The sequence below is a fragment of the Silurus aristotelis genome, assembly GCF_946808225.1.
Source record: "Silurus aristotelis genome assembly, chromosome: 16".
In the NCBI taxonomy this organism is placed as follows: Eukaryota; Metazoa; Chordata; class Actinopteri; order Siluriformes; family Siluridae; genus Silurus; species Silurus aristotelis.
In genome coordinates, this window is record NC_139589.1 from 19376169 (window position 1) to 19518668 (window position 142500).

The 142500-nt window shown below is 36.2% G+C and overlaps 3 protein-coding genes across 3 annotated transcripts; 2 read left to right on the plus strand and 1 right to left on the minus strand.

Annotated features, from left to right (window-relative positions):
- Positions 1 to 64744: 64744 nt before the first annotated feature.
- On the plus strand, positions 64745 to 69720 carry aqp3b (aquaporin 3b; the record flags this gene model as incomplete). The annotated part of the gene is made up of 6 exons (XM_083565407.1): positions 64745 to 64852; positions 66854 to 66980; positions 67773 to 67910; positions 68188 to 68306; positions 68501 to 68718; positions 69534 to 69720. The coding sequence occupies 6 exons, from the start codon at positions 64745 to 64747 to the stop codon at positions 69718 to 69720; spliced, it is 897 nt and encodes a 298-aa protein (XP_083421533.1).
- Positions 69721 to 76542: 6822 nt separating this feature from the next.
- On the minus strand, positions 76543 to 87677 carry nars1 (asparaginyl-tRNA synthetase 1). Its single transcript, XM_083564140.1, has 15 exons — positions 87468 to 87677; positions 86107 to 86189; positions 85867 to 85932; positions 85691 to 85783; positions 85483 to 85572; positions 84991 to 85069; positions 82929 to 82999; positions 82659 to 82745; positions 81212 to 81433; positions 80393 to 80592; positions 80145 to 80280; positions 79662 to 79775; positions 79210 to 79341; positions 78278 to 78409; positions 76543 to 76905 (listed from the first exon to the last, which is right to left on the minus strand). The coding sequence occupies exons 1-15, from the start codon at positions 87508 to 87510 to the stop codon at positions 76774 to 76776; spliced, it is 1680 nt and encodes a 559-aa protein (XP_083420266.1). The 5' UTR covers positions 87511 to 87677; the 3' UTR covers positions 76543 to 76773.
- A 1088-nt stretch (positions 87678 to 88765) lies between these two features.
- On the plus strand, positions 88766 to 95259 carry txnl1 (thioredoxin-like 1). Its single transcript, XM_083564188.1, has 8 exons — positions 88766 to 89272; positions 89711 to 89807; positions 90821 to 90994; positions 91622 to 91744; positions 93560 to 93629; positions 94302 to 94474; positions 94685 to 94789; positions 94956 to 95259. Exons 1-8 carry the CDS (start codon positions 89175 to 89177, stop codon positions 94983 to 94985), a joined length of 870 nt encoding a protein of 289 aa, XP_083420314.1. The 5' UTR covers positions 88766 to 89174; the 3' UTR covers positions 94986 to 95259.
- The last annotated feature ends 47241 nt before the right edge of the window (positions 95260 to 142500 follow it).

Below are 142500 nucleotides of genomic sequence, written 5' to 3' on the forward strand. Positions count from 1 at the left end.
TGGCTTGTTGTGTAAAGGCCAATTTGGCTCTAGCCAACTGTGGCTCCAGCTAACTGTGTAAAGAGGAATGTAGTATGCATGACTCTAATGCTGGGAGTGCTAAGGCACATCAGCTGTATCCTTTTGGACAAGAGAGTTTTCAGTTTGCCACCGATTGCCAACAATCTCTGTATTTTTTGGTGTGGCAAATGATCCAAGAAATGAAAAGCCACAGTTTGGTCCAAATAGTACTGCTACCATACCAACTACCCTAAGGTTTACCAACATTGAAGGCTGTAAGTTCAATGAATAGTAAATACTAAAGATTCAGAAAATACGTGTTTAGCAACAAGATCATGCCAAAGTCACCTGGCCACCAATGCATGCAAGATGAGATTACTGTTATAAGGAATCCAGTTTTCTCACTGGGTTTTTTTTTTTTTTTTTGGTGATTGCTAGCAAAAAAAGTTTTTATAGATTTAGTTATACAAGCACATGATGAAGATTTCACATCAGGCTATTTGGGATGCATTGCAGGCAAAAAATAAGTTTCAGAAAAGTTGTAAGATCATGAGCCCCAGGCAATGATTGCCACATACACCTTTAGCATACTCTTTGCTCATACAGTAAACAAAGAAGTAAATCTTAGAAAAGTCTATTATATCAACCAGGGAGAAGCAATGAACTAGAATAAACTCAAAGTGGTTCAAAATGCCTGAATAAACAAATTGGTATTTAATCTAATCTAGAATATTGAGACTATGTTTGAGTCACAAACACTGATTGTGACTCGTTTATATCTAGGTAGTGATAAAGAAACTGTCCAAACAAGGCTTCTCTCAAGAAGTATTGCATATTATCAAAAGTTATGTTGAAATCTCTAGTTAGATTCAGATTGCTCTCCCTAAATTTCTAATTCCTGGACCTTGGTGACCTGTTATGTCCAGTTTGTCAGAAAATATCAACAAAAACTAACAAATTTGTTATAAGCATCTGAGTTCAGTTGGATGAGTTTACAAAAATGTCAATGTCTATTTGATAACCTAAGTAACATACGTTCATGATATTTTTGTCAAAGATGATTTTCTTAACTCAGAAGACCAAATAGATGAATACTTTGTAGCAAATTATCACGAAGGGGAGTCATGTTTAGCTACCTGTACTGATGGATGATAGATGGAATGTCAGAGTAAAATGAAATCAATTATAAATAATTGTGCTGTAATCTATTGAGCTACAGTATTGATTAGACAAGAAGTGTCAAGTTTAAGTAGTTTTGAGAGAAATTATTTATACACCCTTAAACCCACTCTGGACAAATACTTCCCAGAATGTAGCACAAAACAGAATTAATAAAAAGTGCAAACCTTTAGCATAGTTGAGATTTAAGAACAACGGATTGAACTGCAAGGAGAACAATTTGTGAAGATGCAGTTTATCAGCCAGCCAGTGATCAGTGTTAGATGAAAATACATTGAAATCTAATTGCGACCAAGAATCCATGAGTGATGTTCTGCCATTTGGATCATCAATTGACTATATGAACTTTGATGCTCTCCACTGGTTAATCTGAAGCCAAAGTACAGGTAAAAAAATTTGAGGTGGAGAACTTGAGAGTAGCCATTTAAGATACATCATAATATTGACAGGCTCTTTTTGCAAATTCAGGCACACACTTAGCAAAAAAAAACAGTTTTATTTTTACGGTTTTACTATTATATAAATAGCAATTATTCCATTTAGCATTTTTTGTCTGATGGATAATAATAGACAGAACCCATGGTGTAATAGTTTGACTAGACATCAAGACTAATCTACAGTGGCTAGAACATTGGCTCCACAATCATAGTGATGTACTATATATATATATATATATATATATATATATATATATATATATATATATATATATATATATATGGAGGGAAATTCACATTATCTGCTGCTACTGCTAATCCAAGTTTATATTCAGTTGAAGCTTCATTTATAATTAGTGCTTTAGATTTAGATTTTTCTTGAAGAGATTCAATATTTATCAGCCCTACCATCAGATTAAATGTTCAGGCTGAATTTTAAATCAATTACATTATTACGACAAAATTAATAAGATATTCTGTCACTGTCTCAATATATGAAACCTGGGTGAGATCTTAATATAGCTAGCAGACTGTCAGTTTAGCCTTTTTGTCTGCTGCCAGCACCTGGCTCTAGCTTGTCAAAGATTAACTCAGCCTATCATAAAAAATTGAGCTATTTTACCAGAAATGAGACTGACAATTCCCAAAGTGAATGGTACTTATTTAAAAAGGCAGCCTTGCTCTTTTCAAAATACTCACATGGTTTCTGAACCTTGCTCTTTCTTCTCGTTGGCTGCTGAAGACTTCCTTGCCACCTGCTGATGCCTTGCTTGCCACCAGACCTTGCAAGCATTGCATGTTTAAAACCTGCAAACATTTAAAACTGACTGTGAATTATTATTATGGGTTGTCAGAGACCGGTTATGTCTTCACTTCTTTTTATCATAAGGAAATTGCCCACTGAATACTGCATTCTTAATAGCATCTAAATAAAAATGTACCCCAACGCATGAAATTGTATTTTGCAATATCAGAGCTAATCTCATCTAAAAAACGTAATTTTTAAACAAATTTCCAAAAAACAAAAAAACATTTTCATAACGCTTCATTGATATGCCAATATCTTGCAATTGTACCATGTTCGTCTTTATCTTCAATGTTTTTATCATATTTTTAATATAAAAATAATAATAATAACAATAATAATAATAATAATAATAATAATAATTTTTGTAGCTAAAAATGTTTGCCAAGATACCGACACTGTATTTTGTGCAGCAGCTAAATTTTTTTGCAGCAGCAGCTATTTATGTAAATCTCTGGCTTCATCTACGGTGCCTATTTATACTAGTTTCCATGGATTCAATTTGAACACATACCTGTTTTAATAAGTTAAATAACTTAGCCTTATGATTTCCAAAAGAAACAGAAATGGCGTAACTACCCTAATTACTGTTTAGCTTCGTTATAATCCATAATGAAGTTAATAAACCAACACCTCTTTGTTGTGTTAACAATCAAGATTATTAGTGATGCCAAATGATTGCATGGAAGTGCTTGGCATAAGCTAATTACAGTACTTGTTATTTTTTAGCTATTTAATTTAATGAAGTAATATGAAATAACATTGTATGGCAGGATAGGAACAGATACATACATGCAAAAGAACTGAAACCTTTTTGCTTTTCAACAAACACTTTTGAATTGGCCTTGTAAATTTCAAAATCATAAACATGATTTCACATGGAATAACTGGATTGTTATTAAGCTTCTACGTTTTTTTACAGTCCGTGAGATATGTGAATTTGAGAGTCCGTTAATAGAACAAAATAATGAAACTATTGCATAAATCTTTGTCTAGTTCAAAAGTAAATATGATTCATGTATGATACATCCAGTAAAAAAGTCCTACAATGTAAATTGTATTTCTTTCCTTCTTTCTTTCTTTTTTTTGCATCGATTATGTATGACATTGTCTTCCATTTGCCACGTCACCCTTTTCTGGATCAGTGACTGATGGGAGGAAAACGAGAACCTCCTAATGGCTTTACTCGTCATATTAATGAGAGAAAAATAACGCATGATAAAGACAGATGATCTCTAATTGGATGGGGACTAAATGGCGCATCTCTTTGCTGCACATCTTCATTTGTTTCGTAGTCCAAACACGGCCTTGTTAGTTTGGGTGCATATTATTACGCTGTTATGATTTGACTGATTAAGTCATTATTGCTCATAATTAAGTACAGACCATGCGCTTTAATGAAAATGTTGCAACTACATTGTTTTTTGGGTAGTGTGTTTGTAGTGTGTTTGCGCATGGGTTTGTGTGTGAGTGAGCGAGAGAGAGAAAGAAAGCACAATCATTCTCTTTTTTAATCCTGGTTCAAAAATAATCCATAAAAGGCAGATTAAAAGAATAAATATATGTCAGCATTATGAATTTGAGGCTAAAACAAGTCATTTCATTCAGATTTACACTTTTTTTCAAGTTTTGTGTCAATGCTAATATTCATCATTAAGTCTTTGTAAGTACCTACAGTATACATAACCTTATACATTTCAATATCATTTATTTATTTATTTATTATTTTGTATTTTTTTCAGAACTATTACCTTAATTCCATTCAGAATACTTTAGCAAAAATGGTCAAATTAACTGCTTTACAGTACAGAATATTACACAAAATAAACCCAGTAGAACAGAGTGAGCAGGAGAAAGAGCTGTTTGCTAAAATAATGGGTGTGTTTATATTGGGAAAATGGTGTGTTCAGTGTCAAACGAGAACTAAACTTTAAAGGATGAGTGTGCTTTTATTACAGGGATTTAATAAGAATTGTAAGGAATAGGGAAGAAACAGAAAGGGGGGAAAAAAAAAGAAACAGAAGGATGGAAAACAAACTGTCAGGATTATGCTAAGATCAGCATTATATTAAATTGCCTGTGTAATATAGACTACTAGACTAGATATTAGTTCCTAATACCATCTTCATTTCATTACACACACAAAAAAAAAAAAAAAATGTAACATTGCACACAGTGTTTGTTTACATGAAATATGCAAATATACACTATACTTTTGGTATATACACTATATTGTTTAAGATTTTCTCTTTTATTGCACCATGATTAATGTCAGAGTTGAACAGGCTTCAACAATACAGCTTGTTTAAAAGAATACTGCTAATTGAATAGTTAATAAATAAACAATTAGTGAAATTTCTAACTATTTTTCTTCTTGGCTCAGGAAGTCTTGTACACTATATTACAATCTGTCAGGTTTATACCACGGGACAATGTTTCCCAGAAGCCACTGCTTTGTTCCATGTTGTTCTTTTGTTTAATAAGTAAATACACCTCAGCAAGTGAAATAATTTTGTCTTTCATGGTCATCGTGTTCTTGTTAATGGTTTTCTTGCTTGAGTTTGATTTCCGCATGTACATCCACTTTTGCCTGTGTTACAAGACACATAGAGATTATACTGTTGCTGTTGGAAAATATGATTTTTTTTGTTGTTTTTTTTATATGATTTCATGTTGTGTACAGGTGCTATGATATGTTGTTTTATGTAGCCCCTTGGTCTTGGAGGAACATTGCTTTGTACTGTATTGTATTGTATTGTATTGTATTGTATTGTATTGTATTGTATATGGTTGAAATGACAATAAAGCCACTTGCCAAATATTATGAATAATAATATCAAATCTATAAATGCAATGAACCTATATCTGGCAATCCCTAATCCGCAATCTATTAGACCCTTAGAAGGTCAAATCCCCTCTATAACTCTCTAGCTTTCGGAGGTCATAAAACAACTAACTCTGCATCTGCCGAGCTCACGTTGTCCCATCACGACCAAAGAACTTGTCATTTCCTGTCCCATCCATCATGTCCCACCAGTTCATTCTCAATTAATGCAATTAGAGGACAAAGGCAAACCGTTCACCCGTGACAGGGAGTAATTATGGCAGATAAACCATAGGGGTGCCAGGAAGAGATGTATCATCACTGATTGAGCAGGTCCCCAGTTTCCCATTTCTTGTGACAGGGATCATACATCTTAATGAGACACCAGGACAAAGAGTAAGTGCTAATCATTCAATGACAGAGACACAAGAAGTCTTGAAGCTACTCTCAAGTTCACTGCACATAGTTCACTTGCTTTCCTGTAGCTCTTTATTTGTTCAAAATGTCAATTACATTACAAATATGGACTTTTTGTCATGTTCACTTCATATCTTTTAAGATTTTTCTGTTTGCTAAGGATTTATTACTATTAATATAAATGATATCAATATGTTTGCTACACATTATTTACTTTTGCATTGCTTCATTGATTGTAGACCTGTGTTTCAATGTGTTCAATTGGAATTCATGCAGATGTTTTGTTATTTGTTTGGTTATTATTGAGAGTCATGCGTTGTTTTAGGTATTTTTTTGGGACCAAGTTACTGCCAGATAATTTCAAATCATGAAAAAACAGAACAGAATTAGAAACAGAAAATAAAATTACAGACCCTCTTCCTTGACATTTTATAATTAGCCATTAAGAATCAACAGAAAAAGTATGATCTCACTTATGAAAATTCTGGTGATCAAATTTGAACACAGTATTTGAAATGTTTTTTATGATTATGTATTGTAAAACAAATACAGTTATTATATGTTATAATATTTCTTTTTTAGAATTTTTTTTATTTAGAATACTTTATAAATTTCAGAGTGAAATTGTTTGTTCTTAGGTAATCCCCATGATGTAGGAAGCTGGGATCAGAGCACAGGGTTAGCCATGTTACAGCACCCCTGCAGCACAGAGGGATAAGAGCCTTCTTAAGGGCCCCAAGTGTGGCAGTTGGCGATACAGGCGCTTGAACCCCTGACCAGTAACCTAGAGCCTTACCCACTGAGCTACCACCTCTCTAAAAGCTAGGTGCTAGATGCTAGGAGACCCAAACATGTTCCAGCATGGCAATTCCCCTGTGCACAAAACAAGCTCCATAAAGGTTTTTGAGTGGTCTGCTTTAGAGCTCTGACCTCAACCCTACCACACACAATTGGAATGCTGACTGCACATCAGGCCTCCACCCCCTACATCAGTACCACTCTTGTGGTCGAATGAGCCAATATCTACAGAGGCACATTTTAAAATCTAGTGGAACTTCTTTTTAGATGAGTGGAGGATATAATAACAGCAAATGGGGATTAGATGTGAAATTGGATGTTTAAAAAGCACATTCAAATCCTATGGTCAGGTGTTCACACAACTTTTGTCTATATAGTGTACATGGTAGATGAATATGTCTCTTGCTTCCCCCTTTTTCCCCTGACACTGTCATCTGTTTTTGTCACACACATAATTTCTCTAAATGACAGATAATTAAAAACTTGTGTGGGTGTGTGTGTGTCTTTAGATCCATCTACTGAACTAAACTATTTAAACGTTACCTTACTTCACTTCATGCCAATACACAGACTGTGCCCCATGTTTAAAAAATGAAGCGTATCTAATATTTATATGATTGATTCCTGGAAGGCGTGGAGATCCTGATAGAACACTTTGATAGACTCAGTGTATTGTTAATAGAAACTCTCACTCAGAACACATTGTTCTGAATCCCTTACAGGGAATTACATGAATACAATATGCATAAATAATAGTGAAGCTTTTCTTTTTCCTGCCTGAAAAAAAAAATCTGGAAAAAGATTTATCCATGCTTTGAGTATTATTTCCAACGCCACTTTTATTGTGAATCGAGTCTACAGAATGCCTTTTCATTTATTAGATTTGTTTTTTTCCTGTATTCGTTTCATAGTCTAGATCGCTTCACTGAGCATCATGAGGAGAAAAGGAAAAACGTCTGAGCACTGCTGATTGTGGCCTTGATTTTTTTATTTATTTATTTATTTAGTTAGTTAGTTATCATGTGTTCACCGAGTCTGCAATAATTATGCTCATCATAGCATAAAGATAAAATCGTAATTGCGTTCGGCTTTACGAGCACAGCGATCTAATGAAAAAAAAACGACATCTGTTATCCCTGTTCACCGGACCTCGTTAAAACAGAAGGAATTCCATTGCTGCAGAGGAATAAAAAACGTGTACAAAAGCTTCAACTAATTAAGTAAAAGAGAGAGAGAGAGAGAGAGAGAGAGAGAGAGAGAGAGAGAGAGAGAGAGAGAGAGAGAGAGAGAGAGAGAGAGAGAAATAGAGAGAAATAGAGAGAAATAGAGAGAAGAGAGAATGAGATAGTGTGTGCCTAACTGTGGGATATAATCTTATTATTGAAGTACCTTAACTTGACACAATGTTTAATCCTAATTATTGCCCTAAAGCCAATTTTAATAAATGTTAAATGTTAGCATCGGCATGCTCCTTCCCTCCTTTTTCCTTACACACACACACACACACACACACACACACACACACACACACACACACACACACACGCACGCAAAATAAAGTTTCACAAGGTATTTTTTTTCGACTGAAGCCAAGATTTTGGATTGCATGGGCTACAGTTTAAGGTACATCATAGTCTCACACACACACAGACACACACACACACACACACACACACACACACACACACACACACACACAAACACACACACACACACACACACACACACACACACACACACATATATGAGCATTGACTAATAAAATTTATTTTTCTACCTTAAAGCACTCTGTCAGGATCAAAAGGATTAAGTTGGTCACCAAAAAACCCTGAAAAAACCCATGCTGAAAAATGACCACATTCTCCTGGAAGCAGAGTTGCCACCCATTAGCTGTATTTTTACACAGACACAAGCATAACTCACTACTCCAGAGCAATATAAGCCATACTGTCATTCTCTGGGTCTTCCAAGCAACTCACAAATCTCCTGGGAAAACAGTAGTCATGAAGTTCCCCTCTTACAGTTTGCAGCACAGCTTGACATGCAACAAGTGCTGTTCTTCCCATGGGCTTCTTTGTTTGCATTGACGGGGCATTCTGTTTGATTTTGGATGCATCTCATTAAGCCGCTACAGTAACTTTCTAGATCATGAATTAGTATATTGTGTACACTAATAAAAACCTGGCTTAGTAAAAAATGGGACACTGAGGACTCAAATGACTGCCAACATGACTAACAAAATTCTTATTTCACCCATCAATCTCTGATAAAAATGCAAATATATCTGAAATATTAAAATCTTTAAGATTATAGTATAAGTATTATATATGTTTGTTATCTTAATAACACGCCTTCATCAGGCTACTTCGAGCAGGACCGAACACTAGCTTGTGGATTTTTGTTTGTTTTTATACTCAAACCAACTGTATTTAATTTAAAGCAGCCACCAAGTTAATACATTTCTTGCATAAGTGATCTTTTGACAGCCTTTAAAATGGCTGAGTGAGTCCCCTGATTTCTGAAGTGAGGCGCTGATTGAGAGGTAATCTTTGAGTCTTGTTTTTTTAGTGCCATGTTTAACTTAGTATGTCTAGTCGTTCTGTGTTTTGCCATTGATTAGTTTGACTCGTGCTGTTTTGTCTGCAAATTATTATTACATGTTTGTATTTTTTTATTGTTGTCTGCTTGTTTTCTGGATCTGCACTTCAATAACATTTTGAGAACACAAAATTTCCTAATAAATAATGTAACTTAATGGTCACTATGATCACTTTATAATGCATATCCAGTGATAAACAATTAATCAATACATGCTGCAATAATAAATTATTAGTATAAATGGCTAAAAAAATATGAAGGGCGTATGTTATTAGTGCATCATGTTTTTACTTTTGACTGCCTCCACCATCTCCAAATCAATGACACATCTCCTCAGTCCATTCAGCTTTTAACTTACTGTTTTCCTCCAGTTTTCTTTAATCTTTTATTCATGTTTAGCTCTTCTCACAAAATATAGATTTCTCTCGCAATGATCTAGAAAAAGTTCCACTCAAAATGTGCTTTTAAAGAAGAGCGTTAACTATTTTGATTTAGGACCACTTGGCTAGTTTTTCTGTGCACTATTTCTTTTTCCATATGTAGGTTTAGAGACTTGTTATGGATTCAGTGTCAACAAAATAAAGCTAGCTAAAAATTAATCTGTGAAATGAGCCTGTTAAAATGAGCCCCAGAGAGAAATCTTGGCTGTGTTCCTTCACCTACTACTTGGCCCTCTATGCCCAGCATCCAATGCTGATTAGTCAGAATTTATTTTTCATTCGCTTGAAGAATAAGTTCATCCATCTTTTTTATTGAAGTATGCAAGAAGGAACTGGCAGACATAAGATGTGGCTTCTATATTGTACAGATCATTTGTTGGTTTCTTTTAAAAGAAATCAATTTAAAGTTATCCACATTCATAAATGGATAGCTTCATAAGCTTGAGAAAGTTTTTTAGTAAGTAGCTCACAATTGTCACGGATATCATTTCCAATGAAGATGTATGAACTTGATCTTAATTCTTCAATAGATGTGCTGACACCACATTTATCATGTGACACATGAAAGCAGTAGGTCACTTCTATTGAGTTCTCATCTGTCTAATCCAGCTCCACCCCTTAAAAATTATATATATATATATATATATATATATATATATATATATATATATATATATATATATATATATATATATATATATATATATATATAAGCTCTCTTCAGTTTCGCCATCTTGTACAGCTCTAGGTGTAGGTCGGTTGGGGCTCTGTTTTTTAATGGTTCAAGTTTCTATTTAGATGTTTTAGACTTTAAGCTGTGATAGAAAGAACCAATATCTACATAAAGCCTGTCAGCCAGTATATAAGAAAAAACGATATTGTTTAATCATTTTGTGGGCTACTCTCAGGCTCTCATAGCAGGGTTGGCTTCAAGTTTTTGCAGTTCATCACCAGACGCTCTAATCAAATGACAGAAATCATTACAGGAAGGTCTGGCATTGTGCCTGAGTGCACATGAAAGGTGTCAAGCCAAGTAATGTATACAGATGACTCACTAGCTGCAGATGTGTAACATCTGTGGATACTGAATTTCCAGGAGGAAGGAATAAGCTGAGTTGATGGAAGCTTTTTGAGACAGAGTAGCACAGCATGTACTGCATTTTTGTTCTGTAATGCAATGCAAAATAAAATCCCATGCTTCCTAAAATGCTACACAGTACATTGAGGCTTTTTTAAGAGCATGTTATAAGCGTTTTCAGTAATGAGAAATCAGTCACACAGCACATCGGAGTGGATGGATCAAATGTGGGCAAATAGGTGTGAGAAAAAAAATCAGACCAAAATAGAACTTGCAATATAAAGCATATACAAAGATGGATATAATCAAAACTGGGAAATCCAGGAGCAAAAGAATTAGTAGGCTTAGTATCGTCATTGACAGGCAGCAAAGGATTATAAGTAAATGGGCCCCTGGGTAAGTACAAAATCCGGACAGAATTGAGAAAGACAGTTCCTTTTTGTTGTTAATGACAGCCTGAGTCAAAGAAAGTCATAACACATTTGGAAAACACATAGTGCATGCTATAAACCAGAATTATTCTTATCAGTCCTGTTGAGGTTTTATCATCTTCTAGGCTTCGTCAAATGATCGAAACTGAATTAGTTCATTATGTGCCATCAAGTCAGATGGATATGCAAATGCCAGTGCTAAAATACTCACTGTCAGAGTCACTGGATTGGGATTCTGCACAGAGAAGCATGCTGCACAAACTGCAAAGATGCCTGAGGCTCGGAGTGAGCTTGTCAGTGGCACCCATGAACACGTTTACTTGAAAGTTGTGTCTTCTGTCAAAACCTTCAAACCTCCTCTCTCATCAGCAAATGTCTGGCACATATTTCTCTGACAGCTATCGTGTCTGCATTTCTGGCTAACACCAGGTATGTTCAGAACTGGTCTCTGTCTGTGCAGCCACAAAATCACTCAATGATTCTAGTGCTTTATCCAGATTTATATCTCTTCACTGCAAAATAATGCTAGTTACTTGAACTCTTGGTTAAAAAAAAAAAGAGTATACCAAAACTAGCCATGAATACCCTTTTTTTCATTACCCATCATGCCCCTACATATCACATGACTGTCATATTTCACTAATTTCCCTCATATTGTTATACATGTCTTGGTAGATCCTTTTTAAGTCGTGATTTGTGTCTCTTTGTCGTGGTTTTGTTGGTGTTATGTTTATGATCCACAGCTTTGCTGATAGACTGTTTTTGACTTTTTTTTGTATTTCTCCCACAGTGCTTAACCAGCAAGTAATGGATCAGTAGCCTACTCAGTGATGTCGCTCTCAAAAAAATTTTTTTATTCTATTTACATTTTAAATATCTGCTTCCCTTGCTTGTATATTATTTGTTCCAATTTGGCCCTAGTAGAACATATTTCAATGAGTCAGCACACCCAATTTACACAACCCAAGAGCACAATGTAGGTTACTTGGTATATAATATTTCACTGCACAGGATACTTTAACAGGCAACCTCTCAGTAGCTCTAACAGAACACACTGCACTGCAGAATATACCTCTGTAGTCAAGTGATGAAACAGCTGTATGCTGATCTATTATAGAATAGAGTTAAGCTCTATTCAGACAGATTAGATTGAAATAAAACTTCTCATGAACCACAGCTTTAAGTAACTGTCACATTATTTTTTATTTATTGTTGTGAAAGTAGGTCAGTGTATTTTTCTCTGGGCACTACTGAAAAGATCCTTGAAGTTTCTAATGCATTGCAATACATTTTGTTGTCTCTGATAGTGGCAGTAAATTTGAACCTAACATAATGGCACCATTGATTTGTCTTTTCTTCATGCTTTCTTCTCAAGAGATGTGCAGTTCATAGTGACTGGCAGCAGTAAGGATCCAGTCCCCAGAGTCCTACAAAAAATCTTAAGTAAGAAACTTTCACTTCAAAGTTGCCAAAATAGTTCATTTCTTGTACTTTGAAGTTTTCAAAGTAACTGTATAGGCTATTTGTTCAGTGTATCGGGAAGAACTTCGGACCTTTGACTCCTTGAGCTCCTGGTACATTGCTTGCTATGCCCACTCTGTAATCCATTCCTTTTGACAGGTGATGTTGATCAGAGTTTTTGTGATATAAAATAGGATGTGAAGGATCAGTGGTTAAGGCTCTGGGTTAATGATAGAAGAAAGCCAAAATGACCATGTCAAACTCTTGAGCATGGTCTGAAACTCTCTCAGCTAAGGTTTGGAAAGCAAAGAATTTCAATGTACTGTTAGTGTATATGTGACAATAAAAGCTTCTTCTTCTTCGTCGTCGTCTTCTTCTGTGACACAAATCTCAACTCCTTCTAGGTCTTCAAGCTTCCAAACAACCCAAATTAGCAATTTCATTGAACAATATAATCACTGGCAATATACCTTTATCTACATGCAGATATCATTCAGAAATATCGAATAAATGATGAATAATTATTGAAAGGCAAACGGTTCATCAGGTAGCAAGTAAAAATGATTAGCCAGACTCTCATGACTAATGCACACTGTTTATTTTTTTCTTTTTAACCAGATACCACACCAGCCAATGTATTCCTAAGTAAGCAAGAGAAAATTGCTGACATGGCTTTTGCACACAATATATAGATTGGCCATGCGAGGAGGTGCAAAAATCCAAGATGCAGCGGAAGAAAAATTTTGAAAAAGTGAATGTAATAGTAAAAATACAACAAGGGGTGGAAACTGCAGCAGCAGATATTCAGATCAACCAAGCCATGAATGCATAAATTGTCTCATTATTCATTCATTCTTAGACACTAAAAGTGGTCACACTGGGAGGAGATGTTGGGTAGAAATGGTTGTCAGTAGCAGGGGCAAGTAGGATTTCTTTTAACACTGTGGTGGTATGAGCCCTTGGCTAAATGTGCTTCTAGAAATAAAGTGCCATGAAGAGGATGAGCAAAACTATTCATGGTGATCTTTAGTTTGCTACCCTGTAATAGCTTCCAGTGAGATGGATTTTTGATTAGCTTATTGATGTGCTTAGCATCTCCTGCAGTCATGCTGCTCTCCCAGCAGACTACACCATAGAAAAGAACACAATTGACATTGACAAAAGTGTTCAAGTGTTTCTAGGACTGTATATTTGGCTGGATCTTTTTTAAAAGCATGTTTCTTAACCATTCACAATAGTTTAATATAGACTGCTTGCTTGCAACAGATAGAATTGTTTTATACATTAATTAGATGTTAAATGCATTCATTAGAATAATTTAAATCTGTAGTTTTATTTATTGCTTGAAAGTACCTACAGTTTTGCAATTATAATAATTTATTGTTACACCGATTAGCATATTTGTCCCATGGGCAGTATTTGTTTATTATTTTGCTTATTAAAGCTATTTGTCTCAATCTCAAAGTGAATAATCTTAATGAAATTGGTACTGAATTATACACATACACAGGGAAAATGTTACTGTGATCAGGTTGGATCCCTGAAGTGTGGTAATTGAGTGTTCCCTTTCTAGAATAGCTCATACTTTCTTTTTAATTGCCCTTATGTTTCTCTTTTGCTATAGTCCCTGATACAATGCTTATTGCTAATGCTCCTTTTCTTCATAACCATCTTCTCCACAGCGCTAAATCATACAACCCACCCCAACCTTAACCCCCTCCAATTTACTAAGCCTTCTGAGACACCTTGGCCCTCACATTCAATATCCACTAGCACTTTAATACCTACCTTATTGCAACCTCTATGATTCCGGTGTTGCGTAAATTGAATGTTTTCAGTGAAGTAGCTGCACTCACTGGGAATTTACAGAATAACTTAATCTGTTCCCTTTTCAATTTCACAGAAGTGCCTGACCCTTGCAGCCTTGCCTTTTACCCTGCACTGTTTTTTTCCCTCTATTGAAGTATGAGGTATTAGATAATGAGTCCACCTTATCACCGCTTATGTCAAAGAGACAATATCATAGCATTTCTGTCAGAACCAGCTCTTGCCTGATGTTTGGCATTTGTTTTTCCTTTTTACCAACATTAACAATATTTTTGCTCTACAAGTAGATTTTTCCATTTTCGGATGTTTGCTGTGTAATTTAACTCTTGAACCTGAATCTGTATTTTTCTATGCATTGCATTTATGCACTGACATATGATTGACTGATTAAATAATTGTGTAAAAGCGCAAGTGTTTCCAATTAAGCGGAGTGTATAATATGAAAGGTAATATTTATATTGTCACTTTATCAGGCTTTATAAATTTAAGGGTTAATTGGATGATGATAAAATCTATGACTTTTGAGGCACAATTCAGTTTCAAGTGACTGAATACTATGAAATTTTTAGTTTGATATATAATGTTTTATTATATATTATTCATATTGGTGGGAGGGGGCTGGGGCAAAATTCTGTCTTAAATTGATTTGGAGTTGACTGGATGCTTAATGATGATCTTTGAAGGTGTTCCATAATCACCAGCATGCGATCTACCAGTGGCCAAAGGTGTTTGATTTGTCTTTAATGGTATCCACCAGACACAACATGCCATTAGACCATTAGAGTTTCCATTAAAACCATTCAAGTCCCATTACAAACATTGAAAAAATCTATGATTGGTTCTACTGAGATTAATTAAACAAATAACAGTGGAAATAGAAATGCAGAAATTATGCAATCTTAGGTTACGGAACAACTACTGTCCCAAAAATGCACATTAATACAAACCTAACCACAATTGTCACTTAAAGCTGAATGATTTTCCATTAGAGTGTACAAATTGGCCTTTTTCCTGCCAAAAAGTAGCAAAACAATCTGCTATTCTCAGCTAAATGGCCATAATATAAAACCTAGTGCACTTCCAGTGTATGGTGGGTGTTTTTGCCCCTCTCTGTTTTCTGTTAGGTCTAACAGTGCAGATATGTTTTAGCTAGGAATAACAAGTGTTTTTTTAATCGGTTTTCATTTCTACTCTTCAGCAAGAGAGGGTATATAAGGCTAAATGTAATTATACTATATAAAGGTCTTAAAGATATGATCATATTTGATACACCGGGTACGCAATTATACACATTTTGATTGTGAAAGCATTTACAGGATACATTTGAAACAGAGAAATCCTAGGTTGTGACTTTAACATGTATGACATTTAGCTTAGGTTCATGTTTTTGGTTACTTTTCTATTTATGGTTACGTGCACAGCTGAAATACTCGATAGACAGAATTCCATTAGATAAAAATTAATGGAATGATCACAACCTTATAAAGCCTGCTGTGTTTATGTCCTTGACAAACCATAACTGTTCATGCAGAAGGTCTATTCCTGTTTGATAGCACAGGCTGTATTACTCAACATCAATGCAGTTTCATCAACAGTAAGCATGGACTAAAGCTACATTTTCCAATCTGACAATGCAGTGCACTGAACCATGTCACATGAAAGCTTGAGCACCTGTTTCTCATACACAATTAATTAGCACTTGTATATAGACTCACTTTTTATTTATCCTTACATGATTGTTGCTTGGTTTGCTTGTACTCAGATTATGATTTTCTTCTTTATGTTTGCTCTTATTTATTGTTTTGTTTCTTTATCTTTGTTTCTATATTTTGTAAATTGTATTTAAATTATCTTCACTGGCATTTGCATCTGTACTGGCATTTATTTCAATTATTGTTATTGTTTTGAATAATCTGATGGTTTTAGGACCCACATTTTGCATTTTAGTGCTTGATTCTCTAAAAATGATGTATCCAATTAAAAAATCCTCTGTTATAAATTGCTAGTAAACTTCTCACCACTCCATGGCCTCTAAAATATTTGTATTCATTACATAGACACAGAATTCTCCAAATTCCCCAAAAGATGGCAGTGGCTCTGTATGTAGAGGTGTAGATTATATAAATACACCAATTAAAAACTTTGCTATGTTGAAATTCAACTAAGAATCCAATTAAAGCACCAAGAAGATACTGTAAAACCATTCTGACTTTGTATAAGTTTATGGACCATGGAGTAAATCTAGAAATATTTTCCAAGTGATAGCCTGTTATCATGCCTCAAATATACGGTGAATACTGTACATAAATGTGAAATCGAGCAGCAAGCAAAGCTTAAATGTTAAACGCATATGTACAGCTGAGTATTAAAACGTTTTGGTTTTTTATTATTGTCGTGTCATAACACAAAGTACGCTTATCAGTGTGCGGGATTGTACATAAGGGACAAGCAAGATGATCAAACTATGCAACATTGATGCAATCATTGTTTTCATTACATCACAATTTCCAATTATTAAAGAGGATAATATGAAATGCCACAGTACCCTGATGCATCAGTGTTTAAAGAAATGTATTGTCATTAGAAATTTTAATGTGAATTTAAAACAAAATGAAGGATCATGCAGTTCATCAAGACAATATATAAATACAGTGTTATAGTATCCTGTTTTAAATAAATCATGTGGCATTTGATTTGTGACTTTCTATATCTATATCTATACAGATATACTTAATAGGATGGATAAAGTATAATATGGTACAAATTAAACTTGAAATGTCAGTAAAAGAAAATGTCACTGGTTGTGTATCTGCATCAGTTACAGTTCTTTGAATATTCTTACAAAGGGCAGAAAAAGAGCAAATCATCATAAGATCACCAGTCATGAAAAAACTGAACAACTCATTTACTTTCACAGAATCTGTTTCCATAATATTATCACATCTTCTCTTTATAGCTTTATGGGTTTTCTTGTTACTTTCACACCTCAGACATGTAAAATTGTGCATACATTCTAAGTGTTTCTATTCAGTTTTCTTATGCACAAATGTAAAAATACGTGGAGAAAGAAAGCATACTAGGGAGCACACGGAAGAAAAGAGGCAAGAACAATTATGCAAATCTGTACAAACACACCTACACTGACTTAATGTCAAGAGAAAATGGAAAAAAGAACAGAACAAGAAAATGTATATCCACATGCTCATGGAGTTGCTTAGCGATTTAAAGTTCACAATACAGCTTGAAATGTATCTACACTATGCATGCATCTATTACACTCCAGAACATAAAGCAATATTAACATAGTCTTGTTCAATGTGCTAAAATTACTAAATTAAGAAAATGTTTTTGTTTTCACTGTAGTACAAGCATTTGTTCAGCTGTCATTTAGCCCCAAATACATAGAGACAAAATAATTTTTCATTAAAATATTATTATTATTATTATTATTATTTTTTTTTTTTTTTAATCCTGGTGTAATATGTGATAAGAGTTAATCATGTTCACGCATTGTTGGGGTCAGGGTAGGGCAAAGATACTGTATATCAAAAATTTTACAAGAGAGCATGACATTTCTTCCCAAACCTTCCATCAATTGGCCTTTAATTATCTATTCTATGACCATTACACTGACTCAGCTGATTAAGTAAACAATGTTTGATAGCAACAAGTTTTCTCTGGTCGAGTCATGCAATAAATCTGACATATCCAACCAGTTAGCAGATCAAATATTTACATACATATACCTGTGATCTCCCAGATGAAGGTTAGTTTTAAAGTAACCAACAGTTTAATGTTTAACAGTTTGCGAAAGACTCATAATCCTAATTTAGTTGTTTAGTAGGTGTTTGGTAACGAAGGACCTACTTTGCATCAGCAACACTGACTCAATGACAGACAAATCATTCAAAAGAAGACAAGTGATGGCACCTGCATTCACAGCAACTAGTTTCTAACTAATTAATCATTTGATTGTTAATCATAACTATAATAGTATATTATGTGTTGGGCAGTCATTCATGCAATGGTATGCAAAATCATTGATCCTACTAAACAGCTACTTCAATTAGGGTACAATTTTCGGCAATCGAATATTTATTTATCAATCATTGGACACCGATTTGAAAGATAGCAGCCTGCACATTTCTTACCTTGACCACCTTCTTTCATATGGATCAATTTCTTGTTCTGATCTCAACAAGTCTGGGCAAACTGCTGAGTAGGTACCAATCAAAATGGCTGCATTTTTATGATGTCATCATGTAAACTTCTTACAAAGTATTATACATAAATAAAACTACAAAAATACAAATCACTAAAGTATTTTTCATGATATGAAATATGAAGCCATGTTCATCAACCCTATTAAATGCAAATTACAAAATCCTATTTTATATTTGAAATACTTATTTGAAATACATGTATCATAAATACTGCACATCCCTGGTTGGGGCTTTCTATATTTCATTCAGATGGTACATTCTTTCATAAGGCTCATAAGGTTAGGGGTTCAAGCCCCAGTACCACCAAACTGCCATTCTTGGGCCCTTGAGCACTGCCCTAACTCTCTAAGCTCCAGGGGCTCGGTATCATGGTATCTCTGACCCCATTTTCCTAACATTGCTAGTATATGCACCTTTATACTCAAAGGTGTCTTAACCAAGAAGTCTGATGCAACTGTAGGAGTGACTCCCTTGTATGTGGAGAACAATTTTGTTTGAGAGTGATGCTGAATCACTATTTGTTTTGTCATGAACAAAAAACTCAGCATAACGTCGATATAGATGACCGGACACTTTTATGGCTCCACTTTTCACAGCTCAGAGAAGCATTATTCTCTCTTAGGTAGGATTTTCAGTCTGTTTACACTATACAGACAAATGTCTTGGCACACTTTTCCAGTAACATATGGTTGTTCACAAAGCTGTTACCACAAACTCTGAGGCAATTTAATAGGATGTGTTTGGATGTGCTAGCATGAAATATTCCCCTCAATTGAACTACATTAGAAGACCCAAACCTGTTCCAGCTTAATAATGGCCGTGAATTGAAATGTTTTGAGTGGCCTGTCATAGAACTCAACCCTAGATAGATAGATAGATAGATAGATAGATAGATAGATAGATAGATAGATAGATAGATAGATAGATAGATAGATAGATAGATAGATAGATAGATAGATAGATAGATAGATAGATAGATAGATAGATAGATAGATAGATAGATTTAATAGACAATTATAGAAACATTAGGCAAGCAAATTATCTAACAATCAGCAGACATAACATATGCAATGTTATGTCTATTATTATTATTATACATACCAACCTAATCAAGTAAAAATGGTACACATCGATCAATGTTTTAGTAGAATTGTAAGTGTATTGGTTATTAGTGACCAAAAAAAAAAATCCTGGCCAAATGTTGGTAATGCTGAATTTTTTCATGTGCATAACCATTATCATAACACAAATGATGCCTAAAAATCCCATAAAATGCTAAAACCATGCAGCATTAAATTTTCCAATAATGCAAGTCAGCCGTCACTTGCTATATTTATAGGTGCAATTTTGTAATTGAATGGTTAGTCTTGTTTTGGTTAACTTATGTATAACCTGATATCTTTGATTTCTAGGAAATGACTGAGTTTTGTAATAAACCTATGTGTGTAAGCTATTTAAACTTGTCTGTTTATGTATACCATCATTTAGAAAGACAACAAATCTCTTATAGGTTCACTTTCTTTACAACTTCCCAAACATCCCAACTTCAAAGTCGCTGATATACTACTTCTTAGCGGTTTATAAAGGATCTGTTCTTTTGCTCGCTACAGTGGTTTATCATGCACACACCAAGGAAATGAGAACATAAGGACAATTTTGGTAAGGCTGATTCATTCTTCTTTCATGTTCAGAGAAAAGTTGTTTGATTATGAGAACGAACTGGAGATGAGTTGTATGAGAAACGATTTAGCATCTATTTCGAGTGGAGGGGGAAAAAGCATGCAAATGACATCCACATAATGGGATTGAAGGAGGCTCAGATAATATAAAATCACTCAGACAGATAATTGCAATCAGTGTTGGTAATGTGAAAAAATAGGGCTTTTGTGTGTGTGTGTGTGTGTGTGTGTGTGCGTGTGTGTGTGTGTGTGTGTGTGTGTGTGTGTGTGTGTGTGTGTGTGTGTGTGTGTGTGTGTGTGTGTGTGTTTTCATCAACTGTTATTATATTAAATATATTCTGAATTGGAGCAACAAGTTGATATCATCTAAACATGCAGTTAAAATACACTAATTTGTAGACTAGATAAAAAATTAATAAATTACATGATTGGCTATATATGTATATTATATATAAGCTTCACCTATTTTTGAGTATTTATGTAGTCAGTGCTGTGTAATGCCCAAGATGGGTTTATGTCAAGTGTCCGTGGGGAAAAAGCTACATAAAGAAAACTTGAGCTGAAGCTGCTTACGAGATATTAATACGTGTGAAGATACAATAAATCATCACCAAGATTAGGTTCTCTTTACAACACTAATTGGATTCAATTAGATGCATTACACACAAAGGCGATTGAAAGTAATCACTGCGAGGTTGTTGCACATCTTGCCCTTAATTTTACTATGAACTATCTTTAGTCTCTTCAAAGATTCCACATTCGCTACAATAATTTTCCAACATTTCATAAAAATGGAATCACAAGGAGATCTGGTGCATTTCATCCATAAACGGAGCTTGGCCCATGCTTAATTGAGTAGAACTAAAAACAAACCCACACGGCCACACATGACAGTGCTGACAGGAATTAACTTGGCAGAGAACTGTGGTCTATTAGCTTGCTAAACCATGTGTTGTAATTAGGTTACATTTTCTAAAATGTGGTTTTCACCTTTCCACACTCATGTCCATGCTTTTAGAGATAACCGCCCTGGCTTGCTGATAAAATTACAGCTCTATATTGAAATGTGTATAGAAAGTGCAAAGTCATTCTAACTTGTATGCAAAACAAAACAACATTTATGCAAGAATTCCATTGATATTTTTGGCAAATGATAATAAAGGGTTTTTCCATTTTTTTTTTACCATCACTAGGCCATTACCTTATACCTTATTGGTCATCAATAAGGTAAACTTTCACAAGCTTAATTCCCAAAAAGCATGGCTTTGCAGTAGAAGAGTCCGGATGATGAACTAGCCTGTCTCCCTTTACATACTTATCATCAATTGAGAACATTTGGCACATCATATAAAAAAAATTTGACAAAAAACCCAGACTGATTAACAACTAGATCCTATATCATAAACAAATGGGACAATATTCCCCTCTTAAAACTTGAATAAAGCCAATTACTGGATGTTCTGTATATAGGATGCTTTACAGTGGTAAACATGGATATTGAGTATAAACCAAATGATGATGAATCTAGTATGAATCTAGTTCCTACCAAGGTTTTTTTCCCCATCTAGGATATTTTTTCCTTGTATATAAATTAAAACTTTACATTCATAATTTATTACATATTCATATTTATCATAATCTATATTTCTGTAAAGCTGCCTTTGTGACAGAATTTAATTAAATTACATAGGTGATGCAAACAAATGTTCACTAATGTCCAAGCTTTTAATGGCAGCAATGTTATTCCCAAGTTGGCATTTTGTTTAAGCACATTATCAACAGTGAACGTTTACCAAAATGCAAAAAAAAGACTGGTACAGAATCTGAACTATACAGATACCTTACAAGGCTTGTTTTTGTCCACTTTAAAATCAAGACAACCTAAACCTGTGACTGGAACAAGTGCCACTGAACCTTGTTATAGCCCTGTATGTGTTTATTTCAAAATAAATGCTTGTGATATTTAGAATTTATGAGTTTGAAGGGTGAGATACAGAAGATGTTGGTCATAGCAAACCACCTTTATAAGTGTTATGTAATAAGGTCCTTGGCATTTCTAGATCCAGTATTCTGCTGCATCCAACATTCCTATAAATCTGATGTTTTAAGTGTGAAGTCCTACATGTTTCTAAAATGTATTAGTATTGATTTACCTAAACCAAATACACACTTGTTTTTTTGTTTTTTTTTTCCATCAATAACAATACAAATATTTCTTTCTTTCTAATATTGGTTCTGCATTTTTAAGCTGATATAGCCTAATAAAAATGGGATTTGTCTGTTTGTGTGTGTTTGGGGGGTTTGACAGTTTGGACTGTTTTTGCATAAATGTTTCCTGGGAATTTGTTTTTTTCTTCATCTCCACCACAGGTGATTTCTCATCAAGCCCTCTGGCCTTTTCTCATTTCAAGAGAAAGGTCAGCTCTAAACATCAGTATACTCTAGTGCCTATTTTCTCTCCCACACACACACACACACACACACACACACACACACACACACACACACACACACACACACACACACACACACACACACACCGAAATGCCTCTTCATAAGGGCTTTGTAGAGATAATGTCAACAACTGGACAGACAGACAGTTCACTGCTTCGAATTCAGATTTGCAATAACATGGTTTGATGCATAACATTTAAGCAGAGCTGGCTAAAATCGCCTGCACATAAAGGAAATCAGGAAAAGTTATAATTATAGAGGCAATTATTTACGGACCAAATGATTCAGAGATCAACAAACGCTGCACTGCAAATACATAGTATGTCTCAGTAGGTTAAGGTGTTCGGATTAAAAGGTTGTGAGTTCAACTCAAGTGGTCACCAAGCTTCAGGGCCCTTGAGCAAGGCCCTTACCCTGTATCTGTAAAGCTGCTTTGAGACAATGTCCGTTGTGAAAAGTGCTATAGAAATAAATTTGACTTGATTTAACCCTCAACTGCTCAGTTGTGTAAATAAGATCAATGAAAGCATAAATGTAAATGTACATTTAAGAGATTAAGAGGTAAAAAACCAGTGAAAGCAAAGTATTCCCTGTGGAAATATTTTATTCTAAGGCTATTTAAAAGAAAAGAAGAATTATACTAGTGCTAGTACCATTTCACTTCCTGCTATAAAAAGTAAACATCTTTATGTGATTCACTAGAAGTAAAAGAGAAAACAGACAGAATATTAAAAAAAGTGGTGAAATTCTCAGAATTGGATATTAAGGGTATTAAGGATATTTTGAATGATTAAATGAAAAATTTTTTATGAATTTTTAGTTCGTCTTCTGACACAAATACTTATTTCTGAGGGATTAGAAAATGGTAATTGATGTTAAATAAAATTGTATTCACAAAATAACCACTTTGTTTGATTTAAAAATGTAATACTGATGCAATTACACCCCAATTACTGCTTATTGAGGTATAGTAAGAACATGCAGATCTTGCTCTAGATTAAATCGTAATAAAATGTGTATAAAAATTATTTTTTTATGAAATTTTTAACAGTGCACAAATTAGCTGTCTACAAAAAACAAATATGCAAACATTTTATAATATACTGTATAGGTATTAAAAATGTATTGCTGCAGGCTGATCCAATTTTGTAATGATGACATTAATTTGGATCTTTTAACAAAATTCAGTCGCCACAATTTCTATTCATTGGTTTATGAAGTGTATCCATTAGTACATTGTTTTCCCAATTTATTTAGGAAAAATTATAAAGAATTGCATGCTTTGGGAATGATATAGGCTCTAAATCCAGTGCTGCAATTACTGTTCCTGTGATGGATACGCCTGTGGTGTAAAACTGACCAATTATGATTTAGTTCTACTAAAAATTATTAAAATAAGATTAAATTCAAATCCCCCATCTGTCCTTTTTCAATTCTTTAACAAATCACACTGTTCTTACACCGTAGTAATTTGAGTGCTGGCAAATTTGGTTTTGGTGAGGGGAGTGTGACTGGAAGTGAGTCTCACGAGGAAAACCTTTGAATAAATCTAAAATAGAGGGTTGTAAGGTCACAGCATGCAGACGTTTTGCTAAGCGTTTTATTTAACCCCTAGTGTTTAGTAAGTACTAACATTGAATTTCAAGTACAAGTGGATTTAACCACTCACCATTGCACAACATTACTTCAGGAACAAAATACATAAACCCAGCCAAAAGACCATTAAGGGTCAAAACATTACCTATTATTACTCATCAATTATCATGATGCCATGTGGACCCATGCTTAAGTCTATGGTCAATCACAGAGCCACCAGCACAGTGAGGGTAAACCAGCTGCTTCAATTTCCTGCCAGAAGTTTGGCAGCTTCCAAGCAAAAGTGAAAGGTCTAGAACATGGAATTGAGGCCATTGGATTTATTTTTGTTGGATGAAAGTAATGTCAGATTGTGATGAATCCAAAGGGAGCAGAAGTCCATCACATTCCAATTGGTGCCTTTTGTCGAGATGTGGCTTCTACTGTGAAAGGTAATTACATTAGTCAGGGGGCATGCTTTTTAAAAGCATAATAGCATAGAGAAACAAAGATCATCCAGTGGATTTGGTCATTTTTATAGCTTTAAAATAATAAATTGTGTAATGTGTAATGCAAAAAAGTCGAGCAAATGCCCTATAGGTTTTTAAAGATATCTTTTTTGTTCTGTTTCACAAATTATGCCTATGTGTATATATTTATTTAATTTTAATGACCCATCATGAACAATATATCACTTGCAAAAATGGCACTCCTTCCTGGAATATGTTCCTTTTGCTTTCTTTTCAATGCATTGGATTTAAATACAGTTATCTAAAAATAACCATAATAAGGCAATTCAATACATTACAGTGTCTGCTTACAACTTTGCATATGAAACGAACATTCAAGGCTATACACTATTGCAGCAGCAGTTTAATGATTAATTATTTTGCATAGGAGATATAGTTCTTTATTACTTCCTCAAATCACCTTCCTTAAGAATTTCTCTTGCATTAATGGAGTATCGAATTAAAAAACCCATTGCTTGTGATATCTGTAAAAATTCCACAGTATTTTTAGTTCAAATTAACTACCTAAATAAGCTTATTCATTGATTCAGTGACGACTTTATCTGGCGCAGTGTCCTAAAGAATACTGTTTGCAAGGCAGGAATACACACTATGGCAGTTTTGAAATGGTAGCTAGAGAACCCAAAATGTGGTATAAGCAGGCAAACCAGGGACCCTAGCAATGACACTGCAATGCTATCAGCATACAAATGTTTCACGCAAGCCAATTCTAATATCATGTGACATTCTTCATCTGATTTATATTTACTGATAATTAACACTTGTGAATAGATACATAATCGTTCACTGGACCATTTGACATTCTATGCTTGTTTGAATTCCATGCTTCCATGCTCAGGTCATGGTTTCTTTGTTACTTTAGTGTTTTCTTTCTTTCTTTGCATGTTTGACATTCTACACAGATTTATCTGCATTTGTATCAACCCTCTATTGCCCCAAGTATATGGATTTCTGACCATAATTTCTTTGTACCATTCAAAATCTTGTGTCCATTTGCTGTTATAATAACCTCCACTCTTCTGGAAAGATTTTCCACAAGATGTTACAATGCAGTTGTGGAGATTTGTCCCAATTTATACAAAGGTGTTTAATAGGGTTGAGGTCAGAGCTCACAACAGGCCATTCAAGATTAACCCCTGTATTTAAGCTATAACACTTTGTGCACAGGGACATTGTCATGTTGGAACAGTTTTGGGTCTCTATATTAGGTAAAAGAAAAAGGTAATGCTATTGCACCCAAAGACATCTATTTGATTTAAAAGAGGCAGATGTAGAGGATAGAGTGATATGGAGATGGATAATCTGCTGTGTTAAACCATAATGGGAGCAACTGGTAGAAGAAGAAGAAGAAGAAGAAGAAGAAGAAGAAGAAGCATTCAAATATATCCAATACAGTTTGATAGTGGAAGTTTGGGGAAGAACCGCAAATGGCTGGAAAAGTCCCAATATTTAGGACATTTTCAATGGTACCACAGAAATTTTTTTTTTTTATATAATAATAATAATAATAATAAATAAATGGTTCCATAACTTTGTAAAATATTTATAATGCACAATTTCATCAGACTTAAGCTTTAATTATGTGTTAAATAAAAAAAATTGTGGCCAAATATTTTTTGTCATACTTGCAACCTGACTCTTACTATTTTATTGCATGCTGTTGCCCCACAGTAATTGCCCCTAACAAAACTATTATTAATGAAGTATTTAATAGCTTATTGTATACCATAAGATGTAAAAAAAAAAGTGTTGCCATATAAATTTGATAAATGATATTTTATATGGCATTCAGAAGATAGAGTAGATGTTTCTATGTTTCATTTTAAATAATTGCTCACCAATTATTGTTTTTAAGCTTTCATCTGCATATAGTTACGGTTAAATAATTACATAATTATTTTTACTGAAAAAATAATATAAAAATTAAGTAAGATTTCACCTGACTTTAATTGAGCTAATACAGCATGTATTTAATACTATTATAATGTCCCATAATGCTCTAAAAATGTACTGAATAACAGTATATAATTGCTTTAATCCTAATAAATCATTGCCACCCGTTTGAAATGTATGCTTTAATTTGTAATAACAAGTAATAGTAGACCAGAAGAGAAGAGTGTGAGAGAACAAAGCTAAATTCAATTACAGATACTAAGAAAAGAGTCGACGAGGAAAAAAATAAAACAATGCGCAAAAAGGGGGAATGGGAGATAGATGGAGAGAGATGGAGAGGAGATGTGCAGAGAGCAGATCAAATGATGCAGATTTGAGAGATGGTGAGTCGAGGCGGAGATTAAATAACCATAAATGCCTTTTCCTATCGACTATCGTGTCACATAGCATGAGATAAGAAGTTTTTAATGTAACACGAACCCACTTTCTCGCTCACTCTCTTGCTTGCTCTTTCTCCTTCACACACACACACACACACACACACACACATATATATATATATATATATATATATATATATATATATATATATATATATATATATATATATATATATATATATATATATATATACACACATATACACCCACACACTGTTCCCCACTTTCTCACTTTCTTTCTTTCATACACAGACACAAGGTCAAATATAAATCAAACTGTAATGAAACTTTATTTCAATGAAATCAAATTCTATGCAAGCGGGAAAATATCTGTTTTTACAGTCTTAAAAGTTATAAAAGGAGGAATTAAATGTAAATTATTATTATTTTCTACTTTTTATATATACTATTATGTTCATCCCCTTCCAGTTCAGCACTCATCTTTTTCAATCCCTAAAATCCCCAATCTTTCTTTGTTTACTGCATGCTCTTGTTTTCTTCTAATTCATCCCGTCCTTTCCTCCTCTTTAATTGCCTTAAAGCATAAACACCGTAGTAAGCATCTGCATCCTCATTTAGACCACAGAACGACACCAATCAATGTACCACAAAGAGCTAATTAGTCGTGTTTTACCAGCCACAGTGTGTGTGTGTGTGTGTGTGTCTGTGTGTGTGTGTGTGTGTGTGTGTGTGTGTGTGTGTGTGTGTGTGTGTGTGTGTGTGTGTGTGTGTGTGTGTGTGTGTCTGTATTAGTGTTTATACAGTGAAAAAAAACCAGGGTAGACTATTAAAATTATGCTTGTCTTTTAAATGTAATGTCCTATTACAGGCTATAGGAAACAAAGAGAAAAAAAGCATGATAACTATGGTATTAGTAAACCAGACAAAAAAAGAGAGAAAGAGTCCTAAATTGTAACAACTCAAATAAAATGGCAGAACTGCAATTTCTTGTTCGAAAAGCAGTTGAATGTGTACAGCTTATCCATACAACCAGACAAACTGAACTGCATTATCATAAACTATATACAAAAATACCTGCATATTCCAAGACCTGCATATACCTGCATTACAGAGATATGCCAAAACACACTGGACTTGTCTATAAAAGCATCGCATGTCACACATCTCATTCAATTCCACTTAAATAAAGCTTTTCTATCCACACCAGCCATGCTACAGGTGGTATAATAGTGAAATGTAAAACTTTAGCTCAATTACTTTCAAACTTTGTCTGAAATATACAGGTATGTATATAAAACTTAATCACTGTCGGCTTTAATGGGAGCTTTTTCTCTGTTCCGCTTTTCTCTGTTCAGCCAATCATGTGGCAGCAGCACAATGCATCAAATCAAGCAGATACAAATCTCAAGAGCTTCTTTTAATGTCCAAATAAAACATCAGAATGGATGTTGTTGCCAGATGGACTGGTTTTGAATATTTCACAAACTGCTAATCTCCTGGGAATTTTAAACAACACAATCTCTGGCTTTGACCACAATAGACGGCAAGTCATGTTTTTTACCTGAATGACTTTGCAGTTACAGTTGTCATGCTGCTACAGACAAATTGGGCTTTGTAATGAAGCCTCAAGGGCAAACAGCACCTGTAAGTTCCTCTACCACTTCCTTAAGTTTATAGAACCTTAACATCCATTCCATTTTTATCCATCCAGTCCTTTTAAGATCAGAAAGAGCTTTGTTGCGGAATTTGTTTTAGTGACCGACACTTCTATTTGCACATAAAAAAAACTAAATAAATATAAAAAAGAATAAAAATTATTGCACTTTTTTATAAAGTAAATAAATTACAGAGTATCACTGCACAAAAAAAGTACAGATTTAGATTAGTAAAAGTGTTATTGCACATATGTCTTATTTTATTGCATAGTGGGGAGATCATTGTGAACACTTTATTTTAGTGGACACTTCAGCGAAAAAGTTTGAGAAAAGTCGTTTGCTGTTCATACAAAAAAGGAGGTAATGAGCAAGAGGCAAGTATAATTAGTAAATGGGAGTTTTATCAGTTTAACAACAGAGGGTTTGGTTCTCCTTCGGGAACTCGAGCTGCGTCAACAACACTTTGGGAACACCTCTGCATGACCATGCTCTGTACCAGGTGTGTAATCAGACAAAACAGAAAAGCAGGAATACCAGGAAGTATAAAAGCGCATGCCGTGGAGACGCCGCTAGCTTCTGTTTGTTCATGAAGTGCTCTGTGTGTGTTTGTTTGCCGCATTTATAAGATCAGGTAAGAATCGGTAAGTCAGTAAAAAACAAACAGTAAGATTCCTCTTAGGCGGAATCTTCTGTCTCAGGCAGGGGGCTCTTTGCTTTACCCCCATCCTGAGCTGTGGAGGCTGTGGCTTTGGCCCCTGAGGGGTCACAGCTTTTAGCCGATGGTCTCTCAGCCGAGGTGGTCGAGCCCATTTTCCAATCCAGAGCCTCCCTTTACGAGAAAGTTGTATGCCTCAAAGTGGGGCCTGTTCACTATATGGTCACCAGTTAGATCCAGTTAACTGCCCGGTTGGTCCAGTGCTAAGATTTCTTCAAGAACAGTTCGCCAAATAGTTGTCTCCTTCCACTATAAAGGTTTACTTGTCCACTATTGTGGCTTATCATGCTATGCTTGCTCAGCAGTTGCTAGGGAAAAACCCGTTAGTGACATGTTATCTCCACGTTACCCATCTGGATTTGGAGACCCTGTCTATGAGTCTAATAGTCAAGACTGTTTTTCTACTGGGCATCTCATTTCTAAAGAGTTTTGGTGACCTTCACGCCCTTTCCATTAGCCCCTCCTGTTTGAAGGTCACTCCAGGCATGGCCAGTGCCTTCCTCTACCCCAGGCCGTGGCATGTCCCCAAGGTGCCCTCGGTTGCCCCAAGACCAGTTATGCTCCAGGCATTCTTTCCTCCTCCTTTTCAGGCCCCCAACCAGGAGAAGCTTAAGAAGCTGGGATACGTCCATAGAACTGCCTTGTGGAGAAAGTCGGACCAGCTATTTATTTGCTACGGTCCATATAATAAGGCCTTGTCCTCTGGAGTGTCTCTGAAAGACATTTGCAATGCTGCTGGCTGGTCTACCGTACTGACCTTTATCAGGTCCTATAGCCTTGACATTAGTGCCACTCCTGGCCCCTCTGTCCTTCGACCTAGCTGTGCCCATCCACACACACTTCCACGTATGTTAGCCTGGTTCCCGAGGGAATGCGAGATGAACATTCCCTCGGGCCACACTGCCACACTGCGAGCGCTTCCTTCACTTTCGAAACTAGCACCTTCTCCACGGCGTGTGCTTTTATACTTCCTTATACCAACCCACATGTGGGGTGACATCACGCTTTTCCATTGGACTGATTACACACGTAGTTAAGAACGTGGTCACCCAGCGGCATTCTCAAAGCATTGTTGATGCAGCGTCTCGTTCCCTTGGGGAACCAGGGTTACGTTCGTAACCTAGAGACGTTTCTGGGGTTTCTGGTGGCTTTCAAGCTTGGTTTCTTTTTATGAATTATTAAACATTAAACTCTGAAAATCTCTTTGAACAAAAAAATAAAAGGATATTGCAGTAAACTCTTCTAACCTTTCACTTATGTGATTTCAGTAGCTGCTAAAACCAATAAAATCAAAGTGTCCTCTTGCTCTTTTACCTATCACAGAAAAAGGCTACTGAGACATGTCTGGTATGGATTGACTTCGGGATTGATGTGACGCTTGATGCATCCCTTGACATGATGCATCTGGTGTAAATCCGGAACAATAAAGCATATCTTACCAGCAATGCCAAATGCATGAGCATTGATAGGAAGTCAGAGCAGGAAGAAAGGCAAAAGCACATCCATATAGTGCTCTAGGTTTAGAGAATTTCCCAAAGGCAATGTGAAACCAAGATCGTGTTACTTTTAAATGTTATAGTAATTGAAACAAGAGCATCTGTTCAAAGCGATCTACTTTACAGTAATCTTTGCTAAGAACTGCTGACCAGTGTATTAAACCTCATTTACATAGCAAGGTTTTTAATTTTAGTAGCATAATTAAGACAGTTAGATTAATCTAATTCTATAGATCTATTCCACGCTGTTTAGTTTGTTATTTTGGAATGATATTTGAATTCTTTTTTAACAGTGCCAATGATTTATTCCAGTTCCTATAAATGCTAACTTTTTAACAGTGAGTGCAAAATGCTAACTGCAGAATAATTCACACTTCGTAAAATAGCTAGCTCTAAGAAAGAATAAAAACAGAAGCGCAATGCTAGGTACAGTATGTCAACATGATACATGTATATCAGTGATGGCAATACTTTGTAAAAAATAAAATTAAATATAAACAATTATGTCATCAAGTTGCATATTTTATGACATGACAATGAAGTAATGTTCACTATTCGGAGAACTCATTTGAAATTCATAGAGCACATCAGAGGCTGTTAGCCAAAATGAAGAACTTTTTAAAGTATGCAACTTTATAATCAAGAACATTTGTTTAATCCACCAAAATAAAATTACCACTGACACAGGTTTATTAATCTTTTATTTTTGTTTATTTTTGTGATTTTTCTGTATATCAAGATATATGCAAGGTAACCCTAAATCTCTAAAAATTGTTTTTCCATATAATTAAACATACTGTAGCCCACTTTGAGTGTACATTGATGTTTAAAATATACACTATATAAACTATATAAAGTATTTTAAGCTCAGTCCACAGCCATGTTGTACACCATTAAGATATTTATGAACGCTGCAATCTAGTGGAATCTACTGGAACATCTTCACAGAGGTCATTATAACAGCAAATGGGGACTGAATATGGCATGGTGTCTACAAACGTTTGTTTATGTAGTGCATTAAATTTTGTAATTATAAATCTTGCGAACTAATACTTCTCATTATTTATTTATTTCTCTCTACATTATCTGCATGAATTAAAATATGCAGCTCAAAAGCCACATGGAACACCAGTATGCCATTGAAGTATAAAAATGAATTGATTTTCATCTCAGCCTTAAACAAACAATGCTTACGTTATGTTCAAAAAGCTTCCCTAAACATTCTTTTTTTTTTTTTACTATCACAGAATTAAAGTCAAACAAAATATAGCCAATTCTGTTTAGTGTAATAAGGTTTTATATAGTCCTTACATTTTTCTAGCAAAAAATCAAAAATGTATTTGACTTATAACCACCGCAAATAAACAAAACGAGTGATAATCTGAGTATACACTGTTTAAAATGTGTTACTGGAACTGACACAAAACAATGAATCTATTCTTTATATTTATAGGTGGTCTGAGGACAGGTCTAAATGTGCATCACCTTAAGCTGCTCTAGTTTATTTCATTTGTATGCTTCAGTGCATGTGCATAAAAATCAAATCAAATCAATATATATATATATATATATATATATATATATATATATATATATATATATATATATATATATATATATATATATATATATATATATATAAAAAAAACATATAATTATTGTATGTGCTAAATTTGATTGCCATACACCTTGGGGAGATTCAAGCGTAGCTGAGGATAATGTCTGCTGTCAATCACTGCTTATGAACGGATTTATGCTGCTTCAGAGGTTTTCTCACTTGTCCTCCTCTGCTCGTTGCTTCAGGTGTGGGGTAAATGGAACAGTGTATTTAGGTGATAAGGATGCAATGCTTATGCTTTTGTTTTTTTGCAAACTTTTGCTTTTTTTTGTTATATGAGAGGATTTTGTAAGCATTAAGAATTTTTTATAGAAAGAAGAACTATATCCCTGATTATCAGAATGGGGCTCATTTTAATTAGGTTTACCATCCAAGGCATTTGGTTTTGCTTTTTTTTAATAACTTTCTGGCTGGCGATTGAGTCAATCTGAAAAATATTGAGAAATTGAGGTTTTGTATGTATACATCCAAGTATGCATGCAATCAGGAGTGATTCCGTTGTGTTTAAATCAGGAAAGTTAGTTCTTCTAAATTTAATAAACATAATAAACAAACATTTGCTGAAACTGTTGGCCCATGTGTTCATAAGAATTGGCAATGATCGAATAAATGTAAGTTTTATTCAACCACCAGATCCATGTTAAACATTGTCTTCTGGACTTACCATTTAACATAGAGAAGGTTGAGGATGTTCAGAAGGAAATTATAAAGTAATATACATTATAAGGCTTAATTCAACAAAACAAAAAGGCAGTCCAAATGGGTAATCAAGTAACTAAGGCAGAGCTAGGGATTCTAAACACTGGCAGGATTTTGTCCCAATTGTTGAAATAATATGCTGATGTGTTAAAGGGCTTGATTAAGTTTAATGACAGCCAGTAACTTTGATACAGCATACACACACTTGCTCATCAAATCATATGTACATCCACAGTACAGTCACTGTCTATCATAGTTTTTGTTCATTTTGCTAGCTTGGGGGTTTGAATTTAGCGGTAATGTATTATGTGTTAGCGGCCGGAGCAGCCTCTTTAAGAAGGTAGCGGATGTAGGTAAGACATGTGACCGAGCCAAGCATCTCAACATTTATCAAGAGGGAGTCATAGACAGATGTGGTGGAGAGAATCCGGTAATTTTCCAAAATATAACATTGTTCAGAATCAGATAATAAATAAAATAAAAATAATGTAAGTTATGTATTCTTTCTTTGTGGCCCAGTACCAATTGACCCACGGACTGTGGGGGTTGGGGACCACTGTCTTAGGCCATAGTCTTGCTCACTATGTGTGTTAAATCAAATTCTCTATTCCACATGCTTTCCTGGCTGCATTCCAGTTTCACTGGTGGTGATCTGCATCAAACCACTTAACAAAGCTTCTGTGCGTATTACAGTATGAATGATTAGAGGTTCGTACAACTTTTACGAATTCGTTGCACTGGCACCCTAACTTGATAAGGGAAATAGATCTGTGAAGCATTAACTGCAGGATAAAAGATACTGTAAGTGTTTGTTCCAAGGCAGTTGAGTATTAGTGCCATTTTTGTGCTTTAAATCTGTGATCACCTGTTGCTCAGGCGACTAGCAGGCAGATTGCCGAACGTTCACACTGAAGTAATGAATTGCACAGTAGAATCACCCGGGCATGACAGAAATGTCCTCTGAAGCGTTTATAGCAGATATCCGGATTAAATACAGCAGTTATGTATAATGGAATATCGATAGCAATTTTTGTTCTGCATTGTATGGTTGATGTACCCAAAAACTACCAGGCTGCAATCAGAAGCATCAACAATCAAAACAATCAAAAACTGAACCAATATTTACAAGAATCATGAATCGTAACACAAGAATACACTACAATTTATATATATATATATATATATATATATATATATATATATATATATATATATATATATATATATATATATATATTTATATATTTATATATATATAAATTATTAAATATTAACTGGTATTCCAACCTTTTAGGTTTCTGTTGAAATGATCTCTAATTCCTTACATGGAGCTCTCTGTAATAAATAGGTACCCCTTTTTTTTTTTTTTTGGTTGGTGACAGGAAAGTGATACATCACTTGTCTTCTGTGATGATAATAATAACCATTTTCTGGGGACAATATTCTAGCCATCGTATTCTAATCAAATTATTTTCCTTTATTTTCCTGCCTATACTGCAGAACTACAGATGACACAATATTAACAAGATATGTCACTTTCTCTTAAAATATATTTGGCTTGTCTATTTCGTTTCTTGATTTTCATGTAACATACATCGTCTGTAAATTTTTTGAACCTTTTAAATGTGCCATATTGCCATGTAGTAAGCAAACAGGCAGATGCACGTTTATATATTTGTATTTATTGTCCACATGCACAAAAACAGACACAAACATGTGAACACAAAAAAACTCAACCTAAACAAGAGACAAGATGATGGCAAAAGCAAGACAATGGCTGAGGTGCAAGCTGTCATTTAATACAAATGCACATTAACTGAAAATGTAACACAGGTGCAAACAGTCATGTGACATGGAACAAGAGGTGCATAGTCCCAAGCCATTAACCTAACACATATTTTCTGCAATGGGTCTAATTACAACCCCAATTCCAAAAAGGTTTAGAACTGTGTAAAATGTAAATAAAAACTAATTGTGAATTAAAAAAAATGATTTGCAAATCTTAAAAAAAAAAAACATATTTTATTCACAATAGAACCTAGAAAACATACCCAATGTTTAAACTGAGGAAATGTACCATTTTAAGGATTTTGATTTCTGACCATCTAACTTGTTATCAGTGCTCAGTTCAAAAAGCTGCATCTCTGATGGTATGGGAGTGCATCAGTGCCTGTGGTATGGGCAGCTTGCACATTTGGAAAGGGTCCATCAATGCTCAATTGTATATACAGGTTTTAAGCAAAAAAAATGCTTCCATCCAGGAAATGTTTTTTTTCAAGAGCTTGTATATTTGAGCAAGACAATACTAAATGCATACTGCATCTATTACAATAGCATGACTTCTTAGTGGAATAGTCGAGGTGCTGAACTGGCCTGCCTGCAGTCTAGACCATTCAAAACTTGAAAACATATTGCTCATCATGAACAAAAAATACAACAAAGGACACCTAAAACTGTTGAGCAGGTAGAAACACATATGGGACCCAATTCCTCTCTCAAAACTTCAGCAACTGGTCTCATCTGTATACAGACGTACTGTATACAGACAGAAGACATTATGCTTTACAGTATCTTTATGCACACATTTAATGAACTATGGTTTTTTTTTTTTTTTAGAATATGCTTGTTGTCAGCATGCTTTTGTACATGATGCTGTATATTCCATATTATGTCCATCCAGTATATGGTGGAGAGTGGTTATTTGGTATAGTTTAAAAGACAGACTCCTATCTGCTGCAGGGTAATATACACATTGAGTCCAGAGCCTTCTGTCAATCTTTGGTGACACAGAAGCCAGTTCTTCTTAATTTTTTCTTTTTGTCAGTTACAAGGGGAAATATGCCCCTGAGATATTTAGCACCAGCATGACTACTCTCCCTGCCCGTACGTGCCATGTAAAGCAGGGTCAAAGCACTATTTCTCAGAATTTCCATCATTTCAAATGAACTGTGCCGTAAAACCAGATGGACTATTATCTCTAAGGAACGGAAAATGTCCCATTTACCAATTGACCACAATGTTCCACATGTGATAGTGTCTTGATAGTGCTTGCATACAGTCACTTCTGAGCTTGCTGCATATATGAATTCCAAGCCATCATGTAAATTAAATCTGTGTGTGTGTGTGTGTGTGTGTGTGTGTGTGTGTGTGTGTGTGTGTGTGTGTGTGTGTGTGTGTGTGTGTGTGTGTGTGTGTGTGTGTATGCGTAAAGCCAAATAAACAAACTTAATTCCAAGAATGCATTCAGTGGTGGTGTTTAACAGGGGTCAAGCTTTCTGAGACATTATGTCAAGGCTGTGTGATCCAATGCATGTGGAAAGCACAATTATCGTTGCACTTGAACATTAGAAGAGAAGAGAACGATCCTCTCTTTAAATGGCCAGGGGGAAAGAAGTAAGTAATGTGTGAAATGTAGCTGATGGTTGTTAATGCAATACAAGCAGCTACTTACAGCTTCTGCTTAGCTTTTACTTATGGATAAAAATCAATTCTGAGGCTTAGCCACATGAAAAGAGAACAAATGATGTAATCATTCAGTCTCTGCAAGGTGGATATGAAGCCAATTCTGATTATACCGGCCACATGGACAAAATACACTCTGAATGGAAAGCCAGTCTACTGGCGAGTATTATACATGGATTTTGACCTATAAATAAACTTCAACATAACAAAGATGTAAGATATTATGATGCCAAGCATACTGTACCACTTGAGTCATTAGAGAATCGCTATATGAACAAAAGTTTATAGATACCTGACTATACGATTTGTATCTCAAAAAGCTGTTGCTGTTTGCTGTTATAATAACCTCCACTCTTCTGGGAAAAAGTTCCAGGAGTTATTAGAGTGTAGTTTTGGAGATTTGTGTTCATTCAGCCTCAAAGGTGTTTGTAAAGTCAGTGCTGATGTTGGGTAAGGAGGCCTAGGGTGCAGTCAAAGCTCTATAGCAGACCACTCAAGATTGTTCTCTCCAACCCACATTTACCATATTTTCATGGAGATGGCATTGTACAGTGAAGCATTGTTATGCTGGAACAGGTTCGGGTTTCTTTAATTCTAAACCAATCATGCATTTTTGTAGCTTTGGTAGTATGCATTGTGTTGTAGAACTGTTGGAAGATAAAAATCTGCTTTGGTATAAAGTTTCTTGCAGGTGTGAGGTCTACACAGAGTTATGTCTAGGTCTGCCCCATATTTGGCATCTTAACAACATGATGCTTCCACAACCATGCTTCAAAGTTAGAATTAATGTTCTCAGGCTGGTGGCATTTTTGGGTTTCTTACAAACATGGCACTTTGTTCACTATGAATTTTACTCTAAATTTTGATCTCATTAAATTCATATTTCTTTTTGAGTTTTCAAAAAGCCCTTTGGTACTTTCCAAATGTTATATAGCAATATGAACATTTCATATGACAATTCACAATATATATTTCTAATCGATCTTCCTTTTTTCCATGATGCAGCTTTTCTAATCTGTGCTGTGGATTTCTGCAGCATCTCCTGACCCTTGGCCTTTAGGTGTCTTGTATGACCAGTTCCTTTCATCCCAAATATTTTACAGACACTAATATGTGGAGACACAATTGCCCCATATTTATCATTATTCTTCCTCTATTATTTTATTATAATACATATAACATTGCTCTATATTATGTTCAATTTACTACCTTTGTAACTCTTGAAAAACATTTCCAAAATTCTGGGACTTTCCAGAAACAAGAGTATTTATATTGCGATCACTAAGTACAATAATTGCACACATATTAATGCTATTTGGCTAAGTACATAACCTCTGACGGCAACTGGTTGGACTGGAGCTAATTTATAGAGTTTATTTATTAATTGTCACTATATTATATTCATTATTTCAAACTATTTTCATTGTATATGTTCTATAAAATATATTTGTCTTTAGCTGAGTTGAAATTTATGGGATTTTTTTGTGTAGATTTGACACCTATGATCTCAATTTAGTCCATTTCTTTTCAAGGTTGCAACATTATACTAATATATGAAAAGGTTCAAATTAGAGTGCTGTATCAAGTGAAATTGGTTTTTCTAAAGCAATGACTGCAGTTCTTGTTAGTGGAGGTTTAATTAGTATGGTGTAACATTAGCACCCCAGTTCAATTCATTCCCAGGCTAGGTGTTTTAACGCTGTACTAAGCTACTAGCCTTGTTCATTAGCACACCTGGGTCTGATAAGAGTTACACTAATTAAATTCACATTGTGACATTTTGTCATTTTGTAGATACGTACCATATACCAAACCTTTCTAATAATGTAAATATTACTGTAAAGTTGTTGTTCTCTGTTAATATTGGTTATATTGGGGTGGCATACTGTTTTTTTTTTTTTTTCTCATTTTTAAACTTAAAAAAATAATAATAAATCCAGGCTTATTTTGTTCTACAAATGTGTTGCATTTTTCAGATTTACATCACAACATATTTAATAAAAATAAAAATACATTTTTAAAAATTGACGATTCACAAAAGATTTTGTTCCATCCTCACACTCAAAATAATGGGATGCAATTAAAACCCTGTTAAGATTGGGTTTCCATGGGAACATTTTACTCATTTAATTTCTGCACATCCCTTATCACATTCTTTTGTGCTTGGCTGAAAGATGGGAACAGATAGTATGAGTCAAGGAAGAATGAATCTGCTGACACTTTTTCCCCCAGCAGGCACCAGGGGGAGGTCAGAGCAAAACTCACAATGATTTGCTGGCTCTGTCCTAATTCATTCACTCTTAAATCCCTCCAGCTGCCTTACATATTTCCTCACACTCTCACACACTTAGAGAGAAGCTTCAATTCTAAATTGCAGTAAAATCGAGTGAATTGAACTCTGGCAATTGGTGGTGGGGGGGAACCCAATTAGTTTGTCAGACAGAGGCAGGAAGTTATATTCCAGAAAATCTCTATGAATAGGCAATCATAAAATGAGCACTTGTTTTTCTTCTTTTGATAAAAAAAAAAAAAAAAATCCTCATTAAAATGCTTGAATTCCATCGATGCCCCATTTCACAATTCTTGAATATCAATGTTTTTAATAGCGAGTTAAGCAACTAACTTTCAGAGTTGAACACATGTACACCTGCTCATTCATGCAATTATCCAACCAGTCAATCATGTGCTAGTAGTGCAGTGCACAAAATTATGAGGATTCAGCTCAAAAACTTTAGTTACCATTCACATCATACATCAGAGTGAGGGGAAATTAATAACTCTGAGTGTGGCACGGTTCACATCAGGTGTGGTTCTGTCTGAACATCATGCACATATGTGGCTCTTTCCGAAATTGTTGTTGCAAAGATGAAGACACACAACTGTATAGGACATATTGTATGCTGTAACATTACAGTTTTCTGTCAGTGAAACCAATGATTCCAAACATGTTCCAGCATGACATTTGATTGGAACTATAATTAATATCAACAGTCTACTACAATGACTCAGGACCACAGGCTACATGAACAGTTTTGCATTTAAGGCCCTATCACTGCAAACTTCAACAATGATGGAACTGTATTTAGTGGCCATTCAGTGCCACTCAGATGAGGATGGGTTCCATTTTGAGTTTGGTTCCTCTCAATGTTTCTTCCTTATGCCATCTCAGGCATCTTCCGTGCCACCACTGGCTCATTCGGTAGGAATAAACTTGCAATTATAAGAAACAAACTTATAGGCATTAAAATGTATACATTCTTTTATACAGCTTTATAACCACTTTATCTGTGTAAAGCTGCTTCGTGACAATGTGCATTGTTAAAAGTGCTATACAAATAAAAATTAATTTAATTGCATTAAATTGAATGACCTGTAAAGAACGGTCCATGAAGACATGGTTTGCTATTATTGGGCTGGAAGACCTCAAGTGGCCTGACCTCAATCCCACTGAACACCAATGAGATAAACTTAAACGAAGCCTCTATCCCAGTTCACCCTACACCCAATGTCAATGCCTGACCTTGCTAATGCTCCTGTGGCTGAATGGTCAAATCCCCACACCCTTTCTCCAAATTGTAATGGCTAGTCTTCCCAGAATACTTGAGGATATTATAATATGGTAAATATGATAAGAAATATGATAAGAAATTATATATTATCCATTTTATACAATGGGTTTCAAAAGTCTGAGAAAACTAAATAAAAGATTTTTATTTTGCATGATTTACAAATATACCATCTGTATATCTGAATACCTTCTTACTGTGTGTTTTCTGCCTGTTGTATAAGGTTTATTTTCGCAAGAACAATAGCTCAACATTTTTAACAATTGGAAAATGTTTATAAACCTGATACTTGTGGATCCTGATCCTTCCTCTGAGTCTCCTCAGCATATTTTGGGTTTTGGTGAGAGGAAACCAGAGAACCCAAAGAAAACCCACACAGAAGCAGAGAGTCGATGCAAAACAGTAACATGAGCTTAGAATCGAACTGGGGACCCTGGAATTGTGAGGAAGCAACACTAACTGATGAGCTATTATGTGAGCTTGAGCATTTCTTTAAAAGCTATAAATAGAAATTTCTTTTTAAAAATAGCTTATACTGACTGGGATTCTTTTTTAGGACAGATGTTTTTGGAGTGGCATTTCTTGAATTCTTGTTCATTAAGTTATTAAGTTCCAAACCTGGAAGACTGGGTGTGTGTGTGTGCACAGTGAGAAAGATATAGTCTACATTTAGGATAGCATTCCATGTATGCATTCACCTATTTTATACAATTTGAGGGTAAATCCAACTCTAAACAACCCTTCAGGATTCTTTGGGGATTTCTTCCTATGATTAGTCACAAAAAATAGGCAATATAATTACCCTTTCAAATTTTCTGTAATAGGCCTAAAAAAAAAAAAAGCAAAAAAAAATGCCACAATGCAACACATTTGTGACAACACTTTTGCTCCCAAAACAATTTTACTTCATTCTGTAGTGTTGTGGCTAATTACTGCCAACTGAGTAGAATTTAGCTCCAGGGCTTGGCTACAGTCTCACACTCACACAAACAGCAGTTTCTCAATCAACTATTACATGTGTCTTGATACAAAAGAAAAGGAAAACAGCAGCTGCTCCAACCCATTGCAGATACGTTTTTGCAACCCTGTAGATGCTGATTAAATATAGCTTGGAAGTGAACACTTGGAAGGCGTGTTAGACATTTTTTTATTTAAAATTTTAATAATATCTGGATGTAATGCAATTCAGGCATTCAAATGATTTGTCTATTGCCTGTTCAACAATCAGACACTTCGGAGTTTAGACTTTTCGGGACATCTAATATGCCATGCATGTCATTAATATCCTCTTTTACTTTTAACCATCTTTTTCTTATTCACCTTTTACTTGGTAAACAAACAAGCACATTTCACTAATCCTCAACGGGTAAACGACGGGGCACTTTGCAGCTGTGCTCCTTGAAGCAAATCAATATCAGCTGCTAATCACTATGAGCTCTGTTTATTTTACTGTTAATACCCCTCCTGTCTATTGATCAGCTTCAAAATATCCAGGTTAATTAAATCAGGATGTTAATCCCAATGCCTTTTATCGACCCAGAATGGCCTCTATGCTCAAGCAACAATCAAAGACGTGTTTCTGAGTGTCCGGGCATCCAGACCACCTATCTACACTTAGATTAACACCACACACATATGCTCACCATCAATAGAGAATCTTTGCTTGGCATCTTTAACTACCTAATTTAATTTAGCTTTAGGAATTTAGCTTATCCTTCACATTCAAAGCCACATCAATTAATCCTTTTGTCCGGTACGGTAGAAAATGACCCACAGCTAATGCGATTTGTCTAATTGTGCGAGAAGCCTGAGAACGCATTGTGTTTGGCTTAATCGCTTTTAAATACGATTATAGACAGCACACATAGCATCCTAGAATCTCAGGTTGTATTGTGTTACAGGTATAAATTTAATATAAATAATATTAATTGTAAATGATTATATTTTTATATATATAAATATTAGTAATTGTATATATAATCCAGTAATTATAAAATTAACTCTTTTAGATATAATATCAGTATTGGATGTGGTACAAATCACCTGCTTAATTATAGCTTCATTGAAGGTTCTCCTTTCACATTTCTGCTTGAGTAAAAACAGAAAAGTATTTGCTTTTAAATGTAGTTATGTACCAAAAGTTAAACTAACAATCTTTTAGAACTATATTTTATTATTTTATGCAGTTCAAAGTTTATTTTATCTATGCATCATACTTTTTTTATGGAAAGAATTTTCTATTGATACAGATACACAGTAAGAATTACATTACTAAACATAAACTGTCACAAGAACTGTGTGCTTATGCTCATGGTTTTACAACAGGTTCTCATTTAACAAAGTTTATTTATTCATTTCAAAGTTGCAAGGAACGGTATTGTTGGTACTGTATGGGCATATAGTGTTGTATAGTGTGAGTGTATAAGTACTGTGCAACAGTTTAAGGCAGTTGTGAAAGAATGCTGTAATGTAAGAACGTTTTCAATTTAAAAAATGGAAAGTAAATAAATAGAAAAGAAATCCGAATCAAATAAATATTTGTTGTGATCACCCTTTGGCTTTCAACTCTTACTTTTGAACACAAAAGTCAGGGAATTTGTAGGATCAGAATCAGGTGTCTGAATAACCAATTATATCAACCAGGTGATAACAATCATCAATTTCATATGTAGATTGAAACACAATCATTAACTGTAACTGAAACAGTTGTTAAATAGGTTTTAAACTGGGTGAATAACAGCCAAAATCTGAAGTTTCTTGACACAGGTCATATACCATGGCAAGACTGAGCACAGCAAAAAGACACAAGGTAGCTACAAATCTGAACAAGCTGGGATTTGCGAAGAAAAAATTATTTCAGTGTGCTGTAATGTATGTGACAAATAAAAGCTATTCTATTCTTTTCTATTCTATTCTATTCTTTTCTATTCTATTCTATTCTATTCTATACTACATCTACAAACAAAGACTTGGCTATACAAGCTATTTCGAAATAAAACAAAAATGGGCAATGTTCAGGACTATAGGTGTAAGTGGTCAGCCAAGAAAATCATGCTTACTTCACATCAGAAGACGTCCAGCAATGCTATCATCAAAAAACAGGTGGAAACCAAAAGGACCCATTTACTGTCTGGAAAAGTCTGGCCTAAAGTGGTCTTCATAGAAGACCAAAAACCTTCACCTCTGACTTGGAAAGAGGTTGCTATGAACTAATGAGTCAAAATGAAATATCTTGCTGTAGCAGGAGGCAAGTTTGCTGAAGGACTGGAGAACGGTACAATGATAATTGTCTGCAGGCAACAGTGAATCAAGATGGAGGTTTCCCACATGTTTGGGACTACAGTTCTGCAAATGGAGTTGGAGATTTTGTCAGAATTAATAGTGTCCTCAATGCTGAGAAATGCAGGTAGATACTTATCCATCATGCACCATCATCAGGGAGGCATTTGAGTGGTCCCGAATTTATTCTGCAGCAGAACTTGAAGGTCGAGGTCATCTTCAGCGCAGTGAAGGAAATAAAGTCCTGTAAATAATAGTTTGGGCCCCACAGAGTATGTACACTACATACGCAGATCAGGCATAATATTATGACATTATTACATTATGACGGGTGAGTGAATACCAATGATTATCTCTTCATCTTGGCACCTGTTAGTGGGTAGGATATATTAGGCAGCAAGTGAACAATTTTGTCCTTAAAGGTGATATGTTAGAAGAGTTTGACAAGGGCCAAAATGTGATGACTAGACAACTCGGTCAGAGCATCTCCAAATCTGCAGGTGTTGTGGGGTGTTCCTGGTCTACAGTGGTCAGTATTAGGCAGGTGGTCATGGTCATGTTATTGATTGATGCGTGTAAATATATATTACATTTTTTTTTATATATATATGTTTATATATTGCACAATTTGTTTTGATTTTATAGGAACATTTGTTAACTGGTGAACAAATTGGGGTGAAAGGATCATTTTTTACATAATTAATGTCATTTCATTATTTGTTTACAACAATTATTGTTGCATTCTATGTGCCTTGGGTTCCTTTAACACATTTAATGGCACGCTCTATCATTTAAAAACAATAATGGGCTGAGATACTAGGTTCTTGTCCAAAAAATGTCAATTTGTAGCACTGGAAGATCAAAACTTATCTGTTTTCCATCTTCTCCAACTGTCTCTGTCTTTCTGTCTCCTCTGACCACTGAGTTTTACATCGCTTTTAATCTACTGTGCTACAGGCGCAAGCACACAAAAGTAAGTTCAAATATGTGTTTACCCCAGAAGCTATATGTCCTCTGCTGAGATTGTCAGGTGTACTGCTGAGATTGTCATTTTGTTATTACTACAAGCAGTGTGTGTTTGTGTGCTCATGTTTGTAAAAGCAATTTAATAAATATTGGTAGAAAGTAAATAGTGCATTAGCACAGAAAAAAGCATGCAGGCACACACACAAAAACACTATAATAATAATAAATAATAAACATGTAAACCTGTAATGGAGCCTATAGCAGTGAATGCTGATTTTCTTTTTCCTCTCATTTTTACTTTCCTTGCATTTCTCTGGTAGCCGTGGAAACAGCTGCTGGACTGATTGGTGACAACAAAAACACAGATGGATTCTTCAGCCATCATTCGTTCACTCGTTTTCTTATAGGATCATCTCCCATTGCCATAAAGTAATGATATCCATTATACGGAGCTCAGAAACTCATTATATCTGTTTTGTGCTTTAAAAAAATGCATTGTTTGTATGTAAAAAAAAATAAAAAATTGAAGTGCTGGAAACATAACAGCATAACTGCGCAAATGTAGTCTTTGGGATATCTAATGTTAGGGCAATTAGCAGTTAGTTAATTTATTTTACAGAGATAAAAACTCAATTAAAGCCTAGCAGAGGCTTACAGATTTTTGTTTGTTAAGTGTTCCTGTGCGCTCTTCCAGGCTTTAATTGTGTCTTATTTAAAGTAAAGTATTAAAAAAAATTCATTCTTTTAATTCAAACATTGTATCTGTGACCATAGCTATGTAAAAATGAAAATATATGCATAGTTATGCTTTGTTTAAATTTAGTTATCTATCTGTTGAACCACTGGTGATAAAGAAGTCTTACGACAGACCTTTTTCTCTTTTTTAATATTATAAAAAAAAAAATTTTAATTATTAAAGATTTTAGAAATTGTGCTCCTTCGCTAATTTAAATGATCATGAAGCGTATTTTAGATTTTACTGTAAGAAAATTGTTGCATTTGGGACAAAGCCAAACTATGACTAAACTAGATTTCTTCGACAGCTCCCTGGTGTGAGAAAAATTATTTAAAAATGCGTAAAAAAAATTCAATTATTAACTGTGTTAACTAGCAAACTAATTTGTACTGTGCCATTTAATATTTTGTGTATGTGTACTTGTGTAAGTTCTTCAATAGTGTTTAACAGAGATTATTAGCTTTAGAGATGAGTTCAGTTTCTTTTCATTTTTTTACTCATTTTAAGTTAAATACTTTTTATCCATTCAGTTTTTTTCATATTTGCTTACCCCAGTGTCAGGAATAAACATACAATCTAATTTAGCTTCCGAAAGATTATTTGCTAGTCAGAAATTGATCAATACTATATAATATTCAATTTTCTTTTGTTAGCTTTATTGTCATTGTACAAATTAAGCTCATCATGATCACTTACATGTGTTACACTTCAATTTTCTCAGAATAGTGAGAAAATCTATCAAAGAGCTATTTTAGCTATAGATGACTTTAATTAATGAGTTGACAGGTAATTCTTTATAGCATGCCACACTCACGTCCCACCTCAAGAAGATTGTGGTCTTTTAAAGAAGTAAATGCCGACCGCGCAAACATGCCAAACCATCTAGAGACGTACCAGTGCTATTTGGACATTGGACCTCTTTGAGTGTTTGAAGGCTCTGCCATGGAGAAACTGATGTTGGATCTATGATTGCAAATGCTATTTTATGAGTTGCTCAGTAGCTCCTGGTTCCATAATCTCAAATGACTGTATAAGACTGTAGGAAGGACATAATCTTACATTCTAGTGCTCATGTAATTAGCTCTCACTCTCCGGTGTTCTTTATTGTTTAAAAACTATAATCACACTCTTGATATCACCCAAATGAGGATGGGTTCCCCTTTTGAGTCTGGTTCCTCTCAAGGTTTCTTCCTCATAACATCTAAGGGGGTTTTTCCTTGCCACAGTCGCCATGGCTGCTCATCAGGGATAAATACACATCGTTTACCTTAACTGTTAAATTCTGTAAAGCTGCTTTGAGACAAATGTCTGTTGTGAAACGCGCTATAGAAATAAACGTTACTTGACTTGACACTGTACATTTAAAAAGACTGCATTTCAAATTACTGTCTACCTTATGCATTTTTAATAATTCAACTACTGGATTATATTTCACAGCCATTAATATTCTCAATCTGCCAAAAAATGCTGAGCTAGTGTTTTAAATCTGCCTTTACCCAATACTCTGTTCATTTCTTTCATTTCTATTATTCTTTAGTAATAAAACGGTATTAAGGCTGAAACAATATGAAAGATTTTTATAAATAAGGCACATTATTAAATATAGTGACATCAGGCTAATATTGAAAATGAAGTGAATAAAATGAAATGAAACCTAATAACTGGAAATATACTTAAAATAGCATCTTGATTGTTTAAAAGTACAAGATCTGAAAATAATTGTAAAAATGTTCTATTAATTTCTATTCTATATCTAGTATATTTTTATTCTAGTAGCAAATTTTTACAGTAGGCTTTTTTTTACGGAATTCAGAAGTATGAAGTCTGAAATAATCTATCTTTACTTACTGACTGTTGCTTCTAATATAAATTATTTATTTCAAGGATTAAGCAAAATTATTTGCCAATAGAATAAGAAAACCTCAAAGGGCAAATGCATAAAACCATTTAAAAAGATGCAAAATATTTCATTTATAAAGTCTTAATCCTAAGAAATATTATAGATTTTATATTTGTCAATAATCAAGACTTTTGTACTGTCTAAGATATTTTTTTTTACTCCATCCAAGCATCTAACACAGTGGTTTAATACATACTTTTCTACCCACAATGGCTTTTAGCTTTTTTAACTGTTGCTGATGACATACTATAGCTGACAGATGACATATAGCTTTAGCAATCGAAGACATACTACAACTACAGCTGTTAAAACCCCAGATGACAGATTTCAGTTTAATGTTGAGAAATGCATAAAGAAAACAACCAATGAATTTTGGAAAAGGAGCAGTGCCTCCTCAATGCTGACAAGGCTGAAGGACCAGAAGCTTTATGATTACATAGTAACTCTCAATGGCCTTGCAATTTTGCAGCATGTATGAGTGAATGACCTTGGTGTGGCAGGTCATCTCTATAACATTGCAAAGTCTGGAAAAATAATGTTGTGGACTGAAGTCACAAAAGTTAGTCCAATATCATTGACATGCTTTGCTGTTTGGATGTTAGAGGAGGTACTGTACATAATAAAAGATTCGTTAAGTCAGAATCTGAGTTTGAATGATGTCAAATTTGATGGTTGAACTGGATATTGGAGTGAGTGGTTTATACCAGCAGTCATGAGCAGTCATGAGGAATAGATTGGCATGGTGGTGTTAAAGCTCCAGTTTCGTGGCTCTGAGTTCTATTCTTCCAGTGTTCTTGTGGATTTCCTACAGTTTGTCCATTTTCCAACCACCTTTCAACAAGCATGCATGTAGGTGCACTGTCTAGGATAAAAACTAAAATTAAATATAAAAGAAAACCCTGTGGCAAAAGGGTGTGGTGTGTGAATGGAGGAGGAGCCAGAGGAAGTCAGCAGTATATAATGTTGTTCTGAAAAGAAAAGTGGTAAAAAATGAAGCCATTATTTTTGGTTGAAACTTGTCACCTGCCTGTTATTTTCCTCTTCACTGAGCCATTCACAGTGTATTCCTAAGGCGTGCCTAGTGATTGTCATATAGTCTATAGATCTACCATGACACTGATCAGGAAGTGGTAATTCAAGAAAAATGAATGAATACAGGTCTGATTTTGACAGACGCATCAAGCATTTGGCATGCAGAAACCAAACAATTGCTTACAGCTGCCACCTATATGAGCAGTATGTGGGTGGTTGAACATTCAAATGATTTTGATCTGTGAGTTTAATATTGAGCTCCCTGGAGCAGCAAGCCATTGGCTGTGATTTTAAGTTCTTTGAAGGCTCCCACAGAGTTGGTTTCGCAGTTGGGGCCTCTGTTTTGCCTCTCTTCACATAGCAAAGAAGCATCTGAGCACTATTAATGAAATTTAACATGTCTACTGAGTCAATATCGTCTGTTTTGTTTAGCTTGTGTGCTCATGCATGTGAAGATGACAGCCCAGTGATTGCTATTTACATGACCACACAATGCCTTTAAAAGCAAGAATCAAATGCATCAAAAGTCTCCTACAAGTGAAATCAGAATTTGTGCTCAAATCCTGTCCGGAATCAAGATCGTGTAGTGCCTCTCAAGATCTTTTGGTGGAAAAGTTTTAATATTTTCAGGCCTATTATGGACTATTTATAAGTATACCATATCCCTGAGTCAGCTTGTCTTGAACTATTCTGATCTCACTAGTGGCTTCTTTTACACTGGAAAAAAAAAAACATAATGCAACCATCAGCATCAGGTTTGATTTAAAAAAAGCATTTTCTCACTCCACAGCTGTCCACTTCTGGCCATAAATTGCCACAGCTAATGAGAGATGATTGCCAACAACCTGGACCTGTATGTGGTAATCAACAAGCTGGTGCTTGTGAAACCACGGGAAAGGAAGGTAGTCATGCATGAAACATCTGCTGAATATCAGACATTGCTGTACAAAGCTCCATTCTGAAGTGGATACAGACACTAAGGGCTTCCAAGAATGATAAACCGTAATGTTATGGCAGATACCAGAACCACTGGTTGTCCTGTAATGACAAAGCTGGTTTTGCAAGCTTGCTCATTTCGCCACAGTAGTGAAATTAGGAACTGATGTAGGGTGAGAAGGCCTGGAGTTCAACAGGGTTGAAATCAAATCTCTGTAGTAGGCCACTCAAGATCTCCCACTCTAAATATGTAAACCATGTCTTCATGGCGCTCGCTTTGTGCACAGGGGCATGTCATGCTGAACAGGTCTCCAAGTTTAAGTGAAGGGAAAATGTATTGCTACCATCCAAAGACATCCTATACAACTGCATCCCTCCAAAGTTGTGGAGTTGTGGGAAGAACCACATATGGTTGGAAAAGATAGTTGTCCATCTATTGTAGTGTACATTGCTTCAGTCATTTAGCATACAAATTCACTTGTTTCTATTGACATTCTGGATAGACCTACCGCCACCTCTGAAATGTGTCCTGGAAGTCTTCTTTTTGAAGCATGGCAAGCACCTTTTGCGATTCGTGTTGGATCTCCACAATGGTGTCAAAATGGCGACCTATAAGCAGGATCTTTTTCGAGAAGACAGTGATTCAGTGATTCTGATCATGTGGAGTGTAGATTGCTGAATGGTTTCGACATTTTGAATTTGTTGAAGGTCTTTCTGATTTCTCATCATCTTCCAGTGATGTTATTCCCCTTTTGAAGCACGCAAGCCATGTCATGTCAAACGGCTCTGTGGCAGATTTGCCCAGTTTCATGCAGAATTTCTCATTTGCTCTTTGTATTACCTTGCTGTCCATGATGAAATCGCAGACATAGTAATGCACGTGGTCGAAAATCTCGTTTATGATTACCTTTAACCTATGATAAAAATTTATCCAGGCATGGCTTGAGTAGTCTTGTCCAAGATGAGCCCCCATCTACACAAGAAAAAAAGTCCACTGAATAATTTGTAGAAAAAAATGCTGCAACTCAACTGTAAAGATGTAACCCAAAAATACTTTTTTTAGTGCAGTGACCAGACCTGAACCCAAATGGATACTACTGTAGATTGCTTATCACCTACAACAGTTTAATTTGTTATTCATCAACTATTGTTGAAGATCTAGATTGAAGCACTTTTCCACAAACTTCTGTACATAGAGAATTAGCTAGGCTCACTTTGCTCTGTGTGTGGGACCACTTCGCAGCCAGAGTGGTAATTATTGCTGCACTCTAAACTCTTGATTACTTTCTTACATTCCCTCACTTGGTATGCATAGCAAATGCAGCAAATAGCATCACCAAAATATAGGTAGTTGGAAGGCAAATGTATTCCATTTCCAATATTTTTGAAGTTGTTAAACACTGTATCCATGTTCTATCATTTTATACTATTTTATTTATGTAGATCACTTTTCATTAGGTATGTGCTTTTAAATACATTTGCCTTGCCATGGTTTATTCAACATTATACCAGTGACTTTTGCATGAACTTTGGAAGTGGTGAGGTAGTTTTCAATAATGGATCGACCCTCCTGTCTGTGTCGATGAAACTTCTCATTTTGCTGCTTTGGTCCGAAGGATTATTTTAGTAGATTTCAAGGCGTCAGGTTGTTAAAGCCCAATTCCTGTTTATAGTAAAACTTTCAGTCTTCCGCAAGAGAATCTTTCACAAGCCATAAGATGTATCCAGACTTTACCAATCCATGTCCAGTCTAGTGGCTGTCTGGTTGATATGGACTGGTTGATAATCATTCTAGCATGTTGTGGTGACTCAATACTTAATGAGGAGATAAAACTGATCAATAGGTTTAAGTATTAGGTCCTCCATTGCATCGAACAAGCTGAATGTCCTGATGAATAAACCATTGCTGGCTGATTGTTGTCATTATCTTGATGTGGTTTATAAGTATATTGCAGTATTAACAAATCACTGGGACTGAATATTTTCTTCACATTAATGTCAGAGATTTTCTAGAATGGAAATTTTGCTCTTGTGGGAATTGAAGAGGAAAATATTGGACACTGGCATTAGTGGACTGTGGCCAGCACATCGAACTGTTCAGTGTATATAATCTGTAAAATGTTAGCAGTGTCTGAAGCTTCAGTGCTGAGTTCAATAGGAGTGTGATTTTGCTGAGACGCTAAATGAGTTTGGACAGATTTGTCAGTGTGACAGCGTGACTGCTGAAATGGTGATGCGATGTCCACTAGTGCGTTCACCGTTTTCTAGCGATGCTGTCTCAGCATTACACATTACTTTAAGGGCATTCAGAGTACCTTTAATGCACACCATATTATGACGTTTCTTCAATCCGTGCTCATTTTTTTGTAGCTTCATTTCTATTTCACATTTTTGCATATGCAGCTTTATTCAAGTGCATGAGCTGTAGGAAACTGGATTCCAATAGCCACTTTATGAGAATATTGGTAAAAGTATGGCAATCTCAGACTGAAGTCAATTACATGTGATTTTTATCGAAACCACATTGAGTAACCAATGTAGAATTCATGAAATGGCATCAATTAATTATATTGCATTTAAATGCATATTAATTATATGATATTATTAATTATAAGGCATCAAGGAATAGTTACTGTGAGTTGTTAACAATAAACTATGAATGCTGGTATGGTAGACACTGAGGAAGAAAGCATGCGTGACACTGTGATCAGACCTGCCGTGCTTTTGATATGTTTCTCTGCATGCTTACTTTGCTTTGTTTGTTCACAATTCACCGCACATTTTAATGACTCCTGACATCCATCCTCAAACTCTATATTAAAGGTACAATTTAGACATTAAAATTTAATTTATTTGTTTTTCTTGTTTTAAATGTTACATTATATATTATAAGGCATCAGATTTTTTTATGAGTATGAGTATAAATGATGCTTTTACAATCAGGGCAGTTTCTACAGCAGCATCTTGAGGACAAATATTACAACAAAATGATTTTGTATTTCATAGACATACTGTTTGCAGAAATTCATTGCATTTACTTCTGATTATTTGCTGCAAAAAAAAAAAGTCTTGGGGATTGTGGAGTAGTTTAAAGCTAGACTAATGTGGCGTAAAATCATGACCTTGGCAGCCCTGTCGTTAAATGCTCTACTGCTTGCTCATCCTCTGCTGAAAAGGCTGATAGAGAATGCATGGGGCAACATGAAGGTGGGCGGATCAATGATGCATTGACTTATATCTGTCAAATAGCAATGCTTTTTCAGTCGTTGATTACTTAAAATCAGGTAATTAGAATTGCAAGAGAGTTTGAAATGTATGGAACTGTGAATGCACCAGGGATGGGCCATCAATGGATTTTTTTTTTTTTTTTTAAGCAAGATGATGGCATTTTGACAATTTGACCCTACTTATGACTTCTTACTTTATTGACACAAAACTCTGCTGCCACCTAGAGATCAAACTGTGTGAAATTCTGATTTTACTTGATTTATTTAAATGGTACAATAAAACCCAGCAATTAGGGTTGCACAAGCCAGTGCCGGTCCCAAGCCCGGATAAATGGCGAGGATTACGTAAGGAAGGGCATCCAGCATAAAACATGTGCCAAATCAAATATGCGGATCACGAAACAGAGTTTCATACCAGATCGGTTCGAGGCCTGGGTTACCAATGACCACCACAGGTATCGTTAGCCAACAGGGTACCGGTGGAAATTGGGCTACTGTTGGCCGAAGGAGGAAAAGGAGAGGAGGAAGACGTCTACAGAGACAGCAAGGAAAGGAGAAGTGGAGGATAGTGGAGGTTGGGGTGGGCATTTTAATTGTTGGTACTATGACTGGTAAAAGGGAGAGAGGGAGCTGATATGATGGAGAGGAGAAAGGTAGATATGTTGTGTTTTAGGAGGCCAAGTATAAAGGAAATGAGGCTAGGAACATTGGAGGTGGGGTTAAACTGTTCTATCATGGTGTGGATGGGAAGAGAAACGGTGTAGGGGTGATCCTGAGGGAAGAGTACAGTAAGAGTGTAGTGGACATGAAGAGAGTTTTTGATGGGGTGATTAACTTGAATCTGGAAGTTGAAGTTGTGATGATAAATGTCATCAGTGCCTTTGCTCCACAAGTGGGCTGTGAGATGGAGAAGAAGGAAAAATTCTTAAGTGAGTTAGATGAAGTGGTAGAAGGTGTACCTAGGGATGAAAGATTGGTGATTGGGGCAGATTTTAATGGGCATGTTGGTGAAGGGAACAGAGGTGATGAGGAGGTGATGGGTAGGTATGGCTCATTTTAGGTAGGGCAGATGGTGAAACATTTTGCTAAAAGGATGGAAATGGCAGTGGTGAATACATATTTTAAGAAGAAGGAGGATAATAGCGTGACGTATAAGAGTGGAGGAGATGCAACCTGAAGGAGATTGAAGACTGTAAGGTGTTGGGAGGGGACAGTGTAGCTAGACAGCATCAGATGGTGGTCTGTAGGATGGTTTTGGAGGTGAAGAAGAAGAGGATGAGAGTAAAGACTAAAAGAAGAACAAGATGGTGGAAACTGAAGGAGGAAGACTGTAGTGTGAGGTTCAGGGAAGAGGTCAGACAGGGGCTCGGTGGTGAAGAGGTGCTGTATGATTGGGCAACTACTGCAGATGTGATAAGGGAGACAGCTAGAAAGGTACTGGGTGTGACATCTGGAAATAGAAAGGAAGACAAAGAGACATGGTGGTGGAATGAGAAAGTGCAGGAAAGCATAAGGAGAAAGAGATTGGCAAAACAGAATTGGGATCGACAGAGTGATGAGAAAAGTAGACAGGAGTACAAGGAGATGCGGCAGCAGGTGCAGAGGGATGTGGCGAAAGCCAAGGAAAAGGCATATGAGGAGCTGTATGAGAAGTTGGACAATAAAGATGGAGAAAAGGATTTAAAACAATTGGCCAGGCAGAGGGACCGAGCTGGGAAGGATGTGTTGCAAGTTAGAGCAATAAAGGATGGAGATGGAAATGTGTTGACTAGTGAGGAGAGTGTGTTGAGAAGATGGAGGGAGTATTTTAAGCAGCTGGTGAACGAGGAAAATGAGAGAGAGAAAAGGTTGGATGGTGTGGAGATGGTGAAGCAGGAAGTGGATAAGATTAATAAGGAGAAAGTGAGAACAGCAATCAAGAGGATAAAGAGTGGAAAGTCAGTTGGACCAGATGACATACCTGGGTTCAACAGTGCAAAGTAATGGAGAGTGTGTTAGAGAAGGGAAGAAAAGATTGCAGGCAGGGTGGAGTGGGTGGAGAAGAGTGGCAGGAGTGATTTCTGATAGAAGAGTATCTGCAAGAGTGAAAGGGAAAGTTTATAGGACTGTGGTGAGACCTGTGATGAATGTATGATTTAGAGACAGTGGCATTGATGAAAGCCACCAGGAAAGAGAAGAAGAGGAAGACCAAGGAGGAGGTTTATGGATGTGGTGAGGAAAGACATGCAGGTAGTTTGTTTGAAAGAGGCAGATGTAGAGGACAACGTAGTATGGAGACGGATGATCCGCCGTGGCGACCCCTTATGGGAGCTGCCGAAAGAAGAAGAAGAAGAAGAATTTAAATGGTACAAAAAACACCTATTGCCAGAAACAAGAAAAATAACAAAACGCTTAACACCCATAAATAATTTTAGAAACAGTTCACTGCTTCTATGTTTGGAATGTGTAGAGGTATTTACCACAAAAATCCAGATAGAATGCTAATGTGTTTACTTTTTAAAAGATTATAACAATGATAAAATCACTATAAAGATAAATAACATATATTAAGCTCATTTTTAGACACTAGGATGAATGTAATAGAATTAATAGATGGATGCACAATTTGAAGACCTCCTGGCTTGGCTTTTTTTTTATAGTGGGGGGACAAATCTGTCAACCCCCTTCCACAGCTATCACTTGTATTCGTTTTTATAATATGTTTTTAAATGCACTTTAAAAAGCTTGTTTTATTTATAAAAAAGGTCCTATGTGTTGTATTTCTTCAACATATAAATTCATTATTCTGTTATTGCTGACAGAAGTGATCAATATTGGCAGGTACAGTATCTACTAAAAAAACAATCAAAAAAGAGTAAACTGAGTTTGATGGTCTAGTCTGGGATGTCACATCTCATTTGATTACTTTAATTAAATATGTCAGGCATGGAGTAAATCCTTGTGTAAATATTAACAGCACTACCACAAGATATAAGTACACTGAAGTAAGCATTCCCTTCAACTGAACTTAAATGACATTTTGCAGATAGCTATCACTTTAAAATGATGATATTTGCCATGTCCTCATGAGATATAATGATAAAACACACACACACACACACACACACACACACACACACACACACACACACACACACACTCACACACACACACACACACACACACACACACACACACACACACACACACACACACACACACACACTCACACACACACACACACACACACACACACACACACACACAAAGAGCCAAAATAAATCTAATTTGGGTTACTTATTTTAAGAGTCAAGTTGCATTTTGGTTTAGGCATAGCACTGATTACTGAATTAATAATTATGTCAATGTCTAAGCTGTTAGTCTCAGCCCAGAGGCTTCTTGAGGCAATCTTGAAAATGAGAACAAGACAAGTTGTATATAATTACCATCAACTATTACATACTTTTGCATTTTCCCCCTTTTCCTTTCAGAGTCATTTCCATTGTCAGTCTGTCAACCTTTTTCTTCCCAACTTAAACAGCATAAATTATGCTTTAAGTCCCATAATAGCCAGACTAAAAAGCTCCTGCTACCTCACAGTCGAAAGGTAAGAATAGCACTTATTTTGCGGTACATCTGTGTATGAAGCACGAGAAAAAACACTCCTCACTGCTATTTCTCTTCTTGAAATGGAGTCGTAGACATATAGCGAAGTCTCGAAAATATTTTCAAAAGAGTCTGTTCAATAAAAAAAGCCTTTGAATAAATCAATGTAGACAGCAATTTGATCTCCTGCTCTGCTCCCAGACTCGAACCAGAAGCGCGCAAAGCTATATCTGAGGCTACTGAGTGAAAACAGTGAAAAACCTTGTTTAAATAACCAAAGAACAAAGATAAGCTTCTCCCCAAGACATTTTTAAAAATTTTATATGTAGTTCTCAGGATAATGGCTGGAAGCAAGTTACTGTGGTTGCAGTGTTGATAATAATTAGATTAGATTAGTAATAAATGTTTAGTAGTTATACCACATTTACTGCTATAATGACTATAAAAACATAGAATTTGATATAATAACAAGAAGGGTCAGTTTTCAATACTTCAATCTGATTGGTTAAAAAATAGCTAAAAAGTGTACTTTTTTAATGCTCTCATTGTAATACGATGTGGTTTCTATAACAACCACTTACTCACAGGGTTTGGTATGGAAGACGCTTTCACTTTAGTTAAATAAATGGATTAAGAAAAAACTAACAAAGAAATGCTTTGTCATCAAATATGAGTTCATATAGTGTTGATTTTACTGTATATCTCCTATAATATAACAATAAAAATGATCGTTCAGCAGAGTTTTAATAAGATTAAATGTAACTATACGTTGTATTTATAACTCAAAAGCATGACAATTTTCTCTGTAATAAACAACATTTTAAGCATTTGCTGTGGTAGAAAAGGCACTTCAGGATGCGCATTTCTAGCAAAACAATCAACACTGTTAAGGTAATGGCTTCACGTTATCTAATGTAAGTTTTAATCATTTTTATTGACAAGTATCATTGGTTGCATGTACAAGGAATTTATCATGGAGTGCTGGTGCTATAAAAATATAAAAAACTATACAAAATAAAAGAATATATTAATAAAGAAACAAAGACATTAACTATACAGGGTATGTAACGTCAGGTGGTGCAAATAATAATGTAAGGATTGCACTATAGTGGACCTTGTTGATTGTGTTAATGTAACACATATGAAATGAACAGTGTGGGGTTTACATTACGATAATGTTAGTGTTTATGGAAGCAGGTCAGAGATGATGTTTGGTCTTTGGTATTGCTGATGAGGTTGGTTGTATTTGATGTATTTGATTAGTCACCATTTTTATTCACCCGTGGTTTTCAGGTAATCGTGGAATGTAATGAAGGTACATTACATCAGATTTCTCACGGAACTGCATTTCTATTTTGAATAACTTCTGGCCTCAAAGTGTTTCCAAAGATTTAAATCAATACATAAATCAATTACTTTCCTGCTCTGTGTGTGTGTGTGTGTGTGTGTGTGTGTGTGTGTGTGTGTGTGTGTGTGTGTGTGTGTGTGTGTGTGTGTGTGTGTGTGTGTGTAAGGAGACTGAAAAAGATGAAAAGAGTGCAAGTGACTCTATTAAAGTCCTTCGAATCATCATATATATCAGTGCAAAAGAAACACCACAGAGTCAATTGTGCAGTGGTGGGCCGTGCATTTGTAACCTGGGCCTTCAGTGGGGACATACCCAACCTAATCCACCTCTTAATACCACCACTATCACATCGCAACTATAGAAACAATCAATACTATACAAATACGCAATATAACAACGCGTGTCATTACAGAGAGAGAGGCATTTCATATATGGAGGGTGAACACCATTTTACTAAAGCAAGAAACCCAGTTAAGACTCCAAACCTCTACACTACCACCACAACACCACAACAAATCTGCCACCTACAACATCTGGAGCAGTTCAGAATCAATATTTGTCCAATAACATGACAAAAACATGTTACATGAAGTGAAGAACAAACCCTTTCCCGGGCTAAGACAAGCTAGCTAGCTTCAGGGTTGGCCGAACTCTCCTCACAATGTCTAGCTTTTCTTGAAAATGTATTTTTAAATATGTTCAAATCAAATCAATTTCTGTTCCTCCGTAGGCATAAAAAAGTCTAACTCAGATGTATTAATGTGTGCAGAGTGCTTCAGATGTGTTTTGTCAGTCGAATTAGGCTGTAACATTTTTCCTCTGACCAACCAATCAGAGGATGGAAAAATGCTGACGCTATTCTGGGCTAGCTGGCCCTGTGAGGATAATATGGAATCTGATTGGTTAAAGGAACAGCTAATTCTTAATGAGACCATGGTCAAAACGCCAGCAGTATTGACTTTGAAGGCGCTGGGCAGATTAGACTGACATGGCAGCACATAGAGGCTGAAATCTGATTGGACAAAAAATCTAACATCCACATACACGTTCTGGAAGCAGTGCAGCCGAGAGAAACGCTACGAAATAAAGAGAATAAACAATTTCATGGAACAAATATTAGAATTTAGGTTGTAAATATAAGTCAGTGCTTCTGATAGTGTTTAGGCCAGCAGAGAAGGCCTCGCTGGCCCTTAACACCCGCCACTGCAATTGTCTAGGTGTGAGCAAACATCTACATGAACTGCGGATATCCCATGTATTAAATTGCCACACAGGCTTTTATTTTCCCTGACAACCTACATTTTCAGTCAAATACCGTCTGAAATAACACAACACCCCTGGATGTCATATAAAATTTATATTCCATAACACAGTGTTAGAATACTTAAAACTGATGAACAGGCACAACAATACAGTTAAATAAACGTTTTAGAGTCAGTGTAATTCTCCTCTGCTTTCTCATGGACTTCGTCTTTCACAGAATGGTGCTCATTAAAATAAATCTGTCATCATTAGAGGGTAATTTGGGATTTGCGAGGTGGGTAAGCCTGGATTCTTTCATGGGTGCCAACAATGTGGGAACAGTTCACTTGAGGTGTAATTATATATTCTTATAGTTTCCAATGCTAACTGAAATGGGAATAAAAGAAGCATTTCTTATGCCATGTTCTTCCACTAAATTGTTAGAAAGGCAGTTGTTTTGAAACAAAGATGCTGCTTAACAAAGTATGATGGAAAATGTATAGCGAAGCAATAATATCAAAAAGAATGAAGAGTTAAAAAAATGTGTTATACCAATAAAGGTGCAGGTACACTATATGGACAAAGGTATGACCATGCACCAGAGGTGGAAAGTAACAAATTACATTTATTCATGTAATGTAACTGAGTAGTTGTTAGTAATTTTCTTTTGTGTGCATGTTTAAAAACACATTTTAATCGAAGGTGTTTTACATGAGTACATTTTATATGAGCTACTTTTAGCAGTTACCTTACTTGTACTTAAGTAAAGTTTCAGTAAAGTACCATTGCTTTTAATTGAGTAGAATATTTTATTACTCTTTTCACCTGTGCCATGCCCCTGTGCATAAGGTGAGGTGCATGGATTTATGGTTTACATGAGTTAGAGTGAAAGATTTTGAGTGGCCTGCTAGAGAGATCTGACCTCAACCCTAATGAACGCCTTTAGGATTAATTGGAACACTGATGTGCAACCAAGGCCTCCTTACTGTACATCAGTACCTGACTTTACTAACATGCTAACTAAATGTTCCAGAAGCATACTTTAAAATCTAGTGGAACATCTTCTCAGAAAAGTGAAGGTTATTATACAGTAACTGCGAACAGGGACTAAATGTGGAATGCGATATTCAATTAACACATAAAAAATCTTATAGTCAAGTGTTCACAAACTTTTGTCCATATAGTGTATGTTGATTATCTTTAACAGTATCTTGATTATTTTATGACATGCCTGAAGTGTGTTTACTGAAAAATCACTTTTTCTTACATACTGTCAAAAAACTGTAGTGTATTAATCGAAATGATAACATTCTTGTTTTGTGCTACTTGTCATTTTTCTTAATTAATGGATTCCTGTTAATGCTCAGTGAAACAAGCTTGACGTACAGACAATCAAGATTATTACTCTTGTCATGCACCGATCTCTTTTTTTCAGCAGTCTCATAATTATGTAATTATTATTTCATTGTATTATCATTTTCATTGTTGTTTTAAGATGACGGAATCTTTAAAAATATGTTCTAAATAAAAAGCATGAACCCAGCCATTAGGGTTGCACAAGCCAGTGCACTCTAAGTGCCGGTCCCAAGCCTGGATAAATAGGGAGGGTTGCGTTAGGAAGGGCATCCAGCGTAAAACATGTGCCAAATCAAATATGCCAATCACAAACCAGAATTTTATTCCGGATCAGTCGAGTCCTGGATTACCAATCACCCAAACTTTTCATATCATTTCCATTGTCAAGCATTTTTTGGAGCTACAATAACTCATTTCTGTTTATCAATCTGTTTGTTTAGCAATTTGTTGACTGTTGATCTTTTTCACTTTATCTTGCATGCACTGCTTTATCAGTCTACCCTTCTTTGCTAATTCCTTTTGAAAATCTGGGTGCCATAATTGCCTTTATTTCTCTTCATTCTGACTATATTATATCTGTGTACTCGACTAAAAAATAACCTCTTAAGCGCATATGTTTGGCTATGATCATATTACTTGCAAGAACAATATGCTGTTTTATTTGTACCTGCCTTGTCAATAGTAAAATTTCATGGAAATCCTGTTTCTCCAGATCTTTAAGACCTTTACTCTGCTTCAAATATCTCTTGCAAGACTGGAGCTATTGAGTCGAGGAGGGAAAAGGAGAAGGAAGTTAAATCAGGGGGATGGATGGAAAAGAAGGATGGCTGGATATTCTTTTCATCTAGAGGCATATTAAAGCCATACATAGTCATTTTGTGATTAAAAAACTAAACTAAACAAAGGCCTCAATGATGAAATGAAAAATATAAATGTAAAATACAAAAACAAATTAGGGAAAACTACTTCGTCAATAAAATTTTGTGTAAAATTTAGTGCACCTACAGGAATGAAGTTTGTTTTTGTTTCCTTTAGTTATTGTGATCTGATTGGCATTTTAGTAAAATGAATTTTACCCGCTTTAAAAGCAGATGTAGACTATAATCTTGAGTTTGTTTTAGCATTTTTATAGTAAGTGGTTTTAGATGCTGCTATCTACAAAAAACAATGCTACAAAATTATAATAAATAAAAGCACATTGTAATAGACCGATAGTAATGTAAAGAATACTCAAAATATTACTTATTTAAAACAAATCAAACTGCTCAGGCAACTATATTTTCACCTTTTTTTTTTTTTTTTACTGTATGTCAGGATTATGTCATTAGATTATACCATTATAACTCAGTCAAAACAGTCACTGCATCTCACCATATAACATGATTGTCTGTGCACCTAATGTTCTATATAGCATCACCTCTCCAGCACTTTTTGTCACAAATTTGTATTTTCATGTTTGTTCCTGGTTTCCATGTCCTCGTTTTTCATGTTCAGTTTATGGAATTTTTGTTACTTGGGGGATGGGGGGTGGGGGGTTGTGTTTCTGTTTGATGTTTGAAAAGTAGCTTAATTATAAATTGCCATCCTTTTTGTCATGTAGTTATAAGCCTCTGAATGACCTCACAAGCAAGAAACAGGCAAAAATTCAGCCTGGCCAAAAAACTTCAGATATTGAAGAAACTATATTGGAAAGAAAGCAACAGTGGGGGATCCGATAATAACACTGGAGCTGCCCCCTGCTGAAGGGTTATTTCTGCATAAATCCCTTAGTGCATACAATGTACCTTCATCACTTTCCTTTATAATATGTTCAAAAGACAAAAGGACAAGAAGCAAAATTTTACCCTCTTACCCTTAGTTAATTGTGCCAGATTTCTGTTCTGAGGCAAGATTGTTTTGGCACCCACCTGCATGCTGTCTCTCTTCTTATGACCTTGCCTATACCCTATACCCTTATGGAGGTGGAAGTTATATAATGACCGTCCACATGATCACCTGTCATTCAAACATGCAAATGTTTGAATGACAGGTGAAAAAATATATTCTGCCTGGATATAACTCTGGAAGCCTGCCAAGACATGCAAAGCATTTAAATTCCAGGTGTTCAACTGGAGATAACATAAGACGCAATGATGAAAGGTTATGGTCATATGTGTATACATATAGGATGTATATATTAAGAATAAACTTTTTCCAATTCTTGTTCTTGTTCTTGGCTGAGAGGACTGAAACCTGATTTGGTTTTCTCCTGAAGCTCATTCATCTCAACATGGGTTGTTTTTTTTTATTTTTTTGCTTAACACAGTTATTAAGAGTGGGTCAATTAGTTACATTGCCTTCCTGTGAGTGTGAAGCAGCCTGGCTATTTTTTTCAGACTTCTCTCATCAGACTGTACGACTGAGAAGGGGTCTGATGGCCTGATTTCTGGTTCATTCTTGATATTCAAGTATTCTATGCAGTTAAAGGCAAAGAAGCTTTTAAAGACTACAATATATCCTGTCCACAATCAAACCAGATGCTACTATTTTAGGCACATTGTATGACGGACTAATAGGTGTTCTGGAGAGAGATTTGCTAGTGTATGTTAAAAATATCAAAACAAGTCTTCCCTTTAGTACAACGTTGGAAACATTGGCTTCTTAAAATACATGTGTGTATTTATAATTTAGGAACCCCATGGGTGAAGAATTTACTGGCTGTTATTTGTTGTAGAGCATTTAAGCTGTTCCAACAGCACAAAAAAAAAAAAAAATTAAATAAATGTATGTGTACCATACCTGCATTGTATATAATTCCAGTATCAATATAGATAACCCAACCTGGAGACCTGTATGTGCTACATGCTCTCTGCTGTTCCTCATAGCACACAAAAAATAATTATTACAAATGAAATGTAATTATATAAAAACAACACAAATACATTAGATAAAATTAACTTAGTAGAGCTTAAACAGAACCTGGTCACACACATACACACACCAGAACCTACAGTGGGTACGGAAAGTATTCAGACCCCCTTACATTTTTCACTCTTTGTTATATTGCAGCCATTTGCTAAAATCATTTAAGTTCATTCTTCTTCCTCATGAATGTACACACAGCTCCCCATACTGACAGAAAAACACAGAATTGTTGACCTTTTTGCAGATTTATTAAAAAAGAAAAACTGAAATATCACATGGTCCTAAGTATTCAGACCCTTTGCTGTGACACTCATATATTTAACTCAGGTTCTCTCCATTTCTTCTGATCATCCTTGAGATGGTTCTACACCTTCATTTAAATCCAGAAATCTTTGATTATACTGATTGGACTTGATTAGGAAAGCCACACACCTGTTTATATAAGACCTTACAGATCACAATGCATGTCAGAGCAAATGAGAATCATTAAGGTCAAAGGAACTGCCTGAAGAGCTCAGAGACAGAATTGTGGCAAGGCACAGATCTGGCCAAGGTTCTAAAAAATTTTTTGCTGCACTTAAGGTTCCTAAGAGCACAGTGGCCTCCATAATCCTCAAATGGAAGACGTTTGGGACGACCAGAACCATTCCTAGAGCTGGCCGACCGGCCAAACTGAGCTATCGGGGGAGAAGAGCCTTGGTGAGAGAGGTAAAGAAGAACCCAAAGATCACTGTGGCTGAGCTCCAGAGATGCAGTCGGGAGATGGGAGAAAGTTGTAGAAAGTCAACCATCACTGCAGCCCTTCACCAGTGGGGCTTTATAGCTGAGTGGCCCGACGGAAGCCTCTCCTCAGTGTAGGACACATGAAAAGCCGCATGGAGTTCTCCAAGATGGTGAGAAATAAGATTCTCTGGTCTGATGAGACCAAGATAGAACTTTTTGGCCTTAATTCTAAGCGGTATGTGTGGAGAAAACCAGGCACTGCTCATCACCTGTCCAGTACAGTCTCAACAATGAAGCATGGTGGTGGCAGCATCATGCTATGGGGGTGTTTTTCAGCTGCAGGGACAGGACGACTGGTTGCAATCAAGGGAAAGATGAATGCGGCCAAGCACAGGGATATCCTGGACGAAAACCTTCTCCAGAGTGCTTTGGACCTCAGAGTGGGCTGAAGGTTTACCTTCCAACAAGACAATGACCCTAAGCACACAGCTAAAATAACGAAGGAGTGGCTTCACAACAACTCCGTGACTGTTCTTGAATGGCCCAGCCAGAGCAATGACTTAAACCCAATTGAGCATCTCTGGAGAGACCTAAAAATAGCTGTCCACCAACATTTACCATCCAACCTGACAGAACTGGAGAGGATCTGCAAGGAGGAATGGCAGAGGATCCCTGAATCCAGGTGTGAAAAACTTGTTGCATCTTTCCCAAAAAGACTCCTGGCTGTATTAGATCAAAAGGGGGCTTCTACTAAATACTGAGCAAATGGTCTGAATACTTAGGACCATGTGATATTTCAGTTTTTCTTTTTTAATAAATCTGCAACAGTGTCAACAATGCTGTGTTTTTCTGTCAATATAGGGTGCTATGTGTACATTAATGAGGAAAAGAAATGAACTTAAATGATTTTAGAAAATGGCTGCAAAATAAAAAAGAGTGAAAAATTTAAGGGGGTCTGAATACTTTCCGTACCCACTGTATATCTTAATAATGGAAAGAAAACAAATAGTGTGTAAGATATATAGGTGGAGGCGGAGAAGATAGAAAGGGAGTGCTCAAAGGTACGTGCATGTTCGTGCGAGTGTGTGTGTGTGAGTGTGTGAGTGTGTGTGTGTGTGTGTGTGTGTGTGTGTGTGTGTGTGTGTGTGTGTGTGTGTGTGTGTGTGTGTGTTCTCCATTTAAAAGAGGGTTACAGCATGCTCTGCAGCGTTATTCAAGGTTTTTTAAGTCTCACTGCATCTGTGGCATTATGGGAAGGCAGAAGGTTTTCATGGACAAAATGATGCAGATGTTTCACATCCAAAACCTACTGATGCGTCAGGCTCTTGCGGAATGCCGAGGCACCCTCATCCTGGTGGTGAGAATGAAAATTGTTTGTACCCTACACCTCTGTAAATAGCATTAACCTTTTATCAATGGTGATAATTTAACAGTTTCTATTTACCACTAAATCATTTCTAAAAAAAATAAATGTACAGCCTGGGTTTTTGCCCTACAAAGAGTAAAAACGGAGGTCATAGAAGGTCTGCTTTATTTCTGAGGTCAACAAATTTACTCCTTTGTCTTTATTTATTTGTCTGTTTGCTTGTTTGGTTTTATCTACAAAATAATTCAAAATAAAGAAATTTATATCTAATTCCAGTTATAAATCTGGAAGGATTTGGCCTTGATAAAACCTTGGGTGTAGCATCCATTAAAGAAGAAATGCTCTTACTTAAGTCCTTAAGAAATTGAGTATGAAAGATTACAATGTGCCTCAAGGAAACAGAAAATTGGTGCTATTCAATTCAATTAGAAAATGATTGAAATATAATGAAACATCTCCCACAGGGACACAGACCGATTTATTTAATACCATTGCATTTTGTCAGCACACTTCTTCTTTCCACTCTAACCCAACTGTTTTTAACTTGTTTTTTTTTTTTTTTACTTTATAACAACTAAAGAACCTAAACAACCCTGTACATGAATTTCCTGCATATGTATTCATTTACATAAAAAATGGCTGAAATTCAGACATTATTTGTGTAGTAATGCATAATACAAATCAATAAATTAACAATTAAATAAATAGGCTGTTAATTAAGTTAATAAATAAATAAATAATCCCCAAAGTAGGGGGCACATCCACTGACAGTATCTTTGCACTTCAGTATCCTTTCATCTTTCACACACACACACACACACACACACACACACACACACACACACACACACACACACACACACACACACACACACACACATGGACCTTTATGTACACATGGGTTTTTATAGCATTTCCCTTTTTTTATAAGGAATGTGTGCAATTCATGTCATCTGTCAATAAAGTGAAAGTTTACAGATAGATTTCTGCTGCATGGGGTATAAAATACTCCTTAATGCCCGAGGTTTTCCTGTTTGCTATGTCTAGTTTGTTTGGTTGTAATATATGTATATATATTTAAGTATGCTTTACACATTACTGAAGTTTGCAGTACCTTGTGGTATATACTGTATCATAGTATAGTATGTAGAAATGCTGCAAATGATTGAATTTGCTGTATTTTCCACCTTTCTGACTTAAAAATCAGACTTGATTAATACAGTAATTCAACAAAATACAAAAATATTTAGTGATGTACAAGGCATAATGGGGAAATACATCTTGGAGAAGACTCCATTTGACAGTGCACCACACACATGCACTAATTAACACACTCTTTTGGAGGTCTAAGTGCAAAACTATGTACAAACAGAAACCCGATCTCAGGATCAAACCTGTAAAGTGACCATGGCTTTATTCTATGCCTTTTTTGTCGAAGCATTGAAAACTGATCCACAGTTCAGTTTACACCGAAAGTATGCAAACAAATGACTATAGTAATAAACAAACAAAAAAATAATAAATACAAGCTTATATTCACAGTAAAGTTTTGTGTATTGTTTTATTGATTCATCTATGTTATAAATAATTTCTATAAGCATATGACTAAATAAATGAATTGACATTGCATAAATAGTATTTAAGGCCATCTTTGAAAATGTAAAGTAAGGAAATTAGCACTAAGATGCTAGAAAATATATAATATAAGGTGTTTAAATATATGATGCTTTTTCTTAAATTAAAACATTTGTTCTCTGGTGAAAACACTGTTCATGGAAAGCTCCTCTTAAGCTCTTCATTTAATGAGACACTTTTTTTCTTTCCTTAATGAGAACTAGTAAAGAAGAACACTTTGTAAGCCAAAAACCTCTGTGCACCTTTAAAGGATTTAAAAAGTAGAACAGTGTTCATCAAGTCAGTGGAACACTGTGTGAAATCCTAAAATGATGATTAAGCCATTTTGTTATAACATAGTTTCTCCCCTTTATCCAGATGTTTGGCTGTGGTGCTGTTGCTCAGTTAGTATTGAGCGAAGGATCACATGGAATGTTCCTGACGGTTAATTTCGCATTTGGTTTCGCTGCCACACTTGGGATTTTGGTGTGTGGCCAGGTTTCAGGTGAGATGTTCTGAATGCGGGTTTTTCTTTGATAAACTGCAATTCCATCTAGGGTGTACTGGTTTTATTGCTAATAAATGCACTTTCATTTATTTTATCTGAGATTAGATTTTATTTATAGTTTCTTTTTTTTTATCTTAAATCTAAAAGTTATGTGGTGCCAATTCTGTAGACAAAGAAAACATATCTTATATATTTTATATATTTTTTGTTTCTTATTTTAGTTCCTTTTATTTAATGCACAATTTTCTAAACAGATTTACATTTCCCTGCGAATTATATGTTTGTGACAAATCTGGACTTTTGAATATCAAATATCAAATATTTTGAATATCAAGCATTAGATAACTTTCTTTCTTTTCGGCTTCTCCCGTTAGGGGTCGCCACAGCGGATCCTCCGCACGTTTGATTTGGCACATGTTTTACGCTGGATGCCCTTCCTAACGCAACCCTCCCCAATTTATCCGGGCTTGGGACCGGCACTAAGAGTGGCTGGGGATGGTTCCCTGACCGGGAATCGAACCCGGGTCGCAGCGGTGGGAGCGCTGCATCTTAACCACTAGACCACCATTAGATAATTAATACAATTTATTTATACTTGGCAGTTTTAGTTTACTTTGTTTAAATTCTTTGACCAAATCTTCTGTAAGTTGTTTTCTTATTGTTTTTGCAAAGGGTGCCAATATTTTTGCTATATTGCTAGTAAGATTAATTGCAATTGCCAAGTTATGTAATTCTCTCATCTGAATTCTGCATCATCCTAAAAAAATTAAATTTCTTGTTGCATTACAGGTGGCCACCTGAACCCAACTGTAACCTTTGCCCTTTGCATTCTGGGTAGAGAACCATGGAGGAAGTTTCCTGTGTACTTTATATTTCAGACTTTCGGTGCCTTTCTTGGATCTGGAATAATATTCGCCATGTATTTTGGTGAGTTTTGGTGAATAGGAAAATACATAAAAAAATATTTTTTTTTATATCTAAGTGAACAAATTTGTCACATAAAACTAATTAGCTAGTGAATAGAACTAGGACATCAGTATGAGCTCATAAAATGTATATTATATAGTTTTTAATAAGTAAGCTTCTTTCTTTCCTCTCACTATATTTGGATGGTCCAGTTAAATGATTTATGGACCTTTTTCTATTGATTATTGGCGCTGCTACTTCAACCATTTTTAACTCAGTTTATTTTGTGCGATTGCAGATGCTCTTTGGGAGTATCACAAGGGAAGTTTGATTGTGTTTGGAGAAAATGCTACAGCTGGAATATTTGCTACGTATCCATCTGAACATCTCAGCTTGGTCAATGGCTTCTTTGACCAAGTAAGACACAAGTTTAGGTACATTTCACTATTTCAACTGACTTTAAAAAAAATCTTCTGATATGATATACAGCATAAGCCATGAGAAAATAGAGAAAATTAATAAATAACGATAATAGTCATTTCAAACTATCCTGGAATTTAAAGATTTTCCATGTACAGCTTTTTAATAAAAAGTTGTGTTTTTTTGTGTAGGTGATTGGCACAGCAGCACTGATCGTGTGTATTCTTGCCATTGTGGACCCATTTAACAACCCAATCCCACGTGGGCTAGAAGCTTTCACTGTTGGATTCGTGGTTTTGGTTATTGGCCTTTCTATGGGATTTAACTCGGGTTATGCCGTGAACCCTGCCAGAGACCTTGGACCCCGAATCCTTACCTCAATTGCAGGATGGGGTAGTGAAGTCTTCACGTAAGTACTTTAACTATATTAAGTAGAGAAGATACTTTAATGCATCAGATTCAATGCTTACATAATATGTAATAGCAAAGTGACTAATGATTAGCCACTTAAACATTATGTATTCTATAAACTGATATTTCTCTTACCTGTGTCACAGAACTTCCATAAAATAGCAATACAAAAGCAGAAAATGAAGCTATATTTAACAGTCAGCTTTTTCAATGTGATGGAAAAAAAAAAACAATTCAAATTGCGAGTAGGATACCAAATTTGACTTGTGAATGCTTGCAACAGACATGAACTAGCTTAGTATTAGGTAAGCAGGTGACTGACTATGCACCTAAGTTATTTATATAATATAGAGGTAGTGAATAAAGATAAATAATTTAATTAACTAATTCTGATCTGTTCTGTCAACAAGATTTTCCTTATTGGACAGTGCAGTTTCTCTTTTTTCTCGCTTTTTGTATTAACATAGTTTAGTCAGGTAGTGGGTGTAGGCAGGGGTTAGGAAAGCAAGAAGGCATGGGGACATTTAGAAATGTACATATTTACATTTACTATCATACTTTCTCAGAATAAAGGTGCTGATTCTTTGTATATTAAACAACTTATACAGTAAAGTAAGGTATTATGTAATTTATGTAGTATATAAAAATAAATGGATGCTTAATTCCACATTATTCTATTCAGTTTACACAGAGGCCCATGTTAATTGGATACGATCAAAAAACATACATTCCTGTGTATATTGTTGCACTTGGTTTAACCAACTTGAAATACACTAAATCCATCTACTTTTTCTTATTTCCCTCCTGCTGCAGGGCAAATAATTACTGGTTCTTTGTTCCGACCTTTGCACCCTTTATCGGTGCCATAGTGGGTGCTTTAGTGTACCAGGTGATGGTAGGATTCCATTTGGAAGGAGAAGCCCAAGACAGGGAAGAAGCGCAAGAAGTACAGGCTCACGGAGAGAAAGAAAGGTTGAAGTCCTCCAAAGCATCTGGGTAAAATTCTATTGTGTAAAATCTCTTTTTTTTTTGTTAGAGCCATTTCTTACTGGTTAAATCCTTTATGGCCCTCATTGTCCCTTTGACATTCAGAATTTATATTCACTCTGCTCTCTGTGCTCAATCCAAGACAGTATAACTATCATGTTTTCTTTGGCACAGAACATTTGGTTGGCTTTGTACAGTTATTTGAGTATCATGTCCTAATGAAGAGCTAGACAAGTCTAGACATGGCTAAATCCTGTATTAAACCCACAATCTGCAAAAATCATAATTTTTGACGTTAGTTTTGTTTGAGAAAAGCTATGTCTTTAATTTCACTAAAACCAAATCAAAAAAGCATTTCAAACAAGGAATTGTTTAGTTTTATCTGAAATATTGTGTTATAATGTTGACATTCTTCAAGTGTATTAATAAGACCTACAAGAAGGAAGACTTAAGACAAGAGCCAAAACATGATCTTATGTTTATACCATAATTCTAGTACAAACAAAGCTTTCATAAAAAGACAAAATTGATGAAGCAGAGTAATACAGTGCATCTGGAAAGTATTCACAGCGCTTCACTTTTTCGACATTTTGTTATGTTACAGCCTTTTTCAAAAATGGATTAAATGAATTATTTTCCTAAAAATTCTGCAAACAAAACTCCAAAATCACAATATGAAAGAAGTGTGTTTGAAATCTTTGCAAATCTATTACATAAAATGCACGTAAGTATTCACAGCCTTTGCTCGATACTTTGTTGAAGCACCTTCGACACCAAAGACAGCCTTGTCTTTTTAAATATGATACTACAAACTTGGCACACCTATTTTTGGGCAGTTTCTCATATTCTTCTTTGTAATAACTCTCAAGCTCCATCAGGTTGGATAGGGAGCATCAGGGCACAGTCAATTACAGATCTCTCCAGAAATGATCAATCGGGTTCAAGTCTGGGCCCTGGCTGAGTCACTGAAGGACATTCACAGAATCGTCCCGTAGCCACGCCTTTTTATCTTGACTGTGTGCTTAGGGTCCTATTGGAAGCTGAAGGTCCAGAGCACTCTGAAGCATTTTTTCATAAAGGATGTCTCTGTACATTGCTGCATTCATCTTTCCCTCGATCCTGTCAAGTCGTCTCCCAGTTCCTGCCACTGAAAACCATCCCCACAGCATGATTCTGCCACCACCATGCTTCACTATAAGGATGGTATTAGTTAGGTGATGAGCAGGTGATAAGCAGTGCCTGGTGACTTCCAGACATGACGCTTGGCATTAAGGCTAAAGAGTTCAATCTTTTTTTCTGATGGTTACTTCAGGTGCCTTTTGGCAAACTCCAGGTGGGCTGCCATGTGCCTTTTACTGAGGAGTGGCTTCTACATACAGGCCTTATTGGTTGAGTGCTGCAGAGATGGTTGTTCTTCTGGAAGGTTTTTCTTTCTTCACAGAGAATCACTAGAGCTCTTTTAGAGTAACCATCAGGTTCTTGGTCACCTCCCTGACTAAGGCCTTCTTTCCCCGATCACTCAGTTTGGAGGGACGGCCTGTGCTCATTAAGACCCTCAATGCTGCAAAATTTTTCTGTACCCTTTCCCAGATCTGTGCCTCGTTACAATCTCAGAGGTGTACAGACAATTCCTTGGACTTCATGGCTTGGTTTGTGCTCTGACATGCACTATTAATTGTGTGACCTTATATAGACAGGTGTGTGCCACAGGTGGACTCCAATTAGGTTGTAGAAACATCTCAAAGATGATCAGTGGAAATAGGATGTACCTGAGCAAAATTTTGAGTAAAGGCAAAGGCTGTAAATACTTGTGATTTTTTTTCTTCATTTTTAATAAATTTGTAAATATTCCAAACAAACTTTGCACTGTATGTATCTACTGCTGAAATATAAGCACATTTTGTCACTAATATTTGCATGTTTCCTTTACTTTCACAATTATATGAAATGCAAAGACCAATTTTATTACCTAAAAGGACCTTTTTGCAGCATTCATTATAACCTGCATACATTTAGAGACTTTTACAGTAAATAAAACATTATAAACGTCCAAGTGTGGCCATTGCATCAAGGCTGACATTAACTTTCTTCTCATCTTGGCCCAAAAATTCACTTTAAGCCTTGAGGCACTCGTAAAACGCGCTGTTAGGGTCGTTTTCAGCTTCATCAAGCGTAAATTGGACAAGTCGAAGGCCATTTCTGACAATGATGCTATAAATAAAAATGCTTAGCTGACTTATTATAAGATAACACTACTACGTAGGCATTAAAATCAGCTCAGTTCTTTAATGGGCTTTGCATCACAGCTTTAAAGAGATCTTTGATATTGGCTTGATATTGATATGACATAAAAAATGGAAAGGACTAGTTCTTGCACTATGGAATGGTTTTGTGTGTGTGTGTATGTGCAGTTCAAATCTCCATAAGTTATTCTGTTTACCTTTAATTTATTAGGAAAATATTGATGGGTTCTTTTTTTTAGCGATAACTCTGACACCCATCCAGGGCACAAGGACACACTGAATGGTTTAATGAGCATTACAATCATATTAATCATATGCTATAACCTGGATCTAAACTCAGTAGAACATTATAAGACATTTTGGAGTGATTAGTGTTACAAAGTGTTCTCTTCTACATCATTAAAACATTTAACAAAGCTCTGGGAGATGGTGTGTAAAGACATTGTCCATTTTATGATCTAAGAAGAAGTATGCAAAAGCTAATCGTAAATTCCAAAATTAAAGAGATGTCACAGAAAAAGGCAGTTATGTTTGTGTTTTGACCTAAATTAAAATTGTGACCATTATTTATACTCTGATCTACAGCCAGTTCTCATGATATTTCATTGGTTCAACTTATTTGCCAAGTGTTATTAAAATATTGATAATTTAATTGAAATATTAATTACTTAATTGACATTGATATTTTCGTTATAATGTTAATTTTTATCTTTAAATATTCAAAGGATTTACTTTATTTTACCTTCTTACCCAAATAAACGATTTTCAAAATGTGGGCTATGGTCTCTACTTTGCATGAAAATGCATTTCCATAGGCATAAAATAAGTAGCATATATACAGCAAAACTGTGCACAGTGCTCTACATATAGAATAAAAATATTTTCATATAATTAATTGTGCTTGTGTTTGAATTTATTGGATCCAAAAAGCCAAGACAAGAATTTGAATCATCTTTAAATCCTCAGACACTTTCTAGCTGCCAGATTGTTTTCTTTAGCATTCAGAACAGCAGAAATTGGTTTCACTATTCACAAACAAGAGCATTGCTGTCAGGAATATGGCACCAGACTACAATTCCAATCAGCCACTGCACATGACTGTCACATGTCAGTAATCACTTACACCTGTTCCTTGTCTCCCTTGATAGCACATGTTTGTAAGTATCACCATTTACAGCACTTATTTTTTATATCTACCATGGTTGTTGCTGCTCACTGTCTTTGGCTTCTTGTTCAGATTGGTTTTTCATGTTTGTGGGGTTTTCTTTGTGTTGTTGTTTGTATTAGCTTTTTTATTTATGTCCTTTAAATTAAAAACAATACCTATACTTTACATTATATGTGTGCAGTTGCTTAACTTGGTCAACTGTGATGGCTCAATTTTTTTCAATGACTATTAAGGCTTCTAATATGTGGCAAAAAATAAACCTTCCCTACACCATTTGGCTGAAGCCAAAGGAATGATTTGGACTTATGTCCCTTGTACTGATCTTTAAATCAGCATAATTCTAAAGAATTATTGGTCTTTTTTTACACCAACATTTTTCCTTTGTTCATTAGCATAAATGTGACATGTTACAGTACCCATAGTAACTAGTGATCATGGTGGAATAATCAAGGCTTAATGTATTTTGTGAAAAAGAACTAGTGAATTTGTTAGAAAATGTCATGGGTGAGTGTGGACTCAAGTAATAACTAAAGAATTAGGAATAAATATACACATCGTCTACTATACCCCAATTATGAATATTAATGATGCAGCTGAAGTTGAGAAACTGTTAATCTCGTAAAAATTTAAAAATACAGGTACACATAGTGGTTGTTTTGCACTCTTACCACACACACTCTATTGTTGAACTTGGATGTGATCTCCCCAGATGCAGCAATTCTTACCTGAAATGGTCTGTGCCATTTACTGACTATGAGCTGTGGCTCTATGCTCAGTAGTGGTAGATTGTTAGATTCATGTTGTTGGTACACAGGTTCATATAAAGGTTCATATACAGGTACATATACAAAAAAGTGCCTGGACCTATTTAATTGGCAATATTATCAGTAGGGGGTGATTATTTTCGACTGAACCCTTCCAAACTAAGGTCACCGATGCCTTGTTGCTATTAGTGTATTAAATCTGTGATTGCAACCAATTTACTAGTCAACTAGTGTGACCATCTCAACAGCCCTTTGTACTTGTTACACTTTCGGATCCGTCTACACAAACACATACAATCCATTTCCTAAAGTGCAAGGGCACTTCTAAAGGTGCGGTAATCTTTTATTTTAATATAGGCATATCTGAACATAATCTTTAGTGAATAGATTGCTTGGCTTACATAGTGAGTGTACTTTTACACTGAACCATTATAAAAATTGTTTCCTGGATTTTTTCCAAATTGCAATCACAGAGTGCAATGTTGACATTAAATGCTAAGAGGCTCTTTTCTACAGCAGACACGATATGTTTAAAAGTTATCAGTCCAAGTTTTGAGTGTGAAAGCGTTGATTGTGATCAACAGCTAGAGTGTGATTAAAGGCCTGAATGCCGAATTTGCAGCTATTTTTTATGAACTTATTTAATTTGCAACTATTTTCATTGAATCAAAGTGAACACAAACATCCCATCCATTCTTTTTGCAAATCCCCAGTCGTTTTCTCAAAATCTCAAACTCCTCCTTGTTTGTCTTTCTCCCAAATACCTAGGTATGTTTTTGACTAGATGAAGAGATGCAAATTGGGCAGCATCTTACTCTCATTATTTTAATCAGGGTATTTCAATAAAAAATAAAAAAAATGCCCAGGTAGCAGCGCTTCATCAAAAACTACGGAGTAAATACTGCACTGCTATATGTAATTATAGTATTTTGTAACAGTCCAAAATATGGATACTGTAAACAATGAATATAGAGACTAACTGCAAATCAGTTCACCATTTTTCTGGTTGATCTCCTTTATTCGGTGATTAAACATTTCCATCCTGATGCGAGTGATCTTTTCCAAGATGATTTTTGTACAAAAAAAACATTTAATCCAACTTCCTCAAACCTAAAGGAAGAATATCACATTTGTTGTTCTTGTATTTAGAGAAAGCAGACAGTACAGCCATTTTAATCATTAACTCATTCCCCTGGTAGTATTGTTCCCAAAATTGCCAACCAGCCTCTTTTATTTAAAAAGTCAAGTGAAATGTGACAGAACTTCACAAGGGAAAAGAGAAACCTGACATTTCAGAACTCCTCAATGGCGTGGCCTTTTAGCAATGTGCATCACCAAACACACCTAATATCAATCACAACTCCCTTCCACTTTAAGTGAACAATAATCCCAGAAAATTGAGAACTTAAAATAGCTTTCTCTTGAGTTTCCTGGCTTCAGAGTGTGTATTCAAGTGTGTGTGTTTAAACTTGTTCGGTATATTCTTAGCGCTATAGATGCATTAAACAGAGATAAATTTTAAACAGACCATAATAATAAGGGAAATTCCATACCAATGAAGAAAACATTCAAATCTTTATGTAAAAAAACAACAACAAAACAACCATACTTAAAAGACAAGTGAACATCAGGGGGTCAATTATGGTCCAGAAATGACAAAAGTTAACATAACATTAATACTGACAAATCAATAATCATAACTTCCTTCACCAAAACAGTATGAGGTGCATATTAATGGGTGTTTGAGTAAGTATATCTATTTCTAACATTGAGTAAATGCAGAGAAGTGTGATGGTGTTTTATTTTATAGCCACCCATTACCTTACATTCCCCTTTTCAAAGCTAGACCAGACATGAATTCAGGAGTCTAAATAAAACACCTACACCATTTAAGTGTCTTGATAATGGTAAGGTTTTGTTTTTGAGAGCATCATTAAATATAACAAAGATTATACTTTCAAGATTATACTGAGTAAAAACAGGGTGTTTTTTTTTTTTACCAATGTGCATGTCTTTGCTCAATTTCCTAATGGCCCCATGAAGAAAACCAACAGTGACACCAAATGACCAAAGACAGTACTGCAGGAGGAGTTAAATCAGGTGCTAAAATTCTTTATAACGTTATTGGACTCTGCACTAGAATTTTTTATTCTTATCCTAGTTTATGATCTGTCTAGATCACATATGATCATTCTATTATTATTAAATGTGAATTGAATTAATTTGATTTTCAAGTGAATATTTCACCTAAACCTTATTTTATAGCAGACTTGATTCACAAATATTGGATTGTGATTTTATTTATTTTGAAGAAATCTGAAGCAGATCACTAAGCATGACTAAGGCTTTACTGACTCTAAGAAAAACATGCATTAACTATTCAATACCTCATATCTCAGGCCATTATTACAGATCAATTACATTTATGCAACATTCCATTACACTGAATTGTTGTATTGATTTTACTTCTATTCCTAAATTAATAAGAATAAATAGTTCTAGGCTTTTGTTCTTCATGTAGACCTAAAATTGTGCCAATTTACAATTCAGAATAATACATCTTTTAAGATAAACGGAATGATTTTTCTACTGAAAACCGAAAGAGGGAATAAAGCAGTCCTGATATCAGCACCGCAAAAATAAGACAAATGACTCCAAGAGAAATTAAGCACCTCAGTCATTTATTACTCCAGAGAAAGTATCCACAGAGTGATTAGGCAAATAATGAGACTATCACATATTTCACTGAGATTAAATCTTTTAAACATGGATGTATAAATGTCATGTGCCTCAGATAGTATGTAAGGAATAACATTTAGTCTTCTTGAGACGAGCGAGACGGACTGATAAAGCAGACAGGGCAGAGTTTGGTGCATGTTTCCTGTGGACGTTCAGGGCTTGCAGCGCTGGATGAAGCGTGGGTACAGGCACACGTCTCGAATGTGGTGACGGTTGAGCAACCAGGTGAGAAAACGCTCGAGGCCAAGCCCGTATCCACCGTGAGGACACGTGCCGTACTTCCTCTGAAACACACAAATGTTTCGTTACAGTTACGCATCATATGAACATTTCAAAACATATTCAGATCAAGGTGAAGCATATCTAAAGCATAACCAAGCTTTTTATGAAATGTCAACAACGCAGCGAAACTGTTAGAATGCGATTAAATGCATTAGTTACACAATGCAGAATGCTGGCTGCTTTAATGCACGGTTTAAGGATATGCATTCGTGTTAAAGCATTGTACTATAAGCTCGTCAAGGACACTTTAAAGCATATTATTCATGTGAAGGATTGCTAAACCCGAGTTAACTGCAAACCTCTGGCTGTAACTTTTTAGAGCAATGCCAAATCATTTTACAGCTTGTTATAGTACTGTAATGTACAAAATGAATGTTAAAAAACTTATTTTCCTATAATGGTGTTTTCTCTAATACCACAACTGTTTGACAGCAGTTACTTTTATTATTTTACTTTATCAATAAAGTATATGACATTGTACTTTTTTAAATCTCTCATCTTGCAACATCTGCAAAAAACTCCTTTTATCGCTTACGTTATAGCTATAAATTCTTCCCTTACCAGCCTTTCTTTCCACCCCCCCTCTCTCACTAATTAATGAGACAAAAATAAAGGAGCTTGCCATGTTATTAAGAAACAAGTCCTCTTTCAAGAACAGTTTTACTATACTGACTGATCCTGGCATTGGTGCTGAAGTACACAAATTTCAAATAAAGTCTTTTTACAGACAGCTCCACTACTTCACTGGTGATCACTAGGCAAGTCTCTTTGTAGACTGTTATTAGAGGTCAACCGATTAATCATTTTTGCTGATTAATAGACATCGATAATTGATTGCTGGAACTATTGGCTATCTGCAAAAACCCATAACAATAGTTTTTCCGGCTTGCGTCCATTGCTGGAGTGGCTGAGAAGGTCTACTGTCTTTACGAGAGCGGCCACTAGAGGCGAATCGCTGACTCTACAGACTGCGTGCTGCACAGAGAGCGCTGTTATATTTAATGTTTAAAATTAATTAAATACATTTATCAATTAATGTATTCATATTTATTTATTCAAGCACATTTTCATAATTCAGTAATGTTTATTTTTATACAGAACTATTTTGAGTGTTTGATTTTTATCCAGTATCCATTTAAAAAATTGGTTAAACGGCAAGTATGATCCAGCCTAGCTATCGGTATCTATAAAATCAGTCGTCCTGTAGTTGTTACTATAGAATCGATAAAGTTTTAGAACAACCACGTTCATAGAAGCATGTGATCTGAATTTTTGCTTCTTAAAAGCATCTTCAGGCACATTATATTCATGTTAGAGCATAGCTTAAAGCATGTAACAAACACTAAGAATATTTTGCTTGTACTGTACACACACCTGGTCAGTGTACCAGTAGTAGGGAGTGGGGTCGATGCCTTCTCTCTTGTAGCCCTCGAGGAGCTCCGCGGCATCCCAAATACGCATCGATCCTCCAACGATCTCACCAACATTAGGCATTAACACATCAACCTGCATCCACACAAACAACAACATGCCTTACTGCCGGACACATAATATTATATTTATGATTAACAATCTAATGATTAATTAGTTAGAAACTAGTTGATATGGATACAAGTGCAATCAGTCGTCTTCATTCATTCGTTATTAATGTGTTGTTGAGGCAAAGTAGGCCTTCGTTACCAAACACCTAACAACTAAATTAGGATGCAAATATGAGTCTTTCCCAAAACTGTTAAACATTAAACTGTTAGTTACTTAAAAACTAACCTTCATCTGGAAGATCACAGCGATATGTATGTGAATATTTGATCTGTTAACTGGTTGCATATGTCAGATTTATTGCATGACTCTGCCAGAGAAAAGCTGTTGCTATCAAACATTGTTTACTTAAGTCGGTGTTATGGTGAAGGAACAGATCAAATAGGCCAATTGATGGAAGGTTTGTGAAGAAATTTCATGTTGCCTTGTATTGTATTTTTTTTTTTTAAATACAGTAGTATTTTTACTAACTTTAAGTAACTTAACTTTACGTGTATTTTAAAACTAATTTTGATGTATCTTTGCCAAACCCTGGTGACAGTGCATTAAGAGCACAGTTACAGCGCCAACCTGAGTGTGCTAAATCTAATCAACCTGTGTGTTTCCAAATCGCAGTTGATCTAATAATATAATGCATCACATAATACATGCTGTATTCACTCTAACTATACCTCTCATACAATTTATTAAAGATAATAAATGCTTGATAACTGATTAAACAAAACAGATTTTTTTTTTGTTGTTTGTTTGTTTGTTTTGTCGCTAACCGATTCAGTGAGGCGTCGATCCTCGGGACAGCGCTGCATGTAAAATGATTTAATCTCAGCTGGGAAGCGACAAAGCAGGATTGTCTCGTTAATGGCATCCGTCATCAGCCTCTCAGGGGCTTCAGGGATATCCTACAACAGAACCAACAGCAGGAAAAATAATAACAAGGATGCCAAATTATGCAAAAGATTTAACAGGATCTGCAGTGAACAGTCAAATGTTGACATCACACAGGAGAAAACGAGCAAGATTTTCAAAATTTCTTTCCTTTTCTGGTGTTTAAATAAATCCACAATTGTAAAAATTTGTGTTCTAATGTTTTTAAGATTGGTTGCTTTAATTCTTCACATTATGTCTGTTATTTTTCACATCCATTTTTTTTAATGCATTCATCTTGAGTAGTTAATTTCTACAAGCTGCAATAAAATGATGTTTGAACTTGCACACAAACCTCTCCAAACACGTAGTAGGTCCCGTCATCCTTTTTAATGTTGTGCTCCTTAAGCCACGTAATGGCCTCTGAGTAATTCATTCTCTTAAATGGTCTCTTGGGGGGCTTGAAGTTCTACACACACACACACACACACACAAACCAAAAACATTATACTTTATATATGTTAGTGTATAGCTACTACTAATAAAATAAATAACAGTAAAAATCTGCTATGTTTAAAGTCGCTGCACCCTCTGGTGTAAATGGAAGTAATGTGAAACTGAATGAAAAATGATAAAAAATTGTCGCCAAATTATTATTGAAATCCAACTGCACTAAGACACCGGCATGGCTTTTCATTTCCAAAATACATATTCACGGTATTTGGATAAGTAAAAGAAAGTCTAGTTGATTAGAAAAAATATTACAGGTCTTAATATATTGCTGTTATATGATTAGTGCTATAAAGGTGAGGATAGCTAAAGAATTCAGAAGTCATACAGGGTTTAGTTCGTAGAGCAGCGGAGCAGCAGGAGATTTCAGGACTCGATCCACCACATCGCACACCAGATCCTCTAATCTGTTCAGCAGATCTTCAAAGGTCATGAAGGGACACTCAGCCTCAATGTGGGTGTACCTGTTTTTTTCCCCAATGGAAAACTCGATAGCATTAGTCCAGTAAAGTGTACTTTTACTGTTAATGTAATAATAGTAGTAATTATATTGTGTCTGTTTGCTTTTTGACTCACTCGGACAGGTGTCTGCGTGTGCGAGACTGCTCAGCGCGATAGGACTGGGCGATGCAGAACGTGTCTCCGAGGGCTGGGATGCACGTCTCCAGGTAAAGCTGCGACGACTGGGTCAGGTACGCCTGCTCTCCAAAATAATTTAGATTGAAGAGGGTGGAGCCACCTTCCACCTGGGTCTGCACCAGAGTGGGAGGAGTAATCTACAGAAACACACACACACACACACACACACACACACTTAGCTTTCCATCAATAACATCAAAAATCCAGTCTTTTTATGGTTGTTTTTATTTACTTTTTTTTAATAATAAAAAAAAAAAAAAAAAAAGCAAAATTACTTTAAATCCCGACTCATCCTAACAACCTGGAGATCATTAAAAAAAATTTCAATAAACTGATATAATATTTAATAGGGTATTTTACTTCCTTGCATTTATTTATTATCAAAAGAAATTGCACACTTCGTACATGTTTACACGAATAAAACAAATGCATGACAGATAACCGAGAATACAGACTTATCAGATACTTAAATGTTATTTATTTTATGAAAGGGAAAGCATTTGCCCTTGAACAAAGATTCTGAACGTTATCTTAAATGCATTATTTTGATTTCATTTTTACTTTCAACAAATGGATACAGTATTAATAAATGCTAAATGATAAGATGTGCTGGAACAAGTGAATTGGTTTTTTTAGGGCTGTAAAATAATAAAAGATAAATCTATATTAGTTACATTTAACTAAATTTTTAGCTATTTACATGATATATTAGTAATTTATATTTCTAAAAGTAAATATTTGTAAAAAAAAATTTACCTCATAATAGCCGCGGCTGAAGAAGTGCTCTCGGAAGCAGTGGGTGACTGTGGAGCGCACTCGCAGGATTTTCGACACGTTGTCTCCACGGATCATCATGTGCCTATTGTTGAGCTGAACATCCACATCCGACTCCTCATTCAGCAGATTGTCGGCACCACCGGCCGGAGCGAGACCGATCAGCTCCCAGAAATCACAGTGCAGCTCATGGCCTCCCGGAGCCTAGGATGCACAATTATAATAGCAAAGGCTATAACATTTACAATACAGTAATCCCCTGCTTTAACACGATTCGAATCTCACTCCCCCGGTTTATCGCGGAATTGCATTCGCCACATAACTAATTGGTTTGGCTTTTTTTCCTCTGTCTCTCGCGGATAAAACGATTGAGTTTTATGTTGAAATAATGGAATGTATTAATAAAAATATAATAATTAATTATAAAATGAAGTAATGTCAATACAGTACAGTACTGTATACATAAAATAGCATTTTTGCTGTGCCGTCCATTTTATCCCGAGATAAACGGGGGATTACTGTATATACATTGAAATCACTAAATATCCTTCATGAAGCTCAAGGGCAAGAGTTTTATTTTCTGTTTCACTTCTTAAGTTTCTAATAACCTAGACCCAGTACAATGCCATCATTAGTGTATAGCCAAATTATAATAATGAATATGTTAAAATAATTATAATAGCAGGGAGATGGTAGCCTAGTGGTTAAGGCACTTTTGGATCCGGTCGGGGGGGGGCGGTGTTCGAGTCCCTGCCACACCAGGCTCACACTCTTGGGCAAAGAGCAAAGCTCTTAACCCTTCATGGGTGCTCAGTTGTGGGAATGGGGATAAAGTACTGCACCATGGACAGTTCCAAGCCTGACTGCGAAAGAAGGAGGGTGAAACCAGCAGGCCCTTGCCGCCCAATGCCGCCGGGAGGGAAAAGATTATATTAACATATAACAAAAAACATGGAAGAAATGATTAAAGCAGATTACATCTTGGTCAGAAGGTATTGATTAATTTAATCTAACAGCACAGCTCAAACTCTGCCCCGTGGATTAATATAACGCTTTACTGCATTATTGTTTCTCTCATTCACATGGATTGGTATGGCTTCCCATAACCAAAGAACTGTGATATGTATAATTATTGTTTAGCATTCTGTAAGATGACTGTCTATGTAACATGTAATAAAAAAATCTATATAAACTAATAAAAGCTATTATGTTTCATTTTTAATTACAAAAACATTGTTGTTAACAAAATGACCTGATGCTGTGGCACAACATAAGTCCATCATGTATTGCAGAAAAGTGATTTCTGGGCGAATAGTTTTGATCTAATAAACACAAACATTTTTAGGAATAAGAAGTAGTAATGGTATTGTTTACTGATGGAACAAACAGAACAGTACAACAGTGAATTGTTTTTCAACAAAAGTGTTACCTGTTTTCCCTCAGGAACCGGCTTCACTGTTCCATACAGAGACACCGTGCTTTCAGTAGACAACATGAGCCCGTTATAGCACTGACACTAATGAAGGAAGGGGGGAACTGAGAGTTTTACACACACAAGCACAGCAAATGAAATGCACACAAACAAGAAATACTAAGAAAAGATAATAGATAACAGTAGATTTTATTTTAACTAATTACCACTACATCAGTATTACAGTTACAAACAATACACATGAATCCATTTCAGGTGGTTGATTACCAGTTTATCGATGAGTATAGACTGCAGGAATCCTGTTCCATCTCTCAGCACAATGAACAGAAGGTTCTTTCCTAAGATACATACAAAAGTGTCAATTTTTGGTACGAATTACAAAAATAAATTAATTTCTAGAGTATTGAAATTGGCAATTATATATTCTGTTTACCTGTGATTTCAGAAATGGTCATAATAGTAACCCAGTATTGAGTTTATATAGTTTAGTACAGTGGTACCTTGACCTACAAGTGCATTAATGTACGGGTTTTCTGAGGTACAAGCAGTCAAGATTTTAACGAACTCCTCCTAGAGATTTGTTTGAATCAACACCAAATTTGGTACGCATAATCTAAAGGCCTTTGCAATGTTAAATTGCGAAGATCTAGAGTTTTCGTCGAAGTCGTGTCAATGGTGGTCTGACAAATTTCGATGATTCGCCATGAAAAAGGAAGTTGCTATAACTCAGACATACAATGTCCAATCTGCCCCAAACTTCACATGATTGATAACACTCCTGATCTGAACAGATCTACATTTCCATATTTAATCATAGTCATAGCGCCACCTGATGGCAACAGGAAGTGTCATGTTTTACTGTGCAATGAACTACTCCTAGAAATTTAATGACATCACCTTTTTTTGGTCAGTCTTATCTAAAATGCCTTTGCGATAGTGAATTGTAAAGATCTTGAGTTTTCGTTAAAGGGCGTGTCCATGGCGCCGTGGCAAATTTCAATGTCTCGCCATGGGAATAACAGTTGTAACACAGGCATAAAATTTCTGATTGTCCCCAAACTTCACATATTTGACAAGAGTCCTGGCCTGAACACAGCCGAAGGCCAATAATCCATTGGGTGTGGCAAAATGGCTTGACAGCGCCACCTATACACTTTCAACGGAGTGTACGTTTCACATACTTGTACGTTTCACATACAAGTACGATAATCAGTACACACATTTAACACACCAATATCTACAAAAAAGTCTCTTGGTATGAAATCCAAATCCCAACAGGAAGTCAGTTACTTTAAATTTTCTCTGTAAATTTTGTATCATTTTTGCTATTTTCAAATGTTGTATTTAAACAAACTCCTTCTATAGATTACTTTAAATTAACACCAAAATTAGTCAGTGTAATCTTAAGGCCTTTGCAATGTTAAATTGCAAAAATCTCGAGTTTTCGTTGAAGGGTGTGTCCGTGGCGGCCTGACAAAGTTTGCTGTATCACCATAAAAAAAGAAGTTGCTCTAACTCAGACTACAATGTTTGGAACTCAGGCATACAATGACCGATCAGCTCCAAACTTCACGTTTAATAATAATCCTGGCCTGATGACAATATTTATGACAATATACATTTACGGTCCTACTGGCAGCAGTAAGTGTGGCACTTTGAAATGACTGTGCCATAAGTCTCCTGTCTTTCCTCACTTACATGCACCTCGCCCACTGTTCACTCTTTTCCTTAGGCCAACGGGTGGCGGTGCGCCCGGGCGCGAGGGCCCGTTCATCGCTGCTTACAGCTTTAATTTGGTAATGCGTTTAATGGTGCTTTGCACTTTTCAGATACTTTGATCCAGACTTGGTTGGATATCCTTGCAAAATGTGATTCTTGGTCTTCCTGCTTGTTTAGATACATCCTTTAATAAACTCTTCCTTTTAGAAACACTATAGTATACTATATTTCATTACATTTAGGTGGACATGGTTCAATCTGACTTCTGATGATGCATTGGTTAATAATTTATAAACCAATTTATGTGTTATATATATATATATATATATATATATATATATATATATATATATATATACACACACACAGACACAGACACAGACACACACACACACACACACACACACACACACACACACACACACACACACAGCCTGTAATGCTATACTATATATTATTATGGAATTACAGTATGTAGTAGTAGTATATTTGTTGAATTATCAGACTGAGAAGGTTTCATGGCACACAAATAAAGCCCAGAGCTAGAACACAGGAAAAAATACTGTGATAATGTATTTATATTTACATACAGAGTGTGTGTGCGCGTTACCTTGCCGGCGTATCCTGTGCACCCAGCCGAACACTTTGACTCTCTGTTCCCTCAGAGCCTCCAGCTGACTGATCTTAGCCTGACACACAAGAGCAAAAGAGTTAGCACATACATTTAAGCACTGATGATTCGATAGCAGTCACACAAAACACTTTTTAAATGAGATTAGCTCATTTTTGTAATTTTAATTCCATATCGACCCACTATTCATGCTCTAAAAGTCCTTTGGAACATGCTTCTGCTAATTTCAACACTCAGGTTAACCTGTTTCAGGTTGAAAATGAAGACGTGATGACGAGAAAATGAAGTCGTGATAACGTGAAAACGAGACAGAAAATAATATTAGAAAGCATGGCCTCTTAGAACTTCTATAACATATGGATAGAAAAGGCTAATTTCTAAAAACCAATGCATGACATCTTGATCACTGTTCTCCTTATTCTCATAGTACCTTTACTTGTGTCTGGAGAATGTGCGATGGTTTCACTTTACCGTTTTGGGTTCTGGGAGGCTGGGGTCATTCTCAATAATTATCTTCTTGGCTTCTTCCAAATTTTTCTCTCTCCTCTCAGCATCTTCCGCCTGACAATAAACACACATTGTTTATCATTCTCCCCTCTGAACAAAGTCCTAGAGCGTAACAAACTCTCAATAATGGACTCGTACATGAGTAAAGCATCAGCAAATTGTGAGTGAATACCTCTTTCTTTTCTTTCACATCTGTCTTCATTTGTTCCTTATGGAAGAGTTTTTTCACATTCTTCATCTGGGTTTTCGAGATAACAGCCCAGCGCTAGATAGAGAAGGAAACACAAAATAATTCGGATTTGAACTCTCTCGTAAAGGATTAACGTACATTCACCTTTTTCCCCTTACCTCTCCTTCTTTCTGAGAATCGACATAGATGGTCGGAAATGGCTCTTTTCCAGCAAATAACAACGCCTACGAAGAAAAAAAATAATTAGAATCCTCGAAATTATGCTTACTAATAAATACCGAACTGCAGTATGCAAACCAGCACATGAATAATGGAGTCTTTAAAAATGACATTAAACTTATATTTCAGAATAACACATCAATGTCATTGTCAATAGGGGGGGTTTGGATGGCGTTTACCTTCAGTGGCGTTTTGAATGGTTTTTGTTCGGTCCCGTCTCCATCCTGATCACTGCCCTGTTTATCAGAAACATACAGCTCCCCTGTTGAAAATAAAAGAGCAAACTAAATGACATAACCAACATGTACAGATTCAGTAATCTTTTCATTCAATTGCTTGTCACATTCTGCCACTGAGATCTGAGATCATCTTGCATGAACAGAAACATTCTTGGTTGTCAGCTTGAGGAAGAAAGGAATGTTAGGAAGGTTTACTATCTAGCTTGAAGGACCAATTGTAAGGGAGTTTCACTATTTGGTGTACGCCGATCAGTAGGTTTTACTCGCCACGGCGTGTCAGTAAAAACACGGTATAGGATATATAGGTTCAAACTTTACCCGGTTTAGGACGGATCGTGTGTGGTGTGATTCTTCATGTCATCTGCTAACTGCTGTTCGGTAGGTTCCTCTGAAGCAGAGGTAGCGCTTGGTCATCCTTTCCTAGGATGGTCCTTATGAGAGTCTGTTTCATCATAGCATTTGATGGTTTTGGAGACTGAACTTGGGCATACATTTAAAGTTCTTGAGACCTTTATTTCTTTAAGCAATGATGAACTGTCTTTTTGCTTTACTTAATTAAACCATAATATGGATTTGTACAGTAGTTTTAGTAAGCTGACCAGCTCTGTTACCACCCTTTCCTCTGCACAACACAACTGATGGTCTAGACTCTAGAGCATGCTAAGAATGCAGGAAACACCACAAATGAACCCTTGACAAGGCACACTTGAGATCTGAAAACCACGTGACTTCCTTGTAAATCTGATGAAAAAAGTCCATGAGTTTGCCAAACTGTCATCAAATATAAATGCAGTTCGTTTGGACAATCTAATTATATTATAATTATAATCAAATTATAATTTGGATGTCAAGTCAAGTTTATTTCTACAGCGCTTTTCACAACAGACATTGTCTCATAGCAGCTTTACAGAAATCAACAGTGAAGGTGAACGGTGTGCATTTATCCCTGATGAGCAAGCCGTGGAGATGTCTTCAGTATTAATCTGTATCTCTTTGTTTTCCTTACATATGGAATCAAATGTCAAGTTAAATATCTCAGTGTTAATCGATACGTCTGCCCACTGCACTGTGGATTTCTCCATATACATGATGATGTACGATGATGCATGATGATGATGATGAACATCTAGCTAAAATTATAAAGTTATGTTATGGTATCTAATATGAAATTATAATCACAGAAGTGCGCCGATGCTAAGCTAAGCTAAGGCTAATGCTACAGGAAGGCGATCTGATGCAACACGCTGCGTAATTTGCTGCAATAGCACAGATTCCTGTTGCATGTAAGACACCATACTCACGCAGCGATATTTGCTCTGCACCTTGGCTCGCCTCGTCCGCCATTTATGTCTCCGATCTGTGGATGAATCTCACACACAAGCTGTCACAAATAAAACCAAATTAACTTTCGGCTTTGGTCGAACGTCAAGGCTGCCGGCTCTGTCTAAAACATCAGCCTTTCAATGAATAAGAATACGCATGCGCAGATTGACGTGCAGCGTCGTAGTGTTGGACTCGCTGATTGGGTAACTTCATGTCTAAAGGCGGGACTTTTTAAGAACTCCACTTCTGATTTGCAGATTTTATTATTATTATAATTATTATTATAATTATTATTATAATTATAATTATTATTATTATTATTATTATTATTATTATTATTATTATTATTATTATTATTATTATTATTATTATTCCTGAGTGACTAAATTAAAAAAAAAGTAGTTTTAAAAAACCCCAGACGATTTTTTAGAAGCTGCTGTTTTCATTTGACCTGCTTATTAATTAGGTAGTTTTTATAATTTCGTATCATTCATTTATATGCATTTGTTTAGATGCTTATGTATGCAATTATTTATGTTTTTGGTTAGTGTAAAGAGAATTCTATGGATATATATGTTAAAGTATTGATTCCAGTTCTGTGCCTAATTTCACTTTCCCTTTTTATCTTTTCTTGATAAAAACTTCAGAATGTAATGTAATTAGATTTCTATTCACCCCTGTAGCCTTGCTGCTATTAAAATTTCTAGTGACTTTAAACCTTGGAGTACAGGAGTACTCAGCACAGGCTCAGGGGCCCACGGATCTGAGAGGCCCTAAATCCAGATCATCCATCTGAAGTTGCTCTTTCTGACTTCCAAGTGGAAAAGAGACAAAATTCTTCATGACACACATAAATGCTCATAGATAAAACTTGTATCTAATTTCATAAATGAATTGTCAAAGTGATAAGGTAGTTTTTTGTAATAGATGTAGCTCTTTATATATTTAACAATTAAGCTTTTGGTAGCCAGAAAATTGATAATTAATCTGGGTTTGTTAAATAACTTATTAAACGTTTACTTTATTTGTTTTCAACTAGACAATAATGAGTACATTTTGAAATATAGCAGTGATTAAAGACCAGTTCAGTGAGAACACTAAGATAGATAGATAGATAGATAGATAGATAGATAGATAGATAGATAGATAGATAGATAGATAGATAGATAGATAGATAGATAGATAGATAGATAGATAGATAGAATTTTGACATTCCCACATAGACAAGGGGGAAACGCATAATAAACAGTAGGGGGCGCACAGCTCCATGTTAAAGTTAAACGACTCCAGTCGCACATACTGGCATTCCCATGGCGTTGGAAATGTTATTTGACTCGTTTTGTTTCGTTTTTTTGTCGTTCTCAATAGCACGCGTGAAAATCTAACTGAAAATAAATGTTCCCTAAAGTGCGAACGTGCACCACGCGTATTTATATTTACGACAATATTGTTTCACTTTCTATATCTTTTCACGACCTCTCGTCACCCGCCGTAGGAAACGCCCGCTTTCGGCGTTTCTCAGAGTTTTGATTGGCCCACGTGGCGGATGTCGTCACGACCAGGCCGGAAAGCGTACGATTCGAGAAAGGGTTTTTCATTAGCATTTTTGTTGTTGTCCTGGTAATAAGATCGTGTCTTCGGGTTCGGTCCGAGTCCGTTCGGAAAACAGGAGTTTATGTGATAACATGGTTGGGGTGAAAGTAATCAGGAGCGACTCGGAGTTCCAGCCGGAGCTGACCGGTGCCGGTTCCAGACTGGTGGTTGTGAAGTTCACCATGGCAGGGTAAGGAGTCCCGACCCGGCCCTCAGTTTAGAGAATGAACCCCGTCCGAATCGCTGCTTGCTCCGGATCTCTGAGTGACTAGAATCAGTACCGGCGTTTACAAATCCTTTAGCATCCATTTGAATTTTGGTTACTGTAAATCTTCCCGGCTAAGTGCCTTAGCCCGCTCACCCTACCCCGCCGGCTTTACAATGACTTAGCAAAACTGCTGTGATTAGCCTGGCTAGCCACATTAGCACTGTAGCACACTAGTCCAGTCACAGTCATCATTGAAGCTGTTTATTTCTCCTTAATGATCCAATGGCACTTTATTAGACCTTTTACAGTCTACTAGCATGACTTCACAATATAGTTAAACGATCCTATAACTGAGTATCAGTGTATCTATAACATCTAACAACAAATACCACCACCTTTCCTTTGAAATGTCTTCCCCAGGTGTCGCCCATGTGTCAGAATAGCTCCAGCTTTCACCATGCTGAGCAACAAGTACCCACATGTTGTCTTCCTTGAAGTCGATGTCCATGTTTGTCAGGTGAGAGGATTTCTTGCGGTTTTGCAGCGTGTTTTCTGTTGCTTTTATCATTTTGGTATTGTTTATACAGACTGTCTGAATGTCTTGGTGATTAACTGTCAGCTGAGCTTAATGGATGTATTTTAATGAAGAAATGTCCTGAAGTCATGACGTACACCACAATAGATGCAAAGGTTTAACTAGATCACTTTGTTCAAATTCTTCTTTTTTCCGCTACTCACTTTAGGAGTCACTACAGCAGATAATCCTCTACATCTGCCTTCAAACCAACCACCTACATGTCTTCCTTTACCATATCAATAACCTCCTCTTTGGCCTTCCTCTTTCTCTCCATTCTCAACATTTGTCTACCGATACTGACTGTGACTGTGACTGACGGTTTTTAATCCCGTGACTGACTGTAAACTGCATGTCCAGGTTATGCAGCAAGCCTCAAGTTTTCTTGATAAATGAAACCAAACATAATTTAATTTCACAAATCACCTGGCCCATGTAAGGAACGGCACTCTATTATATTGCAAATGATTCGTGATACATGTTTACTACTCCTAATGAATTGAATATTTTGTTTAGACTCCTGAGACCTCAAGGGGTGCAGCTCTACACGGCCGTTCTTTGGCTCAGGTTGTGCTTAGTGGCTCTGTTTATCAGCTCACGTCGGCAAAACATAAACGGCTCTTCCAGCCTGAGACACACTGCGTTTTTTTCTACTCCCTGCAGTGTGGTCGAGTTAGAGTCGATTTGTTCCTGCATTTAGACAGTATTTTATGTAGGTTTGAACCAGACAGTCTTGGAATGGCTGTTTTGGTCCACATACAAGTGTGATTATGATCTCCTCTGTGCAAACAAACCACACAATGGAGCAACTCAGGATTTGTTTAAACAAAAACCAGTATAATGTACATATACGCATTTTCTATTTCAAAATGTGCGATCCTGTCACCTTCAAGCTCCACTCATGTTTATGATGCTCAACCTTTGTATGGGTGTTGTGTTTTTTTTTTTTTTTAAAGGGAACAGCGGCAGCCAACAACATCTCTGCTACACCGACGTTCCTGTTTTTCCGAAACAAAGTGCGTGTGGATCTATATCAGGGAGCAGACTCCTCAGGCCTCGAGGACAAAATCAAACAGCATGTGGAGAACGACCCGGGGAGTAACGAGGACTCGGACATTCCCAAAGGATACGTGAGTGCAGTAGAAATAATGATAATAATAAAACTAAAGCATGTGATTTATATTGCACTTTTCAGTGAAGTGAGAACAGGAACAGAATTATAATTATTTGCCATGAAAAAAAAATATATATATATATATATATATATATATATATATATATATATATATATATATATATATATATATATATATATCTCGCCACCCTTTTGTACGAAAGGTTTCACATTCAGTTGTATTTCCATGCTTCACCACTAGAGGGAGATACACAGTTTACCATTCATGATAAGTTACCCCTGACAGTGACACTGACAGATGTTATTCTCCATGAAGAGTATAAATGGCCAGAACACTGAACAGAGCAGGTCATTCAACATCACGCAACCTACCGAACAGCAGCTAGCAGATGACAGCAAGAATCACCTCACACATGATCTATCCTAAACCCAGTACAGTTTGAGTGTTTTTAGTGACATGCTGGGGCGAGTACAATCTCCTGATCCGCACACACCAGACAGTGAAACTCCCTTACAACTGGTCTTCAAGCTAGATAGTAAACCATCCTAACACCTTTTCTCAGTATTTATTCCAATTGGATGGACAGCAGATGTAATGGAAGTTCTTGTTGTGTGCATGTAGATGGATCTTATGCCGTTTGTGAATAAAGCCGGATGCGAGTGTCTTAACGAGAGCGATGACTGCGGCTTTGACAACTGTCTAATAAAAGACTCAACCTACCTAGAGTCAGACTGCGATGAACAGGTAAGATACACTATTACACTTTTTTTATTTTTTTATTTTTTTTTTATGTCTATATAACAACAATTTAAAAATTGTTATACATTATATTATGCACACTCTTAATCTATTCTTTACTATATTATTATTATTATTATTATTATTATAATATCCTGATCAGGCATAACATTATGACCATCTGCCTAATATTGAGCATTAACAGCATTAATTGTAACTCAACAATTTGAGCTACAGAAGCTCGTCTGTAGAATCGGACTGGCCATGACCCTGTAACCGGTTCACCACTGTTTCTTCCTTGGTCTACTTTTGATAGATACTGACCACCGCAAACCATGAACACACCACAAGACCCCAGTCGTCTAGACATTACATTTTGCCATTTTTCTTCCTTTTAACACATCAACTTTGAGGACAAAATGACAAAACAAAAATGAATAAATATAAAGGAGAAAGAGAGGGAAAATTGAATTACAACCGCAAAATCAAATCGGAAATATTAAATTTGCACTGCCGGCCTGATAAAGAACAAAAGTTTGACTACAGTCGAAAAAAGTGGCTAAAAGCAGGTGGAGATTTGTCCTTCCATTTACGTAAGACCAGGATCGCATACATGGAAAAGGAAAATAAAATAATGCGCTTGCATCATGCAGCCTGATGGAAAAGCACATTTTGGGTGTGTTTAGGGCCGAAGACCTGTATATCCTTATATTCTGTAACAAAGCAGATCGGCAATAGAACAAATGCTAACGATTGTCAATAATTTATGGTCTTTGGCCCTAAAAATCTTCCAAAATCCATATTATTAATCAAGCTGCATGATGACGCAGCCTTATTTGTTATTTTTTAAGAAAAATCCTGATATGCTTAATCCCAACCATTATGCTGCTTTTAACATGTGTAAGATGCCAAAATAAAATAGAGCCAATATCATGATAAATTTTGTAACGAGTTAAGAAGTCGTCATACTGAGATTTTCATTAGGAGTGACGAGTATGGACAAGATTAGAAATACGTTTATTAGAGAGAGAGAGTGCATGTAGGACGTTTTGAGGACAAAGTGAGAGAGGCTCGATTGTGATGGTTTGGACATGTGCAGAGGCGGGATGTGGGGTATATCGGTAGGAGAATGCTGAGGATAGAGCCGCTAGGAAGGAGGAAAAGAGGCCTGGTGCAAGTGTTTTCTCCTAATTACTCATTTTCTTTTTGCAGACAGTTGGGTTTATTTACAGTTGGGTAGGAGTTGCATAATACTGTCACAATGTTGCGTTTACTTCGTACAGCCTCTGGTGGCATTCAAGCTAATGTTCAGTTAACCACAGAGAAAAACAAGGTTTAGCACCGATTATAATACTTTCCTGTTTAAATAATTGAGAGCAATAACTTTCACAGTACTTTCAGTATTTGTTATAGCATTATAAACATAGCATATAAAAAAATCATAATTTTTAGTGGATGCGTGGTGTTAAATGCTGTTGGTTCCTATTACTTGCTATTATAGTACTCATGTTTCTTAATAGTGTAGACTTGATTCAGACGTGAGTGTGTCAGGTTGTCAGTACTGAGATTTGGTGTGTGACTGAATAAGAAGCGAAAGTAAAAACTGTAACGTGAAGCAGGAAGTCTCTCCCCAGTTGGATAGGGTTCGGATTTAATAACAACCTTGTGGTCAGAAAAGTGTACCAAAGGTATCAGATGCCTCCCTGCTCATAGGCTGGGTCTGAATGTGTTTTGCGAGACTACCCAGGTGATTGTAACCCACAATGTTTATCACAGAAACACAGTTATTCTAATGTTTTCTGCTATGCTCTCTGATTGCAGCTCCTCATCACAATTGCCTTCAATCAGCCTGTAAAGCTTTTCTCTATGAAGATGCAGGTGTCAGTTTTGGGTAAGACACTCTGTCCATCTAAACTCTTTTGCACATTTTATAATATTCAGTCTGACAGGTTTTGGTATTGTTCACTTGAATACTCAGCAACATAAATGTCTCTCGCTCATCAGCCAGTTGTGGCCATGTCCTTACTCAACTGATCATGGCTTATATGCCGAGGGTGCTTGTTAATTATAATGGTACCTGTTGTCGAGTGTAACGTCGAATTCAGCCGTGCTCTGATGCCTTAACATTTTTATTTACTGTATTTACATTTCCACACACTCCAGTCTTTGTAGATTTGAGTAATTAACAAACTCTGGATTTGCTCCATATGGCCTGAAATGTTACTGGGAGCCTCATATGTAAAGATGTTGATTTTCTTTACTCCTCCTGGTGGTCAGAGGTTTTAAGACCAATTATTCTTTAATGCAAAACATATTTAGTGTAACTCCAGGCTTTAATATCTCCTACAACACATTACTGTGTTTATGCATCACAATACAATTATTTATTCCCCTGCCTTTACTTAGAAAAATACTTCTTAAATTCAAAGTAAGTGCTTAATAGATGATGAAAGAATCAAAGAAGAGAAAGATAATCAACAAGAGCCACTGAAATATTTGTATTTATTTATCTGGGTTAATATAGGTTGTTAAAAACAGCTTTTTCTGTATTTTTTTGTCTCAGCTCAAGCGCCAAAGTGTGTGAAGATCTTCATTAATCTCCCTCACTCCATGGACTTTGATGACGCTGAGAGGAGTGAGCCAACACAGAATCTAGATCTTTCAGAAGAAGACTACAAAGACGAAGGCCTCATCTCTCTCAGATATGTCAAATTTCAGAACGTCAACAGTGTCACTGTATGTTTGTAAATTTTTTATTTATTCATTTTTATATCCTCATCATGTTTCTGACAAATTCGGATTAATGCGTTCAATATTGTTGTACTGTGTGAAGTTTTTCTTTCAGCACCTGTTGTTCAGCATCTCACCACTAGAGGACAACACCTCGATATACTCCGATCCATCAATCGCATAATTTTGCTCGTTTTGTTTCTCGTATTTTTCCAGCTGTTCATCAAGTCAAACCTAGGGGATGAAGAAACGACAAAAGTGAACTACCTGACGTTTATAGGAACCCCAGTGCAGGCCACCAACATGAACGACTTCAAACGGGTAATGCGTGCGTGCGTGTGTGTGTGTGTGTGTGTGTGTGTGTGTGTGTGTGTGTGTGTGTGTGTGTGTGTGTGTGTGTGTGTGTGTGTGTGTGTGTGTGTACTGTCACGGTGTGGTGACCGTGGCGGCATTTAAACTGGCTTTGTTTTTGTTTTGTTAAATGCAGGTTGTAGGGAAGAAAGGAGAGAGCCATTGAGGGAGGATGACTGGACAAATACAAGTGCGCTGGAACTGTTTCACTGCTCTCATCAGAGCATTTAAAAAAAAAAAAAAAAAAAAAAAAAAAAAAGGTTGAAGAAAGAGTCTCAATCTGCACATTTTTATCTACCATACATCCAAAACATGTAAATAAAGTGAATCCTTTTTCAAAGGCATCAAGGCTGTTATTCTCTGTTATGAAGGCATCTCGCAAATTTTGTTCCAAAATTTAAATATGTAAACTTAATGAATAAATAGTTCCAACATCTGCACTGGTTTTTAATCCAACATGTCTGACTGAGGTCTAAGGCTCACATTTCCTTCCGTCTTTCACACAAAGTTCCGGAAATGATGCTGTTTGAAAGGGAATATATGAGTTACTTGTACTTGTCCCCAAAATTAATGTTTTATAAAATATATTGCATCGGTAATCGAATATGCCGATAGATCGTCGTGTTTTTATGTCCAGCCTTTTAGCACATATCTACATTTCAAGATGTGCAATTATTCAAGGGTGAAGGGTCTTGAAGAGGATCTATGGGGAACTTTGGCAACATTTTGTAAAATTCATAATTATGAGAAAAAAACTTTATGGGCTGCTTTGAGACGATGTCTACTGTAAACCGTGCTATACAAATAAAAATGAATTGAACTGAATTAGGAAGATATTCTGCTGCAGGCTTATGAATGGAATCTTAATGAATTTTCAGACATTAAACAATCGTTAAGAGCTTTAGGTTTGTTATGCTAAGACTGCTTTTGTTTTGTCTAGGATTTTAAATTGCCAGGTCATTTTCTTATATGGTTGTTTCACTGAATATTACTGAATTAATGATTTCATGAAACTGGACTTTGAGGCTTAACTGGATGCAGACTCACATTTCCTTCACTCTCTTGCCATATTTTCGAGCCAAACACAAATTCCTGTTTCGTAAGCACTAATGGTGATTATTATGGGTCTAAGCACAAAGTACTGGAAATGACACTGACTGGAAGGAATATGCAAGTTACTTGTATTAAATATCATCAAATATCAACTTTTAGAAGTTATTTTGCATCTTGAGATGAATAACAGGAGAAAATGCATTTTAGAGTTTGGTTTTCTTATATGGTTATTTAACTAAAAATTACATCAGACAGACAGATTTAAGATTCCTGGATTCTGAGGGTAAAATGAACTCAAGCTCGCATTTCCTTCACTTTCAATCCAAACAAAAATTCCTGTTTTATACGGACTAATTGCAATTATTTTTGGTCTAAGATAAAAGTATAGGAAATGGCTAGAACTAATATGAGTTACTTGTATTAAATATATCTAATGTTTTTAACATGTTTTTTGTATCTTGACATGAATGGCAGGAGAAATACTCAGACGTCTCATGCATTTTATGTCCAGCCATTATCTAACTATTCATGATGTGCAATTATTCAAGGGTCCAAAGCTTCCTGAAGAGGATCTACTGGAAACCTTCTATACATTCTACACAGAACCTTTATGAATTTTCAGAGCGAGACAAATTTAAGAACAGTTCAGAATTGTAGGTTTGTTATGCTAAGTCTACCTCTGCCTTTTGTCCAGGGTTGTAAATTGTCTGGTCATTTTCTTATAACGCTGTTTCACTAAATATTACAATGGAGGAACGGAATGAAGATTTCATGAACCTGGACTTTGAGGCTTAAATAAATGCAGGCTCACATTTTCTTTACTCTATTGCCATTCTTTTGAGCCAAACAAAATTCCTGTTTCGTAAGGACTAATGGTGAATATTACGGGTCTAAGCACAAGATCTGTTGCAGGCTCCCACACAGAACCTTTATGGAGTTTTAGAGTCACCAATACGAATTGTAGGTTTATTATGCTAAGACTACCTTTGCCTTTGTTTTGTCTTCGTTTGTAAATTCTCAGGTCATTTCCATATATTGCTGAATATCATGTTGGAGGGACAGAACAAAGTTTTCATGAACATGGACTCTGAGGCTACATCGGATTAAAGCTCATTAAACTCAATGTCGAAGGCTGGAGAAATGTTGCCTGGTCTAATGAATCTGCAATCAATGTCAAATCGCAATTTCTGCTGCAAGTTGCAGTTGGTACAATCAGAACCTGGCATCAATAGGATTCATCCTTGAACCTACTTTGTGGCAACAGAGCTTTTCTCTTCACAGGGGTGTAATCCTAAGAGATTGTATTCTTAGGCTATAATCTCAGAAATGCATCCTCGATTATTATTTGTTTGAATGCAACATTTTTTGCTGAATTGTTGCTGGCCATGGCAGTCACTTTATGGCAACAATTTACCTATCTAACAACTGCTACTTCCAATCTGATAATGTGCCAGGTCACGAAGCAAAAATCCTGTCAAACCGGGTTCCATTAATATAAAAATAAGCTCACTGTGTTTCAGTGGCCTTGCAGTCAGAACATCTGAATCCAATATGTACTTTAGATGTGGTAGATCATGAAATTCACAGTGTGAATGAGCAGCTGAAAAACAAATCTGCAGCAATTATGTGATGAATTTATGGCAACATTAAACAGAATCTCCAGAAAGAAATTGTTTCTAACACCTTATGGACATAATGGAGTTTATGCCATTGAGGCTTTTTTGAGTGCAAAACAATACTGGTCCTAATTAAGTTGTTGCTGAGTGTATATGGTGTATGGTTTAATCCATATTCCTTGCCATTTTACATTTGTGTTTAAATTGAAGTTAGTTTAAGGATCCAAAGAGGATATTATCCTGATTTAGTACTGTATTTGGAAAGAAATGTTTAGCTTGTTTGTCTAAAAGCACTAAAGAGAAAGACTTTCTGGTGCATTTACCACCCACGTGTTTTCTGAAATGATTTCTTTTTTTTTTTCCCTTTTCATTTATAAATACTGCAGTTTCTGCATTGGCCACATGGTGGCACCAAAGCGCTTAAGATTACTTCATGTTAATTTTAATTTTTTTCATTGATATTTTTATCCTTCAGTAAATTTCTCTTCTAACTAGAAGTGTTAAACTCAAGTCTTAAAGGCTCACAACCCTGTTTCAATATTATAATTTTTATATTTAAATATTTAATATATTAATACTGATTCTGTTTCATCAAAAGAATGTCCGACTTAAAAAAATCTATCTATCTATCTATCTATCTATCTATCTATCTATCTATCTATCTATCTATCTATCTATCTATCTATCTGTCTGTCTGTCTGTCTGTCTGTCTGTCTGTCTGTCTGTCTGTCTGTCTGTCTGTCTGTCTGTCTGTCTGCTTTTTTCCCCCCCTTTCCTTTACTTTTTTGGTTTCATTTTCTTTTACTTTCCTTTTGTTTTCTTTTGTTTTCTTTTGTTTTCTTTCCTTTAAATTTTAGTTCAGTCAGTACATAACAGGAAAAAATGAGGTATGTAAATTTATGGGTCTTTCCAACAAAAATATTTATTAAATCCAGTGAATGAGAACCGAAGTGTTGATGTGTAATGCCATTTCTTCTGAAATTATAGCATATTTATATTTTTATTAAACAGCCTGAAATCCCCTAATATTAATACTAAAAAAATTATGCTTTTGTATTAATAATAAATATTTCATCCATTTCATGAATCGGTGTTAATATGTTAACAACTAATTATGGTTCTAGAAAAAACATTTAATAAAACCCCCCCAAAAAAACCCAACCTAAGCTGCCCATAATGCTCCCTGTGTTGCATAGTATTTCTGCTATTTGCTCTTTTGTTTTGGATTTCAGTTTGAATTAACCAATGTAGCTTATACTTACCCAGAATTTACAAGGCATGTGAGACATGCTCATTAAGAAAACTAAAGTCTGCATGTAAAACTAAGTCAATAAAACATAGAGTACGAGGGTTGTTAAAATTGGGCAAACGGTAATTACAAATCCTTGACATTAGACAGTGGGACAAACAGCACATTTGTGTTTATTCAGGTTTCCCATGTTTAAGTTATGAGTATTGTTACAGTACAAAAGCTAATTACAGTGTAATTACTATACAAACATTTTGCAACTATAGGCGTCATAATATAGCGTTGTACATGATGATTAAATAAAGTTGACAGTGTATAAATTAGGGTAGTGTGTGATTTAAAGGAATCTCTATGGAGTTTACACTTTACTCACATGTGCAAGGGGAAAAACAGACCTTGGGTAATGGGGGAAATGGCAGCAGTATGAATAGGCTTGCATTTTGATAGATTTGAGTAATTAGCAACATGTGAATCAGCAGCTAAATAATTTTGTACTTAAGTAATGTACTTAAGTAGATTTTTCTGCTATCAGTATTTTACTTCACAATTTTTTTTTACAATTTTTTTTACTTTTACTCATAACATTTTTACACAAATATCTTTTTAAATTTACCACTGGCATATCTTTTCTGACTCTCACACACCACAGACGTAGGCTGATTTATGAAGTTCACAATGAGGAGGGCAGAAGGCAACAAGAAGTTTGGGGGTAACGTGGATGAGACAGAGGGAGTCAGCGATGTAAACATGACTAAGAACAGATCATCATTATCTTTTATCTGCTTGTGTTCTATTTGGTTGTTGTTCAGTATGGATACATTCATTAGATAACAACATTGGTATATTCATTTGTATTAAAATATTATTATGATGTGAGGTCCAGTTACCAGTGTGACACACATACAGGTTGTAGTAATTGCTACCTTTTGCATGTAAGAGCCCAAACTTCTTTACTTAAACTTGAGACAAAAGTGTAGTCAGCACTTTACCAAAGTCATTTCAAACATGAGTATCTGTACTTCTACTTGAGTGAAGGATATGTGCACTTTTGCCATCTCTAGTAGGCAGGTTAGTTCAAGACTAAAAGATGGAATAGCCACAAATGGTCGAATCAAAAGCATATTAGTAACAATATAGAGGGATAGAAAGCATTAAAGTATAGCAAGACTTCATAACAGCATTATACACGTGTAAGCCATAAGATCTTTGGGAACAGGAAGTAATCAAAATGTGTCTTTTTTAGAATTCACAGGAGTGAGACATCTGCTGGCAGGGAGGTGTCATCGCTGGCTGACGTGACAATGTCATTCAAGAAGTCAATATTTTAAACATATACTGTACTCTCATAATATTACAAATCTTAACATTATCTATTAATTTAGCAATAACATTATTCCAGTATTTGCGATCAAATAAAAAATTGTAACCTATTAAAAGGATGACTATACTAAACTACAAACCTTATATGGGAGGTTTAGCAAGTGTTTTCAACAAAAATCATTTTGATGTAGCTGGAAATTAATAGTAGAAATAAAAATAGATAGTATTTTTTTAAAATGCATATTCTAATGATTTTAAATAAAATTAAATAATTATCACATGAAACCCAGATATTTGTATTATGTTGCAAGCAGTTGAGATCAGTGAAAATTTGTAGATTTTTAATTAATTCCCATAATTCTGATGATAAATTTATTTCATTACCTTGAAGCTTTTTTGATCACAATTGCACAAAAATATTATTGTAGGGGCAGAGAAGGGGGACTTTATATTGTGGAGTATAGTCTAATTTACATAAGATGTAATAAAAAGAAAAAGAATTGTGCTGGGTTTACTTGTTGGTCTTCGCTAGAGAAATTAAAAACTTGAACTTTAATTAGACATACAAGTGGAGACCCTTTGATCAGTGTTCAAGGAGCAGCATGTTATCAAAAATTGCACAATGTCCTGAAAAGTAATTGCATGATGATTAAACACTGTGCAAACAAACAAGAAGGTGAAAAAGCATTTTGGGCCCGAATGAAGAACATTAATTAATTTCAAGGCTATTTTCATGTAATTGCATACAACTTTATTAGTTCTTAAAAAAAATAGAGTTGATGATATATGTAAACAAAAAAATCAATCTTGATGTTTGTATGCTGAAAGCAAACAGGTATAGGAAATTGTGGTTCAGGAATATTTTCAACAAAATAATTTTTAGTACCACAATAAAAAAGGAACACAAAGAAATGACAGTTTGCAGTGTACTGTGTTCTTTCATTTGTCTTTAGTACATGGTTTTATCAGATATTATAGCGAACAGGCCAACGTTTCTGCTGGAGTCGAGTTTCTTTGAAAGGCTTCATGTACATATTTTTGCTGTACTTGTTGCTAAAGAACACTGGAGTTTCATAAGACCAAAATCTCTTTAGTGCAATATTTGCATTAAGCATGCTGTAAACTGTTTTTCCTTTCTGAACGATTTGATTGTTCAATAATTCAGTGACTTGGTTGTGTGTAATGATCCAATGGATTTTCTTGCAAACCAATGCACAGATGGACGAGGCCTTTATCCAGTATACACTGAACGAGTTACACTTATAGGCCAAATTTACAGACATGGGGAAAAGATTAAACTAAACTGTAGGGAAATGTTTGTTGTAGGTAGATATGGGCCACCAAACGCTTTAAACTCCACTAGTGATTGGTCACCACCTGAATGTAGGTCAACAACCCATGCAAAGAAAAAAGAAAGAGAGAGCGAGGGAGCAAGCGTATTCAGTAATTAGTCTCAGCATGTGGTGTCGGGATAGATGTGAAGCGTGGAGACATGCAATCTATTGATTTGTAGAGCACAGGATTTCATTCTACTCTACTCTGCGTGTGGGTTAAGAATCCCAAAAATTAAAACAAAAAAGTTTTGTGTTAATATTGCAGTGATTTTGTGACAAGAGGCATAAGACACTGAGGGCTGGTGGTTAAATTGGACGAATAACTTGCATTTCTTAGACCATGTTATCACCTATAAGTCCCAAAAAGACCTCGTCTATGAATTAAGGTCCGGAAAGTTCTCTCTCAGCGACCAAAAATATTGAATTTGTGGACTTTCCTTCATCACACACCCGGGAAATTAGTCATTAGTCATGTTTTCAAGCGTCTAGCTAAGTAATCTGATAAGATAAAGTAAGAATCTATTAGACGTTTGAGTTTGTTTAGGTTTATCTATGCGACATACTGTACCAGCAGAGGGTTCCTTCCTATTATTTGATGAATGCAAGCACTTTACAAGTCAGCTTAGCTCAGGCTTCAACAAAGAAATATAACGGAAGCTCACTGCTATGACTTTTAGAGGTCTATTGCCTGCCCACGGCTTCCAAACTCCATTCTGCTCATTCTGTTACTCTACCCAAAGCCTGTGCAGAAGCCTCAACTGTTCTACCCAAGGACACCATTGCTACACCTCCTGCCCACACTGGTAATGTCGTCACTCTGACTCTGACCAGTACAAAGCACATTGTCGCTACGCCCTATTCGCCGTGCCAAGGACAGGGTTCTGTCACAGTTTCCTCTTGCGTCATGGTTCCCATGGCAAGCAGTTTATACACTTGGCTTGTCTCTTATCAAGCTGCCGATTAGAGTTCACAACTGCTAACATTGTTTTCAAAGCACTAGAGAAAGTACCTTTTCATTCGGCCCTGTTCATTTTTGTTCTAGGTGAAGCCGGATTGACAGAACCTCCTAAATAAGTGTTTAAATGTGTGTTCCTTAGATAATTATTTCAATTAAGAAAAAAAGATATAATGCTCAGGTTACTGACAATACTATCTGGCTCAAAGGAAGCCCCACACCCTACCCCATTCAAGACTGAGTTCAGCCATCTGCTGCAATGCAGATCCTCTGTGATATCAATCAGAATGTTTTTTTTTTTTTATGTTGGCATTTTGGAACAATTTAAGCCAATGCACCATACATTCCATTTTCTACACTAATCACAGTCATTGATGTTACAATAATAACATCAATTGTGCTTTCACATCCTCCATTCATGGTGAAAAAAAAAACATAACAGCACTGTGTGTTCTGAATGGCAGCAATCCAACTTGCGTTTACGGATAGTTAAAAACGCTCGTTGTCATAGTGGCATGAATTCATAATCATTTATTCTGCAACAGCTTTTCCCCTTCTCTAGGGCAAAAATACATTTATATAAAGAAGATTGTAATTCCTTTAAAGTAAAGCTGCAATTAAGTACTACTACTCATATATAAATATACATGAACCATATAGCAATCATGCTCTTTCTATAGACATACCTGTCATGGATTGACATCTAGAATTCGATCAAAATGAGAACTAAAATGAATGTCAACACAATATATTTAGTTGTCTCATGCAGTCACATTAAATATGCAAGTGTTTAAATGAAGAGTTAAGACAAGAAAAATGGCAAAAATATACAGGAGATACGAAGAGACATGCAATTAAGTCAGCAACTTTTCAGCAAAAATATTCCACACAAACAAGATGAGAAATATTTACTGTAAGAATATTTAATGCAACACTGGGTAACTGTATTTGTGATTCTTTTTATATTAGCCACATGATATAAATGAGGAAGGTGTTGAAACAGAAAAGTATTATCATGTTTGCTTAATGATTAATAATAGATGTCTGAATTACATAAATCTAATTCATTTAAAAGCATAAAAAATTATTATTAGACGACCAAAAAACAAATAATTAATTTAACACCTCTAAACTCTAAGGAGTTTTACACTAAAATAGTTATTACTTGCAACCATAGGTTACTAAAATGGCATGCTCTCTATTCCCTAATGTTGGATATTTATTATTAGCTCTTATTTAGTTTTTATTTTTATTTTAGATTAGATAAAGTTAACAATCAATGCAAATCTGAGTCATAAAGCTAAATCAATTGGCTATAAGTATCTTTAAAGAAACTATGGCATTGGTACAATATGGCAGCGAATACAATTACTTTGATTGTGATGCTTTAAATAAATTAATTTTATGTCAGAAATTCAAAACATAAATTATCAAGTTATAAATATTATGTGGAAGCAAAATAAAAAGTCATGCTAACTGAGTAAAAAGGTTTAATTATTTGTAAAGCACAATTTACAGGGAAATATTATTTTAATAACCGAATCCTAAACATCACACAGAACATATGGCACATGCCATGTGACATGATGATACGTTAGCTCTGTATTTTTTCTGTGAATCACATATGTTAGAACCTATTTATTCTCCAGTTAAACATCCTGAAATAACAAACGCTTTGGGAAGAAAAATAACCTTAAGAGCATTTATGTAAAATCTCATGACTGGTATTGTAACATTGTTGTTGTGAACTGTTTTTTTGTGTCTCTGTTTTGGCCTCATTTTCTTTCTCAGATTTGTAAGTTGTCTCTTTTTGTGCCAGTCTCAGTCAGATACCTTGAATGGGGCAACTGTACATAAATCAGTGAATGACAAAAAAAACCCCTGCTATGCAGATATGAGTCATTATGCTCTTCCACTGAAATGGTAGCCGGCTCTGTCATCAAACACAAAGAAAAAGGTCCAACTTTAGTAGAGTCAAGTCCTACTTACTTTCCAGAAAGGAGGATAAAGAATTTAGGTCAACAATGGCCCAAATAGGTCAAGGTATATTTCAGGCAAAAATGCAGTCTTATGTGTGATTTTTAGAACATTTATTTGCAGCTGTGCTCCACGTGACATTGTGTGTGTGCTCGTGTGTGTGTGCTGAAGCTTTTGTATATTCAATTCTTTGTTGAGAAAGACAGAAACTATTGCTAGTAAATATGAGATTACCAAAGATATTATAAATTGTGCCATTAGTACATTTAATACAAGCAACATAATTCATATCAAAAGCAAGAATAATTTGTCATTTCCATGGTCATATGCTGGGGTCTATCTATTACACTATCAATTATATGATCAGAATAGTCTAAAATTGAAGCAGGTTCACTGCTATGAGAGACGTCTGAGCTTGTCTGTAAGAAAATGGTACTTCTGAGAACATTATCTCAGCTTCAAAAAGTAAAACAATCTACTTGGTAAAGCTAAATCAATTGTCTATATTTAACTTTTAATTAATATTTGTGTGCTTTGTTATTCATATTCCTTTAAAATATGACGTATCCTATGAGTAGCTTTTCTATGTATATCTATATATTGTAAAAGATGAATATCTGATTAGAATTCCGTGAACGTTTATGCAAACAGAATAGCTCATCATGTAGTGCAATGCTGCCAATCAGGCCATTGAGAGGCATTGACGACACACACATACACACAGTCATTTAATTCCTGCCAAAAAGGCAGTGGGCCAGAAGGAGTACTGATTGGCCATTAAATTAAAATGAATATCCCTACAAAAACTGTCATGTTGCAGCCCCATGTAAGCTTTTCAAAGGCGATTCTTAGCTCTGAAGGTATCAGTAAACCAAGTAAAAGTTGAATCTATCCACTACAGTATACTACTATGTGAGTAATGTCCTCCAAATTACTATGATACACAGTGATTTTGCAATTGATGGAACAGTGAGAAACAGTACACATTCTGATCGTTTCAATGATTGTTGAAATATTACCAACATTTTGTTTCACTTTATCATGTTGTCAGACTCATAAATGCATTTAGGAAACTCCACTATTCAGTGTGTCATTAGATTGTGCAGAATATACATAATAGGTATCGCGGATGCCCTTTCTCACTCTCTCTTTGAAAAAGTGCAGATGCCATCTCATTCCAAAATATCTCATGACACTCTCTCCAAAGGATCACAGACACCTCCCACTCATACTCCCTCATGGACAACAGCATTTCTCTTTGTTGCTTTCTAGGATCATAGCCTTGGTGTCTTTTGCAGTGCAAGAAAAAAAATTATCTTCTTTATAAGTGTGTGCTTTATTTGGTTTATTTGGCATTAAAAACAAGCTAATAATGAGACAATTGTGTGTAGCATTTACCTAGCCAAGAGTAGAATCGAGAGTTATATTTCCAACAGGCTAGCCAGCACACTAGTGATAATGCTAATGTCGATTATTACCTTCTCAAAATAGCAATTAGAATGATCAATGTTTATGTATTTATGCAAGAATTTTCTATGTAAATTAATCTAAAGCCAGTAAGCCTATCAACTAATTTAATTGTACTTTGCACTCTTTACAGTGTGTGAGGCCATGTTGAATTGTTGTCACTCCATTAACAGGAAAGGAACTGGCAGTTCAGAAGACTACCCCAATTTTACAAGTTAAAATTTTCTAATGAGAGGGCAGTTTTGCGGCATTTATTGTTTGTAAGTTTACAATTACTTCTTCAACTCATATAAAATGCATTGTCTTCATTAAAATTTATCACACTTCTTTCCCTCAATTCATCCGTTTCCTGATGGTCTAGTGGTTAGGATGCGCTCCTCACCGCTGCGACCCGGGTTCGGTCCCCGGTCAGGGAACCAACCCCAGCCACTCTTAGTGCCGGCCCCAAACCCGGATAAATGGGGAGGGTTGAGTTAGGAAGAGCATCCAGCGTAAAAACATGTGCCAAATCAAACATGCGGAGGATCCGTGTGGCGACCCTTAACGGGAGCAGCCGAAATAATTTTTTTTTTCCTCAATTCATCCCAGCCTCTTATCCCAATTGATCCTGAGCCCACACATCCCACCCCTCTTCACTCATCCTAATTCTGCAGTTCATTTGACCAATATCTTGAACCTTATTCATTTAATTTCTCTTTTCCTCATTCACCCTGATGTCTTTAAACTGGTCACAACAGCATTGTTGTCACCTCTGCACCTACTGCCCCGTCTAACTCTTACAGGTCATGCAATAGAGATCAAGCACACACAGCTTCTGCTGTTTACACCCTGATGCAAGCTACAAACTTTATACTCTACAGGCTATATCATTACCATGCAGATGTATCAAGCTTTAGATCACCATTTCACATCACAATTTGTCACACTATCTTCTAGAGATACTATAGCTACATGCAAATTTGAATACAGGGCTTCACAAAAAAAAAGACTAAATACAAAATACAGCATTACATAATGAGTGTATGTTCGACAGTGTGTGATACGCTCATGCACTTTCATTATGCCACTTTGCTGACCATTCTCATGCCATGATTAAACAACAGAACATTGGGAGAAAGAAAGATCATGTATAAATATGAACAACCTTTGTCCTATATTCCCATATCTTTCCATATCTCTTTTTTCCTTGGATTAATCTATTTTACTGCATTTACTACCTCCCTAATCTCCACCCTATTTAACAAAATCTACCCAAGAGATTTCAGTGGGTGGCCTGTCAATGCAGAAGCTCCAGATTTTTTTAATACAGTTCAACAATCACTCTTTGTAGTGTTTATTTTATGAATGTGGGCTGCAAAACAGTGTATGTGCAAACAGTACAAAATGCAAAGGTTTGCATACTCAAAGGTTACAAAGGTTTCTTAAATTATTTCTATTCCTTATTTGTCATATTGTGCATATTATGTAGTAATAATAATAGACAACAAGTTTATATCAGTAGAAAATCAATATTCAGATTTTACTAACTTGAATATTAATTCTTCCATTCTTTCTCTTCTTATTCCTCAGGCTGAAAAATCAACCTAAAATCGAGATGAGCTTACACTTCACAATCTTTACATGAACAGAAAAAATGAAAAAAGTGTGAAAACATGTATATATACTGTATATATACACAATGGCAAGTCATTTAGGTCCATTGAATCATTAATTAACTTATTTCCCTTTAGTAACCATTTTATACTGTTCTGGGTAGCAGAAGATCGAGACCCTACAGAGCCTAGTCTGTAGCAGGGCAACCTTTTATCAATTGCACTCTGTCAATTTTTGTTTTTATTGACAGGGAGCAGTCAATACTGTTAACTACTGTACTGAGAAAATATATGGTCTTGTATTTACAAACTGCAGGTTTCATCAGTATTTGTCTGGAGAAAATGATCTATTTTCTGGGTCTATTTATATAGAAGGTAGTTCACGGCTGTGAGGTTGCGAGATCTTTTTTTGAAATGGAAATTTCTGAGACATGGAGCTTCCAATAGTGTCTTGGACTCTACTTTAAAACACAAACACTTGCCTTAAACTGCCAACTGAAGATGCAGATTGGTGTCAGCCACAGTATGATGTAATAACGAAGCAGGGAATGATATTAAAAAGAAATAAGTGTAAAGATTTATATGATGATATATAAAACAGAAGATAGCAAACATTCAGTGTAAGCCTGGCATATCACTAAATGGGTAGTTCTATTTATCACTTTTATATCACTTTTTTTTGTGTTTTTTCACAATTTTATAAAATAATACCTAATCCAGCACATTTTGTGGGCACATTATATTTTCTACAGGAGTGGAAAATACAGAGAGCTGCAGGGGAAAAAAGGCACACCTGGTCTTCTTCTTTTTGGTCTTCTCCACCCCATGCACACAAGTCATAGACAATTATATGAGATGTGTTTGTGTGCTCAGAGTTTTGCATAACATCAGAGTTTTGCATAACATTTAAGCACTTGCTCCACACTGCAACTGTGCAAAAGGTTAAAAATTATTTAGATATAAATAAAATGTATGAAATATGTATCATTTTGGCAGGATGTTACATGTAGTAGGTAAAACTAAAATAGTTACAATGTGTGCCAGAACTAACACACGTACACACAAACACCTCAGATAAAATCTCCCACTCTTAGTCACAAACACATAAGTCTCACACGCCCAGACATATGCATTCTGTGTGTGTATTTGTTGTCTAGACATGAGCACTATGGCATGTGTGTATAATATATTGAATGTATTTGTATTAGTATGTGTATATGCATAATATAATATGCAGTATGCAGTGTTATATATGTAACAAAATAATATATTGGCACATTTATAGTACATGAGTTATAGCATGATATTAAAATTTTTGTGAATAACATTTTTCTTTTTTTTATGGTTTATTAAAAAAATTTTTTTTGGCTATTACTTATTATTTTTAACATTTACAATTTGCTAACGTCTTAACGTGAGGTGCACTTTTTTCATCTTCATAACATATTACATAATACATTTTAGAACAAGTGGGTCCAGTTAGATTGGTTGAACAATCATGTGTGTTTATGTGATTTTGTGTGTGTGTGTGTGTGTGTGTGTGTGTGTGTGTGTGTGTGTGTGTGTGTGTGTGTGTGTGTGCACGCTCACACATATTTAAAGGTCTATTCTGGCTCTTGTGTAGCAAGGATGTTATTGAAGGAACCACATTCTGCCAGCTGAGACCCGCTCTCATCGCTCGCATTACTCTCTCATCGCTGCTCACTCTCCCTCTTCTGCATGTCTCCCTCGCTTTCTCCACTCTATAGCTACAGGGTTTGCATCTCTTTCCTCTTGCATTGTGCCGATTTTCATCATTCTTTTTTATGATTTATTTACTAATTCCAATGTTAGAGGTTTGTAAATACAAACATTGTTTTTTTTCAATCTTTTTCCCCATTCTGCCATCCACAGGTTTTAAAATTGTAAAACTTTAATCTGATTGGGTGCTATTTCTCAAACATGATTCTTCAATAAAATAAGTCCAAAATGAACGTGGAAGCAGTGGAGATGATAATACAGCACATCATGGGCTGTCATATTTGAGTCAGCATCAGACGTTACAAGACAACACCAATTAACAGGGTGTGTTTGGAAAATTGAGGCATTTAACATTTGATACCATTTTAACAAGTTGTTAGTGAACTGGATATTTACATTTGATTTTCATTTAATACATGCATCCCTGAAACAGATTACAAAGGACATGTCACAGGCTTAAGTAATATATTTCTGAATAGTAAATATCAGTTAAGGATATTTGTTTTGGGGAATAACAAAAAGCATGCATTTCTCCAGTACAGAGGAAAAAAAACATTCATTAGCATTTCCTTGATAAATGGCCAGCTGCTGATAGCCAATCCAGCTGATCCAGTCTATTAATTACCATGATTACACTTTACCACGAATACCTTTATTTTCTTTTTACCCTCCTTTAAAACGCAAGGTGGAGAGAGTGTTTAAATAATAAATATTGGATTACGCAGGAGAGAGCGCTTCGTCTTCAGGAGCGAGATAATGAATATTTTCTGTAACACTTATCTCCGTCTGAGATTAATTGACTGCTGGACAAATCGGGATGGTGCGCAGGAAGACCAAAAGACTGATCGCTTTGCCTCAGTGGCACAAAAGAGTTTTTAAAAAAGCTTTTAATGTGGCCAGGTTCATTTACAGAAAGAAAGAGATCCTTGCAGAAATTCTGTAGTCAGGAAACAAGTATACTACATTATAGGGATCAATATGCCAGAGCCGGACTGTATGGTTTAAATGCCAGTGATTGATTTCATTATATCAGTTATCAAACACTCTTTTTGTTGTTGAATTATATTATCAAACAAAGATTTTTCAAAAATATGTGATATGTTAATCGATTACAATTCATGATACATAAAAGTTGACTTTTTAAATAATAAGTTAATAATATGAAATCAAATATTTATAACAGTTCTTGGTAGTACACTCGGAATACTGTACAAAACATTAATCTCTGCATAATCATCTCTCTCTCTTACACACACACACACACACACACACACAGACACACACACACACACACACACACACACACACACACACACACACACACACACACACACACACACACACACACTCCTAATGCCTTGCTTCATCTCACCAGTGGGAAACGCACTCTGCATTTTAGAAAATATAAAGTAGATAATTAGGAAATCAGGGAGCGCATTAATTATGTGAACATACACAACCAAGGTGCGGAGAGGCACTATTTGCTTACCTTGTCATTATGTAAAAAAAAATATATTAGCTAATTATTTTGAATAATGCAATTAAGATATGCACATTTAGCATAATTTTCCAAAATGGCAACGTAGCATTTAGCATAGATGAGCAGGCGCACATGTGATCAGTGATGGGAACGAGAGAGAGATATAGGAGAGAGAGAAAGAGAGAGAGAGAGAGAGAGAGAGAGAGAGAGAGAGAGAGAGAGAGAGAGAGAGAGAGAGAGAGAGAGAGAGAGAGATGATAAAGTACATGCAAGCAAACACACACACACACACACACACACACACACACACACACAGACTAGGATCGGCAATGATGTGGTCAGAATCTTTTCTTTTTTTATCAGTCATGCATGATATAAAAACACAGGTGTACATTGTCTAAGTGGATAAACGTTCAATTTCAGGTACTTCATGTCACTTAAGCACTTTAAGCAGGTGGAACCAAATTCAACAGGAAGTTTTTTCGATTAACTGCTCAAGGATAAAAGTTATCCAGCGGATTTTAATTCCCATTACACAAACAAACATGCAGGATTCTGATATATTTGCCCTGATATAAATATATCAGTTTTTCACTAGACAGATATAGTAACAGTAATAAATATGTACAAAAAATCACATCAATTGGCTTTTCATTGATAAAAAAAAAATCTTTAATATTCCTTTTTGGAAGAGAAACATTTTCAATTCCTCTATTCCATAATATATTTAGAATTCACTGGAAAGCAGACGTGGAGGTGGAACAAGTAGCATATTATTGAATATATATTTATACATGATGTTTACATATTACACACACACTCTCACACACGCACACACACACACGCACACACACACACACACACACACACACACACACACACACACACACACACACACACACACACACACACACACAGAGAGAGAAAAGAGCAGAGAGCAGTGCAGGTGTCCCAGAGGTGGGTTTGTCCCTCCTCTAGAGTCTGAAAGTGCCATCCATAACTGCCAACCTAATGAGCTGCAGCTGTCTACTGCACTAAAGAGAGATAGAGAGACACTGGGAGGAGAATCAAGACAGATATTTATAACTTATTCTGTTAGAGTCCGAAAATAATTACGGCTTGTACCAAATAAGCAACAGTGATCAGGCAAGTACTGTTATCAAACATTACAGAAAAACACAAGAATAAAATGGAGCTGCTCAGGCCTGAATTTGAAATCCATTTAAATATCCTGTTCACACACAATTCCCATGTCCGAGTGTGTGAAATATGTGAGAAGGAGAAAAACACATCATCACATAAATTAATCGTGTAAAAAAAAAAAAAAAAATAGAAAATCACAAAGAATATTTGTGTAAAGAATTACATGTAAAAATAAAATGAAATACATGTAAAATAAATCCCATATGAAAAAATAAATGTAATTGTGTTAGAAAAAAATAGTCTGTAAAATACCATTTGCAAGATGTAAAAAAAATAAATATTAAAAATCAATTAATCACATTTCATAGCAAATGAAAAAATATGAGGGGAAAATAGATTAATCATCATTAATCAAAATTAACATGTGAAAATGAATTACTTTTATGTAAAAAAAAAAAAACAGATTGCATGAAAATTAATGAATTCTCTGTAATAAAAAAATGTGTTACAATTTAGCATGTGAACAATAAAAGTATTTCCAGTCTATAAAGTCCACATGTAGATAATATGTGGAAAAATGTCTAAAAAACAATGCACTGCTCCTAACACACACTGTTAATTGCCGTCATCTGTAAACACCCCAAAATGACTCAGCACCCCTTTATGCATCATGCCTCATCGTTGCTATTGCGTTCTGTCAATAAAAAATTATTTTGGGAATTGTATTATTAGTAAAGAACGATGAAGGCTTCTTGCATCACGATGCCTCCCAGTGATTCCAGAGTTTGTACATTCCTATTAACTCACCTCAATTTAGCATCAAAATCTGTTAGAGCAGCACGGCAGCCATCTTAGATCATCGTTTAACGAATCACCCAATCGGACGTCTTTATCCTGTTTAAGGTAGATGGCTCTGTTCTGTTGTTCTCTCCTGCAGCCTTATGGCTCGGTGCTACCTTAACATCCAGGCGAGCTTTGCTCAATCTGACAGGAATTGGCAGGCAGCCATTTTGTTTTACGCATTTACATAAACGCCAAATGGCACCCTGCTTCCTGTGGCTCCTTCCAGCTCTTTCTTTTGAGCTTTCGGATTCGTTACAAACCGCTACGCTGATATACTCGACACAAGCACTTGCAATCTCAAGCGTGTCTTGCCATACCTTAATTTAGCCGATTACTGCTAAATGAAGCACTGACTCCATATAGAGAGCAACTTCCAGTTCACTTCCTTTTTTCCCCCTATTTCTTTCATTACACCACCACAGGCAAAACATATGTGTGGTGAGAAAGCGTTTAATTGAGAGAAAGGAAGTGCGTATTCGCCTTCTCTCATTTCAAACAATTAGAAGTCATTCTGATGAACGCCTTTCTTTTTCAAAGACACATCACAAAATATGAAAAATACTAAACCAAATAAGGCTTTTGGAAAAGAACAGCATGGGCAATAGGCCAAAAATCTTGCCAGTCCCCGCTTTCATCGTTCTGAAGTGCTTCAGTCTTTTATGGAAATGAGAGCAGATATACACATACAGTCTACAAGCAAATTGTATAAATGTCGCTTTATTTATTTTGATTAATAAAGCAATATTCTCATTTACAATACAAATTTTCATTTGTATTGTAAGTGTTGAAATAACACTTACAATAAAGTCTTATTTTATTTTATTTTATTTTAGTTCATATGTATATACATTTCCTCTTAGCTTTTGCCCCTCCCATTTTCCAATTTAATAGTTTTGATTCTCAGTGGAAATAGGAAAAGTTACTGCAAATTTTCAAGCGTTGTTATTTATGAAGTGGTAATTAAGCAGTATTAAACACTTATTACGCAGTATGTGATCTACGCAACAATATACACAGTAAATATTATTTATATTAATAGTCATTGGAGAAGTCATTTTAAGGAACGTATTCTTTGACACTTCATTATTGTTTTTAATTATTGTTTGCAGCTTTACAATGACAGCAATATTATTTTCATTATTCTTAGTTGTCTATTATTACAATAAATAATAGTATTATTATAATTATTGTTGTTGTTATTACTGTTGTTATTATTGCTTCATTTATTAAAAAATACAGAGACACCAAGAACAGTGAAGCCCCCGTATAATATGTTTTCAACAAGTTCTCATTGTTTTATACCTTGTTATTCTGTCCTATCAGACACATAAGGCTTTGTCTATCCTTTCTGAATGTGTGTGTGTGTGTGTGTGTGTGTGTGTGTGTGTGTGTGTGTGTGTGTGTGTGTGTGTGTGTGTGTGTGTGTGTGAGAGAGAACAGGTCCCAGAGGGTGAGATTTTGCAGCTGCAGACAGAGAGTGTGACGGCTGGCATCTGCTGGCCTAACAGCTGTAGAGTGGGCCTTATACACACACACATATGTCTCTCTCCCTCTCTATCCTTCTCGTTCTCTCCAGCTATTGCTGTCTATCGCTCAGGTGGTGAGGTTGTGCTGCTGTTTTCTGCTTTTGGCAGATGATGCATGGAGCAGCACTGAAAACACTGCACATGGTAACATGGTAGCAGCACCATAATTCTCTGGTTGAATATGTGTGCTTGTGTGTGTGTGTGTGTGTGTGTGTGTGTGTGTGTGTGTGTGTGTGTGTGTGTGTGTGTGTGTGTGTGTGTGTATTTTGCGCATGCAGGTGTCATCCATGTGTTCCCTGTAATAAGAAATGATGTGTTGGCTTCAGCTAGTTAAAAAGTTAACTCAATATTATATATATATATGTGGAAAGTCTCATATTTAGAGACTCTTGCATCTGTGTGAGTCAGATTATTCTATTATGCAGTTACAGTGCTTCACAACTTTATTCATGCATATAAAAATCCAGGACAGAATCATCAAAGTAGCACTAAGGTACACAGTTACATCAGTTACAAACTTCACTGTGCATATTTAAAGCAATGCTGAATCTGGCATGAATATATATTTTCTCATTTCTTTAGTGCTTAACTCTATGCTCATGTGTCTCTCCACTCTTTCTCTTCTCCACCATCCTCTACCTTTCCCTTCCCACTCTGCTTTCCATGGAGATGGACAGAGAGATGCAGGAGGTGTGTGTGTGTGTGTGTGTGTGTGTGTGCGCGCGCGTGCGTGCATGCGTGCGTGTGTGTGCGTGTTTGTTCAGATTCCTTTTCCCTCAAGCTTCAGAAGAAGAAGGCAGGATTAATCAGGCAGCAAACCACTTCTGACAAACATTTCATATCGCCTGCTAATTTTATTTAGCTTGCAGGGAGAGTATAGAGAAAGAGAAGAGAGAGAGAGAGAGAGAGAGAGAGAGAGAGAGAGAGAGAGAGAGAGAGAGGCAGGAAGAATTGTACAAACCAGCAATCTTATAGATATATTAGTGGCTATTAACTAAAGGTTTATTTAGTTAATTATATTGAATATATTATATATTAAGGGGGGTCAAATAATGAAATGAATAAAATACTAATAAAGAATATATATATATATATATATATATATATATATATATATATATATATATATATATATATATATAGAGAGAGAGAGAGAGAGAGAGAGAGAGAGAGAGAGAGAGAGAGAGAGAGAGAGAGAGAAGTTAATAAGCCCTCAACAAAAAAAATCCATTTATTAATGTCAGTAAATTAAGTGGGCCAAAGATTGAATAGAAAAAAAATCAGCTATGAATGCTATTCATTATATACCCATAAGTATAATTTAGAAAGTAAATTAACTACATTAGCAGATTTTAGAGAGAGAGAGAGAGAGAGAGAGAGAGAGAGAGAGAGAGAGAGAGAGAGAGAAAGAGAGCCTGTGATGTGGATTATTTTACATTAATCTAATGAGGGCAGTAATCAGACTGATTAACCAGTAATTAAATTACATTCCCGAAAGTGGAAAGTGACGAGACTTTTCAAGCTAATCCTCCTTCATCGCCATAACACACTGCCATACAAACTATATCCTAAAATGACTTTCTGAGATCATTTCTATGTTAAAACTCATATTAATAAAAACTTTAATGTTTAAAATTAATGTGATAGGGATTTAACAGCTCAGTGTCTTAGTGATATAATAACTAGACAGACTTATTTTAGAGTTATAACATAGTTTATTACATTAAGCTGATCAATCCAGTTGGTGATGCAGTGGAAAGTATGTTGATGGAATGCATCAATGAAAAGAATACATTGAAAAATAAGGGTGAACCCAGACAGAGGTGGAATGGCGGGATGAAGGATGAAGGAATGAAGGGTGATGACAAGTGACACCAGTTTCTCTGGCATCTGTGAAGGTGTGTGTTGAGGTGTCAGTGTGAATAAGTGGTGCATGTGCGTTAGCAAGAATGAATGTGTGTATTTGTGTGTGTGTGTGTGTGTGTGTGTGTGCGTGTGCCTGTGTGTGTGTGTGTGTGTGTGTGTGTGTGTGTGTGTGTGTGTGTGTGTGTGTGTGTGTGTGTGTTTCTGTGATTCTAATGTTACTTTTAACACACCAATCTATTAATAAAATTAAACCTTATTTACAACTACTTGAAAAAGTCAGGAGTTTCCTCCATAATATATTCTTCTTAAAATGTTCTGCTTGTTGTTGAACTGGCACTGAACTGTATGTTCATGCTAAGTAGATACCACAAAGCGGCAATCAAAACAAGTTTAAAACAGAGGGTGTGCTCCACACTGACTGGTAGCTTGCTGCATGCTTGACCAGTTAAGTTCCCCTTCAGGAACTTGAGCTGCATTAACAACGCTTTCTGAACGCTTCGGCGTGAACACCCTCTGAACCACGCGTGTAATCTTTCCAACAGAATGGTGCTGTCACAACCGGGAATCTATAAAAGCATATGCGTGAAGATAGTGCTAGCTTCTGTTTGTTCAGGAAGCGCTCTGTGTGTGCATTTTTTTCTCAAGAGGACAAATAATGCCGACTGAGGCCTTGGGGCTTGCAGATGAATCTGCCAAAGGTATTAAAGATGGGCTTGTCCCTTTCTTCTTCCTCACCTGCTGATTGTGTTCTGTGTCGCTGGCTCCGTGCCGGGGTCTGCTTTTTCCTGGACCTGCAAACCGAGATGTCCAGATCCTAGAGCAGGCCATTTTTACCCCGTCTCTTCAGCACCAATGTTTCCCTCTATTCCAATGTAGTGTGCTAAAAGAGTGCGGTTTGAGACGATGCCCTGGGTTAAAGTGACACTGGCTGGCTATCTCTCCCTGGACGCTGCATCGTCCCTAAAGGCCCCCAGTATAAGGCTTACATGGCAGCGGGTCAAGTTGTCGGCTGCCTGTACACCATGGCTGTGTTGCAGGCTTATCAGACTGACCTGCACTGAGAGCTAGATGAGGAAGTGAAAATGGGCAATGGCAATGTCCAAAAGCTGCATTGTGCTTCAGACCTGGCTCTCAGGGACACCAAAGAGACTGCTAGACTGGTCCATGTCAGCCCTGGTGGCCACTGAAAGGCACCTGCTCGCGGCTCACGCTGTCAGATCTTCCTGACAGGGACATAGCTTTTCTATTGGATGCCCACGTGGTGCCGACTGGCCTGTTCAGCGACGCCGTGAATACAGTTGTCAAGAGGTTTCAGCAGGCGAGAAGGCAATCAGTGGCGTTCCAGAACCCGTGTTCCTGTTACAGGGCCCAGTGTAGGGCTCTTTGTCGTCGCATAATGTTAGCGACAGATGCATCCCTCACAGGGGGTGATCATGAGTGGCCACTGCGCCCAAGGTCTATGGAAAGGGCCCCATCTTCTGTGGCACATCAACTTCCTAAAGATGCTGGCTGTGCTTCTGGCTTTGAGGCATTTCCTCTCAGACCTGATAGGCCACCTGTGCTGACCATGTGGACAACACATCTGTGGTCTCCTACATCAACCATCAGGGGGTCTGTGATCTCGCCTTCTATACAAGCTTGCATGTTAGATCCTTCTGTGGACCCAAGGGAAGCTGCTATCAGTGAGGGCAGTACACATCTCAGAGAGGCCGAGGCCGAGGCTGCGCCTGTACGCCTTTCCGCCTTTTTGCCTGTTGAGCTGCTCCTGGGAGTTCTATAGAGAGTTCCCTGGGTTGTAGTCTCCTTCATATGGCCCCTTAGTGGCCGTGCAGGTCATAGGTTTGTGGACCTGGAATCCCTTCTCGAGCACCCTCCCTGGGAGATTCCTCCCAGGAGAGATCTTCTCTCTCAGGCAGGGGGCACCTTATTTCACCCTCGCCCGGAGCTGTGGAGGCGTCTTTCAGTCGAGGTGATAGAGACTATTCTCCAATCCAGAGCTCCCTCTACGAGAAGGTCGTACGCCACAAAATGTCACTTGTTCACTATGTGGTGCGAGCGCCACCAATCGGATCTAGTTAACTGCCCGTTTGGCTCAGTCCTGGAATTCCTTCAGGAACAGTTTGCTACAGGGTTGTCTCCTTCCACCCTGAAAGGTTATGTGTCCGCTATTGTGCTCCACTTGCTGAGCAGTTGCTGGGTGCCTGTGTGGGACCTGGATGTTGTTCTGAATCCCTGTTTAAGCTTCCCTTCGAGCCCCTTGCCCAGGGTGCCTTTAAAATTTAATACAGTTAAAATACAGTTACAGTTAAGACTGTTTTTCGGCTGGCCATCGCCTCCCTGAAGAGAGTCAGGGACCTTCAGGCCCTCTCTGTGGCCCTGTCGTTACCCCAGGCATGGCCAGTGCCTTTCTCTACTCGAGTACTTTCCCAAGGTGCCCTCAGTTGCCCTTATAACCTGTTGTGCTCTAGGCATTCTTTTCTCCTCCTTTTCAGGCCACCGACCAGGAGAAGCTTAACCGGCTGTGCCGGTGTCCTTTGCATACGTCCACAGAATGGAGCTGTGGAAAAAGTTGGAGCCTCAGAGAGCCTCTGGCTTCCTACACTGTCTTGTGTTGTCTTTGCACTCTCTGTCTTGCACTGTTTGCACCAGGTTGCACACGATGCACTTTATGTGGCGAGGACACTTACTAGTCCTTCACTCTGTGTTTTCTGTTATGTAGCTTTATGTGTTTAATGTAGCACTAGGGTTCTGGAGGAACGTTGTCTCATTTCGCTGGGTACTGTGTCAGCTTTATATGGTTGTAATGACAATTAAAGCTTCTTCACTTGACTTGACTTGAAAATACAAAAAGTAGGCCATGATCAATATGTAAAAAAACCCAAAATGATGGAACTATAATGAAAGGACATTCAGTGTCCCCTAGATGATGTGTCTAATTTCTCTGAAGGTTTTTCCTCTTACCATCACAGGGAGATTTTACCTGCCACTGTTGCACAGTTGTAGCTTGTGCATTAGGGATAAAATTAAAAGGAATAAACTTATATGAAAGTTTTATATGAACTTATATAAAATTTCAAAGTAACAAAAGATGCTTTAAGACACTGTCTATTGTTAGCAGTGCTGTAAAAATATAGTTGAATTAAATTAAATTTAGAATTATTTATAAAATATCAATTTATATGCAAATAGCATGGTAGAGATCGATTTGGTTAAAATCCAACTTTGACATGTAAACAATTCAAGTGATCCTGCAAATAACTGCACATAAACATTTTGGTTTTTATCTGTGAGTTGGTTTGGAAGCAATGCAGATTTAGTCAAATTATATGTTATAGTGCAAGTTCAGGTATGTCTTATTGTTTTCTAGGACCCCTAATTTTAAACTAAGCCCTAATGCATGATCAATTATAAAGTAAATACAAATAGAAATGTGATATTATTATTATTATTATTATTATTATTATTATTATTATTATTATTATTATTATTATTATTATTATTATTATTATTATTATTATGCATTTTACCTGTGCTGTGAACTACACTACCACAACTTGAGCTACATCAGGAAATGCTACAGTACAAACTGTGTTCAACCACCTGTGAGATCATCATTGCACACATTTAATGATTTTGACCTTTATAGCTGTTTTTAGTTTATTTTGAACTGTCTGTGTCAGTCTGACACTGGCACACTTACATGCATCACCTCTCATGCCGTGTGACATCTCAATTCTTCATACAGTCCATGCAGAAGCATGCAATTGCAACACAAAGACTGAAAACTAATCTTTGAACCGAAGTCAATATTCTCTTTTTCTACTTCTCTTTTCTCTAATTATTTCAATCCCTGAATCTATTCCTATATCAATCTCTTCATCTCTTTCCCCACCTTTTTTCCATTTCTTAGGTCATGTTAGAAGTCAGACCTTCCCGCTATTTCTTTGTGTTACACTCTGTCACGCTTGTCTTACTAATCCGTATCACACTCCGACGTTCCCATCTAAGCACTGGGACGCAGATGCCCCTGCAACAAATAACACACTCCGGTACTGAGAGTGTGAGGATCATCGCTCTGGGCAATTTTGATGCCTGTCAGCAAGAGTTAGTCACCCTGAGGAACAACAATCTCTTTTCTCTCTTTTGTTTTGTCTTTGAAGTATTCATAAGAGAAAACAATGTTTGTGTGAGGAAAATGAAGAGAAGACACAGAGAGAAAGAGAGAGAGAGAGAGAGAGAGAGAGAGAGAGAGAGAGAGAGAGAGAGAGAGAGAGAGAGAGAGAGAGAGAGAGATCAAAAATTAACAAACCCATTGTGACATATAATCTTAGCAAGTCACACTGCTGATATTGTAATAAATTTTATTAATATATATCAATAAATGTATGTGATATGCCAAATAATTGGTTGTTTATATTACTTTAAAAGCAATGGCACAGTTCTGGAAGTTGAAGTAAGGTGGGTTTTGTAATAGATGCTAACACCTGTAACTTACTGTAGCTAGCTACAAACCTCTGTGCTAAGCAGTGATGAACTTGTTCATAACAGGCCAATTTCACAAGATATATTTAAGCTGCAAGAAAGACTACACTTTGTAGCATAACTAGCTGACAGGTTTATACACACATTCCACATTTGTTTCTTCTGCTGGTAGAGAATGTGTTCAAGATACAGACAGAAAATTTAGCATATCAGCAGTGCCTAGCTAATTCAGCTAACTGACTAAATAAAGTGAATGCAGGAGATTTCTAAACAAATATGTTTAGCTTATTTGTAAGGAATAAAATTGTGTGTAATCTTTATTTACACAACACTGTTTAAACATAAATCATAAATCTATTGAATTATTAAATTTACATTAAATACCACTGAAATGACTTAGACCAAACTTCTATTATACATCTCTTCTAATAGTGAAAGATCAAAAAAAAAATTTAAGGCTCTAATTAAAAAGAAAATTGGACATGGCCATGGCCAAAGAATGGGAAGGAATATCTGTCTTAATTTGGGGGAAAATACTTAAATGCAATAAAATAAAAAATGAAAATATTTTCCCTTCACTTGAACTAGAAGACCGAAATCTGTTCCACCATTATGGTGCCCATGTTCACAAAATAGCATCCAAGAAGATATGGTTTACAAAATCTTGAGTGGCTTACTATAGAGCACCCCAGGCCTCCTTACCATACATCAGTACCTGGCATTGTGGCTGAGCACATATATTTATAAGCACACCCTAAAATCTAGTGGAACATCTTCCCAGAGATTCATACAAACAGTAACTGTATACATAGTTGGAAATATTGATCGTTTATTCATGTAAAGCATTTCCTCAGGCCATGGAAACAAGCAGGTGAAAGTATTTTAGAACAAATTATTATTTAGACTATTTTCTAAATTGATCAAGAAATTTAGAATTGCTTGAAACATGTTATTGCACATCATAGTTCAAAGAAAACTAATTAAGGGGTCTAATGTGGAGAATAATATAAAAGCAGGGGGCTTCTGAGGTGCACAAAAGGAGCAGAAGGCTTTCAAGCCAAGGACCTCTTCACCAAGCACACACACACACACACACACACACACACACACACACACACACACACACACACACACACACACACATACAAACTAATTTTGTGTGTATTTAGAAGTGCAAAGAGGTTTCAGTCAGAAATACTGTTTCATTCCTTGTACTATTTTCTGATTGCTCTTTCACAGCATTTTGTCACCATATACCAATGGCGATATATATATATATATATATATATATATATATATATATATATATATATATATATATATATATATATATATATATATATATATATATATATGCTTTTTGTCAGAAACTGTCAAAAACTCATTTTGTTGACCCATGTTAGTAAAGAATAGAATCTTTTTTGTTAAATATATAAATATATATATAAAAAAATCTCGGAGTTTTATCACATTTACAATTATGCTCTTTAACAGATACCCTTCAGAGGGACTTACCAAAGTGCTTTGTGGTCTCTATTAAAAACATATCCTCATGCCTGGTGCTAATTCAAGTGCTTGGTGAAGAGGTGGATCGTTAGTCTTTGATTTTTGTTGGAAAATAGCCAGGAACTCAGCTGTTCAAGTTTTAAGCCAAAGAAGATCATTGATGCTCTTATAGCCTTCCTTGTGGCTTGATCTGGTCTGTCGAACTGATTTTGAAGTGTTGTTTATCTATTTTTTTTACATTTCATACCCACTCACAATTTTCTAGATACCATTCATTGTCCCTTTTAATAATAATCCTAATAGTCTATACTTAATTAGTTCGAAACCTTTATTACTTTTTGCTTTTTCTTTACTCTGTATTGAATTATAATCCCATTTTCATGTCACCCAGTAAGACAGGCTCCTGTTTGCTTCCTTATAATGGTTCTTGATCTTGTCAGCTGAGAGGGATTTTTCCCAATTCCAGAATTTAATAAATGTAACTTTCATTTTCACTTTGAAAGAAGTTTAAAAGTTTTCTCAATTTTTAACATGAAGAGTATCATTCACAGTGACTCTCATTTGTGAGATATATTTTGTTTGCTTGCTTGCTTTGTGTGTGTGTGTGTGTGTGTGTGTGTGTGTGTGTGTGTGTGTGTGTGTGTGTGTGTGTGTGTGTGTGTGTGTGTGTGTGTGTGTCCATCCTGCTGTTGATGGATAGTGATTGTATGGCTATATCATGGACCAGCTTGTATCACAATGTATCATTCTTACTGACACTTACACACACCTGCACTGTTAAATAACCACAGTCCATCCTCAAAGTGTGTGTGTGTGTGTGTGTGTGTGTGTGTGTGTGTGTGTGTGTGTGTGTGTGTGTGTTTGTGTGTGTGTGTGTGTGTGTGTGTGTGTGTGTGTGTGTGTGTGTGTGTGTGAGAGATCTGATTTATTATGGGTTTTAGAATTAGTTTGCACATTAATTAAGCAAATGAGGAAGAGGTGGAATGATGTGTCCCTAATGAGCTTTACCTTATGGCAAAGTGAAACCCTGACTCACTCAGTGATGTTGCTGCTATGACTCCGCCCACTTTCACAAGCTATAGAGGAGACTGCAATTAGTGTGTTGCTTTTTTTAATAAAAAAAGGGAATAATTATATACAATCATAACAAGCTATAATTTATAATAGAATGGTGTAAAATGGTCAAATTCTTCAATTTGGGTGTCAGAATTTTTTAAAAACATACATACTGGACATTCATGAATGTAAATAAATAAATTTACATATTATGTAAATTACCTATTATATTACTACTGCAGTGAAACCATGGCCTAATTTAATGATACACTAATTTTAATAACAGGTCATCCTCATCCTGTCAGGGATTCACCGGCCACAAACCACACCCTGGTTCTGGTTTCCGACTCTTGATCAAAGCGTGACACATCCTTTCCTTTTTGTCATAACCACTACCACTTTTTGCAGAAACCACTGCCATTTGCTGACTTGGCGATTAATTCCAGCTGACATGAAGCGTTATGACATTAATTACATTCATGATATGGCAGTTTTTCTGTGTGAAAGAAGGAATTAGCAGAGTAATCTAATCTGGGAATGAATACCTGCAAATAGGTCATTAAAGACACCTCTCGAAGGAGAAAGGAGAGTGAAGATGCTATTGCCTATCTGTAAATCATTAGTTCTTTCCCTTGCCTGCAGGCAAAGTTTCAAATTTTTCTCACCTGACAAATTGAAGAAATTTTATTAACATGAATATTTGGCAAGGTGTAACAAAGCGAACTATTAACACGAACTAAGAAGGAAGATATATTTAGTATAAAAAAAAAAAATAATAAATTTTTTCTTCAATTAGTATATCTTGTTATTGGAATTGTGAGGGAATGGGAGTGTCAACAACCGAAAACAATGCAGTTTCTGTATAGATAAAGAGAAAAAAAAAGAAACAAAGACTGAATGAAATAAAAAAATGACAACGTAGCAAGTGAGCATAACAGTCTCTACATGATTGTGTGTGATTGGCTGGAGTGCCTTTAATAATAGCGTCATCAGGTTTAAATAGACACACTGCCATTTGCATTTCTTTTTTGTTATTAAGATTTGCTTTATTATCTTTATTAATATATATCTATAAAGCCAATGTTGAGAAATGTTGGCTAAGAAAGAGAGAATCACATAGAGCAGAGAGAGAGAGAGAGAGAGAGAGAGAGAGAGAGAGAGAGAGAGAGGGAGAGGGAGAGATAGAGAGGCTGTGATAGTTGCTGATTCTATAATTGAAAGGTACTTTCTATCTAATGTGCTAATAAAACATTAATCAGACACATTGTAATTAAATTAAAAGGATAAAGTAAACCAGACGGCTGGTTGCGAACAGAGCAAAGGATTATGTGACAGCCTTTGTATGGAAGGAGCTGCTTTTTGATATTAAAAAAAGAGAGAAATTGGCATTAGCTGATGATTATAAGGCTCAGAAGAAGCAATATGGCAATGAAGGATGAATGAGGGCTAATACTCTTAGCAATGGAACAATTTATTTGCACTGATCTGCAGTGACCTTCCACTTACACAGAATGAATGTGCACATGAGAATGTGCACTTTAGTTGATTTTATAAGTCTGGAAATAAAAATTAACAGATTAGAAAATAGCACATATTCATTTGTAAGGCTGGATCAGTAGTTCAAGCAGTGTTTTAAGGAAGCTGCTGCTAACTGAGCATTTGAATTGTGGTGTATAATTATATGATATTATATATATATATGTATATATACACCTATTTTTGCTCATTTCAAATATGAATAATACTTTCTTCTCTTTAGAATATTCTATATAACAACTTGCCAAAACTTTGCCGTTCACTATTGTTTCGGAGTGATGGGTCGTGCATTTGGTACCTGGGCCTTCAGTAGGGACCCATCTTAATCCACCTCTTAATACCACCACTATTACGTTGCAATTATAGAAACCAGCAATACTATACAAAAACGCATTTCACATATTGAGGGTGAACACCATTTTACTAAAACAAGGAACCCAGTTAAGACAACTCCAAACCTTTATACTACCACCGCAACTGATTGGACAAAAAATGTAACATCCACATACACGTACCGGAAGCAGTGCTGCCAAGAGAAATGCTGCGAAATGAAGAGAATAGACTGTTGGGAATAAATTAATAAAATTTAATGGAACAAATATTAAACTTTAGGTTATAAATGTAGGTCAGTGCTTCTGATCGTGTTTAGGCCAGCAGAGAAGGCTTTACTAGCCCTGGCTGCCCACCACTGGTGTTTCTCAGTTTTTTTATTTTTAGTATGTCTACTATTTAGTATATGTCAAAGAAGATATAACAGTCTATTATAGTTTAACTGTGTGTATATTATATTGTTATTATGCAATGTGAATTGCGTCTGGTTTATTAGATCTAGATCTAGTATTAGGATTTAGTATGTACAGTATTTTTAGCGTGCATGTGCGGTTTGTGTGTGAGTGAGTGAGTGAGTGCATTGGATAAGCTGCTTTGGTGCATGGAGAATAATCCTGAAAGCTACAAACAGAAAGCTGATCCCTGAAAGCTGTCTTTGGCCTTGTCATGCAAACACTTTAATAATAAAATTATATTATATTATATATTATTTTTTTATTATTAAAAACTAATATAGTAATAAAATTAAACTTCACGCAAAGAAAATTCATCAACAGAATGCAAGAAGCACAGAGAAAGTTGGTGTTAACTAAAAAAAACCTAACTTTTAAATAATATATTCATGATTAATCAGAAAGAATTAGTAAAAGTTAGTGTTCATTTTGATGGCAACTATCACCCAGACTCCCAGTGCCAAAAAAACAGGAAGCACCGATTCTCACCTGCTCTGAAAAAGTGAGCAAGAGAGGGAGCAAGGGAGCGAGGAGCGACCACTCAGCTGGAAAAGTTTCTGAGCTGAAGAAAATCTCCATCTCCGTCTCCATCCAAGATTTGCTCATTAACGTCACTTTGCCGGAGAGGAAGCTGCCAGATGAAATTAAGGCCCAATTATTGATAAATGAAGAGTGCTTTTTTGCTGGAGTTGCGCCTGGAGTCACACTCCGCATCTGTCATGAGGCAGGCACACACCCACACACCCACACACCCACACACACACACACACACACACACACACACACACTCATACACTCACTCAAGTCTATCACTGCATCCTGTGCATTCATCATGCATCTGTAGGGGACCGGCCAGCATTTTGTGTGTGTCTGTGTGTATGTTAGGAAAGAAGATTATGTAAAAGAGCTGTTTCTGCGTTTTCAGAAAGATGTGAGTGATTGGCGATGGTGGGAAATGCGGATGTTCTCTCTCTAATACACTGATTGCTGACCAGAAATAATGCTCTTGGCACTCCAGCGCTTCCTAAACAAGCTTCATTCATTAGTGCACTCATCCAAACTCAATTAGAAACTCAAAAATCTGGAATTTTAACTCCAAAATCTGCAGTATTCTACGGTTCAGGCAGCGTTATTATGAGTGGCTGAGGGGAAACGTGTAATACCCATAATAAAGTAAGCGCTCATGTCAGTCTTAGCAAATAGATTTAACACATTGCAGAATCTTAACACATAAGCTAGATGTTTTTATTTGTTCTTTTTTTAAAAGCAGAATCCTGAGAGTTAAACACCTGGCAAGTGACAGGTATCAGCCCCTAGGGCGGCATCTTGGCAAGTGAGGTAGTGGCACGTTGTATTCTGTATAGGCATTACTGAAAACGTGTTGCATCTTGGTAAATAGCTGCTTTCTATTAGAATTTTAAGAAGTATTGGCATTGAATACATTAAAAAATAAACTACACCCTATCCAACGACAACAAGCTAATCCGAATAATTATATAGTATTAGTAATAATCTTTTATGAAACAAGGTGCCAGATAGCCAACAATTTTCATTAAATTTTACCAAAATTATATATATATATATATATATATATATATATATATATATATATATATATATATATATATATATATATATACAGTATATTATTAATAAATATATATAAATCACAATAAAGAAATTATATATGATAAATTTGTATGTTAGTGACTTGATTTATTTTGTCTGTCTGCTTGTAAGTAAAGTTTTTGTTAAACTATGTAATTAAAATATGAACTCCAAGAGCCAAACACTCTTGTACATATATTTCTCTAGTATACATTGGTCTTATACATACTTATATCCAAACTACACTACCCACATTGCACTGCAAAACTGTAAAGCATAACACATTCAGATTATTTATTTAATTTGGTTTAAAGCCTACTGCTGAGAGTGAAACACCTGTCATGTTGTGGAGGTGACATGCAGTCACACCCTGATAGCCGTGTTAATTGAATGTCAGTGGAATATGTTAGTGTGGTGACTGCAAGCATGGCATAATCCTCACATTTAGTCCCTTTGCTCTCCAAAGGAATTTCTATATCTATAAATAAAAACAGACAGGGTTAGGAAATGTTCTACAACACCACACAGGAGTTCTTAGAGAATCTTTTGGCAGCCTTCTTGATCAGTTTTCCTTTTTCCTTGTGTCAATTTTGGATTGATGTGTTCTGTTGATGCCACTGTGGTGTCTCATTGTCTTTACTTTGTGATTATGGGTTCATAGTGTACTATGGTACATCTAATGCTCTGAAAATTATTTTCTATCCACTCTTCAACCATTCAGCAATGAAACTCTGTGTATGCTTTAAAAGTTCTTCAGCATTTAGATCAAGTCAAACTAATGACAAGACAATCCTACAAAACACAACATCTTAGTTTTAATGACTTCACTGATTACTGCATGTATTCAAATGTATGATAATTACAACTTTTAAATAACTTTTAGATAAAAGTAAAATGAACTAATGCATTAATGTATGAATAAATGTATGTATGAATGAATATAAATGAATCTTGAACCCACTTGAGGCAGTGTGTTACACTGATTATAACCTTATTTATACATTAGCAGGTGACAATCAGTTGTGTCTCATGTGGCTTGTTGCTAGTGTGCATAAACTGTCAGCTGAGAAATAGCATAATATTGTAGCTTGTAATGCTAACTAGCAGTGGTGTACAGTAAGGATGCAAATGTAATTTGTTACTATAAGTTGTTTTTTCGTGTATCTGTACTTTATTCAAGTATTTCCGTTTGGGGAGACTTTTACTTTAACTTCACTACATTTCAAAGTCAAATATCGTACTTTTTACTCAACTACATTTAGCAAAATCAGTCGTTCCTATTATTTATGAGTGCTATTATTTATGAGCGCTATTATATATGAGCGATAAAAACTAAACTAGTCAATCACGCAGCATGCCACCAATCAGAGTAGAGCGCGCGCTCTGTTTCAAACTTGTTTTGATTAGCGCTTGGCAGTGGCAGATTTAGGCAGAGGCGACATGTGCATCTTCCCAGGGGGAGGCACGAGGCATTGTTTTTTTTTTGTTTGTTTGTATTTTTTTTTTTACCGCTCATTTGCACGGTCGCGTCAATTATTATATCATGTCATGGTCATTGAACCTGGTCGGGACTCAGAGTGCGCACCCACCGCCCGGAGAAGTTTCCTCACTCATACGCTCAGAAAGGAAGGGCGGGGTATCAGAAAGGAGAGCTGAATCCTAATTAAAATTATGGCTGACAAAAAAGGTCTAAACCCTCAGGAGCCCAATTCAGAAAAAAGAGGAAACAAGTGCAAAAGATAAAGGTGTGTATGCAGCCCTATCACTCATCTCGTTATGTGGATAGTATAGGCTAACATTATAATTTATAGTATGATAGTATCATAATGTGTGTAGCAACAAAATATCTCTAAATTAACTAGTCTAGATGGATTGTAGTTAAACTGGTGCTTATTAATTTGGTTACCTTTAATTGAGGTGACATCATAAAGGTTTTTTGTGATTGTACTGAAAAAGTCCTGAACCGTGTTCAGTAAGAGGGAATGTCCAGTGCAGCTGAAAGGCTTATTTAAAAGCCATATTATAGGAATATAGCCGTATGTATCTTATGGCTACAATTAGCCAAGGAGTTGTATTGTTCTTGGTTTCCTACAAATTGTGCACAGTGAGCTCTTAGAAATGTATCCAAATTTGTGGACTGCTCTGAGAACATGTCTTACTCATTCACTGATGGTAGCTGAAGTAAAGAGGAGCCTTTTAAAGTTCAAACTAATAAATGGAGGAGATGATGGGTCATAGCGTAGTTCATCCAGGGTGTCATTCAAGCTAGAACTGCAATTGACAGTTGGTGGTATCTCTATTTAGCATGAACATACAGTTCGGCATCATTTCAACATCAAGCAGAACATATTGAGAGGAATAAATGATAGAAGAAACTCCTGACTCTGACTCGCTACAGCACCCATCCCCTTATTTGCACTTTTTTTTTTTTTTCGTTGAAGTCGTTGAAAAGGGGGCTCATAATAATTTATTAGATATCAATCAGTGTTGACCTCATTAATATCATTCCATTGAAAGATTGGTGTTCTTAGAGTAACATTTGAGTCTTTTTACATAAACTGATTTGATTAAGCAAAGAGTCTTGTGATAAAAGAGATAATAAGATATTATAGTCATAATTCATCATAGTACTTGGATAGTTAAGAGCATTTGAAGGCAAGTAAATTTTTTTGTATTTTTACTTAAGTGAAAATTTAAAGGTAGCACTTTTAATTTTACTGAAGTAATATTTTATCTACTATATCTCTACTTTTACCCAAGTACATGTACTACGTCCACCACTGCTAACTGGTTAAACCTAAATCATTTAATGCAATGTAAAATATGGTTGTTTGCAATATACAGGTGTCACAAGCAAACAAACTATACTAGCCAATCTGTACTAATCAGAGGCATCAACAATCACACACACACACACACACACACACACACACACACACACACACACACATACATACATATATACACACACATATATTATATCAAGACCCCCCTTTTCTGTTCTTATTGTCACATTTTATTACACAGATAAAGTAGTGGTATTGGTGACAGTGTTGTGCCCTATACCCTATTGTTGTACACCATACCTATTCTATATCCTCTATATGCTTGATCATATATAACTTGTTACCATAGTGGTAAGCATTCACAATATAACAAGACAAAGTAACTGGATAATACAGTGTCAGAGCAATTAAGCATGTTAGACAGTGTGTGTGTGTGTGTGTGTGTGTGTGTGTGTGTGTGTGTGTGTGTGTGTGTGTGTGTGTGTGTGTGTGTGTGTGTGTGTGTGTGTGTGTTAATTACATTTGTGAGGGAAAACTTGTTATCTAGGCACAAAAACCCAGTGGCGAGCACTTTGAAATATAGGCCACTCATAAAGCAGGCGTCGCCAAAACTACAGGCAGTAACAGTGATAAACAACCGAATGCAATCGCCTCCATTTGCATTTTTAGTCAACTCTGTGAAAATGAATTACGAATGTGAATGCACATTAGCCAGCAGCCGTTAGACGTAAAAATGCATCTCTATGATTGGACTGGAAGGGATCCAGAATCCCTTCAGCACAAAGGTGTCCTAGAAGCAATAAGCTTTAAAGCTGAATTGACGAACAGTAATCAAAAAGTGTTCAGAAAACAAAAAGAAAAAAAAAAGAAATTCTACTTGAAAAGTATATGCGAAAAACCTTGGTTCTTTAATTTGACAAAGCTTTATTTTTGATTGTTGCAATTGTGAGCATGCTCAAGATTGCAATTATAAACCACAATGTACTTATTTTAACATCACCTTCAGTTCTATTAAGAATCACAACAATATTATTCTCAATCTTTTCATCGGCTGTGATCAACAGTGTCAGAAAAGTCCATGGAAATTGACATCCAAAAGCACTTCACAGGCTTGGAAATTATGCTGGTGAAAGGTGATTGTGCACAGATGTATTGGTAATAAATCGAGAAAATGTTTAGCAAAACAGCTGAAATCAACATTTTGTTTCAAATGTACAAATATTCATCACTTCGATTTCTCATTGCTAAGGTATTTCTTATTCATTATAAACATTGAAAAAATACATAAAGAATAGAAAACATTATCTGTATTAGTGTTTTCATTTTAATTAAACTGTACAGTGGCTTGTTCTTATCTGAAAATAACTGGAAAATTTGAATGTTATAAAAAATAAATAAATAAAAATGGCCATTCACTATTAGCATGCACTACTAATCCACTGTTACCAGTTATGTCTTGTAATTTGAAATGTCAATTTTTTTATATTGTAAGGTTTGATGTGATCATTAACTGAAACTCTTGACCTGTATAGACCTGATTTTATGCATTGTGCCCCTGCCACATGATTGGATAATTGAATAATTTACTGAATAACCAGGTGTCATAAAAAGGTTTATATTGCAGTCATTGACAAAGATTGGGAACGTCAAATGTACTTTACCCAAAGCTGAAAAACCGTGGAGCATTTATAATACAAAAAATGATTGCCAAAGCATATTTTCCTTTTTATCGTTGCTTAATTTTTAAATGTAATAAATCACTTGGTTACCGTGGTAATGGCATGCAGTGACCTAATACAGTAAGACTTAGTGTCTTGCCTTTATTGTCCAATAAACCATAATAATCCCCAAATAACCATTTTATTCATTTTTGGCTGTGATCAACAGTCTCAAAGAAGTTGTTGGAAATTGACATCCAAAAGCACTTCACAGGCTTGGAAATTATGCTGGTGGTAGGTGTTTGTGCACAGATGTGTGCTGCTAATAAATAGCGAAAATGATCAGCGAAGCAGCTGAAATAAATTTTTTGTTTTAAATATACAAATATTTATCACTGTGTCTGTGTGTATATATGTGCTCACTTTAAAGGTATAAAGCATTATACTACCAGTAAGTGTGTAGATATCTGTATTTTAATTAATTTATTTATTTTTGGCCGGGGGGGGATCGGGATCGGGATTAACAATATATTGTTTGCACATATACAATTCTTTTCAATGGAATGAAGAATGTAGATTGTGCATGTTGAAGACGATGCAAATGCAGTAAAGTCCAGGGTCCCGACAGCCATGAGGGAGGATGTTTGGTGTGTGTGCTTGGTTTCTGGATTGTCTCCAGGATTTTGGGCGTGAGCGTGTTTGTGTGTCTCTTTGATGAAGAGGCTCACCCTTACAGCGTGAAGTGTGTATCTGCTACCGAGATGCCAGGAGTCCAGCATTCCATAATAAATCTTGCACGTGTGCCCATGTGTGTGTGCGTCTGTCTGTCTGTGTGTGTTGTGTACAACTCAATATCATGGTTAATCTGTCATCTTTTTACAACTTCACACAAGATGACGACATTAAATACCATATAACACTGCAGCGTGTAGTCAAGTTAGTCATGTGAGATTGTATACGGCAATCAGTCGAACAGAGTGCAATCTGTCAACAAGACAGATCATAAATGATAAACTACGATGTGTCATGGGTGTCGTACCAACAAGCAGTCAACAAGAAACGGCTTATACCTATATGCTGCTCAGTTGCTGCATTGTTATGTGCCGCTTTTCTCTTAGTAGGCTGCTGGTGTCTAAGCTGAGCCAAAACATCAACTGGGGTTAGGGTGCTACTAAAAATGTGGGGTGAGTAAACCAGACACAGCATCAAACCAATATGTTTACTAAGTGCGCATATGTATGCATTTATTTCTAGTGTGTGAGAGAGACATTGTAACTAAGAGACAGTGGGTAAATATGCCTAGTGAGAAATGGATGTGACCCATGTTACACAGAGCCGAGCCAAAACAACAGACAACTGTGTGTGTTATGGTGGTGCTGAAACACTGGGCTGAGTTCAGCAGACATAACATCAAGGCAGTCTGGCTGCTATGTCTGCTGTTATGGGAAACCCAGCACATGGCCCAGCAGCTAGCAGCAGTAGCTAGACACAGCTGAAGTCTGAGAGTCAGACCTGGTTGCTGGCAGCGGCACATGACGCCAAAGAAGCAGAGGAAGTCATCAGCATGGTGTTGCTGGAGCAGTTTATCACTCAGCCCCCTGTTGGAACGGCTGACTTACACTCGCACTCTCACTTTTCTCTATCCTCTCTCTGCTCCCTTTCTGGCTCTCAGGAAAAGGGCGGAGGGGTGGGGAAGGAGTGGGGGGGTTGGTGCATTAATCCCCAAACTGGCACACAATTTCCTATGCCCCTTCATGTATTTTCCTGTCAACCAACACATCCCTGTCAATCCTTTTTGTGTGTATAGGGTAGACCATCCAAGGATATAAAAGCTGTGCTGGCACTGTGGTGAGTATATTCATTTCCAGAATCAGTGCTTCATTGTTTGATTGTTTTTTTGTGGGGTACCCATCCAGATCCCTGAAACACTACAGCATTTTGCCTATCAAGCTGGTTCATACTGCATATCTGACTGTATTCAAAGGGGTTCATAAAACTTAGATCTGCTCATCTTGGGTTACTAATTCCCAAAGTTTAGTGCCAAAGTGTAGCAGGGAAACAACTTCAAGCAGCTCAGCATAAGCCTATAGCTAAGCACCTAAGGGTTTGTTTACATTGTCCAAAACTTTGTGCTGATGTTGTACATTATACCAAAATAGTAGCTAGTGATCCACACAGCTACTTAAAAAGAACCGTTGTAGTAAAGCACAAGGCAACGAATTGCAGTGGTGGGCCGTGCATTTGGTACCTGGGCCTTCAGTGGGGACATACCCCAATTAATTTACCTCTTAATACCACCAATAATATCACGTTGCAATTAAAGAAACCATCAATACTATACAAAAACGCAATATAACAATGCGTGGCATTACAGAGAGATCTCTGGCAGAGAGAGGCATCTCACATATGGAGGGTAAATACCATTATACTAAAGCAAGCTCCAAACCTCTACACTACAACCGCAACTGTGTCACCTACATCGTCTGGAGCAGTTCAAAATCAAAATTTGTCTAATAACATGACAAAAACATAAAAATTTAAATAAAATACAACCTACCCACCAGAGATGCAGACTCATATTTTGCACCACTCCTCAGAGGCTGTAAGCCAGTGGTACTGCTCGTATTCACTGGTCTGGAAGTGGTAAACAAACCCTTTCCCGGGCTGAGACAAGCTAGCTAGCTTCGGAGTTGGCTTTTCTTGAAAAAATTTTTTTAATCATGCCCAAGAACAAATCAATTTCTTTTCCTCCGTAGGCATAAAAAAAAGACTAACTCAGATATATTAATGTGTGCAGAGCTACAGATGTGTTTTGCCAGTTGAACTTGGCTGTAACAGTTTCCCTCTGACCAACCAATCAGAGGATGGAAAAATGCTGACTTTATTCTGGGCCAGCTAGCTGGCCCTGTGAGGAGAATATGAAATCTGATTGGTTAAAGAAACAGAGCTATTCCTAAAAAAAAGGCCAGCAGTACTGACTTTAAAGGCCCTGGGCAGATAAGATTGACATGGCAGCAAATCTGATTGAACAAAAAAATCTAACATCAATATACACGTATTGGAAGCAGTGTATCCAAGAGAAACGCTATGAAATGAAGAGAATAAACTTTTGGGAATAAATAAATAAATACAATTTCATGGAACAAATATTAGAACTTGATTGTAAATGTAGGTCAGTGCTTCTGATAGTGTTTAGGCCAGCAGAGAAGGCTGGCCCTGACGGCCCGCCACTGCTGCATTTTATTAGTCTTATACAATCAGAAACAAAATGGGTTTTATTGCAGAGTGTGGTATTCATCTAAATATATACCCCACAATAGCTGCAGTTTTGGAGATGCTCTGACCCAGTTGTCTAGCCATCACAAACTGGCCCTTGTCAAACTCGCTCAAATCCTTACACTTGTCAATTTTTCCTGCTTCTAACACATTACCTTTTCACTTTACTGTGCATAATGTTATAATTTACTGTATATATATATATATATATATATATATTCATTCATTCATTCATTTTCTCCCGCTTATCCGTAATTCGGGTCGCGGGGGCAGCAGTCTAAGCCTTCGACTGCTCCCCAATCCTCACAGCACCGTCCCTTACGGTCCCTCCTGCAGGTGGTGAACCCACGGGAAGGCGGCCCCACGTCACTCCGACGTCACGGACCTTGATATTTCCCTCGTAAGGGACCCCCGGAGCATAGAGGGTTAAGGGCCTTGCTCAAGGGCCCAAGAGTGGCAGCTCGGCGATACCGGGGCTTGAACCCCAGACCTTCCGATCGGCAACCCAGCGCCTTAATCGCTGAAGCCACCACTCCCCCTATATATATATATATATATATATATATATATATATATATATATATATATATATATATATATATATATATATATATATATATATATATATATATATATATATATATATATATAAGAAAATTTATTTACTGTACTTGTGTCTTGAAGTTTTGGTGCTCGGTCGGTAGAGCCAGCCAGAAAGCGGCATTTTAATATTCCAATATTCTTTTGGAGGCTCATTTCCTCACTTTTGTTGTATACAGTTGCTGAACCAAATCAAACAGAACTTGACATACTTTGGACACACTCAATGATGGCTTAGTAAAAATGCATTAGCAGCAAGTGGCCAATGAAAGTTCCTCAGTTGGTGAAGAAAGTGAAATCTCTGCTGAGCCTTCTTCCTAATGGAGTCAATGTTTGTCTTCCAATTTGGTTCCTGAGAGATGGTAGATCGTAGATTACAGCACTTTAAGATAGTATCAAAAAGTTTCTAGATTAATTGTGCTAACTGTTTTCTTGGTATTCTGACCAAGTGCATTACCATGTCTGCAATTCCATCATGGACAGCAAGTTAAAACGAAGTGAAAACTTTAAATTCATGACATATGTTTGACATACCAGGGCCCTACGCTGATTTTCTTCATGAGTTTGCTTGTTTTCTCTCAGACCTCTTGATCAGTTTTGATAAAGTGCTGCTTGTAGGAGATTTTAATAGTCATGTAGATGATGCAAACAATGCCCTAGGATTATCATTTGTCGATTTACTAAACTCTTTTGGAGTTCAACAAAACGTCACCAGACCGACCCACCGTTTTAACCACACACTAGACTTAATAATATCCCACGGAGCAGACGTCACTGATATAGATATTTTACCCCGGAGTGATGACATAACAGACCATTATCTCATACTGTACACACTACTGGTAGAGCAGATTAACCGTGTTTCACCACGGTATCGACTTGGTAGGACTATTATTCCAACCACTAAGGACAGATTTATAAATAACCTGCCTGATTTATCTCAGTTTCACATTAAACCCATAACTGCTGATCATCTTGATGAGATGGCGAACAACATAGACCTTATCCTCACTAGCACTTTAGACACTGTTGCCCCCATCCGGTTAAAAAAGGTTCGAGAACAAGCACCTGCACCTTGGTATAATAGTCATACGCATGCCCTAAAGAGAACAGCACGTAATCTGGAGAGAAAATGGAGGAAAACTAAATTGGAGGTATTTAGAATTGCGTATAAAGACAGTATGCTTAGCTACAGACAGGCGCTAAAAGCTGCTAGAGCTAAACACCTGAGCAAACTCATAGAAAATAACAAAAACAATCCAAGGTTCCTTTTCACTACAGTAGCTAAATTAACAACAAATCAGGGATCTGAAAAATGTGTTCCATCACAGTTTAGTAGTGAAGACTTTATGAATTTCTTCACTGAAAAAATAGATAACATTAGAAAAACAATTGTGGCAGTTCAACCTCTGACAGCATCTCCCGACACAATCGTACTTACAACCCCACAACTACACTGTTTTACATGTGTAGGACAGGAAGAGCTGTATGATGCTATTAAAACTTTCTTTCGGCTTCTCCCGTTAGGGGTCGCCACAGCGGATCCTCCGCACGTTTGATTTGGCACATGTTTTACGCTGGATGCCCTTCCTAACGCAACCCTCCCCAATTTATCCGGGCTTGGGACCGGCACTAAGAGTGGCTGGGGATGGTTCCCTGACCGGGAATCGAACCCGGGTCGCAGCGGTGAGAGCGCTGCATCTTAACCACTAGACCACCAGGGGAGCTGTATGATGCTATTATGAAAGCTAAATCAACAACATGTCAGTTAGATCCAATTCCCACTAAACTACTGAAGGAAGTGTTATATACAGCTGGTGAGCCTCTTCTCAATATTATTAACTCCTCACTATCGTTAGGTCATGTCCCTAAATCCCTCAAGTTAGCAGTTATTAAGCCCCTCATTAAAAAACGTAATCTGGATCCAAACACGCTATCGAATTACAGACCAATTTCAAATCTCCCATTTATGTCTAAGATTTTAGAAAAGATTGTCGCTGCCCAGTTATGTAACCACTTGCAGGAGAACAATATCTTTGAAGAGTTTCAGTCAGGTTTTAGGCCCCATCATAGCACAGAAACTGCTCTAGTTAAAATCACTAATGACCTGTTTTTAGCTTCAGACCAAGGCTACATCTCCCTATTAGTTTTACTAGATCTTAGTGCTGCGTTCGACACTATAGATCATGATCTTCTCCTCGATCGCTTACAGAATTACATCGGTATTCAGGGACAGGCATTAAGGTGGTTTAAATCCTACCTGTCCAATCGTTACCATTTTGTAGATTTAAATGGAGAGCTATCCAGGATAATGCTAGTAAATTATGGCGTGCCAAAGGGTCAGTTCTAGGACCCCTGCTTTTCACAATATACATGCTTCCGTTAGGAAATATTATTAGAAGGCATGGAATTAGCTTCCATTGTTATGCTGATGATACCCAGCTATATATTTCATCCAAACCAGGCGATACAGCTCAATTAGCTCGCATAACTGAGTGTGTTGAAGAAATAAGAGATTGGATGACCCATAACTTTCTGCTATTAAATTCTGATAAAACGGAGATTTTTCTCATCGGCCCAAAAAATAATTCACAGAAGCTCCAGCATCTCAGCCTGCATTTAGACGGTTGTTCTGTAACTACTAGTTCAACGGTAAAAGACCTGGGAGTTATTTTAGACAGCAACTTATCTTTTAAAAATCACATCAATCAAGTTACAAAAACAGCCTTCTTTCACCTTAGAAATATTTCTAAGCTAAGAAATATGTTATCTATATCGGATGCAGAGAAGCTCGTCCATGCGTTCATGACCTCCAGAATAGACTACTGTAATGCATTACTAGGTGGATGTCCTGCATCATTAATAAACAAGCTTCAGTTAGTTCAGAATGCGGCAGCAAGAGTTCTTACTAGGTCAAGAAAATACGATCATATAACCCCAATCTTATCGTCCCTACATTGGCTTCCTATTAAGTTTCGAATAGACTACAAACTACTGCTACTCACTTATAAAGCACTAAATGGTTTGGCTCCCATGTATCTATCCAGTCTTTTAACACGCTACAATCCGTCACGCTCCCTGAGATCTCAAAACTCTGGGCTTCTAGTAGTTCCTAGAATAGCAAAGTCCACTAAAGGCGGTAGAGCATTTTCACATTTAGCTCCTAAACTCTGGAATAGTCTTCCTGACAGTGTTCGGGGTTCAGATACACTCTCCCAGTTTAAGTGTAGAATAAAAACATATCTTTTTAGCAAAGCCTACACCTAACACACATCACACACATCACAACCTTGTGCTCCAGAATATATGATTACATGCACATTATCAACTTGTGCTGTTAATATCATGAACAGCAGCTACGCTAATTCCTCTCCACTGCTTCTCTTTCTTTCCCCATCCCGAGGCATCCTGAGGTTTGGCCAGCTCCAGTCACGCCCCACCTCGTGAAGATTATGGACCTATGGATGATCATGGAGAAGTAGATGCCGAGTGTTTAAAGGCCCTGGCATGGAGAAGCTGATGCTGGATCTATGATGATCACAAATTGTTCTGTATTGTTGAAAGATTTATGACCAAACTCTTGATGTCACCCATATGAGGATGGGTTCCCCTTTGAGTCTGGTTCCTCTCAAGGTTTCTTCCTCATATCATCTAAGGGAGTTTTTCCTTGCCACTGTCGCCACGGCTTGCTCATCAGGGACAAACGCACACCATTCACCTTCACTGTTGTTTTCTGTAAAGCTGCTTTGAGACAATTTCTGTTGTGAAAAGCGCTATACAAATAAACTTGACTTGACTTGACTTGACATACGTTGATGCTGCAATGAGTTGTTCAAGGTGTTTTTAGTGCCATGTGCTTCAAAATTGGAAAAACATCACTAGAACAGGACAAAAGATCAGGAAGACCTTCAACAAGCTTGACCCCTAAAAATGTCGAACCCATTTGGCAACTTTAGCATGACACTCATTGGAGAACAATCACACCTACCCTGCTCACCACATTTGGCTTTTTTGGACTTTGCCCTCTTCCTGAAGAATAAGATCCAGCTCAAAGGTCACCATTTTGACACCACTGTGGAGATCTAGTGTGAATCTCATCTAAAGACCTACTGTATGGTCAGAAATAGCATGACAGATGTCATCCATGGAATGGTAAAAGGTACTCTGACATAGCGTAAACAAAATGTAATAAAAAAAAAAAAAAAAAAAACGTTTTTTTCTTCATTAAGCTGTAAAGAAAACCAATGGCCTTTGAGATCACACATGCTGTAAAAGTCAAACTTTTGAAAATGTTTATTGAGACAGCAAAACTTTTGTTTTTAGCAAAAAAAATTTCACTCCCCTGTGGAGAACTCTCATCATCTCAGGGAATAGAGGTTGCAAAATAAGTTTTCTGATATGTTTTCGCTTCATAAAACTCCACATTGATACTCCAGTGGGGGTAATTGTGTGCAGAATTCAATATAGTTTGCCTGAACATAAAAACCAAACTCAGAAAGCGCTCAAGGCTGTGCTCAACAGGGGGGATAATCAAGGAGTCCCACAGCAACTGGAGCAGCCCTGTGGACCTCGTGCTTAAGGCGGACAGTCCCGTCTGTTTCTGAATAAACAAAATTTGATGCTTGTCCAATACTAAATATTGATGTACTGATTGCTTAGGTTCTGCAGATGTTTGCAGATGAAATGTGTTAAAGCTACTAGCAGATTCCCTTAATTCAATTATCTTAATTATTTAATTTCAATTTGTTACCCTTTCCTCCAGTTTTTACAGTGCCCTAGCCACATATCTATCAATCATTATTAATTTCTTTATTAAAGCTACTAGATTTAATAGAAATGTACCAGTAACTTATGCTTGTCAACAATTTCTTGTAAAATTTACAGTACACAACTGTAAAATATATATACAAATAGTAACATATTATGTAGTATAAACATCATCATGATTGTAATATACTGTTTTCAGTTCTCTTTTTTGATTAAATTGTGCATTTGATTTTCGCTTTGGCATACATTTTGGCACCATGCACATACATTCACACACTCTTTCACACCTACAGGCAATTTAGAGGATGTGAATGTGAGTCTGGATTTGCTGAGATGTCCATGGATTTTGAGGTTAAATCTCTTGTCTTCAGACAGTATATTCATGTATATGTGCACCCACTAAAAGTCTTTTTTATTAGCCAGAGCTTTAAGAATAAATCCACTATGCTTTTTTCTTCTATACTTTCAGCTCTTTAGTCCATTCTTGCTCTGACAGAAATAGGGAAATAATCCAGATAAAAGGAGTTAATGAGATTAGGAGAGATTATGCAATATTGTCTGAGCATTTATTTATATTTTTTCTCCACATATGAGACTAAAACCTCTTGCTCATTTAATTTCACTATAATTTCATATAAACAAAATCACCTGCTCACGTCATGTGACTTATTTGATCCAGAATACTTACTGACCTGAGTGTATATATGTGTGCGGGTGTGTGTGAATGTGTCTGTGTGTGTGTGTGTGTTTGTGTGTGTGTGTGTGTGTGTGTGTGTGTGTGTGTGTGTGTGTGTGTGTGTGTGTGTGTTTGTGAGGGCGAGAAAGCCCCATGGGAACAGTGCGATGTGCAGGTGTGCCTACTAATGTAACATCATAGGGTAATGTAAACATTCATTCCCCAGCTTCCTTTACGCACACACACACACACACACACACACACACACACACACACACACACACACACACACACACACACACACACACACACACACACACACGCATTTGGAAAACTATAGTTTTAGCAATGACTGCTCAAAAATTCTAATAATTGAATATTGTGCAAGTAGATCTTCAAATTGTTCATGTTCATGTTGTTTAGCTGAACATTGGGATTACTTACTGCTTTATAGCGTCTTATTTTACGTTGTGTTTTTGGAATGAACTGCTAAGTTCTCATAAGTGATAACCTGTTGTATGAGCAAAGCACTACAATGAAACCTAAATTTGGTTCTTGTTCAGGGAATGAAAGCTAAAACAGTTTGCGGTCTAGTCCTATCTCCCTGGAATTCCTACATGGGTGAAGTCTCACCTCACCCCTATCTCCTCCATTTTATCATGATCACATGCCAGATCCCTGGCAATAATGTTAGCCACAGATTAAATGAACATGAGCACATACAACTAAAATTCAAATTAAAACTGATAGAATCAATGTTAATGGTAATTCTTGCAAATTTTGTGTAGGTGTATCTCAAATTTTGTCAAAGATCCGTGGTATATAGTGACAAATCTACTCTTGCTAATTAATATGCCTCACAATATGCAGGTGTATGTATGTGTGTGTGTGTGTGTGTGTGTGTGTGTGTGTGTGTGTGTGCGCCTGTGTGAGAATGAGGATTTGTGCTGCATCGTAAAATTGTGCTGCATAATAATGAAGTGCTAATTAGCAATAACTAATTTCATCGTTTCTGTATTTTCTATTGCATAAATACTTCTAACACGCTGTTAGCATGAATCACATAACCTCAAACCGAAAGTGGATGGCCTTGACCAAAAAAAAAAAAAAAAATGAATCTAAACTTTTAATTGCTTCACAAATGGGTGCTGAGCCAAAAAAATATTGGCAACGTTGACAAGGTGATTTGGATGGCTTCCAAAATCAACAGCATATGCATGGGGATTTTAACTCGGCTAATAAGCCGGAGTGTTTTGGTTTTGCAGAAAGATGCGTAGACCAAACAGTCTGGGCTCGCGCTTTGAAGTTGTTGACCTGAGGTAAAAGTTCCCTTTCGCATGTTACAACGCCTGTATTTTTTTTCTGTTTCATTTTTTTTATTTTTTATTAATAAATCAACAAATAAATGAATAAATAAATAAAAAATTCATGAATTGCAATAAATAAATAAATTGCATATATCAGTGGAGAAAAATAACAATTAGGCAAAATCATGTAAGCAAGTAACAAGAACAAATCATATTGTACTAAATTTGAATATAGATATATAAGAATCAACTTGGAAGTTAATGAGACATGATGCAAGTTAAGGTTTTTTGTAGGGTTTTTGTTTGTTTGTGTATTTTTTACATTTGTTTATTCATTCATTTAAACTATTTTTTTTACAAATACAATCCATCCATTTCTATTTTTTATGCTGCTTACAGTATGTTACACAGAGTTTTGGGGGAGTCTGGACCATATGCCAGGCAACTCATGGCACAAGGTCGGGGACTCCCTGGATATGG

Bases quoted from the DNA above. Each gene is read 5' to 3' on its own strand.
- nars1 (XM_083564140.1), bottom strand. From the start codon at position 87,510: ATGGCGGACGAGGCGAGCCAAGGTGCAGAGCAAATATCGCTGC. The intron at 83,000-84,990 runs GTAACGCGCACA...TATGTATCTTAG, and splicing joins GCACAGGATACGCCGGCAAG to GAAAGAACCTTCTGTTCATT. The intron at 79,776-80,144 runs GTATGACTTCTG...GTGTGTGTGTAG, and splicing joins TGCTCTACGAACTAAACCCT to AACTTCAAGCCCCCCAAGAG.
- txnl1 (XM_083564188.1), top strand. From the start codon at position 89,175: ATGGTTGGGGTGAAAGTAATCAGGAGCGACTCGGAGTTCCAGCCGGAG. The intron at 89,808-90,820 runs GTGAGAGGATTT...TTTTTTTTAAAG, and splicing joins TCGATGTCCATGTTTGTCAG to GGAACAGCGGCAGCCAACAA. The intron at 94,790-94,955 runs GTAATGCGTGCG...TGTTAAATGCAG, and splicing joins ACATGAACGACTTCAAACGG to GTTGTAGGGAAGAAAGGAGA.